Raw genomic sequence first — 134,781 nt, forward strand, 5'->3', positions numbered from 1 at the left:
CCCTTCCCTTCCCTTCCCTTCCCTTCCCTTCCCTTCCCTTCCCCCACCCCTTCCCTTTTTTTCCTTCTTCTAGCACTTTCTCTAGCATTTGATGCCATGACCCTCAGCTCCACATTCACTGTCTTAAACTTTCCAGTTTGTGTTTGAATTTGAGATAGGAGAGGGAAAGGAGCAGAGAATCAATACACCCATTTTCACGTATTCATTGAAGAGGAGTTCCTGGAAGGCTAATAAATTCAACTTCCATCCCCTGAGCCACGGATAGCTGGAATTTGGGAGTTTGCATATCAAGAAGTGCCTGTAGACTTTTCCCCTGCATGTTGCACTAGGAGAAAAGAGGTGCTGAGATTATAGAGTGCTTTGCTCATATGGGTGCTCTTATGGGCTGTATGCCTTACAAATACTCAGTGATATACTGAACAAAACTAGTATAGAACCTTTCTGCTGTTGGTTAAATTGATTTAGTGAATTTCTCACTATCACCCCCTAATTAAGGTTACTTAATAGCTGGGTTTCAATAACAGAGGTTCTTGCCTATTTTTGCTCTTTCTGTGGCACGCATTTTGGGAGAGAGTTGGTGAAATAAAAAGGCAGCAAATGGTATTGATATTAATATCCAAAGGCAGAAGACTCCCAGCCCACGTCCATTACATCCCTGTCAGTCCTGAGCTGCCTTAATGGTCATTCAGTTGTGCTGCAGCCAGGACAGCATTCTTACACATGCTCATTACATTGGTATTTTACATAGCTGAAATAAAATATTTACACTCTTAAGGCTTTTTGAGGAGGTAATATTCGGTCTCCTCTCTGGTCAGAATGAATCTTTAATAAATCATGTCAGGCAGTGGCTTGTAAAATTATGGCTTCATATCCTATTTCCTTGAAATTCAAGTAGTGGATTTAACCTTTTTAGCTCTTTGTTTTGTGGTATCATTATGATGGAGTGACAGGGTAACACTCTGCACTCTGATGTAAAAGAAAAAAAACAGACATACTTGGATAATAAAACTGATTATCAGAGTTTTTGCAGATCTCATGAAAGCTTTCAAACTATTTTTCTAAAACACACACACAAAAAAACCCAGTTTCATGGTATTTTAAAAGCACATATTGAAAGCATCAGCCATGACACGTAGCTAACGCAATACTGCTTTCCTGCTGCATAGCTCACAGGGTTAGCCTCAGCCTTGCTCTTTGTATCGTGCTATCCTTCTAACGTAATATCTGATCCTGTGTGGTCCTGAACTCTGTTAACACCAGAGATGCAGGCCCAGAAAGATTGGAGTGATAAGACACAGCTGAGCTGACATGCCTTCAGAGAGCAAGGCAGAAAGAAATGCAAGCTCCCTTCCAAGCAAGCTTGTCCTCCTGTGCTGAGGGCGAAAGGCAAGAGTCAGGATTCGATCACTCGCTTGGACAGAGTTCAAGTATTTCTTCTGGGAAGTCAACCCACAGCATTTCTGTAAGGTGCAAAACTGCCCTGTTACCTTCAGAGCCGGACCATGCCAGTTAAACTGGAAATCTTGCAGTGCGGTGTAGGTAATAATCTGTCAAGCTAAATGAAATTTCACTGGTGATCTTCTTGACCTCAAATGCATTACCTTTCTTAACTCCAGTTTAAAACACATCTTGCTACCCAGACTTGGCAGTGTGTTGAGCAACTACAGGCCAGTTTGTGGACTGTTCATCTACAAAAGAGCCAAGACACATGGGATTCTCCCTCAGCTGTGGCTGCTAATGCACACGACAAATTAAGTTTACTTCTTGCAGGAAAACTGCTGGTACAGTTTAGGAGAAAGTCCTTCTTTCCAAACCCTTGAGATACACCTCTGTTGCCATCATGTTGCCTTTGGATGCTGGAGCTAGGAAAGGACCTAAGATGTGTATCACAGAATCACAGAACTGTAGGGATTGGAAGGGAAGAGATCATGGAGTCCAACTCCCCTGCTAAAGCAGGCTCCCTAAAATAGGTTGCACAGGTAAGCATCCAGATGGGTCTTGAGTATTACTGAGTGCCAGTGCTCCGTCACTTTGACGGTAAAGAAGATGGCCCTTCCTTCTTTCTGGATATGAGGCAGTAGGGTCTCCAAGCATCTGAGCCTTTGCTACTGAAGCCCTCAAGCTTGTTTTAGCCTCTTGCACTGACTTTTGTGGCTCCTGCTGCAAGGCAGGAGCAGATGTTCTGGTACTTGCTTCAGGCCCAATGGCTTACCACAGCAGCTGGCAGTTGTAGCAACTGGCTGCAGCTCCCTCCCAGCCCTCTGCTTTTTAATGAGGTTTCAAAGTGGAAAGAGTGAATGGTGAAGTCATTTTTAGAAAACAGACGTTTGCAAAAAGCCAGCCACTTGTTGGGCAAGGGCTGTGGGGAGCAGAGGTCTCTGGGGCCTGGTTTTCAGTGCCTCCCTGGTCTGGTGCAGCAGTTCTTGAGGGCTGAACCCCACTGCAGAAGCTGAAGGATTTAGGGGGAAAGAGATGCAAAGCGAGGGTCCATTGAAGCTCAGATCCATGTGGCTTCATGGAAGCAGATGAAGATAACTTGCCTTCAGCTTGCTGCCATCCTGCCAGAACTCGTAATCACCCTGCATCACACCTTCTGGCTACTTGTGTGGTGCAAAGCCTGATTATGCAGCTCTGGTGGATGTGAGGATGTGGATGTGATAAATCCACTCCACACAGCCATCACTAGACTCAGGTGGGAAGATCTGGCTTGTCACAGGAAGCTGCCATTTTGCTTCTTTATCTGCTTGTTCTCTTCAAAGAACTACACTCATAAAAGTGATTTTCTTCCATATCTGATGCAATACATTTTCCTTTATCTCTTCTATTTGCAAGGGTTCATATATAAGGAAAAAAACAAACAAACAAAAAAAAAAAAAACAAGAGAGGATACACAAGCAAAATAAGAACTAGTTGTAAGTCTGACATAGACAGAACCAGAGGAGACAGATCCAAAAGATGGAGACAGGTGGATTTCCCAATCACAGAATACAAAAGAGTAAGTTTATCACGTCAGAACACACAATGTTTTCAATAGAAGATTATACCAACTCTTCCTATACCTACACTGTTACTAACTCAGTAGAAATCCAAGTATCTGATAAGAACATCCCCACACACATGGATCATCATGGAATTATTTTGAAGATATCCATCCTTACATTTCACAGAATCACAGAATCACCCGGGTTGGAAGGGACCTCAAGGATCATGTAGTTCCAACCCCCCTGCCTAGCAGGGCCACCAAACACACACATTCAGATCAGGTTGCCCAGGACCCCGTTCAACCTGGCCTTGAACACGTCCAAGGACGGGGCATCCACAACCTCCCTGGGCAGCCCGTTCCAGGGCCTAACCACTCTCCTTGTAAAGAACTTCCCCCTAACATCCAACCTAAATCTTCCCTCCCTCAACTTCGATCCATTTCCCCTAGTCCTGCTGTTGTCAGCCCTTTTGAAGAGTTTACTCCCCTCGTGGGTGTAGGTTCCCTTCAGGTATTGATAGGCTGCAATGAGGTCACCCCGCAGCCTTCTCTTCTCCAGGCTGAACAAGCCCAACTCCCTCAGCCTGTCCTCATAGGGGAGGTGCTCCAGCCCTCTGATCATCTTAGTCGTCCTCCTCTGGACCCTTTCCAAAATCTCTATGTCTTTATTTGCTCATAGCTCATGCTATGTCACATTTGCTTAAAAAAAAAGAAAAATAAATAAAAGGGAACAGAAATAGTTATGCGTGCTGTAACAAACATATATGATTGGATGGATCAGCTGGAATGTTAGGTTTCCCCAGGACTGATCTCTTCAGGTTCTATGCACAGCATCACTCAATACCTCCCTCTGGTCTTCTCCCTTCCTCTAGGACAATTTCTATAGAACATGTTCATCTTGGGATTTCTTGGGCAATTAATGGAAAATGAAGGTAATGTGGCCACTGAAGCTCATGCTCTGAGACCCCTGTGACTGCTGAACTGGGCTCCATGGAGCAGAGCCAGCCTGTTCTGGCTGGAATCCCATCAGAAATAGTGCAAAGGCAGGCAGTTTCTCAGTGCTAGTCACTGAGAAAGTGGGGAAGGAAATGAAGATGTAGCAAGGACATGAAAAAGCAACAAATAAGTAATTAAGATCTTAAACAAACAAATGAAAACCTGTTCTATTTAATGTAAATTTAAGTTTGTCATGTTCTCAAAAAGGTTCTGTTGAACAATTCAGGGAAATCCAGATTTCCCCGTCTGCTACTGATTACTGAGTGCATTCATTTTGGACATTTCTGGAACACAAGCCTGCCTGCTGCTATGAGCTGAGCATGTTACAGATGCTGTAGGAGCTACTGCTGCTGTTGGGTCACAGGTAACACTCACTTCCATAGGCACAGAGGCATGCTTTGATCCCGTGAACCTCTGCAGGTCCTCCTTTCTGTCACCTCACTGTGTTGTGGGGGACCCGGGAGTAGGATGAGTACATAGGTCTGCCTAGAACGAGAAGAATTCCCGTCACACTGTTAGGGTAAGACCTATCATTGATGGCATCTCTACCATGGGGAGGAGTGGTTTACAAAGCTGTGGGGCAGGGTTCCAAGGCACCCACTTTTTGGAAACTGAGCTGCAACCCAAGTCAGCATTTCAGAGCACTAGGCAGGATTTCCAGACCAGGATCTGCTGTGCAGGTTCACATGAGGCCAGAGAGGTCTGTATTAAAAAAAAAAAAAACAAATTGTCTGATAGCAATTTGAGTCTAAATAGAGCTGGTAGGTGCATTGCTTGAGCTGGCATACACACTCTCACTGATGTGTATTGCAGCAATGAGTATTAGTCCACAGAGAGCAATTTCAGTGAGGTTTGGTATGACAACATAAGAGGTTTTAGTGGGATAATACAAGTTTAGTGGTGAATCAGGGCATCTGAACTTCAAGAGTGAAGATGCTGTTGCCATGCAGTCACGAAGTGGAGGCAGGAAGGCAGAGTCTAACCTCAGAACACACTCTCTCCTCATCATCACTCACATGTTGGGTGTGTGGGTGTCCTCACCATCAGCTCCGCCATCCTCAAGCACACTGAGCCATGTTCACAAACAGGCTCAGATGGAGGAGCAAGGAGGAGAGAAGGGAGCCAGCCCAGGCTGTATCACTGGCACCATGACATGGCCCAAGTCATCCCCTCAAGGCCACGGCTGTTGGACTGCCTGCAGTGTGCACTGGAATGCAATCATTGCTGCTTGTTTTCTGTAAAATGCACTTCACTCTCTTCTAGTAATGTATTCACTGCTGGCACACTTGCGTTTGAACCAGAACCACGCCACAAGCAGATCACATAACACTTTTTTCCAGTCCAGAAGCTGATTCCCCTGTATTACATGAACTGCTGTAACCTCAGTGTTACCCTGGAGAGAATTCCTCTGCAGTTTGCCCTGCAAATAATTCACATGGGCTGACACAAAGTTCTAGTTTGTGAGTACAGTGCGTAGCATTTGGTAAAGTATGTGTACAGTATGTAGCTCTCTGCAAAGCACTACTGCATATACATGCCTGGAATCAATTACATTCATTGAAACGAGAGAAGACACATGATGAGTAAACCATTAGCTATGACATTTTATTCCCACAGTTGGTGAATATATGCAACAAAATATACTGCAAAAGATCTCTTTAAAAACATACTTTAATGCCAAGCATATTGAAGTCATATTTCATCTCAGGAAAAGGAACTGGAACAGATATTAATGCCTTTTCCTTTGCTCATAAACTGTAAAGGCGAAAGAAGAGGTCTCTCAGAACAAACCCTATTCCCAGTGAATCATTTTGAGGGCACCAGTCCCAAGCATCACCAAAAGTCTCAGCCACTCCTCACTCCTCTTTTTCAGACTGAGTTGTCTGGAGTGTTTTTGAAGTGTTAAAATTGTAAGAGGCTTAGAGTGATAAAGTATTTGGATGGAGTTTAAGTACATCTAAGCTGCTGAATAGGATCAAGCTGTGTGCAAAGTACCAGCAGCAATTGCCAGGCTCATGATCTTATCTCTGCTGCAGTCATTATTATAACCTTCTTCATGCTGATCGTGTAATAGTAAGTGTAATATGAATAAACAGAAAGAAACATCACTGCACCAGGGAAGAAATCTTGTGCCTTATTGTATACGTGGCATCTATTAACACCTGTGTCATAGACACACATTGGAATACATGCATGTACACTAATGCACATACTCCTGACTGATGGAAATGTAGACCTCGCAGATGGAAATGTCAATTTTTTTTCAAATAATCTCCAAAGCTGATAACTGTCCTATTTTGACAGCTGGGAAGCAGAGTAATAATTATGGGCCATCACTTAAAAAGGAAACGACCAGCCAGTCCACTCCCATGAACAAAGAGGCCAAACCCAACTCAGCAGCCCGCTCTCTGCAAGATATATCTGCAAGGTATATCTCCAGCTGCAGTCCTCACACTGCCATAATCACCTTCACATAAAGAAGGTTGGTGTTGGACTCTCCTTGATTTAAATTATCGAATTTCCCAGATGCTTAGGGGATTGGAGGACTGGTGAAAGTGGCTCCAAACATGTGTCTAAGGCACATCTCAAGGAAAGGTCACACCTAGATTTCAGTCCTCACATTGTTGAGTGTTGAAGTACCATACAAAATGTCTCTAGGTGGGTCAACTATAAAGTACTGCTCACTTACAATATATCCTTTTCGCTGTTGAAAAGGGTCCTTGTTCTACACGCCAGTCCTTACAAGCTCAGCTCTCCCTTTGGATCACAGAGATCCTCTGAGCACCAAACAGCAGCCAGGACAAGTCCTTTGGTGGGCATGGTGGACATCTCACATAGAAAAGTTTTTGATAGAAGAGAGACTAGGGACTAAGTGACTATATAAAGGAGGTGGATGAGCAACATCTACATGAATGCACCTCCACCTATCTTGCAGCAGTGAGTGATCCTGACAGAGCTTTCCCAAAATGGCTCAAATATGGCAAAGATGACAGCAGTATCCACAACATTCCTGCAAAAATAAGATCAAGGATGACTCGATTGGCCCCTGTGTCCACATAGATGCTGCAATAAGGATTGCATGGGAGTTTGTAGGCACAGGTTATAGCACTGTCCTGTTGCATCACTGCTCCACAGCGTCCCTGAGCATTTTGCAATCCCAGTAAAGCAAAAGTGCTGCTGTGTAAATGTACGTAATTGACAAACGTGACAGGTATATTTCAGAGGGACACTGTACTGATGTGGGCAGCCCCGTGGCAACAATGACATGGCGACACTGAATTTTCCATTTCAAAAAACAGATTTATTAATTTTAAGGAAAGAAGCTTTTCTAAGAAAAAGTATTACTTTTTTTTTTTTTTTAATGGCTGACCAAAGCAAAATGGTTTCAGTTCCACATACTTGCAAATCTGCCTTTTGTATGTGGGGTTTCATAATTGAGTGCAGATTTCTTTTGCCCAAGGTGGCTGCTGACCACCCCACAGCTGCCATACACCCTCACATCACTGTGGAGGTTGTCTGATGACCACAGCCACAATAAAGCAAATAAAGCAATAATGCCACAATAAAGCAGCAGCAAAAGCAGCAAAACAATTTGTTTGGATTTGACTAAGAGATTTGGTTTTGACCAAGAGTAGTCCTGACACTGCCGTTGGAGTGTCCCAGACATGCAGCCTAACAGATGAAAAAACGAATATCCGCTGCCCACAGAAATGTGCAACAATGTTGTTCTTTAGTTCTGAAACCCTGCAGTTGTGAACAGTGATTCAGGGGAGGAGAGATGCAGGTCAGATCCTCAGTGTGATTTATATTTGGATTTAAATAAGACTATCCCCCTCTTTTAAATGCCCCCAACCATCAACCATCCGTCTTGCAAGTGATTTCAGAAACACACCTCTCCCACTTACATACTTCTCAAGAAATAGTAACTATTCAGTGCTTAAATATTAACTGAGACAGAAATGCTGTAGGAATGGTAAGCTGGCAGCTGGGGACCAGGCACTGCTCCAGCGATTACTGAAATACTACACACAGTATAGCATTACTGCACTATTCCTATACACACATAATTACTCCAGGAAGAGGCTCTGGGATCAGCCATGGGATCAGCTATGGGATCAGCTATGGGATCAGCTATGGGAAGGCCTTGGCCAGTGGCAGGCACATTCCTCAATGAAGCAGCTAATGCGGGTCCCAGTTCTTCCATGCAGACACAGACAGTTCACCTAGACAACCCCCATGATGTCCTGGACTACGAGCAGAGAAGGAAATGCCAGGTTGTTATAATCACCAGCAAGGTGCTAATTGCTCTGTTTTGCCAGCTCCTGCTGCAGCTGTGTCAAACACAGTGTTTCTGAAAGAGCTGTTGCCTTGGTTTGATTTATGGGGTCAGATCTCAGTGGGCCCACATTTGCAAAAAGCATCAGTACTTTCAGAGAGTTGATCCACAAAAATCCACGTTCTTGCTCTAATTCCATCGCATTCATGCTCACAAGGAGCCAAGATGCCTTTCTGGCCCTTGGTGTGCGGGCTGCTGTGTGCTGAGCTCTGTGAATGAAGGCTTCAGCAGGGCCCACAGGCAGCTGGACCACACCGCGGCTGCAGTTCCCCTGTGCACTGGGCTTTGCTCTCATAATTAATGGAAAAGATTGCGCCCTTATTTACTTGGCTCAGAAAGGAAGTTTGAGGCAGAGCAGTGAAATGACTGTATACCAAGGTGAGCTGGGGTGAAGATTGCAGGAAAATAGCCAATTACTTGCTATCCTGTCAATACAAGGGATGATTATACACTACATCTAGTTCACTAGCTGTGCTGAGGCATTCAAGGTAATTAGCTTCTTACTACAAAGTAGGATTTGGGTATTATAGATAAAATCCTCCTCATCAAGTCTGCAGCAAGGGAATGAATCCCTATACCTGTTACCATGCCTCATCTCTGGCCTCAGTCAATGGGTTCATCATGGCTTCTCCTTCATGAAGGAGAACTGCATCCACCAGCAGTGCTCCTCACATTTGAGCAGCCACACACGAGCAGACAACCCTACACCCCAGCCTGCAGCCAGCATGGAGGGAAAGGAGCCTGGATGAGAGGAGCAGGAGTAGGTTGTTCCTTCTTTCATTCACAGATGCTCTTACACTGTCTGGCTAGATGGGAGCTCACATGGCTGAACCAAGGGAATACAGAGATGTTCCGGCTTTGGTTTCAAACATATGCAGGTCTGTTCCTCCATTAAATGAGCAGGCAAATCCTTTGACTTTTGTATGGGTGAAAACAGATACCAGGGATTCCTCCTAGCTTACAGCACACAAAGTTCTACAATTTTCAGTACCACTGCTGATTGATGCATTGGGAGAGCTAGGAATCTCCCTACTCGAGCAGATAAATTAGTCTTGTTTCCTAATATTTGTATATCGTGTTAGGAAGTTTGCTGGTATGCATGTGTTTGTCCTATCTGTATGATGTGTGAATCCAGAGGCTTAATTCTTCAATTCTGACATGTATAAGATTACTGGAGTATCCTGGAGTCAGACCTTCCCCATGCACCAGGTCAGGCACTGGCTGATAAGTTTATAGTTGTCCCAGATGTCAGAGAATTCACACAGGAAAGCAGTGCTCAAGAAAATGTTTCACACACCTTTGCTTTATGGGGTCAGAACTCAGTGTACCCACATCTGTGAAAAGCTTCAGCATTTTTCAGAGAGTGGCAGTTCACAAAAATCCATGCTTCTGCTCTGGTTCTATCCAGCTCAGGAAGCTCCACTGATGATCCTGATAGTGCCTCAGACGCATGAGATGATCCAGGCTGCTTCTTCCCTCTCTCTTATAGATGAGAATACAATTTAGGAGTGATCATAAGCTCTAGCTGGCTTTTTGTTCCTGTTTTGTTTTGTTTATTTTGTATATGTGTGTTTCTCCACTTTGTATATGTGTGTCTGTTTCTCCATATAAGAGGTTTCTTTGTAACCTTGTATTAATGGTGGAAATAGCTTCCTGAAGAATTAGCAATTTAAACATCCCATTCAGTGATAGCTGTGTGTGTCGCAGATGGGATCAGATCTCAGGCAGCTTAGTTTTCTCCCTTCAGTTGTGAAACTGGAGCCTTGGTCTCTCCCACAGGTTGGCAAACAGCCTCTGTCCAAAGAGCACAGCATCACACAGTTACCTACGTCACATTTACCTACGTGCAGGGGCCCAACAGTCAGCATCCTGTGGGACCCACAGAGAAGCCAGGGCTGGGATGCTTGCTTGACTCTGTTATAAAAGGAAAAGCTCCCACTGAGCCGTGGCTTTGGGGGTTACCAATTTGTGAGAAGTCAGTTTGGCATCTTCTGAGCCTCCTTCATTGGATTTGTGGCTGGGAATTGCCGGAAGAGGCCTCTTCCAGAAACTCCATAGGACAAGTCATGTGCTTTAAGCCTTGGTACTGGCTTGGAAATAAAATGCAAGGTGGAGTTTTGAGCCAGGCTCATCAGTGGTGTAAGAGCTACTTCATAATAGCTCTCACACCAGTAGTAGTAATAACTGCTGCTTTGCTGCAAAGTGCCTTTCAAATAACAACTCCAAAAGACAAAGGAGGGCATGCTGTGGTCTGTCAACTGGTTAGGATTTGTCAGCTGGTTAGGATCCAGTGGCTGCAGAGCATTGTCTGCTTACATCAGCTGAGGCAGGACAGGCCATGAAACAAACCCAGAAAATGAAAACTATCCATCTTCTGCAGTAAGCAGACCATGAAGGAGTGTGGTTGTTTGTTTGCTTTCTTTGCTCTCTGAATCATTGCATTTGTTCTGTTTTACTTTTCTGGTCCCTTAAATGACCAGAATAGGCATTCTTCATGCCATAAAAAGCAAGAACGCGTTTTGCTGTGCTGTTCTCTAACATTTGTTGCTATCAATTTATTAAGGTACATTCTCTTAATGAAAACATCCAAGAAATCAGCCTTTGTTTGCTGATTATACAGTCAGGTATTCCAGATTTATAGCGTTCATTTAGCGTAATTGAAGCTTACAATGAGTACAAATTTTCTGCTAAAAGAAAAAGAGAAAATAGCAAAATGGTACGGGGCAACATTCACATAGAGCTAAAGCAATGATTGTGTCATTTGTTTTGGAGGGTAGATTTGCTATTAAGCTGAAATCTAAAGTATGGTACATTGATTTACAGGAAATTGCTCACTTACACATATGTTAGACTTTCACAAACCTTACTTTAGAAGCCCCTGAATACTGATAAGCCTCTGTGATTTCAGCCAAGTATGTCATCAGTAACATCAGTGCCTGTATATAAACATTATTTTTACTGATTCAGGTAGTCAAAGTTCAGGAAAATATTTGTCTTAGGTCTCTGCAAATGAATGACTTGGAATTCAGTGACATTGTCCTCTTCAAAAGGAGCTGAAGGAACCCCATTCTATTTCCTAGAAAAACCTCTGAGAATCAAGCAAGCTGATGTGGCTTTCCTGAGAAGGGGCACCCTTCTTTATGTTTTCACAGTATTTCATTATTTTTAATGGAAAAAAAAAAAAAAAAAAGTTTCCTCTCATTGTTCCCTTGCATCTTGGGAGCTTTGAAAGCTGTTTCTTGGCCTCCTGGATTACTTGTGGAAGAGTTACCTACATGACTTGAATGAATACATTAATAAATACAATACCTTCCTATAGTGAAGATGGAAGATTTAGGCTTGGCCAGCCCCCGTCTGGTATCTGGCTCTGGGACCTTTTTTTTGAAGGACTTTGGCTGCATCTGAAGGGCCTCATTTAGCACATCACTTGAAAGTGCTGCTGCTTAGTGGATGTGCTCAAGATTTGCTGAAGTGTAACCCTGGACATCTCACATCCTCATGTGTATAAAACACAGAAAACAACCTCTTTCATCTTGTCTGTCTTGTGAGCCGGGAAAAAAGCTCTGTTGAGTGGGTTTTGTCCCTAGATGAATTTCAATATAGAGAAAACACAATTATAGAATTTGGCACCAAGGGACAACGCAAATAAATGGCATGTAGTACAGCTAACTCTCTGGTACACTGAAGCAAGCTTTAGGAAGTGAATGATGTAAATAATTTCATATGAGAGGGCAGAAGACAGGTCACCACATTGCAGGCTTCCTTTGCTCAGCTTTCCCTCTGAAGCCAGCCTCCCTCCTCCCCTTGGCTGTAAATTCAGAGCAGGAGCACTCTTCACAGGGGGAACAAAGCATTAATATATTTGATCTCTTGAGTTTTTGTATTTCTTTTCATACTTCATCCCTGTAGTGCACTCCCCTTCTAGTCTTCTGTGGGACACAACTGCTTTCTGCACACCTCTCGTGCTGTCAACAACAAATTCATCTGATTTCAGCACAAAACCCAGAAGAGTTGGTAGCAACCAGCAGTACACCTTCTGTTTTGCCTGGGGACAGATGTTAGACCAGCTCATGCTCCAGAGACGTAGCTGCTCCTCAGCATATCATTTATGCTGGAGCATCCTGTAGCTTTGTGAGCTCATCCTTCTGAGGATAACAAGTCTTATGGGGAGTGACTGAGGGAGCTGGGATTTTTCAGTCTGGAGAAGAGGAGGCTCAGGGGTGACCTTATAGCTCTCTACAGTCACCTGAAGGGAAATTATGGTGAACTGGGGTTTGGCCTCTTATCCCATGCAACTATCAATAGATCTAGAGGAATTGGCCACAACTTGCACCAGTGGAGATTCAGGTTGGACATCAGGAAATACTTCTCTGAGAGAGTGGTCAGGCACTGGAACTGACCCAGGGCGGTGGTGGGGTTGCTGTCCCTGCAGATGTTCAAGAAGCATTTAGATGCTGTACTGAGGGACATGGCTTAGTGGGAAAAGTTGCTGATGGGTGAATGGTTGGACTGGATGATCTTGGAGGTCTTTTTCCAACCATGGTGATTCTATGATTCTATGACTCTGTGATTGTATTTGTTTTCCCGCCGAAGACCCTTAGGTGGATGCAAATGTAGAGCAGAAGAGCTTGTACCAAATCAAAACAAGGCAAAACAATTTCTCAGGTTATGCCCTCCAGGACAAGAGGGAAGCAGGGAGGTCCCTGGGCTCTGTCAGCAGTGTGCAGGCATGGCTCTTGGTGGGTCACGTCCCTGCAGTGTGGGGACAGTTTCCCAGCCCACAAAGGGTGGCTCTTCTTAACTCCAGTTAGTTATGTTCCTCCTGAAGCCTGAGCTCTGATATCCCTAAGCTTCTTATCTTATCTCATATAATTATGCATATTCTCATTACTTGCACTAGTGCCTTATCCTCCTTTTTCCTGCACCTGAGAGCTGTTAAAAGGAATAGAATGTAGGGGAGGATTTGCTGGTTTGTAGTTTACCCTCCTGTCAGTCAGCAGCAATCCCTTTAAGGTAATGCAGAAAAAAAAGTATCTGTGCAGATCAGCAGCTATTCATCAGCCCCTGTGAGAACCTGCTGGCACTGAGCTTGAAATCAGTGCACTGAAATACAGTGTGCTGGCCAAGCTAATGAGCTGTGTGAGCAATGGGAAGGAGAACGGGAGAAAGAAGGGGAGAGAGAGGGAGAGGTAAAGAGAAGTTTGAGGATTCAGATCCTGCTCAAGCAGCTCTGAGAGGCAGGTGCTTGCCAAAGCTGTACCTACAGCCTCACAGCTCCAAAGCCATAAAGAGAAGGAAACAATAGCAGCAACAGAAGAAAGCAGCTTTTCAGGACTGAGCAGTGCTTAGAAAGGAGGGGAAGCATTGCTTATCCGCAGGAGCCAATGAATGTCTTGTAAAGGAGCCCTGCTTTCTCCACAGCCTTTCCAGACCTCTGCTCGCCACCATTTTGATTCTCAGCATCTCACCAAAGCTCCATGCCTGAAGCAGATGTGAATATATATATATATATATATACAAGTACCTGTAAATGTATGTACCCTGGGGATGTATTTGAACGGACACAGGCACAGTGCAGTTTTTGATGTGAAATTTTGTGCTGTTTCACACTTCAGCCATCAGCAGATAATTTGGGGGCTGTTAGATGCTCCCAAAACATGTATGTGGGTGCCAGCTTCAACTGCCCCTTTTGATGCAACTGCACTCTGCAGGAGGCACAGAGACATCACTGGGAATGCACCCAGCTATTTGCATTCCCTTATCCTGCATCTCCCTATCTCAATAAGGGAGCAATTTGGAGGTCTTCTCCACCATTTTGCAGGGAGCACAGGAAGAATACTGAGTTTGTTTCTTCCTCAGCTTCACAACAAAGCTACCCAGTTCCAAAATTATCGAAGTGAAATGGAGGCTTATGAAACATGTGTGGGTGTTAATGGAGAGAGAACCATTCTTATAACTGCCTTAAAAGCTATTTCATAAAATAGTTTCATTGTCAGAGATTTAAAACATACATGATTAATATCTTAACTGACTGTGCCTCATTTTGCATTATCTCAGAGGACAGATTTATGAGATGATACACACTATTTAGTATTTATAATGCTTGCATCTGTAGCTGGCATGCTTTGGGAGAGCTTTACTATCATTGCTAGTTACAGGAACATATCAACTTGCCATAAATGTAAATTAATCAGATTCACAAAAGTGTTAAGCAGCTGACTACTGTACATAAACCACCAAAGCAACCTGAAGTCTGTATGAAGTGAATATTTCTTAGAGATATTAAACAACACCTAAAAACCATCTCAGATTAAGGCATCCTTGAAACCACCAATACTGTTTTGACTTATAAGGTTGCAAATTTTATCAAAATAGTTTATTGAAAATGTTTAGGTTTTAAAACTGTGTTACAGATACTTTACAGATTTCCCATTTATTGAAATTTCTTGGAGAACAGTATTATTAGAGCATCTCTCCACTTTATGATATCACCTCAGTATATTAAGAAGGAAGAATATAAAACACTGATTACAGAATGCCTCAAAGCACACTACTTTTTCAGAAACATTTGGTGCCTGGTTGTAGTCTGTGCAGATCAGTGTACTCATAGCAATCCTTCCACTTCTCCACATGTAAGGGGAATGAAGATCCCTTCTGTGAGTGGACACTGAAAGTTGTTGTCTTCCCTGGTCTTGAAAATCAGAGATACGTTTGGTACCTGTGAATATAAAAGGGTAAAACACCAAACATGTCTTTCATCTACTTGGAAATGTTGGCATGGAAATAAATGTAAACATGTTAATAGGACAGGAATTTTATCCTGGGTCTATGAAGCCCAGAGATCTGGCTTCTGGTACTTAATGACAGTTACAAAAACTGTTCCTTTGGAGGTATCCCCACAACCCCCACATGTTAAAGGAATCAAGAATGATATTACAAAGATCTGTGATCTCCCCATTTTCTCTGAAAGAAGAGGTAAGCCATCATTGTCTACAATTGGCAGCACAAGACACATCTCTCACTGATCTGGCAGCAGATCTGCAGGGCCTTGAGGGGACAAGCAGTCTTTGGTCTGGTCTGGAATTGCTGGGGTGTCATAGAGAAAAGGCATTGAGATTCCTGACGTCAAGAGAACAGGAAAGGAAGATGTGCTTCACAGCGGGACTGATACACACCTCATGCTTTCATTAGCTAGATATACTCAACACCGTGAATAATGTCTAGGTGCACCATATTACTCTTTGAAGGCTCAGCTCATCCTGGTCCGTAACACTGGCTTTGGACAGACTCCAGCCCATTAAAGCAAGGAAACAACTTTTATACTATTACAGTGTGTATGCTGGGCACCTAAAATAAGCTTCCTGCCTAGCACAGGGGCAAGCAAACTCATCCAGCTCCTCTCTTTCCACTGTATGTTCCTGGTGCACTTCACTGAGCTTATTTTCAATATCCTGTAAACCCAGGTACCAAGTACATATGTAGCAATAGTTGTAGAAAGAACCTTTTTCTCTTATGCTATGGGTACATGAATGAAAAGAAACAAGCCTGTTCTGACAGGTGGTGTTCCTGTCAACAGTGTCCTCTACAAGACATTTGAATATATGTAAAATCTTAGAAAGAATGCTAGAGAGAAGATCTACTAGAAAACATGGCATCAACAGAAGGCATGCTTATGGTATACACACACCAAACCCATTCTCACTCCTCAGTATCCTTTCTTGCCCTGATTTATTTCTCTGTGAAGCCACATCTGTCCATCACTGCTGCCTTCTGCCTTCTTCCAGAACAGCCTCCAAAACAATTTGTCCTACTTAAATTTAGTCACTGAAGAAGGCAGCTAAATCACAAGTGTAGGTGTGCAAGGCAATTAAAGAGAGACATCCTTCCTGAAGCTGATTGGGGTGAGTTTGGTAGTTTCTTTTTTGTTTTACTTGACTGTAAGATATATCTTAGGGCAATTACACCCATAATTTAGATGCTGCTTCTAAGTGTAGCTCAGATGACTCATGCAGTGTAAGAGAAAAGGTGTTAGCAGCTGTCAATTAACTGTCATCGTGGTGACGAAATCTTTTTTAGATGGATGGGGGATTTACATCCCAGGCTGCTCTGCAGCTCTGCTTGCTGAGGGCTCCCATAAAGCTCCTATTGCCACACTTTTTCCTCCCCTCTCTTCTCTTCTGAAGAGATTTGGTCTCACTGAGCACTTTGCTTTGCCTGTGAGGTCTTTTCCAGACCCTCCTCTCGCCCTGTGAATGAATGCCATTCCATTGGCTAGAATGGTTTCCAAGTGCGAAAATGTCACAGTGAAGGTGTCTCAGGTCTGAGATATTTTCCTTATTCATACCTTGACAGTTTATTGCAACAGAGTTCTTTGCAAAGTAGCTTTTAGGTGAGGTATACCAATCCTTCATGCCCACAGCTCTCAGCCATTTGAAGAAAGTGACAAACTTAAGTACAGAAAGTGTAATTTGAGAATAGCTGGAGCATATCCTACTAGAAGTTCTCATCATCTCTTTGAGTCATACAAGAAGAGCAGAAAAGGATAGGGAAATTGTCCACCTTTATGAAGCTATGCCTTCTAAACTCCCCGAGGAGGTTGTGGATGCCCATCCCTGGAGGCATCCAAGACCAGGCTGGATGTGGCTCTGGGCAGCCTGGTCTGGTGGTTGGTAACTCTGCACATAGCAGGAGGGTTGAAACTAGAAGATCACTGTGGTCCTTTTCAACCCAGGCCAGTCTGTGGTTCTACGATTCCGTGATCTTCAGATTTTCTACCTCTCATCTTAGAGACAGCAGTGGCATTGCCTAAACTCTGCCTTGAACTCACAGGCTCTCCTTTCCTCTACAGATTGCTCTATTCTTCAACTCTCTGTGTCAGGGCAAGTCTGCTCGCACACACCGCCTCAGCAATGCCTAGCTGTTAGCCAAGACCAAAGCAAGAGACTTAAACAGTAAGCAAGCAGCTGGATATTTGAGGTTAGACACTGATAGCAGCAATAGCTTCTTTGTTCTAAAAATATCTTGTGACACTACATTAAGTGCCTAAGGAGCCTGTGTGAGAGATATTTTCACAGGAAAACAATGTCTATGACTTTCAAGGCAATCGTATTTGTTATTTTGCAAAAACCTTCATCTGAAGAACCTCTCTATCTTCTGCTGCCTCCTGTTCACAACCCCCACCATATTTTTGTTCTTTCCATAGTCTCATGTTTGTCTTCCTTTGCAAAAATAAAAGTCAGATGGGAAACTGTCCTTTCTGGGCATTCCCACAGCACATATTTGCATATTTGAGCAGTATCTGAATAGCACAGCATTCTTCAGATAACCTGAGATCACAGTGGCTATGCAGGTAGCAATCACAGCACAACTGAAGTGACTATGCCAGGCAATGATCAACAGCCCAGAAACAAAATACAGTGGCTGGAAGCATAAAGGTTAGCTGGCACCAACAAATACATGCAGTCATGTCTCCTATGAACTGCAGGTTAAAGGGCGATGACATCCCAGGGTGCTGATTTCATTGTCTGTTGTCTAATCACAGCTAATTTCAGGTTATATTTTACAATTCTATGTGGACCAGCAGCAGAGAATGACATTGGTTTCCAAGGAAGCCTTTAATCTGAAGGTACTTCAAAAGTTTCAGAAAACCTTGATCTAATCTGACAAATTGTGGCACCTCCAGAGGATTCATTCACCTTGAAGCATTTCTTTTCCCTTTCCTTTGCTTTTTATCCTCCGTCATAATGTGAGTAGGTGATAAAAGTGGCCCCCCACTGCTGATGTGAAAGGTATCCAGTTTCTCCAGAGCGGATGTTCTGACAGCTCAAATAGTAAGCAACAAGGATTTGAGTTGTTTTTCTGTTTGTTGCCTTCTTTTCTACCCCTCTTCCTGCATTTAAAAAGGACAGCACCTGCTTTAAGCCATAGAGGAGCAACAGAGGAGGTCAGTGGTGAAGGGACAGCTGCTAGGACCACACTGGTTACATAACCATATGATCACAGAATCGTTTGAGTTGGAACAAGCCCCTAAACACCATCTGTTCAAACTGCCCTGCAATGAACAGGGACTCCTACAGCTCCATCAGGTGCTCAGAGTCCCATCCACCCTGACCTTGGGTGTCTGGAGGGACAGGGCATCCACCACCTCTCTAGGGAACTCTGTGCTCACCCTTACTATAAGGAACCTGATGGCTCTTAAGTAACACAGATGGGTGGAAGGTTTCTGTAGGAGAAGATGCTTGCATAAGCTTCTGCATTAAGAAGGAGCCAAGTGTGTTTTCACAATCTCTGGCTTAAATCCAGAGATGTTGCCTCTTTCTGGGCCTTGTCTGCCTTTTGGGACAATTTCATTCAGCACTGCCAATGCCAGCAAAGGTCTCTGCTTCAAAGTTTCCTACTGGAATCATGCTTTCCTAGTGTATCTTTCTTGATAAATTAGAGCTAAGCAAACAGCCACCAAAACAGGTTGAAAGAAGCACCGATATAAACAGGAACATTTTGCTGCTCTTTTCACTTGGCAGTTAAGCAGCAGCTGCCTGCTGAACTGGGTAAATTGGGAATAGGGCAGTATTGCACTGTCCTTTATCAGGGTTCAAGGCAAAATTTTTGTTCCTTTTTTTTTTTTTTTTTTTCCCCCATTCTGTGCATATTATGGATTTGTTTTTAGAAGTTAATTTATTTTTAAATTTCAGTCTGGGTTTCTGGAAAACGAACAGGTTGAAAATGATTGTGAAATCATTCCCTGGCAGAAAGTAGCCAGGAATCATGCAGAACTGCTGACAATAGAAAGAGGTTTCCACAGAAATGCTTTTGTTTTTCAAAAAGGCTTTTTTTGCCTACTAATTTTGTGTTTGTATGTTTTACCTTCTTTATATATCAAAATATCAAGGAAGCAAAGAAATTGCAAATCTACCTTCCTGGGCCAGACCGAAAGCTGAGCTGATTCCCTCTTGTAGTGGTCTGGGAGATGGAGTGAGCAGAAGGTCAGAAGTTCTCCATGGGAGCCATGAGGAGACCACTTTCACTGAAGATCCCACGGGATGAAGATCATCTAAACTTGAAGGGTAATAGGTCTTGAACGATGCTTCTTCACAACAACAGGATCTGCCATATTCTTCTCAGCCTACTCCTCTCCTAGTTGAAGCAATCGAGTCTTTTCAGCCTCTTCATTAACTTCCTCTGGTCCCATCATTTAATTGACATTCTTTACAGCATTTTTAATTCCACTATAACCTCCAGGCGCAGAGACCAGATTTACGCACCATACCCAAGACCCATGGATGCACAAAAGATTCATAGCATGGCTGTTTCCATCCAGAATGATGGGTAGTGTGTATTGCAAGCAAGCCCACACACAAAATGGAAGATGCAACCAGTTAAGAGCAGTTCTGCCCAGAGAAGCTGTGGATGCCCCATCTCTGGAGGCATTCAAGGCCAGGCTGGGTAGGGCCTTGGACAGCCTGAGTGAATAAATCATGGGTAGTTCCTCTGGATAAGGAGCCAGGAGATAGAAGCCAGCAGAAAGGGCATGAGCAGCTGCTGGGTGCAGAAAGAGAAGAAAGAGAGGGAAAATGATTCAAAACCTTCCCTCCTAGGATTTTCATCTGTCAAAAATAAGCAACAGTTGAAGTTAAGCAAAAAGAATATCTCCAAGTACAACAAAAGCAACTTTAGTATTCAGAGAGTAAAGAACCCATAGAAAAAAAGTAACATTCTGAACCTAGATTTTTGCAGTCAAAAGAAGCTGGTTGAAAGTACTAACAACAAACAGCGGAGCTACTTAAATTCAGATTACCACAGGCTAAAATCCCAGTGCAAATGTGTGAGATTTTATGAAAGCAATTTAATTAGTCACAAGTGACTACGCATGAGGATTAGCATCAGGCAGTACGGGAGAAGGTTAAAAGATCCTATCTCCAGTTTGTGACACAAGACAGGGCTCCAGGAAGAGCGAAAACGCAATGAGCCTTTACAAGGGAAGTGGGATTTACATGGGAAACTGCTGCAGAGACAAAAGAAGGGAGCTTAAATTGCAAGAAAAATCATGCCAGTTAATTCTGATACAGAGAAGATAAAGCCACAAAAGGGGAAAGAGTGTCTTAACATAGAACAAATCTTCACTTTTAAGATAAAAGATCGAATGGATTTATGAGAACCACAAAGTGGAGGGTAAATACCTGTGCCAAGTGCCCCACTGGTTCTCCCATTAGCAGTCTGGCAGTGGTGTAGCAAAGTAGACCTGCAGAACATGGTGATGGAGAAAGTGAGCCCTTCTCTGGTGTAGGAGAAAAAAAATGTTTATATATGAGACATTACTCTAAATGAAAGCTTTCATCTGGCTGGGTGGAACATGAAGAAATTTCCCCTCTCATTGAACGTAACAGCCAAAAATGAGGAGGCCTTTCAACTGCAGTTGCCTCAAGTGGATGTTCAGGTGGGATCAAAGCTGTGTCCCTGCGGGTGTTGTTACCACGGGAGTTGTGGTTCACAGAGGGCTCATGTTCAGGTTTTAGTCCTGGGCTGCCTTCTGTGTAATTTGGTGCTAAGCTTTTTTTTTTCTGGTGTTAAAAACTGATGTGGAACTTGAGCACATAGGTATCCTTACTGCCTTCCTACCTCCTTTAGTTAGCTCTTGCTAACTGGCATTTCAGAGGAGGACAATGATCTGGCACCCAAGACACTAGTGGAGAAGCAGAATAAGAACAGATAAGCAGATCTGATCTTGTGCTGCCAGCAGATGCTACAGAATGCAGCAGCAGGGCCTAGCACAGCCTCCTTGCTGTCCTGTAGGCTGCAGCCAGATAAGGGTGCAAATGGAGCAGAAAGATTCAGATTAGACCAACAGCATCAGGTAATAAAATATCTGCTTATTCAGGGCTGCGGTTTGGATGGCAAGGCAAAGCCAAGGGGCCCTTTCCTTGCACCCGCCTGGGTTCAGCCCCCTCCAGCCCGCAGATGGCTATTCTTGGCTCTGGTCGAGCTGCTCATGACACTCAGCGTTGAAGCACAGAGATTAAAAGGAATGTAACCCAGATTTCCTGCTGCGCAGTTTGGGGCTTTAACCACAACATTTTCCTGCAGAACTCTTCTTTGCTTGTCCTTCCGCTCCACACCTTCAGCAAGCAATGCCTGCTCCCAGCATGGTGTTCAGTCCTCTGTTATCTCCCTTCCTCTTCTCACGTAGCTCTACATGTTCTTCCTTACCAGGTGTCTCCAGAGGCCCTCCGGAGCCAGCACACCTCCTGTGCAGGAGCAACACAGACCCCAGATGTCTGTGGGGTGCATTCTGTGGCCCATTACACCACAGCAGGGCACAGCACCAATGTGAGCTTCACTGTTCGGAGGTTTGTGAGAAGGTTGTAGAATCACAGAAGCATTAAGTTTGGAAAAGACCACTAAGATCATCCAGTCCAATCACCAGCACATCCCCACCATGTCCGCTAACCATGTCCCTCAGTGCCACATCCATACAGTCCTTGAACACCTCCAAGGACAGTGACTCCACCACCTCCCTGGGCAGCCTATGCCAGTGCCAAACCACTCTTTCAGAGAACAATTTTTTCCTAATATCCAACTTCCAAGGTGAGTGTAACTCTAGCATTTCTTTCCTGTGTTCAAGGATGACAATGCTTTTTGCTCTGTGCCCATCCTGCTCGTCCCCACATCCCCACTGCCTGGGCTGCAACCGCTTCGTTATCTACCCCGCACAGCCCTTCCTCTGCCTTCTCACTCTGCCATCGAGGTCTAGAGCAGCTTCCTGTTGTATTTTCTCTGCTGCTTGTATCTTAACTCCTGCCTCAAGTAATCTCTGCCTCTGGTGAGTGTTTTCTGTACTGCATCTTTCTGCAGACCATATATCTTGCTCTGCTTCCTCCAGTCCTACTGAATCTCTTCCCCACCAGCTTGTGATTTCAGGGTTTCCTGTTTTCAGGAGTCAGGACCCCCACGCAGCATAATATATAAACTGCCAAAGCTATTTGCTCCCAGCAATTTAATGAAAGCATTTCAGCTAACTCCTGCTCCCTTGCACTTGCAGCACATTTTGCATGGGCTGGTTCCCTGCTCCAGCAGAGCCACATGGTTGGTGCCCCAAAACTTCTAATTGTTGCAGTTAATGCTTTTCACAAAGAGTTGGTTTCAAGCATCCCTTTTAGAAGGAGTAATATTAAATAGCTGTATGCATATCGGGGAGTTTGAAAGAAGTCTCAGATGTTTTATGTATTATTTCTTGAAATTCAAAAGAATAAGCTTCACAGGAAAATATGCATCTACATTCATAGCATTCTATGCATTTCCATAGGCTTTAGGAGACTCAGCTGACAATGATACGGATCAATAAGAAATCTGTTTTGGAAAGTAGGTACGTAGAAGAAGACCACCACTGGGCAATTCCGTGTTATTTAACACCAGGTAATTCCAGAGTGCAAATTAACACACTTTATCATGAAATCCACCTCTTTTTCCTTTCAGGAGGAGATACAACAACTAGATTAGCTTTAACTGGGGTTAATGAGAGGCTCTCTGAAAGTGTCAATATCAGCAGATAAACATGCTTAAATTTTGCTCATATTTTTAAGCACTTAGATGCAGCAAGACTCAATTTCTACTGGTTTGTTAGAAATTAGTCTCTCAATGACATTTTCTGTGGAGGGAGCTGGGCTGGGAACTTTCTTCTAAGAACATCAGGACTCCAGAAAATGCATCCAGGGTACTTGGGAAGCTAAAAACATTTTATTTCTAATCTTAGGACATGAAAAACACATTTCTGCACCCAAAAAATCAGGAAAATCAAACTCAGAAATGCTGATGCACTCTCATTTCCTAGCAACCTGGTGAGAAAATGTTCAGGAGATTCAGGAGATGGAGAAGTGATACCCATTAAATCTATCTCAAGCAATGCTTACCCAGGACCATGGGGTTTGTTCATTGGTATCAAGGTTTTTTGGATAGAGGTGAAGGTGATAACTAAAGGTTCTCAGCATTGCTTTTTGCTGTAGTACCGCACGGCTGAGACACAATGCTTGGGTTGTACGGCATCCCGAGGAAGACAGGGACACAACAGATCTTGGAGAGGTCACAGCATTCACTGTGTGCCCAGGAAAATGTAGGCAGGAGCGTGTGTACATAGCTGGCTGGAGAAGTGCCTAATGAATTATTTTATTTCTGTTGTGACTGTGGTATTTTGGGCTAATGTAGGCCATGCTGAGATCTCCACTTACTTAAAGCTGCGTCAACCAAATCAAAACTCAATTGCAGGTGATTCCGTGCAGACCTCAAGCTCACTTGCTTTGCCTCTGTCTGAGTATACGTTTTCCCTACTAAAGGAGTAGAAAGCAGGACCTGGGGTTAGAGCTCCGTCTCTCTGAAACTGAGAAATAGGCACTTTTAATCAAAGTTCTTCTCTTTTGAAGTTGCTTTCTTGATCTGAGCCCCAGTCTTGTGCTGCTGATACCTCTGTGAGCTGAGCCTCAACCAGGAGCTGCCTTTGGCTCTCAGGCACCTATTGCACTGAAAGTGGAAAAATCACAAAACAGTACGTGTGTGAAGTCACCAGTACAAATTAATTACATCTTCCAAGTTGCTAGGTCTTAATAGGCTGAAGAGCTTCGCAGAGTTGATGCCAGCATCAGATCATGTAGCAGAAGTGAATGCAGTAACTGCAAGGAAGAGCTGGAAAAAGCAGAGCTGCTCCCTGCAGAGCAGCCCTGTGGTGTTCTTTATCCCCTGTTCAACTGATGAATCTGCCAGGTTGGTGAAGTTTTGGTTTTCAGCTTTTTCCCTTGTGATCGCCTTAGCTGTTTTGCCTCCTAAAGTTAGCCTGAGTAAATATTTGACTTTTTCTCCTAAGCCCCCGCATACCGTTGTGTAACCTAATAAACCCTTTTATTTCATTAGCACCGGTTTACCCAATGTTCCAAACTAATTGAAAATGAATTTCCGAGAAGAAAAAGGAAGAACATGTTCACAACCACAGCCACCTCTTCACCTGTTTACAAAAGACAACTCAGGTTCTGCAGCACAGGGAAAACATTGGCACAAAAATACCTCATCTCACCTTCCTGCAACGTTGTCAGTCCCTGTCAGTTGCCTGAGCTAAAAGCCGCATCATTCAGCGCTTAGATAAAAATGGAAGGTAAAAATGCAGGTCACTGCTTTCCTCAGTGCAGTGGGGATTATTGGAGCAAATCCTGCCTGTCAGTTGGTGGAGGAAAGCACCTGCTTCATGCAACCTCTGCTTCATGCTCTGCTCTGTGAATGGAGGAGGCTTGCGCACATATGCATGATGGCAAGGAAGGGCTGTCTGGTTTTCTGCCACTTGTTTCAGCAGTCTGGGATCTTTGTAAGGAAATGGGAAGTCAGAGAAAACACAAAATGTCGTGTCAAGAACAAGCCTGTGAAGCCTGTGTTGTGAGCCAATATCCTGAATGTAAGGAAGAAATTTTCTACAATAAGGGTGGTGAGGCACTGGCACAGGTTGCCCAGACTTGTGGTGGAGACACTCAAGATCAGGCTGGACTGGGTTCTGAGGGACCTGTTCTAGCTGTAGGTTTCCTGTTCACTGCAGGGGAGTTGGAACTGATGATCTTTATGGGCTCCTTCCAACTCTAGCAGTTCTATGATTCTATGATCCTGCTTAAGTCTCCTACAGCTTCAGTTGGCCATGGCTAAATAACCCCTCAAAAACTCTCTCATTTCTCTTGAACAAAATTTGAGGGCAGCATGTATTTGTACCTTGCACAGTGCTTCCCATCACTGAATTGTAGAATAGTTAAGCTTGGAAAAGGTGACTCATCTAATCCAAACATAAGCCCATCACCACCATGCCCACTAACCCATGTTCCTTAGTGCCACATCTCCACATTTCTTGAACACTTCTGGAGACGGAGACTCCACCACATCCCTGGGCAGCCCATTCCTGTGCTAAACCACTCTTTCTGCTAAGAAATCTTTCCCAATATCCCTAATATCCAACTTGAACCTCCCCTCATGCAACTTAAGGCTATTCTCCCTCCTATCAGTGTTACCTGAGAGAAGAGGCTGACTCCCACCTCACTATAATCTCCTTTCAGATCATTGTAGAGATCAATAATGTCACCCCTGAGCCTTTTCTTCTCCAGACTGAACGATCCCATTTCCCTCACTCCCCATATAACTTGTGCTTCAGATCCCTCACAACTTCGTTGCCCTTCTCTGGACACACTCCAGAGCCTCAATATCTTTCTTGTAGTGAGGGGCCCAAAACCGAACACCTTACTCGAGGTCCAGCCTCACCAGGGCTGAGTACAGGGAAATAATCCCTTCCCAGCTTCTACTGACCACACAATCTCTAATACAAGTCAGGATGCCATTGGTCGTCTTGGCTACCTGTGCACACTGCTGGCTCATGTTCAGCCAGCTGTCAACCCCAGATCCTTTTTCCCCATGCAGCTTTTCAGTCACTGCCACAGACCTGTAGCGAAGTCTTGGGTTGTTGTGACCAATGAGCAGGACCTGACACTTGGTCTTGTTAAGGATCATACAATTGTCCCCAGCCCATCTTGAAACCACGGAAGCTCTGACATGAGACTGGCACAAAAAAGCAGATTTGCTGTCTGGTGGACCCAGAGCATTACCCTTAAGAGGACTCCAGGGGCCAACTTGGCTCCTTTTGGCATGGCCTGACTTGATGCATGGTGAGCTGAGAAACCCCTTTGAGCAGCCATCCAGATAGTGCAGCCTTGGAGACATCCTGTCCTCAAACAAGGCACAGCATCTCGTAGTGAGATAGGGAAGGGCCGGAAAGCATGACACTTCCAGTGGGGATGTGGTTGTGAGAAGTTAGGGCTTCTTACCTTTGTGTCCAGAAGATTTAAGGACCTGAAAACTTTCGGATAGAAAACACATCTGAGGGAACTGGGATTGTTTAGTCTGGAGAATAGGAGGCTCAGGCTTATTACCCCCTTACAACTAACTGAAAGGAGGTTATGGTGAAGTGAGAGTCGGCCTCTTGTTCGGGCTAACTAGGATGGGGGGTAATGGTCTCAAGTTGTGCCAGAGGAGGTTCAAGAAAATCTCTTACTCCAAAAGAGTGGTCAGGTGCTGGAATGTGCTGGCCAGGGATGTGGTGGAGTGACCATCTATGCAGGGGGGCGAGAAACACGTAGATGTGGCACTGAGGGACATGGTTAGTGGGCAGTATTGGTGGTAAGTGGACAATTGGACTAGATGACCTTAGAGGTCTTCTCCAACCGTAATGGTTCTATGATTCTAATATTTCAGGATCAGAAATGTTGTGTTTGTACAGTTTCTACAATGGAACTGGATGACCACACAGAACAGATACATGCTGTGCGGACAAGAGATGGTCTTAGGGGTTTCCTCATAACCTGAATCCTCTGAGGGCCTTTATGAGCCACTTCTAAGGGAAAAAGGCCATCTTTAAAGAGTGGCAAGTCATCTCTTGAAAACCGTTCATTAATTCCTATTTAAAGTTCATGAGGCTGCTAGGCTACAAATAAGGAGACCAAAAATATTCGGAAGAAAAAAAAGAGGTAATAAAATGTATCCTCTTCTGACTTTCCCCCACTTCTGACTCTGTTCAAGGTCAACTGCCAATCCAAGGAATGAGTTTGTGTTCTGCCTCCCATGCCTGGCATGGCAGAGCCAAGCCTGGGCACAGTGTCAGCAGGCGAGCCTCACTTTCTACCTTGCAAACAGCCATGGGTTGATGCAGGGAGCACTGATGTGCACTGTTTTCTTCCCTTTTTGCCTTCTCCACAACTTCTGGAATGTGTTTGCATATGGTGGAAAAAATGCAAGGAGTAGCAAGATGCAGCCAGGGACAGTGCCCTGCCTGTCAGCGCTAGGCTTGGACTGGGACCATCATCACCGTGGAGGTCGGGCAGCCCTGGCAGCTTGTAGCAGTTGTCCAGCTCAGAGATAAGCTGAATTCTGGGGGAAATCCATTGTGAAATTAAAATAGAGGAAAATCTACCTTCTGCACAATCTCAGTGAACACAGGATTGCAGCAAAGCCTGTTTTGATCAGAAAACTGGCTAGCAAGTATGAAATATTTTACAAACTTTCAAACTCATCTTCTCCTCCTCATTTCATTAATGGGTATCTTTTATCCTGTCCTAAGCAACAGCAAGAAGACTAATTAGTTTAACAAGTACAACAAATGGTTTTATTGGCAAAAAGGAACCCTTTGAAATATACATTACATTCACAAAGGATTAAATTACAGCCTATTATCCATTTTCCATAAAATAAAGATTACTTTGATAAATCACGACTAATGTTATCTTTGGCTGATAAGAACTCTGTGCTTATTTGTGTGGCTTCTATAAATAGTGTGTTCTGAATTTATTTATCCCTAAATATAGTCGATGATACAGTCTGCCAGGCATTTTCCTGCAATTTGACAATACCACATCTGTGAACAGAGGCAGCAAATGAAAGCTTCACTGTCTGAATATGAAATATGCAGCTGGAATATTTTTTTTTGTCACTCACCCTACAGTAATCCATCAAACATATTTCAGCCATATCTTGCTTGAACAAGATTTCCTTACTACTAAAGCAAAGTAGGTTCATTTTTAAAGAGAAGAGTCTCATATGTTTTATCTCCCCATTGTATGTAGAGTCAACTGTAAGGGATTGTACCCTGATTCAGGCTATAATGTAGGGACAAATGGACATTTCCAACTATCCTTTCATAGAGTCATCGAATGATTTGGTTGGAAGGGAGTTGATCAAGCTCCAACCTCCCTGCCACATCTAATATTAGACCAGGGTGCCCAGAGCCCCATTCAACCTGGCCTTGAACACATTCACGGATGAGGCATCCACAACCTCTCTGGACAGCGTGTTCCAGCACCTCACCACTCTCTCTGTAGAAAACTTCCCCGACATCCAACCTAAATCATCCCCCCCTTCCAACTTTAAACCATTTCTCCTTGTCTTGCTATTATCTACCCCTGTTTGTAGGCTTCCTTTAGGTACTGGGAGGCTACAGTGAGGTCACCCCGCAGCCTTTTCTTCTCCAGACTGAACAAGCCCAGCTCCCTCAGCCTGTCTTTGTAGGGAAGGTGCTCCAACCCTCACTTTGCACTTCGTCTTTCCATAGCATTGTGTTAAAGGATTCTGGAAGTTAGTGAAGATCTGAGGGATTGATCAAGGACCGAGGCAGAAGCAACGTCTTGGGTTTCAGTCCATTTCTCCCCCCACCACCTCTACATCAGTGTCCCTTTACTCAAGACCATGAATATCTGGGATATCAGAAGACTTCTGTGCTGTGAGAGGTACAGCTACTTCTTGAACATTTGGTAATCACACACCCCCAGGCAAGCGTGAACATCTCTACCGAAGCACTGAATGGTTGAAGTTAAACTTATTGAAGAATTAGTTTCGTTCTGATGAGCCAAGCTGAGCTCCTACCCTGCAGCGGGTCGGTGGAGACCTGTGGTTTTGTTGCCCCCAGGGTCCCAGCTTGCCACCAGCAGACAGAATGCAGGGTGCCCCAGGAATCCTGGCCACCCAGCTGCAGCCATTCAGCAGCCAAATCTCTGGGGGATTTCAGAGTCCACTGGCACAAAGCACGAGGACACGTCCTTCGAAAATATTGGCTTTCATTTGGAATCTGAACAAGGATCAGTGCCTTAAGATTTCTTTCCTCTACGAAGGATGCCCTATGAAGGGCCTTCAGGAAAACATCCAAGTTTAAAAAAATGATAAATGACTGTAACTTAAATATATTCATGAAGCAAATTGGCTCCAAGCTCATCTATACTTTGCATAGCACTGGATGCCTCGGAGGACCTCGTGTTACTCCAAATTACCAAGGGTTGGAAATGGTACAGCAGTTGTAGGATTGTCCTACAGTTTAGCCTCTGAAGTGCTTCAATGAAACGGGGTAAAGTAGACAGAGAGAGGTTCTGAAAGCCTCTAGCAAGTATATCCAGCATGTGAAGGAGTTAAGTTACATAGCACACCGTCCACTCCTACTGCCAGTTCCTTTCTCCCAGCTATTCAAACATGACATCAATCTTGCATTGATTTAGGGCAGCCAGCCCTACCCTGGTGCTTTGAATGTGTGCCCTCATCACAAGCAAATGGCTCTTTTCTGCATTTTCCCTTAGAAGCAGGTGGCAGCAGATTTCAAACAAACCCACACCCATGTCTGTGCTGCTTCTCAAGGGTGCATTATGCTCATGGAAATATGCCTAACCCCTCCATTCCATTTTCAACATTTTCTAAGCTCCCCACCCCCTGGGTTGATGGCAAAGTGACTCAGCAGGGCAAGCAAAGGGATTAAAGAGCAGCCAGAATTTTTTTAAATGAATGGAAAACTTTAGTGGCTCTGAAAGTATTTTCCTCCAAGACATATTTCAAAAACTTTAATAAAAATAATTACAGCTGAGTCTATTAACAGACAAAATTCAGGGCTAGAGTTGTAAAACTCAGAGTAGGGAGAAGCATGCAGATATTACAAAATAAATGTATTATCACCTTTCCAAACTCCCTTAAATGTCTCTTTTTCCTGTATTAGAAAAAATTACTCTGGCTGGGCTGCTGCATGCATTCTATAATTAAAACAATGTATTTTATTTTCAGTGTGATGTGCGTATTTATAGAGAGACAGTGAAAAAAAACTTTGCAAAGATTGAACACAGAGGCACTGCCCTAAGTGCTGGTGAACAACCTTGGGTTCAACTCAGCTCTGTGGCTTGCTGGTTGCTTGCTAATTCTGTGGATGGTGAAGTCCTGGGGTATCGATTCTGCTTCTGGGGCTCATCTAATTGGAGGCCAAAGATAAGGTCCCTAAGTAACTACTGTCAGAAAATTTAGACCTCAGGCTCCTCAGTATACTCACATACGTATCACAAACTACTTGCTCTTAGCTTGTTCTGTCCTACATCTTCCATATCTTGCATCGATTTCTGCTGCTACGTTCAAGGGAGAAGAATCAGAGCAGCTCCATTTTGAGCTACACAAGTGAAGGGTTTGGGTGCTCTCCAGGAACGAGGGAGATGCAGATTCCAAACTCCTTTGGCCCAGAACTCAGCTCACTTGCTTTCCACAAAAGTGCTCTTTGCATCAGTGCATAAAGAAGCCCTTTACTCACCTACTCTCAGAATTGGGTTGTCTGAACATCGAATGCAGAGAGCACTGCCTGCTGGAGCCAGTTTCAAACGTGTTTTTGCACCAGTTTCCCAAGCATACTGCTAATGGACTCACCCTTTGAAAATACATCCCTTTGTATAAAGAGCTTAAGGACCAAGAGTAGATGTGCTGTGGATACTCCAGGCAGATCTCCAATAAATTGGTCGATATATGGCCCCCGTGCTGCCACCCACCCATTCAATGCAATGCTTATGGGCCAATCCATCAACCTGAGCAATTAGAGGACTGAAGCACCACAGCTGCTGGTGAGGAAGTCCCGGGAATCTGTAAAACGAAAGGATGAGAACTGCCAGGGAATGGCAGGTCCAAACAGAACAATCTTTTCCTTTCCTGCTTTAGGAATGCAAGTAGAGGAAATAACAACACGGAAGCCTAAAGTCAGTAAATGAAATGCCTTTTATTGATTTATTTACTCATTTTTGACCTTCTGATATTTACTTTAATTGCACAGACCAAAAGTAGTGACTGACCTTAATTTTTAATGAGTTACAACTTTTATAGCTATTGCATTAGTATTAAGAGAAGATAAAATCAGAGATAAGTCTCTACATGAACTCCAAGATGGGAAGGAACTTCTTGCTACTCCTCATGCAAACTACCAACTCATTACTGGAGACTGAGGTCAAGTTTAATTTGAGGAAAAAGTTCATTCTTATGAGTATGTTAATCTATTAATAAGCTAATTTATAACCTTTTGACAACTGATGTAATTTTCACATATTAGATAATAATTACAGGCATACTGAGCAATATTAATATTATTAAACAATGAACAGCCTCCTGAATATGTACTATAGTAATGCAAAACCTGAACCATTTAAATGCCTCGCCTAGTAGAAGAGCATAATTTTCCATTAAGGTTTTCCTAAGCTTCTAGACATTTTTTTCTTAAAGATCTGGAGTTCTAAAACAGATTAAATCCAACATTCACATTTACAAAAGAATTTACACCTCATCCAAGAACTCCAGGGGCGCACACTTTCCAATCTTTTTATATTATACCAACAAATTATGCCCATTAAGAAAAGGAGATGTTACCTCAGTGTGCTGTTAGCACTGAAGCTGATTTCTGAGCACACTGATCTATGCCATGAGTTTTCCAAGGGACTAAAATGTATTGCTGCTGCTCTCCTCTGCTTCCTGCTCTGTTGCAAGCATACACTAAATTCGGCTGCCACTAAGTATGTGTTCTGTATGGGGAATATTATTACTGTTAAAAGCATCCATCTTAAATATACAACTGATTCAATATGAATGAGTGCTTATCTCCCCCTTGATGCCTATCTATAGGTAACGGCCGTACCGCTGTGCAAATTATCTTCCTAACCTACAGTTATTGGTCCCAACCTTAAGTTTCAACTGATATAAGGACTCCCACACAACAATTTCACTAAAACAAAATCCTTCTAGTAAAATAAAATTAGAAAAATAATTTAAAGCATGAAGTTTCGGGTTATGTACACACAAGCAATTCAAATATTCTTTTCTTCCTACCAAAAATACCTGAATAGCAACACAAGTCAATGGATGCCAAAAAAACACAGGAATTTTGCCTCAAAGATTTAATCAACAGATTTTGAAAAAACACATCAAATATGGCAAAATGATTTATGAGCTATAAAAGACTTGAGACATTGAAACTATAGCAGCTGCATTAAAATTAAAGAGGCTCCGTGTATATTAATGATAGGCTGAGAAAAGGAGTGAGAAAATAGAGAAAAGAGCAAATAAAAATATAGGTGAGGTCATAAGTGACACTGATTCAACATCTAGTTGAAAGGATTACGTATAGGCAAGGAAAAACCTTTCTCCTTTACTCTTTTTGAAGAGATTGCATATTGTCAAGGTCCATTTCCATTACAGGAATGCATTAAAATAATTTTTAATCTATATTCTATTTTCTGGCCTACAGAAGGTTTTCAAAGACACAGGAAAGACTTCACTTCTGCCAAGCAGATTAAAGAAAACCGCATTCCTACGTATTTTAATATATAGTTACACATCAAAATTCAAGACAGAAAAATAATTCAATGCAAATAACAGACAGTATTATGGATTCTGATAAATCTGGGTGAAGCACGACTATGAGAGAAGTGCCTGAACTTGGTGAGGAGATCTGTGTAGTATCGTTTCTGGATCCTTATATTTATTTGAAGGATCCATCACAGCTGCATATAACTCACTGTAAGCTCTGCAGACCAGTTCTGTCGACTGTTTTATTATCTGCTCCCTAAAAAATAAAAATAAATTCAAATAATTTGCAAATTGTAGGGATTTAACAACATTCACTGAAAATATACATTAGAATTCAGCGTCAGTTACATTAAAAAGGCCTTTTACTTCAAATATGAAAAACAACTGAAAAGCTTTACAACCAAAGAAGGCTTTCCCATCTGCACTGCACATACATGAACTCACGTATATGATTTTGATAAACAAGGAATTTGCATTTTTTATTTCTGCAGTCATGAAAAGAAACTGTAGAAGAAAAAAAAAATATAGAATCATAGAATGGTTTGGGTAGGAAGTGACCTTTAAGATCGTGTAGTTCCAACACCCTGCCACAGGCAGGGACACCTCCCTCCAGACCAGGTTGCTCACAGCCCCATCCAGCCTGGCCTTTCTTGATGACATTTGTAAACAGACACACTGTTTTTATCTATAAGCACAATATATTCTGTTTGCCTTATCTTGGCAGCACCTACTTCATAATTTGTCAGAGGAAGAGCTGAAAGTGATAGTGGTTAGAGAACTAGCATTACCACAGCCTTTTTCCCAACAATACCATAAAGCCTACATCCTGTTATTTTTTCAGATCTGAATGAGTAACAATGCATGAAGATTCCATGCTAAAATTAACAGGAAAGTTCGATGGTTTTTGAAGACAAATATTTTTATTTTACACTGCCCACTGAATGCTTGCTTTGATCACCATGGTAATGCGTTTATGGTTACATGTGCATGTGTATCCAACAAAAACATAATTACAACTATTTCACAGTCAAATTCATACAAACGGGACACCGAGAGATGGGGAGGAAATGGACCCTGAACTCAGGCCCAGCCCTGTTGTAACTGATAGGCAGCAAAGGAATATGATGGCACTCACTAAAATCAGGGCTGACTTTACCACTTCTGACCACAGTGAGTGTGGACTGACAAACTGGAAGGAGCGTGTAGAACTTTGTATTTTCAGGAAAAAATAAGAAATGGAAACTATGAGATAATAGGCGAGACGTACACTGCATTTTATACTGATGTGCAGCATTCTGTTTTTCAACAACCACTGCCCACTGTCTAATTATTAGATTATTAGAATACCTGAAAAACAGACTGTTGTTATAAAAGCAGATCTAAAAACGCTCTTTTAGCGTATTCAGAGTTTCCTGGTAAACAACTGTCTCAGAACACAGCCCAGGATCACTCAGCTACGGTAACGTGACCACCTTTTCGGAAAGAACTGCACAAAGGATTTGTTAGGACTCACTGCATCGCACCAAATGCTATTACATTAAAAGAAAAAGTTTATTAAAATATTCCAAAGGGCTGAACAGCACGAAATGAGTCTCTCCATCAAATAATGTCAATGTCATTAATCAGTAACATTAGGATTTCAGTTGCCATAACAACAAGATCCATTTTATCGCCAACACAAATGGCAGCACTTTCTAAAAATAATAATTCCAGCATTCAGTTCCTGTGATCCAACACAAATGGAAAGAGCTTCACAAGACCAATAGCCACAGCAATAAATACCTTAAAACTTTTCCTAAATGAGCAAAGGAATTTGAAAGACAAGATTATGCGCCGGCAAATGTTGGAGGGAATGCTCTTCATGGTCATAAAGCTTAAATTATATTGCCAGTGAGTATATAATGCACTAGTCCCTTATCAAAAGCACGTGGTCTGCTTTTGAGAATCAAATAATCTGAGTTTTTTGCAGCTCAACAACTGGAACAGAGAATCACAATGATGTGATTTCAAGGAAGAAGCCTTCAGTACTGACACCAAATGCCTGTAAAACTAACTTGAAAATGATAACACTAAAACGATAGCAACAGTCAAATGTTTTACTTGAATTTTGAGAAACTTTAGGATTTTTCTGCTTTATTTACTACAGAAAAAAAAGCTTGAATAGTAAACAAGATCCTGCAAGTAACCATCTATGTAAATATGTACTTTCGAATGCTTTTATTTTCAATTCTGTGCAGAAGCCAAACTGCAATTTTGAGCTACAGCTGGTTAATAAACCCCCTTTCTGTCAGCTGAGCTGTGGCAGCTATAACAGTCATCCTCACATAGGCTCCCCACTCACCTCTGTGCTGCCCACTGTCACAAGGTAACACAAATTTCACTTAAATTGTGTTGAGAGAGGTTTAAAAAGTTCGTAAATGGAGCAAAGCTAAGAGTGCATACATGACCAGTTTATCTTGATTCATCTGACAGAAAGAAGTGATTAAGTCAAGGCAATTTCAGTGCATGCCTACACCTTTATGGCAGCATAAAGTCTACCTCGAAAAAATCGCTTTTGTGTTAGTAGCGAAAAATTGAAGCTTTCAAAATTCATTTACTGTTATTATGATTTTAAAATAGACCTACATTAGAAAAATATATACTGGGAGCTAAAATATTGGCTTAATAGCTTGACATCTAGAAGCCAAAGTTTCAGTGCTTCTGTTACACTGCTGCTCAAGATGCCTCACTTGATCTGTATTGCACAGAGACAGAGACATTGCTCCTAAGACAGAGCCAGCTCTGCTGGTTGAACTGCAGGAACACTGGCCCTAGCAGGAAGACCCAACAAACTGCTGAGAGGAACCAACATCCCCCAAGCCAAGCTAGGCAGCAGGTGTAAAGCGTGAAACTGGAAGTCTCAGTGAGAAGAACTTGAGCAATAAACTCCCAGCACTGTTTTTCCCTTGCTATATCCTGATCACAGAATCATAGAATGGCCTGGGTTGAAAGGGACCTCAAGGATCATCAAGCACAACTGCCCTGCTGCATGCAGGGCCACCAACCTCCACATTTAATACCAGATCAGGCTGCCCAGGGCCCCATCCAACCTGGCCTCAAACACCTCCAGGGACGGGGCATCCACAACCTCTCTGGGCAGCCTGTTCCAGCACCTCACCACTCTCTCTGTAAAGAACTTCCCCCTGACATCCAACCTAAATCTTCCCTCCTTCAACTTAAAACCATTTCCCCTTGTCCTGCTATTTTCTGCTCTTGTAAAGAGTTGACTCCCCTTCCTTTAGGTACTGCAAGGCTGCAATGAGGTCACCCTGCAGCCTTCTTTTCTCCTGGCTGAACAAGCCCAGCTCCCTCAGCCTGTCTTTGTGAGATGTTGTAATACAGTCCCATTTGGAGGACAGGCAGCTGTAATGAGAATCCAAATGTTAGAGTATTAACTCAAAACGTGATGTGCCAGTCACAATTTCTCATATCTTCTTGTAACATGCATTCTTGACAAAAATATGAAAAATAATGTCAAGAAAACTTTTTGATCAGTGCAGCATATAATTCTCTGAATTAAAGTACTACAAAATGTCTTCATCTTTGAATTTAATTGGAAAGAAATTCGTGGCATTTTCCCTAGCCTTAGGGTTCAGTTGGCCCTTATTTGTCATATTATATAATATATTCATGAAACAAGAGAAGAGATAAATTACGAACTCCTCACTTCTACACTTCAAAGGAAAAAAAAAAATCAGTAACAAAAAAAAGCTATGTAAAAGTCATCTCAGAGCAATATCCAATAGCACGAAATGTCAATACTCCATAGTAAAAGACAACATTTGATAATTTTAGACTTCATGGAGCAATGGGGGTAAAAGAAATCTTGAGCAGAGAATTAAATATTTCATTTGCCTTCAGAATGCTTACAAAATAGTTCTGAAACAATTTACAACTAAAATGACAAAAAAAAAAAAAGCCAACATAGCATAACATGTTTAAAACAGATGAGTGTAATTCATTTTGATGGCATCTGTTAAATGAAGAGCGAGTACTTCAGAAATTTACAAAATTACTTATTCCTGTTTTTCAAAAAGTGGTGAGTCAAAGCAAAATTGACCTGAAGTACAATGCAAATGTGATTGCAGCTGATAACCTGGATTCACATCGTGATCCACAAAACCCTAATCAAATTCATCTTTCTGATTACTACACAGGCAAAACACAAATTCAAAGTTAAGATACTTACTTCACAGTGGCACTCAGAAGGAAATTCAGCTGGGACATCAACAGACTATCTGGAGCAGATAGATAGCGATCAAACTGAGCCTAGGGGTGGGAAAAAGAACATGAGATCAACACAGAAGTAACTCGTTATGTGAAGACATAAAAACACAGATCTCTGAAAAGTGACTGCAATAAAGAGGCATCTTCTTACTTGATATGGTTTTCTTTTTTTTTTTTTTAATATACATTTAAGATAGAAGCTAACATAATATACAGATAATTAAGGCAGAGCTTAATAGACTACAACAGCATCAAATCTCAGCACCTCTGTTGCCAAAATTTCAAGTTTCTGACTCTTGAGTTGTATGGGTGGAAGGGTGAAAAATGAGAATGTGGTTTCCATATCTATTCAAGTTTTCTGTGCAGACAGTGCATGTATGTATGCACCACCGAAGATTAAAGCCTACCCTATTCAGGGCAGAGGAAGCACTGTAAACTCCAGAAAGAAATCTAGTCTGTCCAAGTTACAGCATGTTACTTTTTTTTTTTTATTATTTTTTTTTTTACTTTTTCCAAGAAGCTGCTGCTTAATAACCTAATTAGCAGTTAAGCTGGGAGAAACAAGACAAAGAGACCTATTTGAGGTTCCATCAACTCCTTCTAGGTTTACTTCTCCCCTGTGTAATACAGTGAAAAATAACGCAGTGCTTTGATTTTATTTGTTTGGAGAAGAAAGCACTAAGAATGTTACTGCTGCCTTCAAATATTTACTGTGTAAATATTGTAGGGAAGATGGTGCTAAGTCTCAGAGGTGAACCCATGAGAGATTACGGACATATTCTTCTGTTCTTCCAAGCAGTAAGGAAAACTGATTAGCTGATTACATACTAGTTGGAAGATTCCCACCAGCAGCGTTTATTATCACTGAAAAAGTTACCAAGAAATAACCTGGGGAAGCTGCAGTGCCTCCACCCTTGGAGCTAGTAACTCAGGTAAGGCCCTAAGCAACTTTATCTAGTAACAGCAGTCTTTTGAAACATGTGAGTAATCTTCTCAAGCTCCCAAATCCTAAAACCCATGCCCACCATCATTTAAATACACAGAAGATGGACATAAACAACTAATGAAGTAGGTCAGTTCTCACGGGGTTATTTGCCAAGGCTGGGAATTTAGGGGAGATATACTTGATAGAGGCATGGACTTCATTAGAACAGCATTAGTAAGCACATATGAACAGCTTGAAAGTCTGTGACCTGGAAAGATTTCAAGTTGAGAGGCAGTGAATCTACCTGCATGCACTCTCTCTCCCTTATGGTTTAAGTTCTACAAAGCAGACAGACTACAGCGACTGATGAGATTTATATGGGCTTCATTTCAGCACACTGGGTTCAAGAGTGTTCGACCAAACATACATTAAAAAAAAAGGTACGGAGAAAAAAAGACTTGGATTACTTTCTAGCTTATCAAGTAAAATTATTATTTACAACCATTAATCATTAATACAGATTCAGTTTAAAAACCATGGTCCCCAAGTCACAGTCTTTAAATTTCTTGCAGGTCTACAAGGCTACGATAAGGAAAAGATATTTTAAATGCAAAATGTATAATTAATATACAATAATGCATGATAAGAATGCATGCTGGTCTGAATAAACCACAGAATCACAGAATAGCCTGGGTTGGAAAGGACCTCAAGGATCATGGATCTCCAACCTCCCTGCTGCATGCACGGCCATCAGGCTCCCAATTTAATAATGGACCAGGCTGCTCAGAGCCCCATCCAACATGGCCTTGAACACCTCAGGGATGGGGCATCCATAACCTCTCTGGGCAGCCTGTTCCAGCACCTCACCACTCTCTCTGTAAAGAACTTCCCCCTGACATCTAAACTGAATCTTCCCTCCTTCAACTTAAAACCATTTCCCCTTAAACCACCGAGTGCTCTGTGCCAGAGCTCTGCTCTTCCAAGCAGCTTGGGATTCACTGGTTTAGAACTGGAATGATGGAAAATAGGCTACACTGACACCAATAGGAGGGATTCAACATTCTTAAAATGACCCATTTCCTGAATCAGAAATGATAGAGCCTTCCCCTTCCAACAAATTCAAGCCCATGTGATCTCAAGATTTATATGAGGATGTTTTCCGTGGGGTGTGCGTGCACTGCTGGATGAGTAAGCCTTATTTACAGTTAAACTTCCAGAATAAAGCTAAACTTGGCTAAGCAAGAAGAGTGACACATCATATGTTATTGCCCACTGAACTGTGATATTGCAATCTCTATGCAAAATAGCCTTCACATACACAATGAAAAAGAATCAGCTGATAATCTGTTTTAAAATATAATGCAGCTTCCAGCTTAAAAATATACATGTAACTATATATAACAAATACAAAGAGAGAAATAACTGTGGCATACACCCAGCATTTAACTTCTGAGTTTTGCTGAACTATTTGCATAAAATCAAAGCCCTAGGACTAAAATTATAAATGATAGCAGAACCCATATTTCAAAGCGTTCTAGCAAAAAATAAATTCTGGTGATTAAAACTAATTAGAGCTAAGTATTTGCTTTTAGCAATTTAAGATGACTCATGGGATAACATTATTATAAGTAAAATTCTGCTTCTCAAGACTTAGAAACTAATATTCTATTACTACCAGTTCATAAATAATTTATGAATTTATTACTTCAAGTGGTCAAATTACTACAAATGAAGAAAATATTCCCAGACATGTAAGTCAGCTATTCTTAAAGAGCGTGGTGAGATGAATATCTACTACATCTCACACATTAACAGAATTCTTTCCCAGGTCACAGCAATAGTACCTCAAAATGAAATTGGAAAATGCTTACCATTGCTACCTTCAGGGACATGGAATCCAGACTTGGCAAATTTGAAAGAGGACCCTAAGGGGAAAAAAAAGAAGTCACACTAGCATTTGGAAAAAGACAAGAAATAATAAACTCTACAATCTGATCGTACTAAATTGTTACTTGGTCCTGCTACAGGATATTACATGTTTGGGAACTGAATCACCACACCAGTGCTGGAAAGGCAGTAACAGTTCATTCATATTCCACCACTCCCTTGGATTAAAAATTTGGAATACCGTCTTTTTCATATGTCCTCCAGTTCTTTTCTCCTCTTTTCACCATTAGAAGACAAAACCCGAAAAAAGTCTTCCACAAAGTCTGGGATAAAAACTCAGCTGGCGGCCATCCAAACGGCCTTAGTGTCCCAGGATTACAGAGGACAATCTCTGCCTCCTCATCTGTTCCTGGACCACGCTGAATTCAGCTCTGTTCCCCAGTAACCCTGATGTTTACATGGCATTACAACGCATACGTGCTGTCTCACACCTCTAATGAATCCTGTAACAATCTCACCCCTGCAGCCAGGCAGTGGATAGATATGAAATAAAATTATTACTGGAAATTCCATCCAATTTCCATTAAACAACCCGCTGTGGTCTATTTCAAATTGGTTTTAGAAAAGGAGATAAGCTTATGAATAGGAAATCAAACTGAGTTACTAAGTTTGGGCACTTTACATAAAAATACTGCCTAGACAAAGAACAGGAAACTCTCCAATGCAGTACCACTTTCTCCTGTAATCACTGCTCTTCACCTTTATGAAAGATCACAAGTACAGATAAAGGGAAGAGGGGATGTAATAACAGCAACCAGATAAGAATGATGCCTCAAAAGAAACAAAGAACACGAGCCCCAAGTGTCAGTTTTCAACTTTTTCTAAGAAATCTGATGTTTTCACTTTTAGAATTGGATCGTCTTGGTTCTAGAACAGGTAAAGCAATGAATGAAGCCAAAAAGTTACTATTAAGCTCATCTAAAATTACTATTATACTCATCTAATATTTTTTCACGGAACCAAAGAAAGCAGTAATTGTCTAATGCATGCAAGGTATCTACTCTGGAAATGAATATCACAGTGGAAAAAAAAGTGAATGTTACACGCACAGCAGGTCCAATATGTCCTACATACTGTGGAAGGGGCATACAAACTCACTACTTGTGTTTTAGAGCCAGCTGCACTCTAACGACTTCAGAGGGGTATTATACTACCTATGCAGTTATTCTGAGAACATATCTGCACAATTAAGCCAGAAGGAATGATGCATCCCAAACCTGCTAGGCTTGCTTAACACAGAGCATGAGGAAAATGTGTACTTGCAAGGTACCTTAGTCTAATAGCCCTGGCACTGTATGAAAAACCAAAAGAACTTTTGCTTTCACACAATACTTCATTTACAAAACTAACAATGCCGAAGTTCTTCTGGTTGGCAGGTACACACTACCTTCTCAATAAAACCAGTACATTACCTTACCTGTTCTGGTTTGTGTTGCTGCACAGAGTTATATATGTAACTTAGACCAGCTCTAGTTAGGACATAGGAAGCTTGTTCATTTATGAGTGTATCTAAATGAGCTTCAATCTGAAATTTTAAGCATAAGATAGTTAGAAAATACGCATGAGAATATAAAATAAAACGAACTCTGAGTTGTCTAGAAACACAAATAAAAAAAAGGAATATGATTAATAAACAAGGGAAAAACACAAACATATAGCATAATTAGTGTATCCATTTACATCTCCTATATTATGAGGAACCAGTAAAAAATTTATTGATGACTCTTTACAGAAGAGCCAAAATTTTTTTGTATTAGTAAATTCAACAGCACTAAAAATAAAAGAATGAAAGCTCTTACAGTTCTTTAAAAATATATGATAAAAATCATTCAGCTTATTGAAAATATCAAAACTTATCAAAAATATTGACAACAGTGTGGCAGCTTTGTAACAAATAACACTCAAAAAAATGACAGTCTCTCAAAGGAAAAATCAAATTGAAACTAAAATATAGAATAGGATCATAGAACCCTTGGAGTTGGAAGGGATCTTTAAAGGCCAACCAGTACAATTCCCCTGCAATGAACAGGGACACCACAGCTACTTCAGGGTGCTCAAGGCCTGATCCAGTCTCGCCTTGAAAGTCTTCAAGGGCAGGGCATCAACTACAATTCTGGGCAACCTGTCCCACTGCCTCATCAATGTAAAAGGCTTTTCCTTATATCTAACCAAAAACTACTCTACTTTGAGCTCGAAAGCATTTCCCCCATTATCAGTAAGGCTTTCAAATTCAGTACTGATAGCCATGTGTTTAAAAAAAGAGTTGACTGAAAGAACAATAGCCAATTAATTACAGAAGCTCAACCAACGAAGAAAAATCTAAAATTCATAATATATCAAACTCTGGTAAAACATAATGATATTTAAAAGCATTTTGCTTTCTAGAATTGTTTAGAAAAATGCACTTTCTACAAATCAGGGGGGAAATCTCAATATTTCAATTTGGAGATTTAACTGTCTTCAGGAGTTCTTTTTTCTTTCCCCATGAAAAATGTTTCTTACTTAATATGCCATTCTACCTTCACTTTGATAATCTACTTATGTATAATCATAAAGGTTTTTTCCAATCTATTTCTGTATTCGTAGAACACTTGAAGAAAGCAATTGGTATTAAATGCATAACCTTCAGTTCTGCTGCTTATTTTAAGAATAAATCAATTGCAACATTTACTGTGAACAAGAAGCTCTGATAATGGAAGTTCAAAGTGCCCCAAACAGTTTGGTGAGGTTTTCTGTTTGTTTCCCAGCTAAAAGGTGCTAGAAATTGAAATTAGGAGTAGAAAGGGAGAAATGGCTCACAGCCAAACTTTACTGATGCTTCCAAATAAGAAGTTGAGACTTTTTTCCCCCCAGTCTTCAAGCTCCAAAAACTCTCCTGAGAGGTACTGCAGAGATTATTGTGTAGCACAACTGTAAATGGGCAACGCCTATGTTTTCTTCCAAGTGAATGCTTTATAAACTACATTTCCATTTTGAAATGGTACCAAATATGAACTACTAACCAGCCACGTTAGGTGAAATCTAACAAATGAGAACGGAAAGGTAAAAAGAAGCACTGAAGTAATGACCTCAGGTACAGCATACTAACACCACATAGGATAGAACACAGCCAGCTGTTTCACTCAGCCTTCAAATTCTATTTGCTTCAATTCATACAGTTTGCAAGTGAACTAGAATAATGAGAATGACTCAAGGAAATGAAAGTTTTCATTGATATGGGCTTATTCACCACTAAAACAAAACTTCCCTATTTTTTTTTGCATGTTTGAAATAAAGGATGCTGTGTACCATCATCAGTTCTGATACTTGTTATTGGCTTATAAAAAGAGCTCCACTTATCCCATTTCCTTGGTTTAGAATTGATCCAAAATAAACATTATCAAAGACAAATACGTTCACATCACATCTTACAGTCTGCAAAACAAAAGAAAAACAGTAATAAGTTTATTTTCAGCTGGGCTAGTAAGGCTCACCTGAAACTGTAACATTTCCAGACGTTTGTCAGTGAACTCAAAGAGAGCCAAGGTAGTCTTCATCATATAAAGTGAATTTACCATGAAGGTTGCCATGTCAGCTGTGCCCAAATTACTAGCAGACATGGTACACATCTGTAACAATGGATCTAGCACACAAGACAGAACCTAAAATAGAAAACACAAAGAAAAGAGGGAGGAGAGGAAGGAAATCATGTCACATGAGGCTTCTAAGCACTTTCTGTCTCTATTGTGTATTTATTCTCCAAAGCAGAACAAAGAAAAATGAGAGTTTCCAACTGTGAAAGCAGTTTTCTACTGGATTTGTCAGCAGGTGATCAGCTACCATAGTGATGGCAAAAGTGTAAAAACCTGAGAACAGATTCTAATCTAGTAGGAGGAGTAACCCAGAATAGATAATTGGCAATTGTGCAATCTTGATGGAGTATTTACTTAATGGAGTAGTAATTGGATAACAGAATGTAGACACTGTGCTAAGAGTAGCACTCCATACTGTACTGTAATTATCCACTTAGTCACCCTTGTATTCACATTGAAAACTTGAGTTTGGAAGAAGGCTCCAAAATGGGACCAGAAGATTAATGGACCAAGACAAACCTAAATTTACTTTCTTTCCCTCCCTTCTCTCAAAGCTCCCTTGTACCTGCACGAAGTCAGCCTGACGGGCATCCAGTGGAACAACAGATGAGTCGTGAGATGCCAGAACCTCTCGTAGCAAATTAAGTGTCTGATTTAGTGCAGCGCTTGGGCCAAGATCAGGAGGTGGGAGTTCAACCTAAAGAACAAGATAATCTGTTTTTTTTTTGGTAATGAACAAGCAAAACCAAATTTCTCCCCTCATTCAAAGTATGCCTATTTTACAACCTAGCAATCTAGAGAAACTCAAATGCTACAGTTTCTGGTGGTAAAATATGTATCACATATATATTTGCTAGACTAGGTAGAAGAGAACAGTCACGCGGCTGAATCACTGAGTTTACTCTGAGCAAGGCTTCTTGTAAAGGCTTCAAAATCTAGCACTAGCAGAGCTCTGGGGCCATAACACAACAGCTGAATGTTGTCATCTCCTTGATAAGGCTGCCTATCCCTGCCATACCAAAGGGCTGGTATGAGAGCTGCAATAGGCAGCAGTAGACATAGATGCAACAGTCTTAATACCTACCAAGTTTGTACTTAAATTATCAGTATACAAATGATCTGCACATAAGCTCTAGTACACCTATATAAATTGCAAAGATAGTGTGAGCATTGGACTGCAGTCCTATCTCAAAGATAAGAGAGATATGAGAATCACAGATATTTAATAACCATAAAGAACACACTTTCTGAGGAAGATTATGAAGAGCTGGGGAACATGAAAGAGATTAAAATTCTACAACATTCTTAACACAAGCTCAGATACTTTAACAGGTAAATACCAATTGTATCATTCATAAAATTTACATTACCTAAAACTCACACCTCTTTTTCCCAGTCACAACCCTCAAACTCCACTAGGGACGTTACTGGACCTTTCTGTCTTCAATGATGGCTCAAATTAGGTTCTTGCTGCCTCCAGGCCCCTACTCACTACAACCCAGGCTGCTGTCCTCATTTCCTTCTGACAAAACCTCTTCTCCCTCTTTCCTGTCTGCTGCCTATTCAAAGGGAAGCATAAGTCTGTCTAGATTACACAGTAGTAAGAACACCCCAAGAATGCTGAGCAAGTGAACATCTGACAATATAATCACTTTCCAGAAAGACAAAGGGAAAATTAAGTTTGGCTTCATCTGGGACTAGTTTCTGTGTCTCACTCAAGGTGTGTAGGTGCAGCAGAAACAGGCACTGTCTTCAAATCTCTTAAGACTTCTGCCCGGTAAGAACAGAAGGTACCTCTGAATTGTCCCCCTAGGCACAGCCAACATGCTCCATATCTGTTGCTAAAGCAGATCAAACAAGAACTCTTTTGGATCCTTCTGCACTCATTTTTCCAAGAGATGATATAGTCAATTCAAGGAACAGCTGTTGTTCAGCATAAACAGTTGAAAATTTTAAACAGGTATTCCAGCAATGAAGTAACAGCAATTCAGGAAGAAGCACTTACTACTCGGTGCTGACTAGTAGCAAAGTCTACTGAAATTTACAGCAGTGAGTGACTTTCTTCTTGTTTATCCTTGTTATATTAGGGGTATTGATCGTGCCCTGAACACACTGTTCTCAGACCTGAAATGGACCGTGTTCAGGGATATTTTGTCATTAATTTGAGACTAGAGTCTGATAGGGCTTTCACTTCCAATACAGATACAGATCATGGCAATGATAATTTCAGGCTTCTTTACACAATTACAGAATTTTTGTCCCTTCAAGTAGATGATGGCCAGAAGCCTCTAAATTAGCTTCAACTTTCATTTAACCTGTTCTTTTGAAGTTCCTTGTTCCCATCTAGAAGACAGTGGACAACATTACTCGGGAAGAAAACATTATAGGAAAAGAGGTTAAGATCTTTAAATTCTATTTGAGCTAGCTTAAATTCCTGACTACTTCAGAGGTAGAATTACTAATAAGTTCAGGGAAAACTAATGCACTGCTATATTCATCCTAAATTTTTGCATGAATGTAAGTTGGGTTTGTTGGTTTTTTTTTCAGAATTAAAAAAGAAAATTTTAACACAGTCACGGATGTTAGTTTGCAAAGCTAAACTGCTATTCTAATTTAAATTAAAAAAGTCATGTCCTAAATGTTTTATAAAAATTGTAACAAATAATGTAACATAAATATTACAAAACACACAAGCCAGGCAGGAGCTACCTAAAGAATTCTCAAAGAATTCAGTAGTAGCCAGTTCAACAGTATTAAAATGTATTCTAACAATACCAAGAATCTCATCAGTTCTACCTTTGCAGTTCAGTCACACCTAAACTAGCCCAGTCAGCTGTTCTTCCAGACAAAGAAAATAATTCTCATTTTTTAAACTCTAACACATAAAACAGAAACCTATTCTCCTAAAATAGGTTTAGCCTAAAAAGTTGTGTCTTCATTTAAGCTTTTTAGCTCTCAAATGCACATTTTGAAGGGTCACTCAGTGGGGGATGATTACTAAGTAAATAAGTTTGAATGATTTTTGTTTATATTAAATACAGCTAATTCTATTAAGTACTGATACACATCAAGGAGAGCAGCGCTGTCGGTAGCCCATACGTGCACCTGCAAATACTGAAAATACGATATGGGTAACACAATCAGAACAACTTATGTACTATACTACCTGAACATTAGAAAGTTAACAGCACAGAAGGACATGGACTTAACGGAGCAAACCCAGTGAAGGCCTACAAAGACCATGCAGGCTCTGGAATATCTCATACAAGGAGAGGCTGAGAGAGCTGGGTCTGTACAAGTCCTGAGAAGAGGTGGCTCAGGGGAATATTATCAATGTGTATGAATACTTCATGAGAGGAATACAGGAGCTAAGGCTCTTTTCAGCGGTGTCAACACACACAGACTGAAAGACACGAAGTTACAATAGATTTCAGTGTGAAGTCAGTTAAATGATGGAGGTAGCCGCACCAGGAGGTTCTGCAACCTGGCCTCCAACCCTGGAGGCACTCAAAACTCCACAGGCCACAGCTCTCAGCAACCTGCCCTAGATGACACTTTGAACAGGATGGTTGGACTAGATGATCCCCAGAAGTTCCTGCTGACCTCATCCATTCTGCCATTCTGTGACAGTAGCGTTAAAAAAACAAGGCAGTAATTTTAAACACACAGCTCCATAGGAAGCACTGCTCAGACAGACAAACAAACAAAATGTTGGTGGCCTTCTGAAGGGCCTACTGGCTTTTAAGTTTGACTTTAAAAAACCTCACTGGAAAGAAGGCAGACATAGCACTGAAGACACATGCTTCATTCTAGAAAATTAAATAATCTTCACCAGACTTAAACAACAGCATCTTGTATCAACTGTCCCACAGCTGATTTCCCAGAAATCTAAGTAGTTTCATTCTGATGGGAACCAAATTATGAAGGAGAAGTTCACAGTTATTCCCGTGCAGTGCTTTAATACCTCTTCCACTGACAAACGTAACAGACTATGGAAACAGAACATTTAATTTGCATACATCTAGTATAAAAAGAAGAGCATTAAGTAAGACAAATTCCTTTGGCTACTTTACTAATCATCTCCTTGCTCACCAACAGGTTAGCTCACTTTAGTATCCTTGTGATACCTTTCATTCTCTTCACTTCCATGTTTTAAATTACTCCTTCATTTAATAATTGTTCTGGAGTATTATCAAAATGAGACAGTAAGGACAGATGTGCTTGAAGATTCCCTTGCAATTAGCTGCTCTAATAAAATATACTGGTGCAATGGGCTGATTAAAATGCCTCACCAGTAGACTCATGATTCTAAATACCAATTCTCCCAACATGAGATCCATCTATGCCATGAGCTCCATCCACGGCAGTGCAGTAGGTGCTTTGTGCTTTGTTTCCAGTTTCTCTGGAATAGTTTCTGTTTTCTGACAGTTCTGATTTAGTATTTTCTCCTGGATTTATCATCATGTGTAAAAAGGTAATCTGTACCAGGTTGTTTTTAATTAGATCCAGACAATGAGTAACAGAAAAAGAACCCTAAATTACTAAGCATTTGGTTTATCAGTGTTTATCAGCTGAAGGAGCAAATACCAACAAGATTTTCAAATCAGGGACACTAATGCAGGCCAAACCCCATTCTGCTTGAAGGAAGAAGGTGTACTAAGCCAGGAACTTTGTTACAAGAGCTAGAAAGCACATGAAAGGCTGCCCAACACTGCTTCTGAAAGATAAAAGCCCATAAAACAATGCAAGGGAGATGCAGTGTTTGTAATAAAAGCTGGTGCACTGAACTTTCAATGTGACAGAGCTGGTGATGCACAGCCTCTGTATGACACCAACATTGAGCTCTATGACAACCTGAGAATCTCAAAGCTGCGAGTGGTAATTTAAACCTCAAAAATTAAGTACCTTTGGAAGGACTGTCACCAAGCTTCAGAGCAGCTTTCAAGAAATATAGAAGCCAAAGAGACTTCCTCATGCTCTGCCTTTCTTTTGATAAAAATGAACTTACATTCAGGCAGTATGATGAATGTATCTATCGTACAAACTTCAGATCCCAAGGAGCCACCTGAGAAGTGTGAATGAAAACATGATAAAAAGGTATTCTCAGAACGAAGCATATAAAGTCCTGAGAACTGCTGACTACTACTATTTTCAGATTATAACCAGAATGCTTGAGGTTTTCTGATGTAATTAAAAAAAAAATGTTCATAGGAAAATGCTTCTGAGGAAGTCAGTAGGCACTCTGAAGTAACTAGGGATTTCCTTGTATCATCTGCAATGATGATTTGACAACCAAAGAGGAAGAACCCTGATCTAAGACTGCCTTTAAGATTCCATATAGCTTTGTGCCTGTGGAACTACTTATGCAATATGGGATTCTTTCTTAAAAATAGACGTGTACTGGAAGCTGCTTTATTCTCCTATGAAGAACAACCTGAAATCTCAGTTTCCCACCATGCTTCAAAAACAAAATGCCAGGCAGTTTGAAGGTAGTTTCATTCCCAGCATAATCAATAACCCAGGGAATTAGTTTTTCTGCGGTAATGAGGAGAGAAACACATCTCTGTCCTGTCCTTCAAAGGAAAGGGTTTTGAGGAGTTAGCATGCTTTGTGAAATCTGCTTTGTCTACGAAGTAAAACCTGCTTTGTCTTAGAAGTCTGCAAGTATTTCTATTTAAAAACAAGTTTTGCTTAAATACTACCCTTGTCTATCAACTATAAAACCGTAGATTCTAGAAAAACATACCACAGCAAGACACAATAACACATCAGGTTAATCCAGACAGTTGTCCCCACGCTACAGCACAATACAATTTGCACAGGGCTGAAGAAACACATCAAGCTACAAATTCACCAGTAATGATGACTAAATCTTGTGGAATTCAGTAGCTATGAAGAGTAAACACAAAAACACTTATATTCTCTCTAAATGAAATACATATTGCAGAACTGATCTCTATTCAAAACTTTTGCTCATTATTTCTAAGTTATTGGTAACAACTCTCATCAAAATGGTGATTTAATCAAAATAATGGACAGCTGATATTTTTGAATCAGACTTGTGAAAAAAATATGCATTTTCCATACTGTGTAAGTGAAAAATGATTTACTAATTTTCAAGTGAGCATTCTTTTTGTGTATAACACACCAGCAGCCTTTGTAAGCCTTTGTAATCATATACGTAAACACAAAGGTCTGTTTTCCAGTACTTTAATCTTAAACTAAAAAAATAAAAGTTCTGGAAACAGCTGTACTGGATACATAGCAAAAATCTGCTAAAAATGTTGGACTCTGAAGGGACTTTTACTTACGCACTATTGTGGCCTAAATACACATTAATAAAAAAAAGACCTGGATGACAAAAAGCAGCTCAAAGTTTCCTCAACATGTAAAAACACTGGAGACATATGAAAAGGCATGAAAGCTGGCTGTGTATTTACAGAGTAAATGAAGTAACAGGAGAATTAAATTTATGCCAAAGTAAGGTCTTTATCTCATGAAAACAAAAGTTTCTCTGGATGTAATTCAGCCTACTTTTGTTTTTGGGGAAGGAAAACTATTTTTAGACACAAAGAGATAGGACATTATCCTATCAATTCAGTAGTTCACTCACAAAGGAAAATAACATCAGGTGATTCACAGGACTGCCCCAAACTCTCAGTTACAAGTAAGAATTGTTCTCGTGTGTACAATTATCTAGTTTTTAACTCCTGAAGCATAGATTCGTAAATAACTGCAGATGCTTTTGTTACTTATACATTGAATCAACTTCTGAGTCTCTAAGTCTTTGGCCTCCATCATAACCTGAGGACAGAGTTTTTGAGTGTATATATGCTATGTAAAATTGTCATTTTGTAAATGAAATCTGAAATTGTGTTTATGAGAATAACCAGTACTTCTTACATCACATGGTAGGCTGGTATGCCTGTTCATTATTCTGAATGACTTGCACTGAGGTGCCATTGAAGGAAGCAGTACAACCACCATCACTTAAAATCATGAAACCCAAATTTGACTCCTTTTATAAAATAACAGCAGTGTCCACAGCCAGTCACATCCAGACTGGATACTGAGGGAAGGGGAACTAAATCCCTGCCAACACAACAAATGGATTGACTTGGTGGGTCAACAGTTGGACATGGTTGATGATTGGGCTGTATGATCATAGTGGTCCCCTCTAACCCTACTGATTCTATGAAGTTAAAGAGGATTACAATACCATCCCATAGTGATTACACATGCAGCCCAACAGTTTGCTTTTACTTTGCTCAGGCCTCAGAAAGCTGAACTTAAATTGCAATTGGCTATGAATACAGCAAGGAGAGCTTAACAAGAACTGTTTCAGGTACTGAACAACGAGAAGTTCATGGAAATGAAGTTCAAAGCAAACAGCAGGAGAAGAAAAGATACCAGGGAAGCACCGCTGGCTTTGGTACAGTTGTCTAGTTAACAAAAGTATATTCTGCTTCTAACAGCAACAATGCTTGTGGGTTTTATAGAAGGCAGAAAAAGTCAAGTTTTCCTTTTACTCAGCTTGCCATTTCGGGATTTACTGCATAACTTCAAAAAAGGCATTATTCACACGAGTAATTAATTACTGATCTGATGATGCTTCAATACAAATTATCTAGCTCAATTAGCTGACCCCGCTTTACTGCACTAAGGGAAATTTCACAATTAATTTTTCTGTTTGTCATAGATTTTACAACTGTGTAAACTGCCCTGCTGCTCTGTAAACAAATGTGGGTAATAATGCTATTTCTAGCCATATTTACTAACAGTAATAAAAGAATTAAAACACAGATGTGCAGGCTTTTTTATGGAATTCTATAGCCAGCACATAGAAACAAAAACAAAAAAAAAATTAAATTTAGGAAAAATTGAAAAAAAAAAAAAACAACCAGCCATTCATCTAATAACCTTGCCAGATAAAAGGAAAATGAAAGCATGAGATTGGAAGCATGAAAGCTGCATCATTTTGAAACAAACCTTGTCCATTAGTTTGCTCGCATGAAGACTCAGGCTGTTAAAGAATATCTTCTTGCTCAACAAATGCATTTCTTCTATCGTAGTCAGTAGTGTGGCTGCACTGTTTCCTACAATAGCACTGAAAACAAAATAGAGATTAACTACATGACAAGGTCAGATACTTTAGAAGCATTTCATACGCAATTTTTTCAAAGTTGAAAATGTAGGAATTATAAGAACAGCCATACTGGCCCTCAGGATATGCGTATTAAGATGACTGTGAGAACAAGCACAATTAACCACACCATCAAGCGGATACAACTTTTAAGTATAAAGTTTAGCACTTTTGTCTAAAGCAAAAATACTTCTAAGCTACAAAAACGTCAGATAAAAATGTCATTGCATCATAACAGGGCTAATTCCTGTTGCCCGATCTTCAGAATCCTTCAGATATTTTCAGAATCTTGTTGCATTTAATGGGTTATATGTCAAACTGGATTTTCTTTTCATCAATTGGACACACTTCCTGTATACAGAGGAAATTATTCAGCTAACAGGCGGTACTTCAACGAACTTTAAACAATACATCGCTTACAGGAAAAAAAGTAACAGGTAAGACTGCCTCAGACCTTTCATTTTAACACTGCATTTTCAGTTGCTTTATAACTACTGGGAAACAGGCTTTGGGGACAGAAAAATGACGGCAAAAAATCTTACAGCTGTTTTGACAATAAGAATAGGAATAAAATATGTTTCGCTCAATATTATGAAAGAAAAAAAAGTCCCCTATCTGTTCTAGCAGAGCTGCAGTTCCATCACACTGGCAGAATTTAAATGCAGCAGCAGATGCCCAAGAACCATTTATCTCATTCCATCCAATACCTGAATACTGAACATAAGCTAAAATCATAGCACTAGTGACCCAAATTCTCAGCATTTTTGTACATGGTTATGGAGGAACATTTTCCTGCTATTGCCCTTTCTAACCAATATCAGCTACTGCAAACGCCACTATCTATAAACAGCAGTGATTCTGATTCTTCTCCTGCTTCACTGTTCTTAGGGACACTTAAAAGGTTGGAAGATGACTGGTAAACCTTGAACAGCAAGATACAGAATAAAGCAAGCATCTTTTCAACAGGAAAATGCAAGTGCACAATCAGAAGAAGTGGTATCCAAACACAGGTATCTAGGGAAGAAAAAAAACTGAACTTCTAGAGAGAATTTAATTCTAGCATCTTTTCAAAGAGATAGCTGACCTGACCTTAGATGCTCACTGGAGTTTTTTAACATATTATTGGCATCCAGATAGAGAAGTAATAAAAGATTCCTTTTGTATTTTTCAAATCATTGCTATATTCCAAAGCAGGCTCTGTAGGAATTGAGGAGTGACAACAGACAAATGACATTTGCTTGGAGTCATGCACATTTCTCTCAGACTGTGTAGTACACAACAAAGTCTAAGGCCAAGAAAAACCTTTCTACTATTCTAACCATTATATTTACAATAAAAAGAAAGACATCCTTAACATATTTTGTAGCTTTGCATACCTGATTGTATGGTGGTAGAACTTGAGAAGATTAGAAATCTTGTACAGTAAAACTGCTCCTGGCTCAGCTACAATCACCTGCTCAATCCTAACCTGCAGAATAAGCAAACATTCTTCAAGTCATACATTCTCAAAGACAATCTCTATCATTTTACGTATAATACGACGTTGACTTTTGAGAAACAAATTAAATGGAAAAAAAAAAAAAAACCCAGCAAGAGAGGATGCCCACTTAACTGTAACTTTATGCTTGAACCGAAGTATTTCTGGGGTTGCTAAGTCTCTGGGTAGAAAACAAGCAGCTGTTTCTTAAAAAATTCTTAAAAAATAAAATGAAATAATCCCCTTGCCCCCAAATATTCCCCTATAGGCTTTTGTTGCACCTTGTTATTGAAAATTTCAAAATACTGAGATCATTTTATGGATTAACACCAGTACGTACTGGAATTCTTCTCAGCACTGAACAGAGAAAGAACAGCAGAATCCCTAAACTATAACCACTGATCTTTAACTTCATGCAGCAATTTGGAATATTCAAAGCATTAGGCATTTTACTCAAAAGACAATATTTCGTCTGAATTAATCTCTCCTTTACTTAAAGGAGATATCACATATCTGCCACCAGTATGTAACAGGATATTTTCATAACTAACAAGCAGCTATGTTGACTGTTTATCTCAACCAGGAGATATTGGTTACACAGACCAAAACAGTGCTGAATTTCTTCACACTTGGACAGTTGATGTCTTGTCTCCATGGTACACAGTCTCAATTCACTCATAAAAAGCTGTCCCAAGGCCAAGCTCTGGCGCTTATGAAGCAGTGAAAGTCAGTGACTTATCACTGCACTATTCTCCCACATGCCTATGTGTGAAAGGGCTACATACAGATCACCATCCAATCTCCAAGTCATTTGTCTGCTGTTCAGTGGAGCACAGTGTGCAGCGGTGCCTTCTTGGCAGAGCCAGTTGCAGAGAGAATCAACTAAAATTCCTTTTGCATCCAAGTTTGAGACCAAAAATGAAGAATAATTTTGGACTGATTTGCAAAGCTCAGTGCACAAAGTTAATTTTAACATTCAGTCGTACTTTATTCTCCAATTCATATGTATGTACAGAAGAATATGAAATTTTATACATATATACACACACACACACACTTTCAGTGTTGCATAGAAGGATATTTGGACAGGGGTATATTACTGAGTACAGTCCCTTGGAGAGAGTAGAGCCTGAAGAAATCTTAAAGAATGCTGTAGAACTAAAAATGGTCCAGAGAAAAGTAAAAAGATGTTCACTAAAAAACAATTTTTCACGGTTTCTTTCAACACAAGAATTGGAGTTACTAAACAAAACAAAATGAACAGGAACTGATTTTTCAAAAAGTTAAGCTGTGCACTTCCCTCTTGCTAGGTATGTCATGAACACCAGCATTTTATACCAACTTGACACATTCATGAAAGAAAAATCTACTGAGGTCTATTAAATACAAAGACTGTAGCTACGGTTCAGTAAATCCTTATTAAGTCCATGAACAGTTGAGGAAGCTATTCTGCAGAACAATCTTGACACAGATCTTCAACATCCTTTAAGAAAATAACACGGCTATGACTAAAAACAGGGTAGTGTTTTTAAAATGATTTTCCATCTCGCCAACTACATCTGTTCCCATATTCTTATCCCAAAGGCACATTTTTGCAGGTAAGTACCACTGAACTTGAGGAAAAGCAAAACAGATCAAGATACAGATTTAGTATCCTAGCACCTCTCACTGTATGACTACTTCCAATCAGACCACTAACTACACTCCCATGAACTACAGAACCCTTAATTTTGAAGGGCATTATAATTTTCTAAGTTGAGAATCCAGTCTTAACCAAGGAAAATGACAACACACTGTAGAAATGTTCTGAGAAAGAATAAATTTTGTTTTAATATATTTAGAGTACTAAGAAAAGCAAGATCCCATACCTTTAGAGGCCTGCAAACACCTTCAGTGATGTGCCCAACTACTTCTTGAATATTTTCTTCCACACCTACAGTGAATGCAAGCACATACTAAGATTATGCAAATTTAATTCTCTTTTCTTCAAGACTATAAAACAAATAAACAAATGTAAGAGCTACTCCTCCATAAAAAATATTATGAACAGCATGTTCTTTTCTTCACAAGACTATTTTATACTTCCACTGAACTTCAAATCTAACCATTAAGAAATAGTTGCATGACAAAACAGTCCTGAAGACTCATTACCTTCTGCTATGCAATTGCTTCCCAGCACAACACAGTGCCTGGGGATTCGAGAGAGAAGGAACAATTGGAAGAAAAATGTTTTACCCAGAAACAGTCACAGTGATGCTCAGCATCAGCACTTATTGCAGCTAAAGGAAAAATAAAGGAAGGGGGGGAGTGAGATGCTTAGAAGCAACAGTACCTCCCATAATGAAAGGCCTGAACTGCAAATATATGTCTGACAGTGACATGCTCATGGCATTGTTACAACTTACATCACATATGTACCTTCACACTGTAGTGTACCACAGCATTAGCAAGTGCTTCCTCCCTAGCAGCAGTTGAAACTAATCTATCAGAGAACAAACTATATATGAAAGAGAATATTGCCCTGTCTTATCATGAAACACAAAATTAATTGTTGCATGGCAACCAGCACTGTCATAAATCAATCAAACTGAAAGCAACAGATCTTCAAGCTCTCACTTCAGTAACGACTCGGAATAGATTTATGGAGACAGCAATAGTTTAATTCTAATTTAAAACTTGTCAACAGGAGTTCATCTTCAGATGGGACCCATGCAATGAACAGTAAACAAACTGACTGTGATAAAAATCAGGCAACCTGAAGCTGTATTTTACAGATCTTGTTTCACACTAAAAGAGATTACTGCTCAAAGAAAAAAACTGTCGATTAGAGACGCGTGACTGCCTCTTTACATCAAGACAGGTGAAAAACCACATAAACAACTAAATTCAGTGGTCATAGCTAAGAACTTCAACATTCTAAATCGGTACAGTCATAAAAATATGTTTATATATTTATGTATTGATACTTATGGCAAGATTACAAACCACGAGGTTCATGGCCTATTACATCACGGCTAACTCCCAAACACATCCTAATAATTTACATATTTCTTTGGTAGGAACAGCCACCTTTTTCTGGTTCATCAATATAACAAGCACATCTCTGCAATCATGTTTCTCAACCAGACTGACTCATTAACAAGTTCTTGGGCATGAAATTTTAGCTGCAAAAATAAACAAGTTCAAATAGCAAGGAACATGGAATTACAATTTTGGTATATCGTATGCTTGTGCCATCACATACACTTTCAGATCTAATTAGAGTATTTTAGCCTTAGCAAAAAGAAATCTTCCAACACAATTGATTATATAAGCATTGCAATTATTAGCAAATCACAGTGACACGGACGAATTAAGATTAAACAACTCTTAAGAGATGCAAAATCACTTTCGGGTCCAGAACAACGTAAAATTATTGACCTATTCTGAATTTCGCAGTGCTTAACATTTTAATGGTTTTTTTGGCCAAATAAATTTTCAGGGGCTCATGTTTGCAAGCTTATGATTTTAAAGCTTTTCAAGTTACTCAGGAGTACTTCATTACGGGCTATAGATTCTGTTATTTCTCAAGTCAAAATAGCGAACAGCTCTCTCTCTCTCTCTCCCTCTCTGGTCTTCTTCCACTGGGACCAATCTACACCTGTCTCCATCCACAGACAGACATGTCGCTTTTGTTTTGTTTCGTTTTGTTTTAATAAAGAGAGGGGGAAGATATTTTGCCAATGCAATTCAACACTTTCTCCATAGTTCTGAAATTATATAAGGCTTATAAGAAGGACTTAACAGCGATCTGAACTCAGAGATTCCTGACTTTAAATAATAAAAACAGTTCCACCTTCAAAAAACTATTCAAAGTGAAACTAGAGATAAAAAACATTTGACTGACCTAGTATAGGCGAGATAATGTTTCCCTACATTTCACCTTCAAAATTGCTAATCTACTCTATGCTAGCTGCTTGGTCTCCCTCTACAGGGAACAGGGAAAAAGAAAATAAAACAGTTTTGGTGAAGAGTCTCCAGAAACGCCTATATCAGAGCTATCTTTTGTTAGGAAGATTAGCCCTCTGGAAAGCAAATCACTCTCATTATCTATAATCACAAATCAACAAGATATCCACTTTTAAATAGACATGTTAAACTAACTTAACTTGTGCTGCAGCCTGTGCAACCTGAAGACTGTATTGTATTGTACAACAATACAGATAATTCACCTCAAATCTCTCAGCACAGCACACGCTGCATGCACTCATCAGTACCAGACTAGGATCAGTTTTCACACGAAGCATATAATCTCAATCTATTTAATCTGAACCATAAAGCTATACTTACTTCCCACTTAAGGGTTCTTGCTATACACAGTGGTATCCTGTTAAGTACTGTTACATCTTACAGATCTTATCCTACAACCGTGCTCATCATCACAATTTTTTCCAAAGATGCAGAGGGATAGTTAACAGATGCATCCTCCAGGCTTCGTTGGCCCCAGTGTGAAGAGAAGAATCCCCCTTTACCTTTTCTGAAAAGTAGGGCGACAGTGATGGCAAAGCACAAAAACATATGTTTGCTTATAATGTTTTTGCTTCCAATACTGAATATTTTGTTTATATTGGTCTCTTGGAAAGAAGTTTTAATCTGGTGATTTTTTTGGGTTTTTTTTTTTTTGTTCCTGTAAATGTTTCTATTCTCTGTATTCTCAAGTAGCTTATTCCAATTTATGGCCAAAATTCTCTAAATGTATCTGCTTAGAAGGTCACAGCATCTCAGTCTGACTTCCCAACAGAAGACTGTAGTTAAATAAGCACTGCACAAGGAGGTGGGATAACTTCAGAACAGAATGGAAGACTGGGCAATAGCACAGCCAACTGCAGTACCATCTCCTATGTGGCCAACTTTTCCTGAAAGACTCCCCAGTTACAGCAGATGCATTAGATCAGAATTATCATGTTTTTTTTTCTCTACCATATAACCATCATGAGGCCTACTTTATTGTCTCTCTGAGATCCCACCAGTAAATTAAATTAACTCCTCTAGTAATTGTGGTTAAAAACCAACATTTCTTTCCGGTTTGATTTACAGTTCTTACCTCCTCCAAACAGCCTCCATGGTCATATACCTTTAATTACAAAAACTATTCTGTATTTCTAGCAATAAGGAAAATGAGAATGAATATTAACTTCAAATCCCAAATCAGGGCTCAATTAAAACTCATGATCTGAAAAACTCACCAAAAATACAGATCAAATGTAAGCTCTTGTTTGTTTGTTACAACTGAGCAAACATTTTATTTGTTTAGTAAGTCTGGCTGAAGCTGTAGAGGCCAATCACATTACATCTTCTACTGAAAAAAAGTTCTCGAATCATGGTCCAACATACTTAAAAAGAGAGAAAAACTGCTGAGAAATCTACATGAGAATCTATAGTTTCATTAATAAATGAAATATTTGTTATCGGCTGTGCCTACAGTGGCCTGCTTTGACCTTCAGAAACCTATTACTTGACACATGAAAATTCCCTTATTTGTAGCATAGAAGGAACAGAGAAAGGAATAACAATTCTCAAAAAACAACCTTATGATATTGTGTTCAGAGAGATATACTTACAGCTTATGGACAATTCTGAACTCTCAGCTACAGTCCAAAATGTCTCTTTGTAAATTTAGTGTAAACCTATTATAAGTATAGTAAAATGAAAAGAATGCAATTTGAAATATTCTTCTTTGGTAAGGAATTCTGACAAAATGCAACCATATGATATTCTGAAGTTAATCCTGGGAAAACGAAAACTTAACTCTCAAATCTTAAGCCCATTCATGCTTCTTAATTTACTTCCTTATCACTTCTCAATATACGTTTTGAAATCAAGTACTACCTTGAATAGTTACAAGCTTTAATATAGCTTCTAGATGTTCTTTTTCAGAAGCTGTAGCTTGATGCAGCCAGGCCAGCATGTCTCCTACATACCTAAATAAAGACAGACATTTGTGCATGAATCAGGTGTTTACAGTGTGAGGGATTCAAAGTGTGAACAGGCAAAAGAAGGATTATTCCCAATACATTCTCAGTACAGTACCTCAGAGGATCATGGGAGTGCATTTCAATCGGGCGGGGAGTACCTCCCAGACCTCCTCTGGTGAGAGCATCTATAAAGCCACGGACGACAGCGCTCCTTCGAGCTGTTCCAAACTCATCTAGGGTGTACCTGTTAGCAAAACATGAAAATGGGTAAAAATAATTCACATTATCACATTTAATCTCTTCAGTTTTACAGTTATTACAAGTCTGGAGAAGAGGATGCTCAAGGAGACCTCATTGCTCTCTATAACTGACTGAAGGGAGATTGTAGTGAGCTGGGAGTCAACCTCTTCTGTCATGTAACTGATGACAGAACTAGAGGGAATGGCTTCAAGCTGTGCCAGGGGAGATTTAGGCTGGATGTTAGGAAATACTACTTCTCTGAAAGAGTGGTCAGGCACCGGAATGGGCTGCCCAGGGAGGGGATGGAGTCACCAACCCTGGAGGTGTTCAAGGAACGTTTGGATGTTGTGTTGAGGGACATGGTTAATGAGAACTATTGGTGATGGGTGGATGGTTGGACTAGATGATTGTGTAGGTCCTTTCCAATCTTGGTGATTCTGTGAAGTCACTATTTCTATAGTTCTAAAAAACTTGCATCAGTGCTTCTACTATACAGCATTCAAAAATTCCTGACATCACTGACTCTACATAACAAAAATTATAGGTGGTTTTTCCTTGACCCTTCCACCCGCAAATAAATAAATGAAAAATCATTTCCATTTTTGCACAATACATGTTTACGTATTGACAGGTCTGGGATTCCTGTTCACATGTGGTCCACAACTGAATGACAGAAGAAGCAAATCAGTGCCACAACACAAGGCTTCCTCCTTGCTCTAGATCACCAGAGGATTAGCAGTGACAAAGTTATCTGCACATGGGTGTTTGATGTCAATCAAATGAATCTCAGTTACATATTTAAAGCATGGATAATTGGAACTCAGACCACATAATCTCAAATGGCATTCTGGTAATAGAGAAGGTATCTAGAAAGTACACATAGCTCATTTTTGGAAAAGGCTACTTCCCTATTGGGGCTAAAGCACAATAACAGCTGATGGATTCTAAACACTGCTAACATCCTCGATTTATCTGGTTAGAAACAGGAATTTAGAAAGCAATAGAACAATTACTTTTTTGAAGAACAGAATTTAAGTATTTTGAACACGATCCACAAACTACAATGAGGAAAAAGAAAAAAAACAACAGCATATTTTCCCAACATAACAGAAGAAATGCCAAAGAGTAGGCTTGGTGTCACTTCTATGCGACACTCAGCAGCTGAACAGAGACAAAAATAAAATAATAATAATAATAGAAAGTATGTTACTCACTGACTGAAGTTAAATAAGTAGCATGCTCACAATTAAACAGACATGAAGGACAGAATACAGAGGGAAATAATACACTGTGTCATACACGTTTCAAGTTAAATTCAATTAGATTTTTCTTATACTATAAATAGTTTAATGAATCATTCATTTTTGTTCTTTTTTTTTAATCTAAGTTACTATTAAAGCGGGGAGCAGAGTGAAGAACCTTTAAATTTCTTCTTCAGTATTCTTCATATACTGTACTTTCTTACTCAGACAGTAAACATATGTTCTGTGTTTGTTTGTTTGTTTTTTAATAAAAGATTGATAAAAACAAGCTTTTAATCAATCGTTACTTATAAAATTTATGCAGTTAAATACGAGAGAAATCTAGAATCCATTGACCACCCATAGTCCAGGAATACCAGCACTGCAGCTCTGATGTTAGGAGAAAGCAGTCAAGCTTCCCACGAAACCTACACCCCAATAATCAGCTACGCCATTACAAATACAGCAGGATAACGTAAGAGTGAGATCGTAAAACCCCTTTGATTTGAATTCAACAGTTATTAATGGTAATTTTGGTTTAAAAAAAGAAAAATACAACTCATTTTCAATTTGGTCTCAGTAGAATAGGGGATGACAATGCTGAAATCCTACATGCATAAAAATTAATTAGTAACAATTATTTGTTACAAACACACTATTTAGTATTATTTCAGGGGAAGAAAACAACATTTAGACTCTTTTCACTCCGGTTCCAATTAAAAAAAAAAAAACAAAACAGTAAAGTAATAATAACCATTTGTGAGGGGAGGGAGAAGGCAGTGGAAAAGCTGTGGAAATCAGGGTGGAGGATGGAAGAGGAATGCTGCTTTGAGCTATAACTCCATTTATTATCTATTAAACAGTTTTCCATGTTTCTGTTAGAAGTACGAAGTAAAAAACAAAGTGAAATATGTTTTTCCAGATCTGTACTTAGTTTTCAAAAGGCCACCCAGGGTACAAGCTTTCTGTCACCTTAAAATTGACATCACAAATTCTTGTTTACTTATTTATGCTGTCTTATTTCTAAACTGTTCTCTCTTTTATCCAATCAAATCACAACCTTTATCAGATGCTGGGACAGTAACTTGGAAGGGAAGCTAGGTTTAGCTTATACTTATATGAATAACAGCAATCAAAAGTTATTTTCTTCTATGACCTAGTTTTTATATTTCAAGCTCAGGAGTTAGAATGTACAGAAGTATTGAAGTTATCTTTAGATTTAAAATACAAAGCACTGCACTTTTGACAGTGGTTATTCTATGGTAAGAGAGATGTTGTTCCACCTTTTACTTTTGCCATTTTGGGAGGAAATAAATTGTCCCATCATTTATTTCTTTTTAAACTTTGGTAACATTATTATTGCTTATAAGAAGTTAGGGAAAAAAAGTCTCTACTGCAGATTCATTTTAAACTAGACAGCTGTGGGTTTAAACAGAATATACTTCAGTTTTAGTTTTTGCTGTTTTCAGTCACTTTAAAAGAGCGAAACTATAGTTTCACAAAGTTGAAAGTAGCACCATGTAACAAAATATTTACTGCAGAAAATACAAAACATATTTATAAAGAACCCTATGAAATGTGAATGATCCTATGCAGCTGTAAGAAAGGACTTGGAGGACAGACTGCAAAAAAACAAACAAAAAAAAAAGGGCTCTGTAACCCCTCACTTCAGCCTAATGCAGCAGCAGTAGTAGTAGTAGCAGTGCATGTAAGGAAGCAAATAAATCTCAAAATCAAAGAGGCTAAATGTACCAGAACTAACGGTAAAATACCTCCTCAGGTATGCGGTCACTCCAATATAAACAGTTCTTAGAGTGCCACCTCGTGGTTGTCTACAAACTATCATTTAATTTACTTCAAATTCTGAACAAGAACTGAGGACCTACTATGGACCTAAGCAATTCTATGCTTGTCTTCCATTCTCCTAAGAGGGGATCTGATTAATGTTTCTAGTGTGGAAAACAAAGAGACATGGCCAACCTCTTTTTAGTGGTCTGTGGGGACAGGACAAGGGGAAACAGCCATAAACTGGAGCAGGAAGTTCTGCACCAGTGTGCTTCCAATACTTCTTCACAGTGAGGGTGATGGAGCACAGGAACAGGCTGCCCAAGGAGGTTGTGAAGTCTCCTTCTCTGGAGATATTCAAGACCCATCTGGCTGCCTACCTGTGCAGCCTGCTGTAGGGGGGCTGTTTTGTAGGGGGGCTGGACTCCATGACCTCTAGAGGTCCCTTCCAGCCCCTAGAATTCTGTTATTCTGCAATTATGATTTGTACAATCATTATTTAAAAATGTTCTCACTATCAGAAGTGCTTCAGCAAAAGCTAATTAGTGTTTTATCAATTTTTTCACTTTGGGAATTTAAATGATACAATCATGTGATTTGTATGGCTTTTTTTTCTCTACAGAAAAACCCTGCAAGGAGAGCAGCAAAAATTCAGATATAAACAAGAAGTCTGTCATTTTATTTATAAAGCAAACAGTTTGAAGAAGTCCAACCTTCACTATATCACAACTATGTCAAATAAACTTCTGAATTTTAGATAATTTGAATATGTTTTTATTATTTCTTTTCAAATCTGATGGAAGACTGAATTGTCACTGTCTTTTGTATTGCAAATCATTGCAGTCTTCAAGCTTCATTGGCTGAAAATACTAATTTCTGTTAGAGATGGTAATTAACACTGACTTACTTGTAGAGAACAGGTCTGTCTTGTAAGGCTTCCATAGCTTGAGCGAGAACTGGAGAAATGTCACATGATTCTTGTGTCAAAGTCCTGCACTCATCTATAAAATATCAACAGAACATAAAAGTACCTTCTTTACGATGCAATACCTTTCGTACAAGGCTGACAAACAAGAAAAAGGGCTACAAAGATTTCTGATTTTGAATTGAAGCCTCCAGAATGTGCTACCTGGCCTTGTTTGTATTCATGTAATTAAGTTCCCCCCAGTACGTTGCTGTAAACTGGATGTCCATCACAAATCTCAACAAAAGTAAAAATTAAAGAAAGCTTATTATCTGCTTGCACCCACATACAAACGTTAAATCATTCAACCATGAAAATTCTGTCAGGCTTCTTTGTAAGAGATTGACACATCCCAGATAAATCACTGAGAAAAAAATGGAGCAAGCATTTAACCAAGCTGTGAGGGTTTTTTGTTTCTCTGTTTTTGCTTTCACTTTAATGACATAACTAGATAATCTTGCAAAGCCCATGCAGGAATGTCGAAATCACATAAACTAAAACACATAACAGCATAATAATACTGAATCTTTGTTAGGATGAAACTGCAACCACTATCTCAGACTTCAGTACCAACTGAAGAACAGCTAACAAATTTCATCTCCCTTTGCACTAGCTTTTCGCACACCTTTTGCTGACAGTGTCTTGACCAAAGTAATTTAAAAGCATCTACATTTTACACTATTTAGGTGTGACATCTAACACCGATGCTTGGATCCAGATCACGTGAAAAAAAAAATAAATCACCTATAGTGATTCAGAAGAGCATCCTAATAAAATAGGTTGGTTTTGTTTGTTTTTAAGTAATAAGCCACTTCTCAAAAAACAGAACTTTCTTGTGATCTGTGAGAAACTAAAATGCAATACACTTAATTTCCTTTGACTATCTGACTGTAATTTGTTATCTGACCGTAATTAGTTCATAAAAGCTAGCTTTTAGACAAATCTTTCAGTAAGAATGAAACTCAAAGCATGGAAAAGGTTTTTGCTGAGTTCAATCCACATCAAAGAATTAAAAGAATCATCATCATCATCTTCAAACACATAAAAGAATGGCAGTCCTACTTTGAGTCCATCTGTAAAGCCGCTCATAAGATGTCTCTTGCAGTAAAGCCATCTGTTCCATAATTTCCAAGCTACAAGATAAAAAATTTTTATTTGCAAACACTATTCTAGGCAGTGCTACCAGAAACATATAAAAAGTACCAATATTCAAAGTATGAACATGTAAAGGTATTACTGTTCTTCACTTTGATGTGAAATAATCCATAAGGTCACGAGAAGTAAAGAACGAGACCCTGCTGTAGCTTTTGTTTGTAATTAGCAAAGGTTATCTTGCATTTCAGTAACACTCACCCAGCCCTTTGCTGATTTGTCCGGAGGAGAATCTTGACATCATCATGAATTTGTTTTACTCTTCCCAAAGCCTTGAAAAAGTCCTAAACCAATAAATTCAATAAACACAAGGTTTTTTTTTTTTTAAAAAAAAAGCAAGTTCTCATTCACACCTCTTGCAATTTATACTCTCGCTTTTAATTTCATTTTCATGTTCCTTGCAGGTCTGTGTTCCAAGTGCTGCTTGTAAATCTAAGCTTCCCTGCTGCTTCTCATCCTTCATTCCATCTTAATAGCCTCGTGACATTTTTCTCTCCCATTGCATCACTCCTTTTTGCAAGAATTTTTTTTTTTTTTTTTTCTTAAATAGCCACCAAGATGCGTTTTCAACCTGTCTCATAGGTACTAAGCATACATTCTACATTTAGTACCAATTTTGGGAGATTTTTAGGGTATTACTACAGGTTGCACTATCATCCCCTTATTAACACTAGCAACTAAGGAGTAAAGTGAAACACCATAAAGCACAATGATTACATTATGTTTATGTTTTGTTTTCATATAATAAGGTAACAACTCCTAAGAAAAATTACGCCTTTACAACATACTAAAGCCAGGATTTCCAGTGTAACCTTTCCATCTCAAATAAAATATCAACAGTAGTGAAGAAAAAAAAACTTCTAGAAGACATTGAGGTTGGAGCAAGAAGGTTATTTTGTTAGTATTTTAAAGCATTAATGGAAATCTACTATCATTATTCAACAGGTCTCATTACAAAGTCCTTTCCAACATTATAAAGGAGACCAGAGATTGAGATGTAACTGATTCTTTTGCGACTTGAATACACTTTGCCTCAGAAGAGTTCCATTCTCTTTCAAGTCATATAAAATTACGTATTTTAAGAAAAACAGTCAATTGACTTAACACACTGTCTTGCAACAACTGTGTTGAAGATCATGTATTTACAAAAACCCAGAAACATACATATAAAATCTCCCCAAAACCAAAGTCTGACTTCAAAGTCTGTGCTTTTTACTTAAGCTACAATCAACCAGTAAGCTTGAAACTTTATTACTGAAGTTTGCAACTTCAGTAGCACTGAGATGATTCTGTTACTTCTGCACATTTTTTAGGTCAAAGTATCAAAAGGATTAATCCTTGCTCCGCTGCAAACCAATCACTCAGTAAATAGCACAGCGTTGCTATCATTCTTCCTTGCAATGTGCTTTTTAGAAACCCGAAGGTTATTTCATTATAATAGTTGGTACAAAAGCATACAGCAATTACTGAAGTGCACAACCATTTAACAGATTCCATTTATGCTTTCATTAGCATTGTTTATGGTTATCTGTTTTCACGTCTTCAATAATACTTGAACTGGGAACAGGATGCCTGGGGGAATGAGATACTATGTCTCAGCAGGTAGTCTGCATTTAAGTGAAGGTTTCTATGCAACTACAATAAAAAAATCTATTAAGTATACTCAGTTCTCTCATTATTCAGTTTGCTGGTACTGCAGAACAATAAGCTGCCTTACCAAAAAAATGAACTTTTTCAAAAACTTGCTCTGAATGGTGGCTGAAAGCGAATCAGCACCTAATAGCTTCATCAACAAAATAATAAAGAGAAAGCTCCACATTATATTGATCCAAGTTACTGAATAATAAATATATATATACATATGAATACACATACATATATTCAGTATATATATATATACTGATACATACATACCTACACGCACACCCACACACAGAATCACAGAATGGCCTGGGGTTGAAAAGGACCACACTGATCATCCAGTTTCAACCCCCTGCTGTGTGCAGGGTCACCAACCACCAGACCAGGCTGCCCAGAGCCACATCCAGCCTGGCCTTGAATGCCTCCAGGGATGGGGCATCCACAGCCTCCTTGGGCAACCTGTTCCAGTGCATCACCACCCTCTGCGTGAAGAACTTCCTCCTAATGTCTAACCTAAACCTCCCCTGTTTCAGTTTAAAACCACTCCCCCTTGTCCTATCACACACACACAAGAGCAGTGCTACTTAGTATTGAAGGACATTAATTTCTCATTTGCTTTATTTGAGCATGTAGTAGTTTTAAAACATCTTTGCTGAAAACTGAGGCTCCATGAAGGTTTTTTTGAAGTGCAGGAATACACAACGGCTCTCATTGCTTCTGAAACTCAATATGCAAACTAGACTTCAATGCTGGTTTTCTTTCTTGCAATCAGAATCTTTCATCACACATTTCAAACTCATCAGAAATTCAGTACTGCGTTAAAAGGTACATTCCTCCATAAAAAAATGAAACTACTAATAAGATCTCATGTACAATTCAGTTAGGATGTTTTTACATTTTAGTTCGGGGCAAAGCTTTTAATGTTCAGTGAGTTACCTCAGTAATTGGCTCATCTTTCGTGCCTCGAAGGAGGTTCATTTCATCTGGTGTCAGTTGGAATTTTGCTATGAACGCATCTGCAACTTGCGCTTTCATTTCTAGTCTCTGACTGCAATAAAACACAGTGAAAAGGACATTAGCCGTTAATGCTCATCTCCGATTCATTTTGCATATTCATACTCCTGCAAATATAATAAGCACTAGAAACCAATGCTATTAAATTCTAATAGTACATTTTTGCCATCAAACACTCGAGTCGCATCTTTATGTACAATTTTCCATTACCTTGCATACATTAGTGAACAAAAACAATGTAAAGTTAACATATCTGAGAACTAATACATTCTTTCAGAAATATCCCTTCCACGTTTGTATCAGAAATGATCTAATCCAGATACTTTGTACTTGAACAATTTAATGACTGCAATCATCTCCTTTCCAATTCATCCTGGAAAGAATGAGTTTTAAGCTCCTGTTCTCAGAAAGACATAAAAAGCTGTAGAATCCAAAACAAGAAAACCATCATTCCATTCATCCAGTTTTCTACAGAAGGGTGCATTTCTGTTTAACAATATACAGATGGGATACAATGTTACTAATCTCACAAGCAATCAAGACTAATGGCTAATTGTCTTGTTGATTACCCTTCCTGAAATAAACACAGCAGGGATGTAATATGCAAATGCCATCTCTCATGGGCAGCATTTTTATTTATTTATTTGTGTATTTATTACAGGTGTCTTCCATCACACACCTTACAACCACACAAGGACTCAAATCTAGCTTTATTCCACAGGAAGAGTTTGGAATTCCAATACCAACAGAAAAACTGCTTAAACTGTGGTTTGAGCACACACAGCATTCCATGAAATAGGCATATTTTTTTTCTAGACATCAAGACACTGATTTAGTTATCTGTAGAGGAACAGGACTCAGTTATTACTTTAAGACCATTTCAGCTTCCAGTGTAATTACTACAAGATAAATACACTGCTATTATACAGTGGTAAGGCAGACAAATACACTTCTAAAACTGACTGCTGTAATTAAGTTTCCTTGCAAGATTAAAGCTTGAAAATTAAGTTTTTACTTATTTGCTACTTCTATGTTACCCAGCTCTGGTGTCTGGGCTGCACTAAGCTGAAGAAGCACAGAAAACAGGCATCCCTGCTGCAGACTTAAATAACCTTCCTACCCTGCAGCTCCACAAACCCTTTTAGAGGTCAGATAAAACATTCTGCAGTTGTCAATACTCCAGCATACTCAACAACGAGGACAGGAATATGAAATCCCAAACAGTTTGTTTGTTTATTAAATTTGAGGTGAATAATTAAAAAAAAAAAAAAAAAAAAAAAAAAAAAGCCCTGTATTTCTGAAGTCACACAGAAAAAATGTAAACAAAATAGAAAATCAAAACCTCGCATGCTTTAATTCCACACCTTTAAATGACATGTTAGGTTTTACATGGGTCCTACAGCAATATCACTGTTAACACTTTACACTGGCAGCTCCACAATGTTTAAAAGTCCTACATGCTTATGACTTAGCTACCAAAATTGAAAATCAGGCATGGATGCTTCAAGTTCCATCAAATGATGGTGCTCTTAGCAGCACATTCCTCTTCCACACTATTGTGATGAGGAATTCTAATCCATCAATGTCACCAGCAATGGATTTGATTGAAATAATCACCAGTGTAATTCAGTGAATTATCTTTATTCAATTGCTCTCCTCTCTCATGACAGAAACCTCTATTTTATATTTAACTACAAAGCTAAGTAGACTTACATTAGATACTCTCTCCTGTAGGGAAGACAAAGAAGGTAGGAAGGAAGTTGGAGAAAACAAACGCAAGACCTTTGCTTTTATTTACAGAAATATTATCTCCCATTAGCACAGGAACAAGTGGGATGTAAAGACTTAGAACCTGTGTACCCTCTGAGCATAAGGAAATTTTAATTGCCCTTACAAAAGATTTCCATTTACTATTCTTGCTCATCTTCAGATTTTTTTAATGCTATTTTCATAGGATCTTTCAGCAGTAGCCTGCATACCTTCACCGAACTGAGGAAGGGTAAAGTCTATTTCAAGAAATGCATTAGAGCAGACAGACCAGGGTTTTGTTTCTTTTTCACTTTACTTTGAAGATTTGTTGGAATTAAGGTTGTAGAATTCCAAAGAATAACGCACAGAGAAATATAATTATTTATAATATATAATAATAATTATTATTATTTATACAAAAAACATATCTATTAATCAGCTCTGGGATTCTGTGCCCCATTTACTTATATGGTTATGAAAATAAACAATTAGCAATTGCAGAAGACTTCACAACTAACTCACCAACCTTCTGTAAGTCCTCACTCTACATAGCCCTTCCACTTTTTTTTTTTTTTTCCTGTAACAAAAAGCAATTTTCCATCAAAAATCATGCTTTTAAGCTGTTTTCATCTATAGCTGTGTCTCTGGACAACAACTATAATTGCTCACTGGCCCACTCTGTACCCTTGAAATAATTTGCTCACATAAAAGAGTCACAGAATAGAATCATAGAATGGTTTGGGTTAGAAGGCACCTTTAAGACCATCTAGTTCCAACCCCCTGCTATAGGCAGGGACACCTCCCTCTAGACCAGGTTGCTCAAAGCCCCATCCAGCCCGGCCTTGAATGCTTCTGGGGAAGGGGCATCCACAGCCCCTCTGGGCAATCTGTTCCAGTGTCTCACCACCCTCACAGTAAAAAAGTTCTTCGTAATATCTACTCTAAACCCACCCTCTTCCAGTTTAAAGACATTTCCCCTTGTCCGGTCACTGCATGTCCTTATAGAAAATCCCTCTCCAGCTTTCTTGTAGGTCCCCTTCAGAGTCAGTGTATTAAATTCCAACACAACGTAACATAAAACAACTCCCTCAAGGTGGCAGCAGTGTTCAATCTATTCGTCTCAAGATAGCCAGAGTGGCAAAAGCTTCTATCCTAAATCTAAAAGCACATCTTCCACTTTTAATAAAGCTATTTCATTTGGGCTCTGTAGAAAGGATATGAAATTTAAACAAGCTAATCAAGTTCAGTTTCAAAAAACAGGTTACCAGGTTAATAAACTTTGATTATCCATCTGTGTGAGGAAGGGATCCTATTTTCTAGAAGATGACTGATCAAAATGAAGCAAGAAAAGCTGGAGTAAGGCTGTTTTGCACACAGCTCACAGCAGTCAGCACCTGCATAGAATCAGACATCTCAAGACCCACGGCCCTTCATGCCAACCTCATCATTTCTGAACTGTGTTCTCAGGAAGCGCAGTATAGCGGATGAGAAGGCAAAACTGTGCTGGTATCTCAGAATAGGTTATTTTCCTTTTTCCCCTTTATCAACATTATCCTTGAAAATAACAAAACTAACAGATCATGGAAACACAGAACTGATGCAAAGCAGGAAAGCACCAAGCACTGGTAAACATTTTGAGCTTGGATAGGGGACAGGACTCCAACAAAGAGCAATTTCCCCAGTTTTAATCGTTACCACGGAGACAGAATTCTTTTGCAAGAGAACTCAAAAGGGCTGGGAAAACCATGCACTTCACGCACTTTTCACTTGAACTAAATACAAACGCACACTGTTTGCTAGGATTATCACCTAGACAGCTGAAAAGGAGGTGAAGGAGAAACAGACTTCTCCAAAATTTAACTCTATTTCACCACCATGTATACCATAAAAATCTGCTAGTGCCCTTTAGTTAGGAAGAGTGAAAGCACAACTTTCTGAAAGCACTTTTAGTTCACATTACTGAGGATTCAATATTCTCATTTTTAAAGCCTCAAAGAGAAACATTTATAGTCATTTTAACTCAAAAAACAACCAGCTTCAATGAATATCTATAAATGACCCTCACCAGGAACTGGAGAAGTTATTTTTCTGTTATGGTTTTTGCAGAAGGTACATTTAAAAGATAACAAAACATTTCTATACAAGAAACTGTTTTTAAAAACAAGTACCAGCTGCAAAAATAAAAATAAACATTTGTAGAAGAAATTTTTATATTATATTTTGGCTGTCATAGAATGGCCTGGATTGAAAAGGACCACAATGCTCATCCAGTTTCAACCCCCCTGCTATGTGCAGGGTCACCAACCAGCAGACCAGGCTGCCCAGAGCCACATCCAGCCTGGCCTTGAATGCCTCCAGGGATGGGGCATCCACAACCTCCTTGGGCAACCTGTTCCAGTGCATCACCACACTCTGTGTGAAAAACTTCCTCCTCATATCTACCCTAAACCTCCCCTGTCTCAGTTTAAAACCATTCCCCCTTGTTCTATGTCTCTACTCCCATAAACAGCCATTCCCCCTCCTGTTCATATGCTCCCTTCAAGTACTGGAAGGCCACAATGAGGTCCCTCTGGAACATTCTCTTTTCCAAGCAAAAAACCATGTCAAACACACATGTTTTAAAAAAAAAAGAGAACGCAAACATTATGAGAAGGTATTTGGTGACCAATTCCACCACAGAATTCAATTATTTCATTTTCTGCTACAGTTTTAAAAAAAAAAAAATATATAGTAAAAAAAAAAACAGTGAATTGCCTAATGTATTCCCAGGATAAAGGAAAATAACATCATGATTACAGAAAGCTTTTGTAAGACCTCATCTGGAAAACATCATTATCCTGACCACCTGTGTTCAAGAACAATGGACTCCCATCAGACCTGAGGCAGTGGGATGACCATGGGAATGATGAACCTTTTCTTATGAGAGGAGGCTTAACGGTGCTCCACCTAAGAATTAGGTTGATATTAAGAAAAGGCTTTTAATAGGAAAGAACAAGCTTTTGAGGTAAGCAGCAAGTACAAAACACAAAGTAATTAAGTACTTCTATGCTGAACGACTGACAAGTTTATGAAAGTCATTATGTAAATGAGATATGACAGCAGAAAAGTGGACTTGAACTTTGGTTTCTCTCATTTGAAGTCCCTATAAGTGAAGAGAGCAATCCTGCAATGCAACAGCTACGCTACGTGATACACTCCACTCTAAAAACAAACAGATAAAAAAAACAAAACAAAAGCAGGCTAATTCAGAAGTTCAGCAACAGAAGGTACTAATTGCACTGAAACAATTCAAACCTTGTCAAAAAGACAGATTATTAAACACTAGAATGAAAAATTTAACATGCTGTAAATGCATTCACAGTAGAATCACAGAATGGTTTGGTTTGGAAGAGACCTCATCTAATTCCAACCCCCTGCTATAGGCAGGGACACCTCCCTCTAGACCAGGTTGCTCACAGCCCCATCCAGCCTGGCCTTGAATGCTTCCAGGAATGGGGCATCCACAGCCTCTCTGGGCAACCTGTTCCAGTGTCTCACCACCCTCATAGTAAAGAATTTCTTCCTAATATCTACTCAGTATGTATCTACTGAGTAATACCATAAGGTTTCTGTGTACATCACCTTTATTTACAGAATAGTCTGGATAAGATTTTTACACACAGGACTTCCAAGCAGTCACTTAATCTATATGCTTGCTAGGGAAATCAGTGCTTAGCAATGGTTAAGATGTCCCTGTAGACAGAGATTAGGTTAAAAAATGGCATGCTTTCAGTAGATGGATCATTTTGCATTTTGTAGGGGTTAAGAGAGCTGATACTGTTGCATTAAACAAACTGACATCTCAGTATATCTTTTACACATTCTGACACAAAGACATTCAAAATTGGCCTTCTGAGTCTGGTTTTCAAATCTGTCATCAAATTCTAAAATGTTGCTAAAGACATTAAAAAAATATACTGCTCCCTGTATTGACTTGGAATAAGATCAGAGCTTACTAAGGAGTGCTAAATTAGATATTAGAAAAATAACAAAGAACCAAAATCAATTTCCAGAGAAGACCGTGAGCTCTCTGTTCTTCGATGTGCTGATCAGACAAGCACCAGACAGAAATGCTATCACAAAATAATGCACTTACAAGGAATATGTCTCAATCTGCGAGTCCGTGCCCCACTCCACACTGATCAAGAGAAATTCATGCTTCATGACAATACAGGGTTGCCAGGTAGAAGAGCAGGTAGGAAATAAAGCTTTTTTTTCCCCCTTTGTTCTTCAAGGCTACAATGTGACAAATTAGGGCTTTTTTTTTTTTTTTTTTTTTTTTTTTTTCAGATCCATTACTGCTGCTTTGATGCCTGTGTTATGGCCTATTACCTATGCTTTACTATGGCACAAATCAGGAACGAAAAATCAGCCTCACGATTTCAAAAATGCTCACTCTCAACCCCCTGAATTGTAATTCAGTTCAGGCAATCATTGCTTTTTTCTCATGAAGTATTTTCACGGGAATAAACATAATTACAAGTTCCCAAAGGTCAGGACATGAAATACATCTCATTAACACGAGCCACCAGATCACCAGTTTTCTCAGCAGATGCTGATGCAAGCATACCTCTCTAACCTGCTACAAATACTGCTGAGCTTCCTGAATCATTTCCAAACTGACTGATGAAAGTTGTTTCTGAAAACAGAAAAGAGAAGAAAATGGAAAAGCACCACCAAGAGACGAGCATGAAAGATCTGTGCTATAGCAGATGTTCCCTGAGAAACATCTTTCCTAAGACTTTTGACCTCGTATTGAGCACTGCGCTGACACTCAAATCACTCACCCAACTCCAAGAGCTGCGGTTGTTGAATTTAAATGAAGAGCATGTCTCAGTGTCATTCAATTAAAACAGATTGAAGCAAAAAGAATTAAACTCAGTTACAGCAAGAGAACTGATGAGTCATGGAATGCTTTTACCAAAAAAATCACACGCCAAGGAGCAACATCCTTTTTCTGTTGCCTGTTAGAGAAGGGAATATGAAATCCCACACATCTTAAGCAGCAGCATACATTAGGCACAGAAAGCCTAATGCAACCCTAAAGCAATATTAGAGTGCTCAAGTAAATGTACAGAAATCTACTGAAGATACTGAAATGGATCTTTAGCAATTCACAGAAACTGTCTAAATTAACTACCTCAGTTCTTCTTTATTATCAAAGTTTGTTATGGAATACAACGGAGCAAACATTCTGTTTAACACTCTACATTACAAACCATCTATAAATCAATCTTATGTTACAGATGGATGGGTTAAATTGTTTGTACCGCATTATTTAACACGAGGTCCTAACAAGTTACTTTAAGTCTCAATTTTTAAGTACAGCAGAAAAAAAACCACCAGTTTCTACACTAACCAAATTACATCACTTCAATAATAACATCAAAGCCAACTGCTCTGCTTTTAACATACAATACAGCTATTATTAACTTGTCTTCACAGGGAAGAGAAATTCAGAACAAGCAACATAAATGACCAAAAAAAGTCTCAACAACACTGGCATATTACCAAATATAAAAATGCAATGTGATTAACAAGAGATATTTCCTTCCCATAATTTAAGTGATATCATCTAGTGAGCATTTATGCCAAGTCAAGACTAAAGCTCACAGACTAAATTATGAGAAAAGCAATGCTGAAAAGCAACAATTTGAGAAGGCAAAAGTTTTAGCTAAAATCTGAGACAAGCATCTTACTTTCTTCCTCAATCATATGACCTAGGGTCTTAACCATATGCTTTGTCAACATAGGAAGGGCCCTAATAGCTCACTACCTATAGAGCAGTATACCTGCAGTATCCTATCTTCAAACCACAGATCCAAGAGACTAGAAGAAACACTGATGAGCTCAGGTAAGAAGCTTAGAAACATGAAAATTATCCTGGAGTACATCTAGTAATAGCAGTAAAACAGTACAAACAATAAAAAGTGAGCATAATAAATCAACCCCTGCACAGAACCACTGACACAGACACAGCCACCTCTCTGCAAATACTGCAGGAGAGAAAAAACACCTGGCAAGAATGGAAGCACAACAAGTAATCTGATTTACAATACTCATCCTCATACTCAAGCTTCTGTGGCCACTTTGCACTTTAGAAAATATTATTCTTTATGCTAATCTTGGGGAAAATAAATCAAACCAAACCAACAACACCAAAACGCATTATGCAGGCTCATGGGGAGCATGCCACATGGGGAAAAAAAAAACCAACACACCTTTGCAGCTTAAGAAAACAGTTAACTTACTATTTCAATGCTTACTTTTGATATTTGGTTTGTATACCTAGAAGAATGAATGTCCTCAGTTAAAAAGACTTAACCCTCCCTGATTTGTAGTGCCAATTCGGTTCCCTAATTACAGTTTGATGTAAGCAAATGCCTTTGAACTACATTTATGTCTCACAAGGCATGAAGAAGATTTACAGAAGGCAGAGGTTCCACCTGTCATTCACTGAAAACTATTAAAACTACAGAAAGATGAGATCTTTGATCAAGGCCAGAGCTAACAGTCACTGCACACACAACTTTGTTCTTAGAAAGCAAAGGGAAGTGATTAAAAAGTGGACTTCTAACTCAATACTTGCCTAACATAACTAACTTGCTGATTTCATCAGATTATGAGAGTAAAGGTATCAGCCCATTTTCAGTCAGAGACCAAAATTAGATGGTTTTTAAAAGGTAAATCCCCAGCAACCTTAAATGCATGAAATATATCTGGAAGTTTACTGTCTCCCTTCAGTTTAAGAACACTGAAAGAAATCAAAAAAGAAACACTTCCAACCTAGGCTGCTGAAATAAATCAGATGAAAGCCAGCCATCATGGAAGATATTATTTTTTCCATCAATAGCAAATCTTGTATAGGATAATTTTTGAAGTTATTAAATCTAAAATGGCTAAAAAGATAAAAAAAACATCAGGGCTTAACATAGAACTCAGTGAAAAGGGCTGGGTCAAAATAATTTTCCTTAAGGATACTGTAAAGAACTGGTTCAGCAAAATGACAGAAAGTCTTACCTCTGCTGTTACGAAACGTTCATTAACTACCAGTGGGAAAAAGAAGAACATAACTTATGTGAAAAAATAACATAATTATTTCTACATAATTAATTTTATTTTTCAGGGCAATGTTTCAAAACATTTCATTCTCAACCGCTCATTTTAAGAGCTTAGAAAAAGTAAATCACAAATATGGTGGCCATAAAATTCAATTTGGTTCTGAAAAAAAAACCTTAATGTTAAAATTAAAAACTGCAGAGAAAAATCTACTATACTAGATCTATTTTAATACAAATTCTCATTATCCTAAACGTTCAAGGAATTTCCAAGTAACTGATGTTTTCCTGTGAAAAGCTTATTACAAAACAGTTGGCAGGACCACAGAGTAGAAACAGAAATTTGGGCCTGATGAAATCTGCAGATGCATTCTGTAACTTTCACAGCAAAGTAAGAGATCTCTTCATTACTACAGGAATCTCTCTAAAAAAAAAAGTTATCTTCAGCAATTTCTGCTGCCTTCTGAACTGACCATTCCTTCTCCAGACTCTTGCTTCAGCTGTCCTGGTTTTGAATGGGCCCAGCTTTCATCTTCTCTGCATTTCAATCAGCATTTTAGGACAAACCCAGAAGCAGCAGTGTCCTACCTGTACTCCTTTGTTGACTGAGTAATGTCATTATTAATCCAAAGGAATGTGTATTTGGCTGCCTGTAAGCAAGATTTCAGCTTTTCAAGAAAACCCCTAGCATTTGACAGCAGAGACCTCTTCCTTTGCCTGATTCAAACCAAAGCAGTGCATAAAAGTAAACAATCACTGAATGTGTCAAAAGAAAAGATTACTCAAATGAACCACATAGAACAAAACAACCTTCTCAAAAGGTTGTTGACAAAACAAATAAATAAAATTATTTTGTCTAAATTTTAGCCAGGAAAAACAGCTAACCTTGTTAATAGATGGCACTATGAGTCTTCCATAGCCATAACTGTGAAAGATGAGAAATACTGTTTGGATTGCAATGGTGAGTACTTCATAGTGTACTTATAAAATACCCTTTTAAAAGGTATTTCGCCTATGTGTGCACTCTTAAGTCACAGAATGAAAGACAGGCTGCTTCCAAACGTTTTTCTTCTCCTTATGCTTGAAGAATGTTCTGTGTTCTTGAGGTAAATTTGCAGAAAGTCTTTTAAGTTAACTACTGTTTAAGGAATATACTGTAGAACTACTGATGTATGCTCTGCGTAATCTCCTTTAATGACTTTAAGACCAATCAGACATACTGCATTTGGAATTGGTCTTGGTATCCCTCCACTCTGCTTCAGTACAGGGAATCAAAACAGCTTTCCTGTTCTTGAGACTAGACAAAAATAGATGACCTTACTGCTTCAGATGCTCAACCTCAAAGTAACACATTTTCTAAGCACTGACTTCTGCTCATTTACTTAAACTTTGACTTTGCTAAATCCTTCATTTTATATCAACCAGTACTGAATTTCAAGAAGTCATTGTAATTCAACATGAAAGTATGGATAGGTTACACTCCAATCTCACATTCAATCAGACTCCACTTCCTACTGAAGTCCACAATACGAACCCTCTAATTTTGAAAGTGCACCCAGAGCTACCTGATGTCATAATTTCTACTAGGAATGTATCACTGGGAATAACTGTTTCTAATCTCCAGTGAGCTATATATAATCTTTAGAAGAAAGTTCATAAAGCAAAGAGATTCATTCTTCTAAACTGACAAAGGCTGAAGCTGTAAAACCAGATGCCTTAATCACAGAAACATTAAAAATTACACCAATCTGTCACAGGCTATTATTATCCTCTTCCTATTAATAAAAATACTGAAAAGAGCAAAATACAAATCTTCTCTTTCACAAAGAGGCTGCAGAACTAAGGGAAAAATGGTCTACGTTAGGCTCATTAAACAGTACTTATATATTTCACAGTTAACTTCAAAGATGGCAAAGCAGGTTATAACTCAACTTTTCTTCTCACAGTCAGTCCCTGAACAGCAGAGTGATCTCCAATGGATATGGAGCATTAACACCATCACAGAATCTGTGGAACTAATGCAAGGCTTAGTGCTGAAATACTTCAGTAAGGTTTCATCACTACAGGAATCAGTCCAAGGTCACAAATCCCACTCCCCTGCACCCTTACTCCCTTTCCTTTTAATGTCTAAACCTAGACTGTCCTTCCTTTAAAGATGAATATCATGCCACAATAATAAACTGAAATAATGACCAACAACTTCCCTATACTAATGTATTTGTAGGGTGAAGGAATTCACTTAAAATATAGAAATAGGCACTGTTCGCTTGTCTTTTGCGTAAAAAAAACAAGAAAACATTTCACTGCAACATGAGAAAGCCCTTATTTCAAAGCAAATAAAAAGAAAAGATACTTCAGTCCATTTGCATCAAATTTCTGTATGTCTCTGAATTACACAAAAAATACCAGTCATTGGCATTACACTACTGGAACACTAAACAAGAAAAAAAAACAACTTCAAACAATTGAAAAACAAGCTTTCATCCATTAACTAACATCAAATAGTATATTCCAAATGCCCAAAATGCAAAATAAACACTGAAGTTGAATGAATTTTGATCTCATGCAGGTCCATTATCTGTTATAAAATTATTTAACTTACGTTAGCAATTGACAGTAGGCAAAGCAAAGCCATACTGAGCACACAGTACAACTCTTTTCTCTACAAAGCCCATCTTTATGACAACAAGTATTAACGCCTTCTCACCTTTGTATCCTGCTTTAATAATTGAGTTCTATATTTTTATTCAAATTGAACTACGAACACAGTGTCAAAAAAGAGAAGTACAGACACAAAAAAAGCAAAGTCACTAAACAAAAATAGAAGAGGCAGAACCAGATCTAAAATAAAATTACATCAGTACTGTCAAGCCTTCAAGAAATAAGTAAGATGGCATACGTACTTTTCTGCTTGGAGCTTTGTGGTTTTTACTATCAAGTCCTGGGTTTGTTCTTTTGCTGCCTAGAGTTAGAATCAAGTATATGAGGAATACAAACATTAAAAATGTACCACACAACTTCTAAAACAAATAATATTTCCAAACCTTTCTAATTAAGTATTTTAAAGAGCATATACTCTTCAACACAAAAAGCTAGTAACGTTTATTAACTCTCCAAAATTTCAGCTATGAAAAAAAACAACTTCATCTGTATATATTTTTATTATTATATAAATACATAATTGCACACTTTGGTTTGGATGAAGAGGCTTCCTGAGAGACAATGTTATGAAACAAAACCAGTGGAATCAAGATGACTTGATTTTTCTCACTCTTTGGTTAGATGATAATTTCTAACAAGTATGTTTTAGTTATATACATGGACATGCTATTCATGCTTTACTCAGTGTGCAAGGCTGAATAAATTTAAATTTTATGCAATAATACACAAAATAGTTAATGCTTTAATCTTTCACACATCCACTCCAACAAACTATTTTCTCTCCTCTCAAACACAAATGAAAATTGATATTCTCAGAAGTATATTGCTACATTCCAAATAAGTTAAGTTCTAAGAAAGTAAAATAATTTCCTCAATGCATTTTCTAAAGAAAAAAAGAAATATCTGAATACTGCATAATACAAAACAGTCATATATCAGTGTCACTGTTAATCTTCTAAAATAACTATTTATACTTCAAAAGAAAACAGTTACAACCTAAAAGAACAAAGTGCATTTCTTCATACATTACCTTCAAACGACTGGACATATCTTCACAGCAGCTGCTCATCGCTTGAACATCTTCATTTATACTCTCAAGCTCCTAAATAAGTTCAAATAACAGAAACAAAGCAGGAATGTCATGCCCAGGACCACTTTCACCCCACCAAAATGACATTCCTCTGTTACTAGGAACATGCAGATCACACATCGAGTACTATGTCTAGTTCAGGTCAACACAACTCAGAACTGATGTGAGAGCTGCAAATTTGATCAAAGGGCAGGAGAACCTGTCCTCTGAAGAATAACTGAAGGTGTTTGGTCTTTTCATTCTGGAGAAAAGGCTCAGGGGGACCTCATCATAGTATTCTTGCATGTAGAGGGCAGTTACAGAGAGGATAGATGCACTCCTTTCACAAGCAGGCACATGAAAATGAGGGGCAACAGGCACAAGATATACTGGGAGGAATCTCCCCTTGATAAAAGAAAGAATTTATTTTCTTTTTTTACAGTGAGAATAATCCATCACTGGAACAACCTCCCCAGGGTTATGGCAGAATTCCCATTACTGGAAGTTTTCAAAACGATTGGACAGGGCTTTTTAAAATTACACGTCTCTATTTGAGCAAAATAACTACCAAACTGTAAATCTGCTACCTCTTTAACTTGCTTGAATATGTGGACAAATTCTTCATTGATGGCCAAGCTCCGACGCTCAATGTCTCCACGCAAGTTCCTTCGGGTGCGCAGACTGTTTTCAACAAAAAACGTCGAGAGAGCCTTGAGTGCTTCCAGCATCTCCTAAAAAGGGAAAAGCAAAACAAAAACAACAACCCACAACCTTTAACTTGAGAGAAAGTTACAAAGAAGCACATCACATGGGCTGCAACCAACTCAAGTTTGGGGTTTTGGAGCAAATGTCAGTGTTATGCTGGATAGTGTACAGGTTGGATATTAGGACAAAATCATTCTCTGAAAGAGCAGCGAGGCAGCAGCACAGGCTGCACACGGAGGTGGTGGAGACACCGTGCGAGGTGTAGAGGTGGCACTGAGGGACGTGGTCAGTGGGCACTGGGATGGGTTGGTGGTCGGACTGGATGAGCTTCGTGGTCTTTCCCAACATGAATGACTCTGTGATTCTATCATTCTTTATGGTTTTAGAGAAAAACAAGCAAACAAAGACAGCACCCTTTAGATCAGTCAGTAGATAACAAAAAAAATTACGAGTATTTCTTTTAACGTAATACGTGACTCTGTTTACTTTCATTATAGCTTTAATCACAAAAATCGGTCAAAGCACGTCTCATTCACAGCTACGAAGCAGCTACATCAGGTAAAGCTGTGGAAGCGCCCTAACAGCGGAGCTTTGAGCCTCCGCAGGGCTGCATCGGAACGAGCTGCTTCCAAGCCTCTCTCAGCGCACGGCGCTGCGCAGCGACGCGGGGAGCGGCACCTCGGCCGGCTCTGCCCGCAGGCCCCGGCCCCGCCGCCCGCCCCACCTTGTCGTTGTCCAGACGCGTTTCCAGGATCTTGTTGAGCTTGCGGGACAGCGGGTTGATGCCCGGGCCCGTAGGGGCAACCGCCGAAGGCAGCGGAGCGGTGTCGGCCATGGCTGCCCGGCCGCCTGCGTGCTGCTCAATGGCTCCCGCGGAAACACGCTCCCCGGGCTTTGGTTCCGTGTGTGTTTGTGCCGACGCAGAGCCCTACTTTAGCTGCGAGGAAAGCATCTGCAACTAATTCCACACCGAAGCTGAGGGCTGTGGAGCGAATGCTCTGAAAGGCTGCCGAGGAGCTTCAGAATTTTAACCTTTAAAAAGCAGTCCAGGTGATGAGTGGTGCCCACAGGGGTCTGACTTGGGTCTGGTACATCGATATGACACTGAGTGCTTCACGTCAGGAATTTGCTTAAAACTTAAAATCAAGATGTAAAACAGCCCGCAATGACAGCTGCAGATGTGAGCCGTGATATTTAAGCACGTACAGAAAAATCTGTTATTGGAAGGATCCCATCCCAACTGTAAATCGGATACTGCCACCAGATTGAACAAAGATTCGAACAGTATTAATCTGTGTTATGTACTGACACAGTGAAGACACATGTTGAATTCAAAAGGACTTGAACTTCTTGAATAGGATGGTGAGATGCTGGCACAGCTGCCCAGAGAAGCTGTGGATGCCCCAACCCTGGAGGCACTCAAGGCCAGGTTGGATGGGGCCCTGGGCAGCCTGAGCTGCTGGGTGGCACTGCTCATGGCAGGGAATGGGCTTTGATGTTCCTTCTAACCCAATCCATTCTGTGATTCTATGACACTATGTGAACCACAAGTTTCAGATTAGTCAAAGTCATTGTCAACTTTCATCCAACAAGTTATTATACCACAAACATATAAGGAGCCACACAGGTTTTTCTCTGGCATTTGGTGCATGTGTTATCTTTTGAAGCATCCAGTCTTTGCTTTCCAGTTCTCCATTATTGGAAGCATATTTTTCCAAGAATTCCTTTCATGAGCTGCAATGCTTCTAGCTAATGCAATAACCCATAGGATTTTGAAAAAGCATGTGTTTATGGGTGCTTGTGTTCCCTAGAGAAGATGAGAATTATTATTATTGCTATTATTATTTTACTCTTTTAGGAATATTAAATGCAACCACCATAAAGAAAAAATGAAAAATAAAAACCTTACTTTTTCTAAAATGGATATTATTTGCAGGCTGGCATTTTCTTTGTAAAAAATATTTTAAAACAAAAAACATGAGGTCACCGTCTAAAACTCAGCTGCTGTGACATGGTTTCTAAGAGTCACAAATTTTTCACGTGGCATTCTTACTAACTTCCCTGTCCATCAGCAAACATTTTCCTGTTAAGTCAACTGGATGAACACTTTGGGACAAAAAGACTGGGAGTTTGTGGTCCGTAACTGCCAGAAAGTGCTTTTATTTCATCTATCAGTCCCTGTGTACCAACAGAAGACAGTTTGTAAAGTGTGTGTAAGTTACTCAAGCATAAGTTATCTTACCAAAGACTTTACACAGCAGCCAAACTACAGGTGGCAGCAAAGAAATGGATGGTACCCAGTGTTTTCTGTTGATTTGCTTATTTCAGTTCTTTATTATGGTAACACTGTTCACAGAACGCCCATCTGGTGCACTACAGATAGGAGCACAGTTTATTCTGTGGAACAACTGTGGAATGCTACCTGGTATTTAAGTAACCCAAGCTAATACGTACCTTCAAACACACTGAGTTATATGGTTTTTTGAAGGGAAAGACAAAAAAGTTTTCTGTAGTAAGGAAAAACAAACCAACAAACAATCAAACAAACAAACAAAAAAGCAATGGATACATAGCTTGGCTGACAACAAAATAAGGATGTGACTGGAGCTAGTGCCCTGTGGCAAAAGATATGTGATGGAGCATGGCATATAGAGAATGTTTCCTTAAAGAGGTGTCCTGATAAGCAAATGAGTGTGAGAAAGGAAGATATTTTTTGTGATGAAGGAAGAAGAAAACATGAAAATCACTGAGAACATAAAAAAAACACTGAAAGAAGAGTAATAGAAGAGACTGAGGGATCTGTGAAGGCAGGAGAAAAGGAGGAAGAAAGTGGAAAAAGGAAGGAAGGAAAAGAGGAAGGAGGAGAAGGAAAGGAGGGAGGAAGGGAAGAAGGAAAATAGGGAGGAAGAAGGGATGAAAAGATTATTGGCAATGCTACTGTTATATGCAGTTTGTAGGCTCCGATGCTTTCAGGTGCGTCATGGAAGAGCATTTGCAGGAAGTTGGCCTTAGTAACTTGCCTCTCAGCTACTCCATCCCTGGTGAAGTGAGAGCATCCCTCTGTGTCACAGTCACCAAATAAGATTCATGTAATTGTAGAATGGTTTGGTTTGGAAGAGACTTCAAAGATCACCGAGATCCAACCCCCTGTCATGGACAGGAACACCTTCCACTAGTTTGCTTGCAAGAAGATTGGTTAAGTGGAACTTGATTTCAACATGCTCTCCACAGCACACAACACACCTCAAAAGATATCCATCACCGCCTTATGTTCTTCACTAACATCAAATTATTCTTTGGCTTTCTCCAGCATTTTAAAGTCTGAGATTTGACTTTAAAAAATGCATCTGATAAGCAGGGGAAAAGGAAAATACTACTGTTTCTTTAAGTCAGTTAAGGACGAATTTTTGTTGGCTTGTTTTCCAAGAGAGAGGTTAACACTGTAAATACTTTTCACCAGACCAAATCAGCCTACTCCTTGAGCTAGCTATTTTTCAAAAGCTCAGACAGTGTTGACCCCACTCTACAAGTTAAGGTATGTCTCCATGAGTAGTTTGATCAGAGGTAATTCTGACAGCAACCTGTAGTCATGTAGCAAAACATGCCTTTGTCCCTTCAAAATCCAGAAGAACATACAGTTCTAAAGTTTTCTGCTAGCTCATGCTATCCCTCTTGAGGATTTGTTGTCATGCCTCACTGTCAGCAGTACTGGCTATAATATATGTGATGCTGAATCAGCCACCTGGTTTAGGAGCTGTAAAACTCCTGTTTGTTATAACTCACTGAAAAGATAACTCTAGCAGTACAGTGTGCACATTAAAGCATGCCAAACTTGTGAAATCTTTTTGTTCATCTCCTGCTGAAAAAAACAACCACTGATAGTAGGGGAAGTAATGTGTCACTGAAATCAGTAGGATATGGTCTAAATATATTTTGCTCTATACCTCTACCTAGCTTTCTTAGACTTCTCTAAGAGAGCTTAGACAAATCTATATGGTCAGATCCCCAGAAAGGTCAATAACATTGGTCACGGTGCTGTCCTGAACTTCAGAGAGGAGCAAAATTGCATCTAGCAGAAAAGCTTTTTGAATAAACAAATGGCTTAGATGGTGGAGTCAAGAACAAGTAGTATCTTCCTGTGCTAATGAGCTGCATTAGTGAAGTTGTGTCTGTGTGACTCGGGTATAAAGCTTATCACCCTTTGTGTATGCCTTTTAGTATGTTGATAAGAACTGCAATATGGAAGATTACTATTATCCTGATAATAACAATATAGCAATGAAGGGAAACATTTTTTTACCAAAAGAGAGAAAGAAAAAGAAAAAAGTAGAAACAGGCTATGAAGAACATATGATATAAAGTCCATGTTTTACGCCTAACCTGCTATCCTTTCTCTTCAGGAAATGGCTGCCTATGTCCTGCTAGTAAAGAGTCTCTGGAACGCTTTTTATTGTACAGATGAAATAAAGATAATCCAAACTGAACAACAACAGAATACAACTATTCACCATCAGGCAAAGCAACAGCACTCTTCACAATGGTTCTGATTTCAGCCTAAGTCACTCTCTAGCTAAGAAAACCTGGAGAATGGTACCTGAATTGGTACCATTCTCAATTGGTAGCTGGGCACTGCCTTCATGTCAACCCATCGATATATGAGATCATGACATGGATCATAAGAAGCTTAGATTTAATAAATCACAGGAATGGGACTAACCAACAGTATGGGTTTCTAATATGAGCAGAAAAATGCCTTTTCAGTAAGTACATCAGCACAAGTTTTAACACAGACCACAACTGCCGCAAACTAGGCAGAGTTCCCTTTTTCAGACTGCTCCTCAAGCAGCTATATTTAAATCCAAACTTGTGGGTCAAATGTCCTTGTCTTAAGGATGTCTGTAGAATCTGTTGTTTTTTCCTTCCCTTGACTTTTCTGGCATGTTTCCTATGAACAGACTGTTCATTATGCTCTCCTCCTGCAAATGGAACTCCTAGACCACTACGTTAAGCCCCTACAGATAATGACAAGGCATGACTGTTATCACTGCAATGTCTGCATAACTTATGCATTTTTGCTTTCCTCAGAACCTAGCCATTAAGGCTGCTTTGTGTTTACAGTTCAGTTTGCTTGAGACATACACTAAATATAATATATGTTGTGTCATTCAGAATTCATGCAAGCTTGCAAAATACTATTACTCTAATTGGCAGGACAAGAGATGCACAAATATATACACACAGATAAAATGCACGATGAAGTAAATTTTGCAGACTTCCTCCATTTCATTTTCTCTGTTGTATTTACAGACTTGTCTCTAGTTTGAAGCCTATCTGTCTTTTCAGAAGTTTCCTTTTAAACTCCTGTAGTATAACTTCTGCCGTCATGCCTTTTTGCATCTCCCTTCTGCACAGTTCTGCAATGCAGACACGATATAATGACTGGATTTGGACAGCTCTATTCAATTTCTTTGCCATAAAAATAACTCATCTTTTGCATTAATGGCTGCTGTACTATCTGGTGGCTGTTCTTTGGGATGTAGTTGCATAAAATGATAGATTTCTCACCTTGGTAACTTCACAAATTCTGCACAAATGTTAGTATTGGCCCAGAGGGATCAGAGAGTATGGCTAGGGACAGCTAGGGTACAGGTTCTCCCTTTTAAATGGCAGGTGGCAATTTTCTCAGGCAAAAGTGACTTGGAACCATGAGGAAACAAGGAACTCTTGAGTGGACAAGCAATGGTGGACAAAAGTGGGGTAGCTTCACCAGAAAGGTCATCGTCTTGTGACACTTCTTAGAAATGTTATTACTGTGAGTCACATAGAAGTATTCATAACCATGGCCATTTTTATTGTAACATTACAACCAAAACCAAACTGTGCGCATACAACTGTTAAATCCATGCTTCCCTAGTACTCATCACAAACCTGTTTGGAACTTTTTTTGCTATAGGAGGAAAAGTAAAAATTTCCAAAATGCCAGAAGTCACTCTCTGCCATCTGTCAGAAGGGAAGCAAAAACAACTTTTCAGCAACTCCACTGTGGAGCTACCTGTTATGTTTGAATTTAATTCCCTTTGTAGTGTTGATTTAGAAGTGTCCTCCAGGCTTGCCTCAACCATTCATCTTTGTGTGTCAGCTCAAACAGACTTTCCAAAGCCTTGGTGAGGTGCCATCACCCTCAGAGATGCTGGTGATTTTCAGTGGATAAAAATAACTTATTACTTAACAGCTGACAATGGTCTCAGTTGCCACAGATGAGCTGTGAACAATTTCTCTGCAAAGATCTGCTAAACTCCAATAAATGTGTTTAAGGCTGCAGTTTCTTTCTAAAATTATCTGCCATCCCTTTCTGATGGTCACTTCTGCCTTCGTGGCGTTATTGCAGATCTGTGTTGCTATCAGCAACACACTGGAAGCCAGTAATTATGTCCCTGAAGGATGGCAAAGGCTGTAGGAAGCACCTTTGTTTCTGAGATTTGGTTTCTCCAGTGCACATTTGTACATTTGTGATCTGAAACAGTTAGGCTGGAATCAGCCTAGCAAGTTCTGCTAAGAGAAGGCAGGGTAATCACATCCTAGCCTGGCCCTGGCCTCACCATGGGACAGCAGTGAGAGCCTGGTGACAGTGACAGAGGCTGCTTGCTTTTAAAAAGAGGGAGGATGGCTCGCCCTTGCAACTCTGGATGCTGTCAGATGTCTGGATATTACTGATGGCACTCTGTGATCACATTTTGAAGGAGTAAGCATCGCATATTTTGCTGTTCAGATGAGTGATTTGCAAAAGTAAGAGTTCTGTGTAAGCATCTACAGCAGCAGGCACATTGGTTTGGCTAGTGTACAGTACAGTGTCTACAGCCTTGTGAGACTATTCCCTGGCATGAATTCAGCAAGCTCTTCCAGCACCTCCAACTACAGTATTAACTGCAAGAGATTATCAGGTTCCCCAGGACAGACATCAAGCTTCCTTTTGCATGCAAAGTAGCAAGGACTATCCTGTCCATGCAGGCAGATCTGTCTTCAGAATATCATTATGTCTGTACGTCACGCATCGATCAATTTCACTTCAACACTGACACCTTAAAACATTGTGTATGCAGAGCATGTGCCTTTCAAGGAGCAAAGGTGATGTTGAGTAAACTGCTAACCTGAAGGTTTGGAAATAATATTTTATTGTTTATGCCAATGGTCATCATCTTCTTTCTACTTCTGTCTCATACATGACTCTTCGTGTGATAAAGTCCAGAGCCCTAATAATATTGGCAGAGTAACACCTCAAAGAAAAGCATCAAGTGCTTTAAGCAGCAGCAGATTGCAGCACTAAGAGGCAGAAATTAGCAGACTGTCTTCAAGTAATATTTGTGCTTCACTACAGAAAGCTTATGGCAGGAAATGCCGATGCTGGCATGAAGTTAGGCTTTCCTTTCACTGGTTAAAAAAGCAAACTGCTTGGGGACTTCATCAGCGATGTGACTGCTGATCCACTGCTGTACTGAATAGCTGAATTTGTTCTCACTGTCTTGGACACCGATGCCTGAAGAAAATATTAAATACCTATGCTGGGCGACATCTCACTAATTTTCTACTGCTACAGGGCCCCCAGTAAAACTCTGAATTCCCCATCCCTGGAGGCATTTAAGGTCAGGTTGGATGGGATCCTGGGCAGCCTGAGCTGGTAGGTGGGACCCCGTAGTGAGAGGAATGGAGTCTGATGATCTTTGCGGCCACCTCCAAACCAAGCCATTCTATAATGCCATGATTCTATTATTCTGCCATCAGGAGCTGAAGGAACAAAGTCCACAGCTGATTGTCCTTTTTCTCAGAGGAATAAAATAAACAGATATTCAGCGGGCATTTCATCCTAAGATCCTTTCCTAGCAAACTTTCATTGACTGGATATATCATTTTTCTCACTCTTATAGATCTGACTCATGCTTTAGACTTCTCTGCAAATAATACTAACAGTATTCCCCAGCTTGTGTGTAGGAAATTACCTACTGTATTTGAATGCCAGCATAGACCCAGACTCTCCCTATACTCATGGAGAAGGAGGTGAAAAAAAGCAGGATGTTTTATTTTGCAATAAATAAAATAAATGAAAAGTCCTATTTTCACAGTAGAATGATCTACTTGGTGCCTGTAGGCATGTGACATATACTACAGATGCATATCATTTTGGGTGAAATATTACGGATTTTCCAGTTGCAAAGGTGGAAGTGCCCAAGGGCTAGTTTAATTTTTGCACCTGAATTAGAAAAACTTCTCGATTTTCATTCATAAATCAATGGTACAGTCTAGTTCATACCTGCTTCTTCTATTTCTTCTATAAATTCTTTTTTTATTCATTTTGTCACAACCTCTCCATCTTCCCATCCAAATCCATCTCTCAGAGGTATGTGTTTCACCCACCTCTCAAGACTGTTCAGGTCCCTCCGGATGGCATCCTTTCCGTCTAGTGTGCCCACTGCACCAATCAGCTTGGTGTTGTCTGCAAACCTGCTGATGATGCACTCCATCCCACTGTCCATATCAGCTACAAAGATATGAAATAACACTGGTCCCAACACCGATCCCTGAGGAATGCCACTCATCCTGGATTCCACTTGGACACTGAGCCATTGACTGCAACTCTCTGAGTGTGACCATCCAGCAATTCCTTATCCAGCGAGTGGTCCATCCATCAAATCCATTTTTCTCCAATTCAGTGACCAGTGTCACTGATGTCAAGTGGGACAGAGCCAAACACCTTGCACAAGTCCGGGTAGATGACATAAGTTTCTCTTCCTTTATCTACTGATGCTGTAACTCCATCATAAAAAGACAGCAAGTTTGTCAGGCATGACTTGCCCTTGGTGAAGATATGTTAGTTATCGTCAGTCACCTCATCCTTATTTTCCATGTGCCTTAGTAGAGCCACCAGGAAGATCTGCTCTTGATTTTGCCAGGCATAAAGGTGAGACTGACTGGCTTGTAGTTCCCTGGATTCTCTTTTTTTCCCTTCTTGAAAAGGTGGTTTATGTTTCCCCTTTTCCAGTTAGTGAGAACTTCACCATGCTGCCATGACCTCTCAAATATGATGGATACTGACTTGGCAACCTATCATCTGCCAGTTCCCTCAGAAACTGTGGAAGGATTTTGTCAGATCCCATGCACTTGTTCACCTTCAGGTTCTTTAGATGGTCTCAAACCTGATCTTCACTTATAGCAGGCAGATCTTCCTTCTCCCAGTTCTTACCTTTGCTTTCTGCAGCTTGGACAGTGCAGCCCTTGTTGGTAAAGACTGAGGCAAAGAAGTAAATGAGTATCTCAGCTTTCTCCATATCCCTCATGACCAGGCCTCCAGTTTCCTTCTGGAGAGGTCCCACATCTTTCCTGACCTTCTTTTTATCACTGATGTACCCGTAGAATTTCTTCTTGTTCCCCTTTAAACCCCTGGCAAGATTTAATTCTGTCTGAGTTCTAGCATTTCTAGCCTGACCCCTGGCTGTTCGGAAAACTTCTTTGTAGTCCTCCCAGGTAACCTGTTCCTGTTTCCACTCCCTTTCCTTTAGCACAGTGAGGTTTGGACACAATTTTTATTACCCATAACAGAGATAACATGCCAGCGCAATTCCACAGGGATATTTGCTTGCATCTGATTCACTGAAAAGAATAGCTCTTTTACTAGAAGATTGAGAAAGAGGGCAGAAATATGTGTGTTGAGCTTCATTCTCCATAATGTCAGGCACTGGCCTAAAGATGTGTTCAAGTTCTTGATGACCTACAGCCAGAGTTTCTGTTTTGCAATGTTGAGCCAAAGTTCCTTTATAAGTTCAGTCTCTGAAGTTAATAGAAGCACTCATGGGTGTAAACTGACTTCTGCTGAAGAAACAAGATGGTTCTGAACAGGGAAGACAACTGTTACTGCTTCAGTCAAAGAGAAAGGCTGCATTGCCTTCCTGGATGTGGAGGGAGAGAGTAAGGATTAATTCCCTTCACATCACTGTCTCAGCCCCATTCTACCTCATTTTTCATCCAACTGTTAAATGTCCATGTGATGGGCAGCTCTTTAATATGCAGTGCTGCCGCAGTCCTCTCTTCTCACACAACATGTGAAAGTGGCTTAGCAAACATCCAGCTTTTCTAAGGACAGCCTGTAGTGCATAGTTAAGATTTTTTTTAAAAGACTTCTCAGTTTAATGGGTAATTTCCCTGGAAAATGGTAAACTGCAAATTAAATGAAAAAAAAGCAATTAATTATTGAAATGATAATATCCTTGTAAAGGTTAAGAGGTAATATAAATGAAGTTCCTGTGAGCACATTAATGGAATTACTATCTTCCTCTTTACAAGTGGCAACTGTAACGACCTTGCTAATTAGTTTTTTCATCGCGAAAATGAATATTGAAATATGTAGTTATATTGCAGAAGCATAGTCTATGACTAGATTATTTTGCAACAACAAAATGTAGAGAGAACTCTTTTGCAAGCAGTTAAGAGCTCTTTCCAGAGCAGGCAGCTTCGAATGGAAGAAGAAAAAGATGTACTTTAATGACAAAGGAAGAACAACTTGTAACATGGAAGGAAAACACTTTGTAAAGGCAAATATTAGCACGTACAGTCCAACATACATTCCTCACTCCCTGTGACAAAGGAAGGACAAAGAAAGTGGCTGAACAGGTGTCTGTGCCTCCCCGTCCACAGTGCAGGTCAGGTAGCCTGTGGTCTATGCTTGTGCAGAGTGAATCTGAGTCTGCTGTACACCAGGTGCAGTATTTGCAATGTAGGTATGTGTAGCTAGAGCTATAGCTAGAGCTATAGCTTTTATCACATCTACACAAATGCATAGGGCATGTGGATGCTATAAGACTTCTGACTCCTCTTTGCAAAAGCCTTTAAGGTAACCTCCTTAAAACAAACAGATAAACAAACAAAAAGAATTTGGCTTTCCCCTGCGTGATGACATCCCCTGTGTTTTGGAAAGGAGTGCACCATGAAGTGGGCACTGCCTCGGTTTCAAGTCACAGTGCTGCTATTACATTTTTTTTTTTGCCATGTATAAAGCTGTGAGAGATTTCAGAGGTCACAGCTTCACAGAGGGCTTGAGAGCCACATGAACCTCCGGGTATGATCTGGAGGAAATGAGCTTCCACTTGTAAAATGAATTGGCTTTTGTCCCCAACATGAGGATTTTCAGCTTTGCTTTCAAACCCCCCAGAAATCATTACCTTCTTCCTTGGGAATGCGATCTAATAGGATGACCTAGATGCAAACGATTGCTGCAGCTTGGAGGAGAAGCAGCTCAGTGCAGTTTTGCAGCAAAAGGCCTGGGGGAAGGACCAGGGAGATGCCTCGCATCCCTTTCACGCAGGTACACACTTTACACAAAATCCAGCAGTGAGGTCAGCGCGGCACGTTCTGCACCTGCAGCTTGTCAGCATTAAGACAACAGAACGGTGCGGTTGTGAAGCAGGTGAGAGATTTGGACAGAACGCAGACAGGCTGAGATCTCTGTGCCGGCAGAGCTGCCTGCGCCCGCGGCCGGCGGTGCCCAGCAAGCGGCACTGCGGAGCAGCGCTGGGAGCTCCGGCACCGCTCCCTGCTTCGGGGACGGGGCGAAAGCTGCCTTCTGAGGCTTTACGCTCCCGTGTGTAGGACCCGTGCTTTCTTTAGCGCTGTTTTTCTGCCTGGGGAGGATGAGAAGATGTTCTGCTGGTAAATAAGTTGGCCCGATTATGTTGTGTTGGTCTCTATGCACAGAAAACAGACTGCCAATAAATGAGTATTTCTTACTGAGAAATCACTCGTTCACAATCCAGACTTTCCTTATTTTTCCAAGCCCACTTGGGAAGAATGGAAATTTAGGATTAAAATCACCCCTTTGTTTTTCCTCTGTGCAGAACTAAGCCAGTTCCTTGTCAAATGAGCACTTGCCTGGGACCAGTTGTCCCATAGCATCTTTGTGGCATTGGTGAGGGCATAGCAAGCATTCATAGAATCATAGAATTGCTAAGGTTGGAAAGACCACTAAGTTGAACCACCAACACATCCCCACTGTGCCCACTCACCACATCCCTCAGTGCCACATCTACACGGCTCTTGAACACCTCCAGGAACAGTGACTCCACCACCTCCCTGTTCTCACCGTGCCACTGTCCTCACTGCTCATTCTCAGAAATTTTCCCTAACACCCATCCTGAATTCCCTGATCTTCCTCCCTCAGCTGCAGAGTTGGTGCCCAATGAGCCTCCTGAGCCTCTCCCACTACCATGGGCCTTGTTGGCAACGGGACATGAAAGGGATAATCAGGAGCTTGTTTTGCTACAACTGCTATTTGGCAAAAGTGCAGAGCACCTGGTGGCTTTTATGTTATATTACTTACATAATAAGTAACAATGCTTTAAAAACGAAGCAGCTTAAGGAGGGTTTATTGCATATAATAAAGGATGTTTCTTTTTTTCTCTTACTGATTGATGCTTTACATATAGGTGTGTTCAGAGATGAAGAGTGAGGTTAGCAGCAAGAGCAGTATTTTCACTGAGACATCTAAGCTTCACAAGCATGTTCTGTTCATGAATTTTCAGCAATGTGATTTGTAAAATTTGCCACCTTTAGAACAATCATAAAGATAAATCCTAATTGTAACATAGCATTGGAAAGGAACAGAAGAGAGAATGTTTTGCCCAGAGCTGAGTTGTTAGGCCAGGATTCAGGTTCAGATGTGACAGCCTCGCATCTCTGGAGTCCTCTTCCACCCACAGTAGAAAAGGTACAATGTGTTTTACTTGGAAGAGGCACCACATTGGGTGTATTAAGATGTAGCAATTTGAATTTGTTTTCTTACCTTCCTCTGGATGAGAAATTCGCAGGTGTTAGACTTGAGGTGCTACTTTTTTGCATGATTAGTTGTTGTTTTCTTCCTGCTGCTGTGACAGAATTTAAAGTAAGTGTATTAATTATCAGATGGCTCCCCATAATATTTGTCTGCTTGGTTTTTAGTGACTGCATTTGAATAATTGAGTTGACTTTCTGCTGCTCCCAGTACATCGCCTCAAGTCTATTGTTGTGCCTACATCTTACATCTTTCTTTTTCATTTAAAATCGAGTGCAGACATGACCTGAAGATCCAGTTTTGTAAGATGCTCGGAACCATGAAGGCACTATCGCTCTCCTACAGACCACACAAGAGAAAACCAGATGGTGGCCTGTGAAAGAAAAGCTGCTTTTTTTTTTTTTTTTTTTTTTTTTTTTTTTATTCTTAAAGATGGAAAAATGAGATGGAGTTTTCCTATCTGTTTCATTTTCCTTGGAGTTCAGGAACACTCCTACTCCCCTGTGGCATTTTATATGACAGTGGGTTGTCTTACAGGATATGCTGTAATGAAAGATTCTGTGGCTGGGGCTGTGATGTGTATATTAACTGGGTTGATTTAGGTGCAGTGACAGGATTTTCTCCATTCTGCTGCACTGATCCAGTCTGTAGGGCCCCAGATGTAACAGCAGCTTAGTCAATGGATCGGGGAGAAGAGAGATGGTAAAATCTATACGCATATTTTCCCATCTCCCTGCTATGGCAGTTTTCTGACAGTGTGTTGGTAGGCATTTGATTTGGTCTGACTTCAGGTGGTGCCAGTAGTGGGAATTCCACATCTCATATTCCTGCCACCAACTCAGAGGCTCTCTCAAAAGAGGATTCTGTTAAGTCTCCAAGTACCAGAGCCACTTTTAAAACCAGCTGCTATTTCAGAATAGACAAGGCCCTGCGGATCAGGACTCCTGCTATTGCTCTGCTCAGAGGAAGCTCAGCTTTTGTGGTTATAGGAAAGATCATGGGTCCAGAAGCACTGTGCAGTAACTCCCTTTTTATTATTTTATCTACAGGTTAGATACGAGTTGAAATATTTTGGCTTTCGCAGTAAAAATGCACCTAAGCACAATGTTCCCTGAAAAGACAGCAACTGTTGATATAGTTGAAGCATGCTGAATTGCAAACATTAGGGAAAAAAAGGAATAAGAGTTACATAAACATGCAATGTGTTTGATTTGTTTCTGATCAAGACAAAACTACTTGTCTCTCTGACAGCAAACGGATGGGGAAAGAGATCTTATTCAAGTGGATAAGCTATGTGGCCAGCTTGCGGGGGCATTCGGAGACAGCTGGCAAGATAAGATGCTTCAGGAGGGATGCAGAACTCTGTGTGCAGTCTCTATGAGGGAATGCAGAATGGCAGCAGCTCAGGGAGTGAATATAAAGGCCATATAAGGGAAGTAAATGGACTGCTGTAGAGATGCCATTAGCAAAGCAAACACTGACTTGGGGACCTTGGCATATACCATGGAAGAGATAAATTGCATGAATAAATGCATTCTTGTTTCCTTCTCCCTAGATTTACAAACTCAGATGTAACCTAGAAACTGTTTACATGTGTGAAACAGAAGTTTTCCTGTAGTCATTTTAACACCAAGCAATTTCTACCCCTGCCTAATCCCAATGCGCTTCATTTAGACACATCTATCGTTGTTTCATTGTAACCAAGGCCTTGGGCTAACGAAAGAACACCAAACTGGTTCTTTAAGCAATTCCAAATTTGTAACAATACTTTCTCCTTCTCTCTCTTCATGCCAAGAGCATAGTTCCCATAGTGGTGTCCTTTTTTTTTTCCCAAAAAGGGAAGCAGGAGGAGAAACACCCGAGCCAGGCTCTGACTGGAGGCACAACAGTGGTCAGCATGCAGATGCTCGCAGAAGTGGAACTGAGCACTGGGGCATTTTGTGGTGGAGGCCTGGAAACGTGCAGAGCTGGTGTGAGAAGAGGGTGCTAGGAAGGCATGCTGCAGAGCAGGCTCTGCTTCTCACCACTGGGACAGTCACCCACCCTTTGGGCACAGCAGTGTTCATGTTCTGGTGTGGCTCACTTTCAGGATGAGTCTCCAGATCATCCTTTGCTCAGCCACGTTTTATTTTACCCAGCAGGGATGAGTGCACAGGGTGGATGCTATTGAAGACAAGGCTTTAGAAGGGCATCTAATTGGTCTTGAGTGCTAGAGACTTAGACTATAGCAAATCAAAAGAAAACCATGTGGAAACACAGGAATACCCATCAGGTCTTCAGCACCCACAGATTTGCTGAACAGATTAAGCAGGAGAGTAGAATAAGATGATCTTCAAGGTCCGTTCCAGCCCAAAGCATACTGTGGTTCTGTGACTGGGACAGGCTGATCAACTCTTTCAAAGGGTTGGTAACAGCAGAACAAGGGGAAATGGTTTTAAGTTGAGGGAGGGAAGATTTAGGTTGGATGACAGGGGGAAGTTCTTCACAGAGAGAGTGGTGAGGTGCTGGCACAGGCTGCCCAGAGAGGTTGTGGATGCCCCATCCCTGGAGGTGTTCAAGGTCAGGTTGGATGGACCCTGGGCAGCCTGGTCTGGTATAAAATGGGAAGGTTGGTGGCCCTGCATGTGGTGGGGGGTTGGAGCTTCGTGATCCTTGAGCTCCCTTCCAACCTGGGCCATTCTGTGATTCTGTAATCTCTGATACTTGCCAACACAGACACAGCCTTTGTGTGTGCAGCTGAGGGGCTGTGGTTGTTTTGGGATTATGCCTTTATTGCCTTCCTTGCAAAGCTCATCACTGCACACATCTTCTAGCACCAAAGCTGTATTTCTGTGATTTCACAGAATCACAGAACTGTACGGGTTGGAAGGGACCTCTGGAGATCATGGAGTCCAATCCTCTGCTAAAGCAGGCTCCCTAGAGCATGCTGCATCCAATACAGAAACACAGAATATTTCACCTTCTTTAATTTGAAGCGCTTTCATTTAACCTTCTTTTATTTGAATCACTTTTCCTTGGGGAATATGCTTAAAATGATAGGATGGAAAACTAGATTTTGCTAGATAACTCTCAATCCATTTTTTTTTTTTTTTTTTTGTCTTTAGAGAAAATACGCATTTCCGCTAATGTTCTGATTTTAAGACTTCACGTTACAGGGCAAAAAAAGAGTCTTCTTTTTAAAAACAAAACAAAGCAAAACAAAAAAACCACCCATCCAATCAAGTGGCTTTGTAATTTAATTTCGAACATGACTGTTGTTACTAGTAAATGGTGTAAACACAGACTGAGTGCAATAAACCTCGCTTCCATTTAGCATTAATAATATTAATGATCAGTACTTAAATCACACGCGATGTTCTTGGACTGTAAAAGAAACATCACCAAAGAGATTTTCCCTGTCTGGTGCCGACATAATTTAAACTCGGCATAAAATTGTCTTCTGTTGGAGGGAATCTTTCGGCGCTGCAGGGCGGGGAGGAAGAAGCAGAAAGAGGAAATCTCTCTCTCAGCAGAGACCATCCCTCCTCGCAACCCCTCCCCAAAACTTTCTCACTCCAGACCCCGGCCAAGGCCTGGAGGCTCCCACCCCTCCGCCCGACCTCCCCCAGCCGCAAGAGCTGCTCGGTACTCCGCTCGCATTGCCCCTCGCTGTAGCACAAACTGTCGGAAGCAAATCGCTGGCTCAGCAGCTCGCATGCACACACACAGTCACACGCACCGCTCACACGCACACCACCCGCTTAGCCCGTGTTTTCCCATGTAAAGGCTGCAGCCTCCCCCCCCCCCCCCCCCCCCCCGTTAGCCCTCCCTCCCCGCCGGCTTTTTCCCCCTCCCCTGCCCTTTCCCCCACTCTCTCCTTGCTGCCCCCGGCCTCGGGACGCCAGGACTCCCCCCGGGACCCCCAGCCCTGCCCCGGGACGCCTCGGGGAGGCTCCTCCCGGCCCCTCGCCCCCGGCCCCGGCCGCGGCGAGTCCCGCCCGGGGAGGCGGCGGCGGGGGAAGGGGGAGGAGAGGCGGCGGAGCGCGGTGCCTCCCGAGGAATCAGACGTGCGGAGAAGGGAGGGAAGGACGGGCCGGGGTGGTGTGGGGAGGGTCCCGGTGCCGGTCCCGCCCGCGTCGCCTCCGCTCCGGGACCGCGGCGAGAGTCGCTTGGGGCGGCCGCCACCCGCCGGCTCCGCAGCCGGGCCCCGCGCCCATGTGCTGCCGGCACCCGCGGCGGCAGCCCCAGCTCCCGGCGTGAGAGTAAGTAACCCGGCTCCCTGTGGCTTACCCCGGCCTCCCGCGCCCCTCGAGCCCGGCTTTCCCCGGCTGCATCCCCGCCCCGCTCGCTCCCCGCACCGCCGGCCAGGAGCCGCATCCCTTTCCCGTTCCACCGAACTCTGCGGACCCCTTTCTGCTCCCGGCTCCCCGCTCTCCCCTTCCTGTCCTGCATCCCCTTCCCCTCCGAGGCCCCCATCCTTCTCGGATCTCCCCACTACTCCGCACTCTTTCTGCCCCTTTCTCCCGTCCTCTTGCTCCCCTGCTCTCCCCTGTACCCTTTCCCTCCCCTCGCACTCCGCAGCCTTCCCCTCGCATCACCCCGGCGAGTTTCACTTCCCGGCCCCCGCTCTCCCTCGGGGAGCCCCGGAGCTCTCGGCCGCCCCCTCCTACCCCGGAGCGGAGGAGCGGGGTTTTGGGGCCGGAGGGGCGATCCCACGCCCCAGAGAGAGTGCCGGGCGTGGGCTGGCAGCGCCCGGGGTGCGGAGCGGAGCTGCTGCCCCGCGGGTTGGAAGGGTGCTGCCCCTGTATCCATCCCGATCTCACCCGCTAGTTGAGGGAACCATTTCCCCCGAGTGCCGTGACCCACTTTGCTGGAGACGTTGGTGGAACGCCAAGACGCGGGCGGGTCCTTCCCCGGGAGATGCCTGCGGAGGGATGGAGGCGGCCCGTGCCCTGCTCCAAGTTTCTGTCCCCGAGGTTAGGGCTCTGGCAGGTTGGAAGGCGTTCCTGCAGATGGGCTGTGTCTGCTAAGAGCTGAGCGTGTGGCTTCTCTGCATCTCGGGCCTTTCTGAGCTTTATGGAAGAGACTTTTTTTTTTTTTTTTTTTTTTTTTTCTTCTTCTTCTCAGTGTTTTAAAAGTAAACAAAAGTTTTGTGTGGTGCACACGCTTAATTTCACTTACAGGCACTGTCTCTGCGTTCCTTCCTGGTGCAAAGGGAGCTTTAATTTTATTGCCTGCACATTAATTGAGTGCACTGATTGCTGTCTAATCACGCTTAGAAAAAAAAAAAGCCCTTGTAAATGGCCATCGGAATTCATTTATAGGAACTGTGAGAGGTGATCATAAATCTACAGACACAGTTGGAGCAGCAATCCAGGATGGATTTAACAAGAAATATACCCCAACCTTTGGGAAGCAGCTTTCCTGAAACAGGCAAACGCACCACAGAGCTGGGAGGCTGTGAGTTGTCCGGGAGGAGCAGGAGCTAAAGGTGCTGCGTTTGGGCTGGGAAGAGGCAAAGAGGTTTTGTGTTAATGAGGTTTACTGCTGCCACGGGGGTCTGGGATTGAAAAGCTGTAGGCAGTGTGAGCGGTTTGCACGGAAACTGTGAGGCCATGCCTAAAGCATGTTGCAGGAGGAGGGATGAATGAGACCTCGCCTTTTTCTCTATCAGCAGAGGGAAGGTGAAGACGTGCAGGGGTGAGAGGTGAGCAGAGAAGCCCTGGCAGGGCAGCACAGCCTGCGTGCCCACCCTGCCCCCCCATAGTGATGCTAGTGGCTGCAGGAATGGGACAGAGATGTATGATGTCTTCGTGAGAAGTGCTGGAGGAAGAGAAGATGCTCTGGCAGATAAACTCTTCTAATGTCAGTGTTACTGAATTTGGCTTTTTCTCCTTTCTGTTATTTAATCAGGGACTTTTGTCTTCATGATGGGAGGAAACATCCCCCTGGCTTTTAGGATCCGAGCTTCTCTCGTTGTGAGGATTTGCCAAGGCTGAGAGACTCTGGATTATCCCTAACGTTCTAAAATACAGAGGGGCTTTCTGTCTCTCCATTGCGAGGGGCTTGGTGCAGACGTGAAGATGGCCTCCAGCCTCACCTGCGCCGGTGTGGTCTGGGCTTTCCTCTCCTTCCTCTGCGCAGCGGCATCCTGTGTGGGCTTCTTCATGCCCTACTGGCTCTTGGGGTCTCAGCTGGAGAAGTCGGTTTCCTTTGGCACTTTCCGGAGGTGCTCCTATCCGGTGCGGGATGAGAGCCGCCAAACGACCATCATGGTGGAGCAGTGCGGCCGCTACGCCTCCTTCCAGGCCATCCCCAGCACCGAGTGGCGGATCTGCACGGTGGTGACGGGCCTGGGCTGCGGGCTGCTCCTCCTGGTGGCCCTGACTGCCCTCATGGGCTGCTGCGTGTCCGAGCTCATCTCCAGGACCGTGGGCAGGGTGGCAGGAGGCATCCAGTTCCTGGGAGGTGAGTGCTGTCTGCTTGTGCTGCGGTGTGGATCTTCACACTTAATTTGTATGGGTGTGGAGGCTTTGGGAAGAGGAAGGTATGAGGCAGACCACTTGGCTTGGCCACTTGACCACTGAGTGGCTGTCTGAGTGTTTGAATGTGGCTTGCTCACCTACGGTCGCTCTTGCACTGAGCCCCATGCCTGGTTGTTGGACGACCTTTGAGAACTACCTGAGAGGTTCAGCTCACATTTGAGCTAAAGACAGGGAGGGAATGTTTAACCCTGGTAGAGGAGGCATGAGGAGGAGCCCTGCCAGGCTGCTGGCTCCATTCTGCCCGGTGGGGTTAGAGGAGGCTGCGGTCTAGACACTGCGTAGGAGAATCACCTCCCATTCTTTTTTTAGCCTGTGAATTGTATGGCTTTAGCCGTGGAGTGTTTGAAGGGTATGAGACAATAAGCAGGATACTCTGGCGTGTTTTTTATAGGGCTGTTTTCCCAGTAAATCATCACTCTCCCCTGTCATCAGCAACACAAGGCTCGGTGGCACTCACTGTCACCTCATGCCACTTGGTGTACGCTTGCCTCCATTAGGGGATGAGTTTATGTGCCCAGGTGCATTTGGGCAGTCCTTCTGGGCCCATTTCCTGCCCTTCTCCCCCCAGATTGAGGTGCACCCAGATAGGACAGTGGGCTCCCATCCCACATGCAAGATGCAAACACAGCTGGGGTGCAGCTTAGGGGACACAGCCACGGCCCTGTAAGGAACCTGTGCCAGGCCTTCAGCTGGGCGGTGTTAGTGTGGCTCTCCACCGGCTGCCAGAAGCCCTGGCTCTGACTTTTGGAGCATTTTCTGCACTTTAGAGCAAACTGACCCTGTCAATTCGCCCTTCCCTCAGTATTGCATTCCTGTGTTTAATCTGGCTGACAATTTGAAAACGCAGCAGCTGCTTGAGAGTTAACTCTGCTGGAAGCTGCTGCTTCGGGAAGGCTGCTTCATTATAGAGCTCCGGTCAGGCAACCAGGGCGTGGAGAGGGTTTTCAATTCAGCAAAGCTCTGTGAGCCCACGTGGCCTGGCTAGTTTCACTGAGAGCCATCACAGGCTCTGCTTGGGCTTTAACCACCCCCTCTTTCCAATTACTGCTCTGCTCATCTGGTTTTAATTTGTGTTTGGTGGTGCTGCATGCCTGGGTCTGGTTACAGCCACCATAGTGAAACATGGTGGGGTGGATGGACAGACGGACAAGGGGACATGGGAGGTGTTGGAGACCCTGCACCGGGATGTCAGCGTGGGCCATAGATGTGGGCTCTTCTCCCAGGCGTTCTCCCACTTAAGGAGAACCCTTCAGACCTGCCACGACCACTCCTGTAACCACGCTGCATCTCCTCCCTCTAGAAGGGAGTGAGCATCTCAGGAGATGACAATTCAAAGATACGTGAACCTGTGATAGGAAATGAAAATTGCCAGCAACTTTACTCACAGTTCAGAAATTATTTACACAGCACGTCCAATTTTCCCCTCTACTGGGTTTTATGGTTGTTTCTCATTTCACTCAGCGCTGCTGGAAATGTGTAAGAAATGAACAAAGTGAGAACCCATCATTTCTTAACCTGCTTGAAAACTGTCTGTGGGGACATCAGAGAGGGGCCAGGTGGCTGAAGCCAGTGTTTTGGCTGGTCTGAAGGCACGTATGGGGGTAAAGATCAGATCCTTACATCCTTCACCAGATCTTCATCTGCTATCGATCAGTACAGCTCCATTGTTTAAATGACATAGCTGCATTTACACAGATGTTGACGTTAGGCATTATAATCATTAGGTTGTTTTAAGTCAAGCCATGAGTTGTTGGGGTTATTTGCTATACAGGAATGTGGGTCTTTGTTCCCCATACAATGGTTATAGGTTGAGGTATATACCATGAGGTGTGCTTTGACTATTGTGATTGCCACTTTAATTGGCCTCCAGCTGGAGATCTAGCCAAATATAACCCTCACAAATATTTTTATTGGGGTTAAAAGAACCTTCTACCATTATTATTATGAAGGAAAAGCCCAGGGAAAAATAAACAGTGCACTGAGTGGTGCCTGTAACTCATGTTCTGTTCTGTTTCTTTCCCTGTGTTTGGGCAAGGAGATGGGTAATGGTTTCACTTTCTGTTTCTTCTCATCCTGGTCACCTGCACCAACATAGGTGCTGCAGACAGTGGTAGAGGATGAGTGTTTGAATAAACTGAGTTTTTCTTGAAGTTAGAAACCTGCGTAGGCATATTCAGCATAGCTGGTTTAAAGTTATAATGGTGTTCTGTTAGTCTAGGATCTAAGTAGGTTTCCCAGTAGGGTTTAAAATCATGGATTGATGAGTAGCTAAGCCAACTGAGAGCAGGGAGGCCTGTGGGTGGGTGAGACATAGGCTGCCCTATGAGTTGCTAAAACTCCTTCATCCAATACTGGAAGCATTTTTACTGCCATGAAAGGTGGCAGAGAGGCATATTTACCAGAGGTGCTGAGCAAACAGCCTGATCCTCTTCTTCCAGCAGTAACAAAGAGAGGGAACTCCAAGTAGGTCAGTGGAATAGCACCTGTGCAGAAGTAGTGCAGCTTGCACTAGCTGAACTGTGCCAAGGTTTTACAGCTGGGATTTCCCCAGTTGTATGTGGCAACTCACGCGATGGAATTATTCATGAATGCTTATGGCACAAATCTGCTCTTATCATAAAAATTGAATGGCAGAGCCTGCAAGAAACTGCAGGTCCGTGCGGACCTGGAATGGCTCTTCAGATATTGGTTGTTTTTGTGTACTTTGTATGTGATATTTCAGACAATTCTGCCTAAGCAGCATACATAGATTTTATGTTGACTCTGGGATAAGCTGAGTTTATGTTCCTAACAAAAAGGTTGCACCACAGTCTTTTCCATTTGCAATTTTAGGAACCACTTCCTTTCCCATGTATAATCACGTGGCAAGGCTGTAGCTGTTGCAGCAATTGCTTACATGAGAAACAGTGCTATCATTAGCTTCCTCTAAGCTTCTACTAAGGCAGTTTGGGCAACAAGAAGTACCCGAAGTCCAGCCACTTCTTCAGTGGTCAAACTGCTGCTGCAGTATCTCAGCAAGATGCTTCAGGAGCATTTCTGTTGGAGTGCTTTGACATACTGACAACCCAGGTGAAAGTTATGCTGTCTGTAACCTCTTGAGGGCACAGTTACGTAGATAGATACAGTCTTTGCTGGTAGCAGTAAGTGCAGCGTTTCCAGCTGGTTTACTTTGGATGTTTGGAAGATAAAGAGATATGTAATGTAGCTAGAACAGATTGCAAGGATGCATCTTTGACCATAACTATTGAGGACACAACAGCAGGAAGCAAAGTTTAAGAAATCTATGGCAAATTAGAGTCTATAATTATTGATCTTCTTTTCATTGTATCTTGGCAAGTCAATTCTACTTAAGTGAGGAGATAGAAATTTGCAGCTCAGATATGACATACTAATTTGGTGAATAGTTTCACTCTGCAAATGCAGAACAATGATTTTAAGAGCATAGCAATAATCTGAAGAACATAATGAACTGAAAGGTTAGCCAGTTTTATGAGAGACAGCGGATTAAAAGATGCAAGTATTGCAAGGATGGTCAATTTAAAGAGTGTTATGCTGGCAAGGTGAAGCTTTTCATTAAAATGGTCAGTGCACAGGAATTATAGATGAAATTTCCACTTGCTCAGAACTCCCCTTGGCTCTGCAGGAGGGCTAAGACAAGCTCAGAGAGGTATGAATCCAGGGGAGCAGAGCATGCAGTGACCTGCTGACTTAGAGGCCCCTCTGAATCTGACTCTTTGGCCTTGATTTTGAGTGGCATATGAAAAATGAGCTCTTGCCATCATTGTGAGTAGCTGTGTGGCTTACACTGTCATCTTCAGTACTCATCACTTGCTGTGCGAGCAGTGCACACGTTTTGCCAATCCTTTCAGTAAAGAAAGAAGCAGTACTTCCTTTTCCAATCCTCATTTCTCTATTCTGTTTCTCTTGTGTCTCATGGGAGCTCTTAAAATTCCTGAAACTAAGGTCCTTTAATTGCTGGTTAGAAAACATGGAGAGCTCTTGGAGTGGGCAGTGGTAAAAGGAGCATTTAGTTAGAGAAGAAGGGGATGAAGATTCTGGCAGCTTCTGATTTCACCTCAGGAAAAAGATGGGGCCTTCTGGAAGAAGTATCCTACAAACTGCCCCAGGATTCTTATCCAAGTGTCCTGTGCCAGTAGTGACCGTAACAGTTTCCGTCACCTATCACCTGCTCAGGACTGCTGTGTATGAAGAAGGGCTGATTAATGTAGCGTTTTCCATCAAGATGAACACTGAAGGTGGGGCAATGTGTTGTCTTGTGAAGAACTCTCAGAAAAACTCTCGAGATTTTAAAGAGAAAAAGCCAAAGGAGGTGTGCAAGTTAGCATATTAATGGCTGGATGTGACTTTGCAAGTGAGATAGTCAAGGTCTAAGATGTAGAGGGTAGAAAAGGGAAGAGAACTAAACCCATAGCACTGTGAGACCGTGTAGAGAAGCTGTGCCTCAAAGGAAGTGCTTGAGGAAACAGCTGAAGAAATAGGAGGGCCTCTTGGAAAAGATGGAGTCTGTGAGCCTAAAGGACAAGAAATGTGGCTTGCAGCCCAAGGCAAGGAGAATGAAGGCAGCCTTGGGTCTGAGATTAGCTCAGGAAAAGTCATTAGGGGCTTTGGTGAAGGTAACTGCAGATGACTACCAAGGCTAGAAACCATCAAGGGAAGGAAATGAACTGCGGGCAGTGACCAGTAACCATTATTTTGTCTGACAGCTGCAATGAGACTTTCTGCTTTCTGCATGGAAGGCTAAGGTCAGGATCATTTTCTGCCTATGGGGAGAGAACGTAACTGGGAAAAAACAACAGGGAGAAAATGAGCCTTGGTGGGAGCAGGAAAGATGGCCAAGAGACTTCCAAGAAGGAAATGATTGCCCCAAACCCATTTGGGGTGAGTCCAGGGAGGGGTGTCTGTTTCTATCCAAAACCAAGCACTATTCTTCCCCTCCAAGTTTGCTTCTCAGGGCTGTCTTACACGTCTTTCCCTCTCTTTCATCTTGTCAAATGCAAAGCTTCAGTGACTTTGCTGTGCTGTAGATGTGTGACAGGGCGATCCTCACCCAGGACAAAAATGAACTGCATGCTAGGTATTAATCCAGTGCATACATGTGCATGTAAAGGCATTGTAAGAGGGGCTTGTGAGAGGAACGGATGCCTCACCAGGAGGTAACAGAAGAGCAAAAAAAAAGAACGTGGCACTGTTAAATGTTACTTGTGAGTGATTACATGTCATGTTGTAGCCTGATAGACTCAGCAGTAATAAGGTCAGCAGAGAGCACTGTGACTATTTAGACTGAGGTCTGCCTTAGCATAGGTTGCAGGACAACCTTCGTGTAACTCCTATTTGAACAAGAGTGTATCTCTGAGGAAAAAAAATAACAAACAACAAAAAACAACAAACAGCCTTTCAAGTCTGAATTTAATTCCAGGAAAACAGGATCTTCATAAGTCGTTCCAGTGGTGAATTATACTGACTGCTTTTCCTCCAGATCATTAATGCAAATATTAAAAAAGTGTAGCACTAAAAATAGATTACTGCAAAATCACATTTGCTTAAGGATCACTGTAATTATTCTTTTAAGATATTCTTTTAAGATCCACCAGTTTACTTGTTTTTAATCCATTTAAGCTGTGCTATATTGTGCCTTCTTTACCAAAACCTGTCTGGAAGCAGCTTCATGGCATCAGTGTTTCACACTATCACTCCAAATTTCTACAGGTATCCACCAAGAGATTAAGTGTAGTGTTTTGCAGCATCATCCTTTTTTAGTTTGACTGTGCTTCCCTTGACTTGCTGAAATGCATCCTGTGGCAGCTAATGCTGATGTTCAGTGCCCGCTTCCCAGCACTGAAAGTTGCCTTCATCTGCTGTGATAGTGCACAGGTCAAATTCCTGGATTTGGGTCTGGAGTCCAGCTGAGAAAGGCTGGGAAGCATTATGTTTGGGAAGATGCTAAGAACGAGGGAATTTAGAAGGTGATGTTATCTTTAACAGATTTTGTAGCATATGTTCCATTGAAGATTAGCCAGCTCTCTCTCTGCTGTATTCAGACAGAGAGGAATTAAAATATAAAGCAAATTCAAAACAAAAGATGAACTGATGCAATATATGTTCTTTGTCGCTGTTGGTTTTTAAATGACATAAATTAGATTCCTATTCTCTTAGTCAGATGTAGCCTGTATTGCTTAAATCTTTTATAAGTGCATTGCCACCAAATCTGACTGGAAGGGAATCGAGGTTAGCAGGTGCTTGTATGTGAAAAAATGTGAAAAAAAAGCAGGCACTTAGATTCCAGACAATCCCCTTTCCTGTGACTGCTTTCCCTTTGGTTGCACATGTCCTTCCTGAAGCCCCAAAGGCTGCTGACCCAGCAGATCTACCAGCACTGCTCTTTGCACAGTCTTTCCCTAAGGAATCCAACCGAAGGAGACCCAAGTGAACAAATGTTTGCTGCTCAAGCTAACACCAGCCATTGCAATGGAGCAGGTTAGCAAGCAAGATTAAATAATAAACATTACTGGTCATAAAGTGCAGAATGATTAGCTCTGAGGAGGCCATTCCTGTCATAAGGGGCATGAGGAGCATTGAGCAAGCAAGGAGTTGTAGTACTCTTGGAACACTGGAGATGCAACCTGAAGAAGACAAATGGTGCTGGGAGTAGCCTTCATATTTCTCTGCTTCTGTTCTTTTCATTCTGTCATCAGCCAGTTGAGATGTCTTAATTCTTCAGGTGCACCAGAATCATACTGGAGAAGCAGCAGGGCCTTTATCAGCTACAGAATTTCATGTGTTCTTTGAAATGAAGGACACTCAGTGCAAATTATGTCAATATTTCTGTCCTAAAGGTAAGAATATTTGATTGTGACATTAATCTAAAATGGGTGTGGATCCAAGGTTGTCTCTTCTTGAAGTGTTACCCAAGTGAATTAACTTGTCTATAGTTAATTGGGCTCTGAAACAAGCATTCTGTTTTTTTTCCTCACCAGTTATATTCACTCCTAATATTCAGCTAAATATTCAGCTAAATAGGGGAAAAAAAAAACATGCTAAGTTTCAGCCTGGAGAAAGATTTTGGTGCTTTGGAAGCACAATTAAAATGGAAATGCTGATGTATTAAAAAAAAATAAAAGATGCTGCTAAAATATTGGAAAGAGTTTCTTTTCTTCCATTTCCTATTGATGTTAAAAAAAAAAAAAAATGATGTTTTGAATGTTGTTGCAGCTGCGTTGGATTTCAGCAGATTTTTGCATTAAAAACAACTTTTTTGATCTATAGAAATCCTGGAGTGCTGTTTTATTTATCTGCAGAATCAAGTTTAGGCTTCTTGCTTTTTATTTTTTGCCCTTTTTTATTAGGAGGGAACAATGATACTCAGCACTTCTGTGATGCTTTTCATTTCAAAGGGCTTTGCTTGCATAACCTAATGAAACTTCAGGAAATGTAAGACATGGGAACAAATAATCTATTTTGCGGGTGCAAAGTCAGAGTAAACTCCAAGTTACTTCCCTTCTGATCTTCTACGTTTGTATTGTTTAGAGCAGAATCTGGGAGTTAGCAATTTTATTTTTGCTTTGAAAGTTGTGGCTTCTTTTGGTTCCTGAGCTCCGTGAGATGTTTGAATATTGCTGGGAGCTTCACTTTGGCATCAAAGTGTTGCAACGTTTTCCAGTGCAGATGAAGTCATATTCCCCACAGAGAGGACAGAATAGTTCCCAAAGGCACATTTTGCAGGATTTTGTCTGGTCTAGTGTTAAATGCTTTTATTTTCTTCTCTCAGGAAACACAGCTTAGTAGGCATTCCGCTTGGAACTTTTCCGTGATACTCAGCCTGCATTTTTCCTTTCCTTGCTCACATCCCTTTATTTCTCCAATGCATATTTTTACCTTCTGATCTCTTTAACTTTTGCTTTACAAAGTAGAATAAGACAGCTTTCAGTTTCCTTCATCACCTGGATAAAGACAAGCACGTGAGAGCAACCAAAGCATTCAGAGGCGTTGGAAGGAGCATGGCTTAGTGAAGAAACATGGAATATATACATACCACCTAAACATCACCTACAGCCACATGCCTTGTGGTGTCCATCGTGTTGGCTGTTTCTTTGCTCAAGGATTTCTTTTGGCTCATTGTAATATCTTTGTTGATTTTAGAGATATTAAGCTTTCTCTGTTGCTGAAGTCCAAGGACCTAAATAGCATTCAGACCATAGAGAGATAGCGTTAAGTCGCAGAGGACCAAGAAGGGCACTCTCTCCTCAGTCTTGGGATGACCCTGGCACCACAAGATATCACAGGTCAGAGAGATAATATTGCATTTGACAGATCCCTTCTAACAGCTGTCCTGTATCTTCTCAGGCATGAAAAATTGAGCATGGTCATTGCACCCTGACAATGCTAGCGGTACAGCTGATTCACTAGGCTCGATTAGATCTCATTTACATTGTTTGTTCCACTGTCAGTCCCCTGATGTCACAGGTACCTCTGAGAACAGATGCAGATTTGTCTCCCCGCTTTTCCTTAGAGCCTTGACTGCTGAAATCAACAGCAATATTCCTCCATGGGAATTAGGGCAGGGCAGAACGGCTCAGCACTGTTGCTACCTATTGAGCTCATGAGATTTGGAGGAGGCTGGTGTTGCATAGCAGTGCAGAGAGCTTCTTTGCGTGCCACATCCTACCTAATTCTCTGGATACTATGTACTAACTGCATTAGTACTTACACATTAAAATAACAGTCATTTTAGAGGGTTACTGCACCAAGAGCTGAGTTCACCTTTTTCTGCAGAAACCTGGTAAACCCCAGTCTTTCATAAAGACTGACTATTTTGAATCGATTTGTAGACTTTTAAGTGAGGTTGGCAATAGTTTGTAGGACTCGTGGTTTGTAAAGAAAATGCTAGGGAAAGAAAAGTTGAACAATTATCTGCTATAAATTGTTGTTATTTTTATCTTGTAACATGACCTGATAGGGTCCACAGAGAATGAAGCAGAAAATGCAGTGTTTTGATAAAAACATATCATTTCTGCAGTGATGTAAAGATTTGAACCTTTCCTTTGCAGTCTGACAGTTCACTTGTCTTGTATTGTCTCCCAATAATGATGACTTTGCCACATAAAGTGGTATTGTTGATTTGAGAAGAATGGCTTTCTAATAAATGCAAAGAGATACGGAGTTTGTCCCTTGAATTGAGGAGAAAGGATTTGAGATAAAGCCATGGATGATCAATCTGGAATTACAAAAGCTGCTACTGAAATACAGCACTCTATGAAGAGATATGAAACCCATTGGCATAGTGGAGTGTAAGAAATAGCCTGAAGGCTTCTGAAGAGTGTGCTTCACCACTTCTTAACGAGTTGTTTTTTTGTGGTTTTTATTTTTATTTTTTGGTGAATCTGCAGCTGAAAGCCCACTTATGAATACATTTTCCTAAAAAAAAAATCAGAATAAAAAAAAAAATCAGAATAATCTCGATATTCTGAGCTTAATAAGCAATTCAGGTCAGGCACAATACAGCGCAATGCCAATTGTTGGTATGGATTCCCAGGACACGTTAGAAAGTGCTTAGTTTCAAGGAGTGGTAGAAACTGGGGTTAGGGGACTCTGTGAGTGCATGCATGAGAGGAAATCTCTTTGGACTTAGTTTCCAGCTTTGCTCAGATTTGGCCCAGATGCTGCTGTATGTCTGCGAGCTTCGACTTTTCCTTTGGAGCTCTGCATGTCTGCCTGATGCCAATTGTACAAGCGCTTTCAGTCACACAGAGTTACTGCTGTCGCTATGGTTGCTGCTATTATAATGTAGCAAGTTCTAGAAACCCATCATGCAGATCACTGGGGGAAAAGACAGCTGCTAATCCAAAGAAATCCGAAACAAAGTCAGACTGGGAAAAAGAGCGTTCTTTGAATTCGTGACATTTTTAAATGCCTTCAGACATGCATAGCATGTGCTGAGTCACTGAGGGCGTTAGGGTGTTTTGGGTGCTGTGTGGGTTTCACACATGAAAATACAGAATATCAGTCCTGGTCTGTGCCTCCAGCTTGTTGGGTCTGCTTCCATCTCCCCTGGCATTGTAGTTTGCATGGAATTCCATTTGTTTACAAGTACTTTTTCTGCCACAGCATTAAAAATATGGTGAATGGCACTAAACACTGGGATAAAGATCTTTACAGCCAAGACAGATTCCCAGACCATTATGGGCACATTCTACAAAATTAAGAGATTGTTATAAAAGTCAGCATTTTTACAAGAATTTCTTTTTATAGGAGTCCCAATGGATGGCTTAGGAGAGCTTTGTTCAGTCTCCACATCTCCTCTCTAACCAGAGACTTTCTCTGCACCAGGCAGACTAGCAGGAGCAGGACTTGGCCTCGGCCTCTCAGACCAGGTTGTGGTGATAGAACCCATCAACAAGGCAAAGCTACAGACCCAAGACTCACTGCGTGGCCAAGGTCTAAGGCAGACACTGATGTGCGCTGTCCATCTGTCAAACTACTCAACTCTGCAAAGCACTGAAATAATGAATTAAGGACAAACTACTTCTAACAAGTAAGGTGGGCTGCACAGCTTTATGGCTCCTTCTGCTACAGTAGTCTCGGAGGATACCCCTATAAATGAATGCAAGCACAGTTCTGTTTGCTAGATTAGGTTTCTTCTTAACAGTGTTTCAAACTAATGCTGTGCAATATTTAAGGAGTAAAGTGATTTCTTAGTATCCCACAGTGGAGGGATGCTTTGGAAGCCATTCTCCTTGTGAGCTCTGAGCCATCTGTTGAACACTGTCCATTGCTTCCTTCTTGTCTCATGTGAGCGTTTGATTTTATTCTTTCCTCTCCTCCATTGGCTTCAATTCTCTCCACAGACTGTGGGAAGCGACACGATGGCTGAAGTTAGTTTGTACTGAGCCATTAATAACTCTGTTTAGCTTGTTCCTCTTTTCCATAACAATTTGCAATAAAAACTGTGTCAGGAAAGAGCTCAGTGACCTGCAAGGGCTGGGACAAGCCTTGCGCTGGAGATGGCAAATTTGCTTTGAAGCCTCTAATCTGGAGATCCGGTGCTAAGAACACAGGAAGCAGGAAGGATAAATACTGTAACTTTTCATCTCATGCATAAGAATTGCCATCTGTTTTGATCTTGTGATAGAGAAAAGTCATTCTGCTTATCTCACCTAAAATAGTGGCTAGTCCGATTACAGGCTTTCCTGCCTAGCACCTTTTTAAATTCAATTTGGCTGCCTGTGCCCTTGGCACTCAGTGGGTTTCATTAAATTTCACAGCAGTTAGTTTTCATTCCCTCTGTGACACCTTTTTATCAACATTTGACTCCAGTGTAATTTCAAGCAATTGTGCTTTTTTTTTTTTTTGCAAAGCGCTTGTACCATAACAATTTGGCAGAGCAGGTGGGGGAAAACGATTCAGATACCATTGCAAATCCACCTAGAAAACTGATGGAAATCCAGGTCCGCTCAACACTGGTTTTTTGCATGCAATGATAAGAAAAGGGAGCTGCTTCCCTTCCTTCTCACTTGGTATCAGCCATGACTGTCAAAAGTGCAGTTAAAGAGCTTGCTGTAAGAGGCAAATTCCTCTTCCTTCAGGCTAATCGCAGCTTTATTTTAAAAGCAGAGCTAGTGGACTGCAGCTCAACTGACAGCCTGAGGTTCTGAGACGAGCCTTCTGGAACCCAGGATGCATGACGACAGGGGTTTTCTTTTCAAAACCAGATGAGAAGGCTGGTTTGCTAGGAAAGTGTGTGTGCATGCATGTGTGCAGGAATGCAGAGAGCAAACGTAGCTGTTTTCCATTTAGTACACGATGCTTAGTCCCTGTTGGTGTGGTGAGGGGAGGTGGACACCCCAACACGACCCTCGCATTGGTTGGTCACACCATTGCTACCTCCTCCCTGGCACATAACAGTGCTTTCTCAGGGCTGTGTTTGAGACAGATGCTGGGTGTTAGTGAAGGTGCTTTTGAGATGTGCTCCAAAAGGCCATCGTTTGAATTGCATCAGTCTGTCCAAAAGGTCTTTCTCAGTCTGCTGGGGCAATTAGAACATGCAAAAATAATGTGTCACGGCTTCTCAGTCAAATTTTAAACTGCTAATTAAAAATGAGGCTTAAAAAGGCCTAAAAGTGAGCTCTGCAGACAGGGGTAACTCAGAGACTGACAGAGCTGTCTCACTGCACGCCAAGGGTAGCTGCGTGGGGGAGACCATAAATCATTTTCAGAATAAGACTTCTGATTGATGAAACTTTTCCTCTGCCTTCTTGAAGGAACTAGACTGAGTCCTTCCAGTTTAAACTAATAGAGCACCTGATTTTCCTACACTTTGAGGTCTCCATAATTACCCTCGCTGATAAAGTATTCCCAAATGCACATGGACTTGGGCAGGCTGTTGAATGCCTCAGGAAAGCTGGAGGTTACGGACATTCCCCTGCCTCCTTCTTAAGAAGAGGTTTCCCATGGACTTCCTTCTCAGCCCTTTGCATACGTGTATGTGACAGCTATCTGATGGGTTGGCTGACTGTAGTTTACATGTCAGGCAGTTGCTTGAGCTGGTTGGGAAGGAGTTCCAAAAAAAGACATGGTGCCTCACTTGCACTGCCTCCAAATGTCATAGAATCGTAGAATCCTTAGAGTTGTAAGGGGCCATTAATCCATCTAATCCAGCTCCCCTGCAGTGAACAGGGGCACCACTGCTAGATCACTGCTAGGTTGCCCAGCGCCTGATCCAGCCTGGCCTTGAAAGTCTCCAGGGGCAGGGCATCACCGCCCTTGCTGTAAAATACCTTTTCCATATATCTAACCTAAATCTTCTCTCTTTGAGCTGGAAGCCATTTCCCCTTGTTCTATCACTGCAGACTGTGCAAAAGAGTCTATTCCCTTCTTTCCTGTAGCTCCCCTTTAGATACTGAAAGGCCACTCTTAGGTCACCTCTAAGCCTTCTCTTCTCCATGCTGAACAGCCCCAGCTCTCAGCCTGTCCTCACAGGAGAGGTGTTCCATCGCTGGGATCATTTTTGTGGCCCTCCTCTGGACACACTCCTGCAGGTCCATGCCTCTCCTGTACTGAGGCCTCCACACCTGGATGCAGTACTCCAGTGCAGAGCAGAGGTGCAGGATGACCTTCCTCACCCTGCTGGCCACACTTCTTTCAATGCAGCCCAGGATACGGTTGGCTTTCTGGGCAGGGGCACACTGCTGGCTCATGTTCAGCTTCCAGTACCTTCAGGTCTTTTTTGGCAGGGCTGCACTCAATTCTTTTGCACCTCAGCTTGTACTGGAAGTGAGGGTTGCGTCAACCCAGATGCAAGATCTTGCACTTGGATTTGTTGAACCCCATAAAGTTCACCTGGGCCCTCTGCTAAACCCTGTCTAGGTCCCTCTGGATGGCATCCTGTCCCTCTGGTGTGGATACAAAGTTACTTAGTGTCTCCAGAGACTCAGGCTACCAGATGGCCTTGAGAACCATGTGCTCCAGATGCCAGTTCCAAGCAGTGAGCCATGAGATGCAGCATCTATCAGTATAGCTGAAGTCAGCCCTGGCTCACATCAGACTGGAAGAGGTGGCCTCACCACTTCTGGGGGAAGAAAATATCTTTTTAGAGCACAGTGTGAGTGTGTTGACCTCTGGCTCATGACTGAAGTCTTGCTTGTTTTTTCCAGGTTTGCTGAGAACTTTGTTTTATGGATGAAGGTGTAAGTGTTAGTTTGTGTGAACAGAGTTTTCCTTGGTCTAAGTATGATGGCACAAAGTTAAGGATGTTTACTGTGGTGTTTCCAGCAAGAAGTTCTCCAATGTAATTAGCAGATGTACTATGGAATTATGCAGGCATTTGATAACAGGATTATTCTAAACATCTGTAGTTCTAAAAAGGTTTTACTAATCTGAGCAGTTGCAGCTCTGAAAAGCTTATTTGGGAGTGCAGATAGGTATAAACCTAGAAGAGTTTTATCTTTGTGTTTTATCTTATTAAGACTTAATGCAAGACTTTGTCCTATTTTTTCAAAATGACATGTTCCAGTATCAGTGCTGATGAACACATGACTTGGTGGCCTTTCAGGAAGAGAGATGCAAGACTGCCAATGATATACTGTTTCTGACAGGTTCCTCTGAGTATTTATGGGCCTTGATATGTATGCAATCTATGGTTATTTCAAAACTGATTAACATTTCTGAACCTAAGTTAAAGTTTGTACTTGACATTTCAATAGAGTCGAGGCAAAATTAATCAGAGCTCAAAAGATATGCAGTCTTCCTGACATGCTGGTGACGGGGAGAATATAAACCTCTGAGAACAGCTTGCTGAAAGTCAGAATGTAGCCTGGGTTTTGGAGGGCGTTCAGAAGAAATGGCTTATTGCTACGGACAGGCTCTGAGGGGGTGTGCAGTGGTGGAGTCGTGTTTACTGACTGTGGCACTAGCTTCAATGAGTCAGAACTCTGCTGAGTTACTTGTCCCGTAATAAGTCACTTGGAAATCTTCTTATTTGTGGAACATTAGCATATTAAATATGCAAACTAATCTCTTGAAAGAGGTCTGATAAGCAGCGTTTTTAAATGTACTCTGTCAAGACATTTTTCAGTCAATGAAGCTCAGCAAACAAATTCTTTCATTTCAGGGGCCTCATGAGAATAGTAAAAAATTATACTTAGTTGTGATTTTAAACAGCACGCCTGTCTGTCTGTAGTAAAAATAAGAAAACAGAACAAATTGTCATGGAGGCTGTTCTTTTTTGTTGTCTGTTTTTAAAGTAGGTCAGTGATAGCCTTTGTGCGTTCAAAAGATGGTTAACTCAGCCTCAGTGAAAGCTATTATGTTTGAAAAGGATCTGACCAAATACTATGCCTCGTAAGAAATCGTGCTTTTATTTTCTCTGTAAAATAAAACTCTAAATCACAGAATCATAGAACAAAGAAACCTTAAAGATTTCAACCTGTCACAGGCAGGGACAGCTCCCATTAGACCAGGTTGCTTAAAGTTCCATCCAACCTGCCCTTGAATACCTCCAGGGAGAGACATCCACAACCTCTCCGGGCAGCTGAGCCACTGCCTCACCACTCTCATAAATGAGGGATAAGCAGTAGCTGTGTTTTAATTACACCTGGTATCTGTACAAAGATGAGATGTACTGCGTTTCTGTAGATGTGTCTTTGTGTTTTCCAACATAGGTTCAGTTTATTCCTACTGAGTATAGTGGAGCTGGATGGCATTTTTAAAAGGAAAGAGAGTGTAAGCTGTTTTTTAAATTAGTTTTGAAGCTGCAAATCTGTTGCTATATTTTCAGTCTGGAATAGATCACCCAGTGAGCAGCTGAAAGTAAATAAAGAAGATCTGCAGGGAAGCAGCAGCTCCTCCAAATGCTAATATCTAGAAGGGGCAAGAAGCTTGGGTGGAGGAGTGGTTAGACTGTATTAATTCCTTTTATCTTTCTGACTTGATGTTTATAATTTCTCTGTACTTGTTGCAAAAATTGTCTTGATTTTTACATTGATAAAACGACCTCCACAACTTCCATTTACCTCCGGATCTGGTATGTAATGAGTTACATACTGATCCATTGACACAGGGACCTGGATTTGATCTTACATCTGGAAATCATTAATGTTTCTCTCATAAAATCTCTTTGATTCCATTGCACATTTTCTTCCTTTCCTCTCAGCACTGTTTTAGGAGTACTTTATTCCTCATGCAACAAGCATGCCTTAGTCATCATGCTGGAGATTGTTCCCATTTAAATACAAACCGTTCAGACTCTCTTTAAGGTATCAGAAGTTTTTCTTATTCTCTAAAGATGCAGGGACAATGGTGAATCCTCTGTCTCGCAAACAGACGATGAGAGGTATTGCTTCCAGATCATGAATGAAAGTTCACTTTGAAAATAGACTTGGGCTGCTGCAAACCCAAGAGAGAGACATCATGGTTCTCAGTGAGATTAAACAGCACATAAGACAGAAAGCACTTGTTGACCGAAGCTTACAGTCTCAGTAGGTTTAAATTCAAACTCAAAAATTACAATCAGATTCTTCACTGGGGCCTCCCTCCAAAAGTAGAGCTGAGAATGCAGGTGTATCTTTAACAGTCTTTGGGATGGATAATGGCTACATTATCCCATTATCCCAATAGTACAGCAGAAAATATAACTTCTGAGGGAACTTAAAACTATGTATAGATGGTGTTACTTTTTTTTTCCTTACTATTCAGGCTCACAATTTGATGTCATCTCTGGCAAAGCTGAATAACAGAATTCAATATTCAAAGCCATAAAAGTACCTTTGCATAAAATCCTTATCTTCACGGCATTTCTTAGCACTGTTGCAAGGAGTATTTCCATTTTGCAGATAGGAAGCTAGAAACTATCCGAAGGTGGCTTATAAAACTTTCAGATAGGTAAGTATTGATTAGAGGCCTTGCAGACCTTAGGCTCATGTGCAGCCACTGAAGCAGCTGCCATATGGAAACACTTCTCAGATACAGAGTTGTAACAGTATGCCTCTTACATTAAATTATGACTACAGGACTATCTGCTTAGCATTTCTGTGGCAAACAGAAGCTTACACTGTATGCAGCCTGAACTGATGGGCAACTGCGAGAACACTGTCAGTCACAAGCTAACACACACTATTTCTTAGGGCAATTTACCCTGTAGAGCTTCCTGTTGCCCTAATTAAAAGGCTTTTTTACTCTGGTTATGCAGAAGACATGCCCTAACTGAAAGAGACAGCAAACTTTCTTTCCTTAAGAAATCTCTTCTTGTAATAATAAATGACATCCCATGATTCAAAGGAGATCATAACTTCTTTTAAGTAGAAAGATTATATATGCTTGTTTAGAATCATAGAATCATAGAATCACAACGTTGAAAAGGACCAACCAGATCTAGTCCAGTCATCTAGTCCAGCCATCCTCCCATTACCACTGCTACCACAAGCACTAAACCGTATCTTGCAGCTCCTCATCCAGACACCTCTTGAACACTGCCAGGGACGGCAACTCCACCACCCCTCTGGGCAGCAATTCCAATTTAGATGACTGATTTTCAACCTTTTTTTGACTGACTCATTGGCTGCTGTAAGGCATGGCTAAGCCTGCTGGGCATATGTACCTTTTGTGGATCCTTTATGAAGGCCTGTGACACCTCCTGTGGTCTTGCATCACAGGCCAAGACCTACTGAAAGACCAACTTTGTTACTTTTGGTAAGTTTTGTTAAGGACATCATTGCCATATGCAAAGAACAGTAATCCCATATGCTTCTGTCTAAGAAAGGAAAAAAAAAAGAAAAAAAAAAAAAAAAAAAGCAAGGACTACTTCTGCCATACAGATCAGAAAGAGGATTTTAGATCAAAGATTTAATGGAGTCATTATGTGCTCATCCTTTGCATACGGAAGATCCACAATTACTATGCTTCTAATTTATTGTGCAAATATGTATTTAGAAGTTTAATGAAATGTGGCTTGTATATTCTTTTGAAAGAGTTGTTAAAGTAGCTTGTATATTCTTTTGAAAGAGTTGTTAGAGTATTGGACCATAATTTCAAATGGGATCTTTTACAGGAGCAATTCATAGCTCTGCAGATTACATGTCACTGAATGAACAATACTTTTCAGCAAGCAACAGAACACCATAATCATGAGAAAGGAAGAATTTGAAAGCAGTAGAGAAGTAGGCATGGCTTTTAGGTTGGTGCTTCAAAGTCTTCAGGTTTGAACTACTCTTGACATAACCCCAAGTTCAGGTAACACAGATACAAAACATTGCATAAATGTTCCTTCTCTCCACTCTCTTTCTGCATTTTAGCCTTAGTTGCAGTAATCTGCAACTTTTATATCTTTTATATCTTTTGTATCTCCTGATACAGGGAATCCTGTATAGTTCAGCTCAGGCAAATGACCCTCTGGCACACCCCTGTGATGGGATCCTATAAAGGTGGGCTGTGGAGAACTGGGGCAACTCTTGTTGTGCTGCCATGCAAAATAAAGTGCTCAACAAAACAGTTTTTTGATGATGCAATCTCAAGACTAATTTGTACTAACAGCAGAGGACACATAGAAATGAATAATTTGCATTTGCATATGGAAAGAGTGAGTCAGAATGACTTTGCACCTGTTGGCTATTATGCATGTCATATATATTTGATATTTTATTTTAATACTTCATGTTTCTATCTTAGTGATTATTTTCATGTTTTGAACTAGTGTGAAAACCTATCATAAAAAATGCTGATACTTTTTATTTATGTAAGATGCTTAAATTATACTTCTGAAGCTTTCCCCAGCATTTTATTTATCTTGCAGTCATAATTATTCGGTGCCTCCTCCATCTTCTTTGATTTAATTATGGTTTTGTAGACAACAGTCACAGAGATGAGTCTCTTCAGGTCGATCAGTTGCACAGAATGCCTTCCATGCTCTGTAAAGAGTTTGCTTGACACCTGGCAATTAAATGAAATAGACTTTTTGTCTCGTCTATTCCTGAGGGCTGGGGGAATATCAGGCATCCAATGATGCAGCTTGCTTATCAGATGTGTGGCAGATTCTCCCTGGCAGTATGAAAAGGACAGGTGAAATAAATTATCGAGTTGCCAGCTGCTTTAAACATTCCTGTTCCGCTTTGTAACCCAATCTTGTCAAGTTTCTGGGATTTGATGCATTTTGTGTGTGCATCTTCTTCAGTCTTTTCAACTGCTGACAGAGAGAACCTCCTACTTGTTATTAGTGCCTAAAGCTCAGTTATTAGTGCCTAAAACTCAGAAGTGCTTTCAACTTCCTCTCTAAGGCAGGATTTTCTACAGAATAAAGGCATCTCTTCTCACGCGCCTGTATTTAATATGTCCTTTTTGATGCCATAAGCTGTGGTGGAGTGACTGGAATCTGTACTTCTGTCAGCTTATCTTATACTCTCTTATTCATCTGTTTACTGCTGGGACAGTGCTACTGGCTCCTCTGGGTTTTCCTCAGCTTCACTCCCACTATACTTGAAATCTAGATATGCACTCACCTGCTTTTTGCAGCACACAGGCACAACCCCAACTCACTTTACAGGGAAATGACTCGGGCCTACTGAGCTTTTAAGCTCAATGGAACTGAAGTATTTATTGGCAGCTTTATCCCTGAAAATATACGTGTCCACAAAAGCAACCTTGCCTTTCTGTTTCTTTTTATTATACCTGTCTTTGTGAACAGTGTATTTGAAATCAGTGCTATGTCTTGGAGCTACTAACAATTTCCATAAGTGTACTTAGTTTGTGATTCGGAAGCAAAGATTTTCATTAATTTAACAGTAGACTAGAATCTTTTCATTTGGATAAAAGCATTGGAAAAACTCCTTGAACTTACCTTAAAATAGTGATGAACCAGCCATATTTCTCAGTGGTTTCTAACGTGACTTGCATCTGCTCTGTCTTATTGTGTATCACACCACTGTGTTACCCACTGGGAGATAAAAAGCACTATCATTAAAAGACAACTCCCAGAGAGAAAGACAGCAAAACTTGTTTAATGAAGGCAAATATGGAACAACGAAAGAAATTCTAAATTATTTTTTTGAGCATTAATACTCCTTTCTTCTTGGCCACATTCATTTGGCAGTTTTATTAGCAACTTTCTAAGAATTAAGCTATCAGCAGGCAAGATGGAGGAAAACCTGGGAACCCTGATTTCTGCTGGCCATGTTGGCCAGCCTGTCCTTGGTTCTGCAGGGCAGACTGCTGGGTGCCCCATGCTGATCCCTTCAGAGTTTTGAGACAGGAGGACAGAACCAGATTTTGCAATTGGTGGTTTCATATTCCAGGCTTGGTCAGAGGCTTCATTACTCATCTCCACGGGTTAAAAGCTTAATTTTGATCAGCAGAAGTAATAATTCCAGGAGAAGTAGTCCAAACAATTTGATGAAAACAAGGAAGCTTACAAGCAGTTAAAGGGTTCCCTGAATGATATTTTGATAATCTTTTCTCTGTGAGGCAAAGCACTGTTCTGTGAATGATCCCTATCTTGTTGCAGCACCAATGGACATCCACACTGGCATTTTTTTCTTGCTGCTTTGGTTTGGAGTACTTCTGCATTCAGTTTTTCTTCAAGTTGCTGCACTGCAGACAAATGTTTCACTCAGATGCCCACCTTTCCTGTTCTTATGCCAATGGATCACCTCACAGCACTGTAATAGTCTCCTGCTGAAGACAAAAAATTCGGAACATGTTGATAGATTCTTGGCTATCTTAGAACATTACTTAGCAACTGGTGGTAAGGATGAGCCCCAGGGCTGATGACGATGGAGAGTAGATGCTCTGTTCCCAAACTGCCTGCAGTTTGGCTGGCATGCCACACGCCTGGTGTTATCCAAGTTGCTCAGCTCTTTCTCTTTCTTTAGAAGCCAAGGATGATTCTGAAGTCCTTCCATAAGTACTCACCAGTCTACTGTTTTCCGTTTCTGTGCTGTTTGCTTGTGAGATGATAGGAAGAGGTGAAATAGCATGTGGGAGTTAAGCTCAGTCCCAGCAACCTTGTGGGAGACATTTAGTCTTGAAATGACACTACATCTGCTCACCAAACCACCACCTCCCACCACTGTTGGAACACTTTGCAGTATCTACATTGGTGCCTCACTAGTTTTGCCTTCTTCCCTTTCTCTCTTTCATCCACTGGCTGCTCTGCTTCTGCTGTTTCTCCTGTCTTCCCCGAAAAGTTTAAGGGCAGCTTCTCCTTAATATCATTTATATCCCCATCCTCACATTGATCAGCAGTGTCATTTCATTTGTGTTTTTTTTTTTTAATTAAAGCACGCGTTTCCTTATTTTCTGTCCTGCTCTCCCAGCCCCACCTCCTGATTCTGCAGCACCAGCTTTCCACCAGCCCACCACAAATGAACTGCTCTGCCTGAAAATTGACTTGGAAAAAAAAAAAGTTATTTTTAGCTGGATCGATTCCTCTATCTGATTCCCTGTGTGGCTGCACAAATGTTTACGCTGGCACAAGTGAGAGGATGCTGTGGGAATGGGAAGGAGTAGTCGGAAGGGGGAAACCAGGAACTGCAGGCATCACTTACAGCATCAAGGGCTGTCCCTGCCACTGAAATCTATGGGAACATCTGTAGAGCCTTAGAGGTATTAATATTTGTATCCAATGGCGAGTGTAAGTGCACATGACGATGAATGTTTTAAGTGAACTTTTTCTTGTAAGTGAGGCAGCCAGAATGGTTTGAGAAGCAGTGGCTGGAGTTAAGAGCAAGAAGTTTTATCAGAGCTTTGCTGATCCTATGAGGGCTTTTTTTTCAGTGAACACAGCAAAAGCAGCATGTTCTCTCCCATAGCTGGATTTTTCAGAGTGCACACTACAAGAAGTGTATGGGATAAAGAAGGTTGAGTCCCTAACTGTTCAGAAAAGAAGTACCTTCTAATATAATATATTTTCACAATGGCAGCCTCCAGGTTCCCTACCTTTTAGCATCAATGACCAAATCCTTAGCCACAGCACAAGGCTGCAGAACACTGTCTTTATTCAGGGGATAATGCAGAGATTTCAGTAATCCCCTAGGAAAAAAAAAGAAAAAAAAAAAAGAAGGCAGAAAGAAACCTCCCACTGATGAGCTTTCCAAAGCTGGATTTTATGCACTGTATTTTTAATGAACACAGTGTAGCAATTGCATTGTTTCTTCCTGGGATGGTGTTAAGCCTGTACTCAGGACTGCTTGTCAGTGGTATTCCTGTAACCAACATTTCAACAGTACTTTTCTAGAGGGAAGAAAATAGATTTGAAATTCAAAGTCCTGGGTATTTCTAATACAGTTTTTCAGGTTTAATTTTGCATGTAATCATGATACCGGCTGGCTTTCTCCTCAAGACCTAATGTCGTAATACATCATAGCACTTTTATCTGGGAGCTGATTGTTACTTAATGTCTGCAACCAGGTTGGGGAGATTTGAGGCTTTTTCTCTGCAAAGTGTACACTCGTAAAGAAGGTGTTTTTTAGAGCCCTGTCAGCTGAAGTGTTTTTGCTATTATGCTTGGGTGCTTTATGGTGCTGTAAGTATCTTCCTTACATGGCATGCCAAGCTGATCCATCACCTCGTTTTAGTTGCTTCACTACTTAATCTGCCTTGCATTCAAGCAGCATTTTAAGTCATGGTCCTTTAAATGAAACTTTCTTCTACTTCTGGCTGTAAAACTGGTAGAGAACAAGTTTGCTGAGGGTTATGTTGTTCCAGATTTTTTATTTACAAAGGGAGAACTGAAGATGTGTCTCTGTTCCCAGGACCCTTGATCCATTTGGAAGCTTTCTGTTTCCAAATAATTGAGCAGAAGCTGTCAGATGCTCCAGAATTCCAACCAAGCTGCAAAGAACTGCATTTCTATCCCAGACTGAGCTGAATAAACCCAGTGTTTATTGCTGAGCACCACCGATTTGGATCAGTGCTCTTCCAATGTCTGCGAATGTCAGAGCCCCTTCCAGAGACCCAGTGGATTTCAAATCTCAAAGTGCATTGAGGTTTAATTGACTTATACATCTCTCCCTCCAGCCTGCTGTGCGTTTGCTTGCTTCGGGTCCGTTCTGATGTCTGACAGTGGCAGCACAGTATGTAATTATAAGATGAACATAAATATGAAAACCACAATACCAAAATTATAGCTGGAGTTCATTATGCTCTATTTTAGCCTTCTCATCCCGTCTCTAATTTGCAGTGGGCTGCTGAAGTTAGCTTCTACCGCATGGCTGCCCATTGTGCAGCTGGTGCCCATGATCACTTGCTTTTTCTATGAAACCAGTGAGGCATGAGGGAAACTCATGATCTCAGTGGTGAAATAACAATGCAGAGCTGGATCCTTACATGCAGGGAAGCTGAGGCTGAAACTTGGCAACTGAACAAAAAGAGACCAATTTTAAACCACGCAAACCATGCTAAATTGTCCTAACACTTTGGATTAAGTGTGGAGTTGTTTTTGACACGTGCACGGTATCTTGCATTGGAGTGGATCATTTCTTGGTTCAGAATAGTTATCTGATATTTTCATATCTTGTACTTCAACCAGGGTTACACAAGCAGTTTTAAATGCTTCATGATAATGCCTTTGAGCATGTTGTAAACACAGCAGAATAGCTTCTCCACAAGTCATGACTTTCCAGAAATAAAAGCTCTCACTACTCTGGAAGGCTGTTCCAGGCCCTCATACTTTGATGGTCAGAAGTATTCTTCTCATCTCCGGGCATATCAATGTGCTGTTTACAAGTTCTTCTTTGCTCTGGGACGGTGCGGACACTTAGCTAAAATAGCACTGATGTATTTATGTAGACAGCAATCATATCTCAACTCAGACTTTAATTCCATTGTTGTTTTTTTTTTTAAATATTGAGTTGCTTTGCCTTCCCTTGTAAATCAGAATTTGCAGTCATCTGCTTCACCCTGTTAGTCCTTGTCGCAAGCATGCACGCAATTTGTTACCTCTGGTTTTTCTTTTGGCAGCTCTCCATTCTTCAGGTGCATGTTTTCAGCGGGATCTCATGGTTCTTTGTCTTCAGTGAAGGTAGATCAGCACCTCCAGGAGCCTGGTCCCACCTGGATTAAGTCTCGCTTATATTAACAGAATGTTTTTTGTGCTGGAGGTGCCTTTGCTTGGGATAGGGAGTCGGGATGGTTAGCTCATAAAAGACGTTTATATAAAGTGGTTAAATTTTGGTGAGATGAATCTTGCCCCCTCAGAACAACTGTGTATGTTAGCAGTCAGTTTCTTGTAAGAATGAAGATGATCTATGAGTGCAGCAAATGATGCCCGTGCTATATATTGATGTGGTTCTCCTCCAAGCTGGCTTTGTAGGGCATGAAAACATCTCACAATCTTCTTTAGAATCTGTTCAATGACACCATGACATAATCCTTTATCATCTGTTATGCTCTGCTGCACTGAGTACCTCCCATAGGACAGCTTTGTAAGGAAGTGCTTGCTGCCATCCATGTGGAAGGCCTGTTTCCCTGATTGATTATCTGGCTGCATTTCATACTTCAGATTGGAGAAGTCTGCCTGGTGAATGCTAACACTGGCTCTACTTACTCAGCATCACCCACATAACCAATTCTTGTCCATTGCCTTCAGGATCTGCACCAGGTGATCCCATGCTGGTGGTGCCATTTAAATGACAGGGCACTCTGTACATTTGCTTATGTGGATAATGGCAGCATCCATTGTGCATTCATTAAGCTTAGCAATCAAATGTGAAAATTAACTGCACAGCAGACCACTCAGAAAGCCATGCAGCATGGAAATGCCTGTTCTGTATTAAGTAGATGTTTTCAGGACCACTCCACAGTGATAAAATTGTCCCATGAATAAAAAGATGTGCTTGAAAACAAGGCTGAAGTGTGACGCCTTGCCAATGTAGTTTATTAATGCCTTGAACAACTATAGTTGGGTTTCAATTATTTATGGTAATATCATCTAGCTTGCCAGTAAACATACTGTAATAGGTTTTCTAAAAGTAATGAAGTCCTGGAAATATGAGATCTTGCTGCTAACATAAATTAAAGTTCAGCTGAAAAGAGGAATGAGTCCCCATGAGGGTAAAAAGGATTGGAGAGTTCTTTAAATATGTGTGGATTAGCAGTGAGAATTAATGAGCAGTTATTATTTATAGAAACAACATCTGATCAGTCTTTCCTCGTAATTTATCATTCCTCAAACCTGGATTTATTTTGCTTTTCCTCAGCTAGAGGCTCTAAACTAAGTAGTATTTTTCCTATGTAACCAAAATTCATCAGTATTTTAAACGGGATCTCCTTTTTGTGCTAGAATGATTATTCTTGATTTATGTTCTCTCTATTTTGCATACAGTAGGCTGAGTTCCTAGTTAAAATTCCTGTAGCTCCATTTGCATCAGAGGCTTGTACCTGTTCAAAGACAGAAGAAGGGAGGTGTAGTGTTGCCTGAGACCACAGTTCAGCCCAGATATTTCTCTTATGATCCTTACCAAATCCCACAGAGTGGTATCTACCCACCTGCAGGCAAAATACCTGCCATAATTCCTTCTTCATGGGCTCTCTCTGCAGTTTAAGGAGAGAGCAGAGGGTTAATGATTTCACTCCAAAACAGTTGTACCAGAGGGTGGATGTTTGATCATTTGTGTTCCTGTTGCATTGTGTTCCCACATGAGCTTCAGAACTTGCCTGGAAGCCACCCTTGGTGACTCAGCAGAGTGATTCCCTACTGTAATTTACTTCTTAAGCCTTCTAGACAATTTTACATGCATTATTTGTGTAAGTCAATGATATTCATGCTACCTCTACCACAGCTGCAATTGCATCTTACCTACATGTTGAAAGGAATAAGTGGCAGTGAGTTTGCACCCGGAAGAAGTGGAAGGTGGTACAGCATGACATGGTGTTTCATATAGGGTGTGTCTGTCTGAAGTGCCAGTGCTATCCCAGAACCTCTGTGCTAGCATTAGGATACGCTGCTTGAAGGTCCCTCTTTTGAAACTGATATGTAAGCCCTAGCCTCTGTGATTATTTCAGGTCTGGGATCACATTACCTAAACACTCCTGTTGAATGATCTGAATCACTGTAAACTGATTTATTCCAGTCTCTTTTGAACTTGTCTGCTTTCCTTCTGGTGGCTTCTTTGTGCCTTCTTCCCTGCGCTGCATCTCTTCTCTTTCTGCCCACTCCCTGTTCTCCTGGTGCCCTTGCAGGTTACTGGTCCTTAAATGAAAACATCCCTGATATCTATGTGTTCTTTGCTGGTTTGTTCCAAGTCCCTCTTTGGCTCTCCTTTTTATTTCCTCTTTAGTCTTCAGCATATTTTCTTGCTGTCTCCTCAAAATGATATTTAGTAGTTTCCTTGATGGCTTCATTCTTTATATGTATGCCATATTACTATAACCCTAACTCAGATGTGTAGGTATCTTTTCCTATTATTTCCATTATTATGTCTGCCACATTCATTATCGACTGGCAGCCACAGGCTTTACATATTAAATATTTTCCCCTTGAGTACCCTCTATTTCTCCTCTCTCAAGTTTATTTTCCTCTCAGAGTGTGGGGACAAATCATATGCGTAACTACCATTAATGGTAATGGGAACTGTGTGTGTAAATCTCCCTTGCATCCAAAGGAGAATGGGCCTCCTTGTTTCTTGTCACATAATATGTCATCCCAGAGGTCTTTCTCAGTGCTTCTCCTTAAAGGTTTCCCCTGCCTCATCCTCTGGCACAGAATACACGACGTGCAGGAAAAACGGAGCACAAGTAACAGTGCATTAGGCAGATATCAAAATCCATATTGAAAAATGGATAAGCAACAGTAGGGAGGTGTAGAAAACACCAGTCACTAAGGAGGATGAATGCTAGATATGCCATGAATAATTAGATGAAACACAAATAAAAGTGACATGACTTGTTTCTCCATTTACTTTGCAAATAGTCTCTTCCGTACCAGAGGGGAAACACCACGTTCAGTGGCGTTCGTCATGATCCACACTGATGAAAGTGAAGAAAAATTGGCTTTGTTTTGAGAGATGATGTTGAGGGAGTCATTGGAGAATAATGAAGCTATTGGGCAGATTGTTTAAAGTCTCCTGTTACAGCCTCATGTATGTCAGGGCAGAACTCACATCTCCCCAGTGTGATAAATTAGTATTTATCCTGGAGCAGACATATATATTATAGTATCAATATGTCTTACAAGTGAGATGGGAGACTAAACCACAACAGATTGGGAAATGCCAGGGAATTAAGCCATTTGGCATGGGAAAGGAGGCTGTATTGTGAAGCATAACAGGGTTTAATATAAGCAATAGCAATGCCACGTGATGAGTTCAGTAGGGTGCTTTAGCATATTGCACAAAGCTACTTAACTGAAACAAAAAACTGGCCCACATTAATGAATATTTTGAAGGGGTTTTGTATGTGTTTTTCTTTAGAGGTCACAAATAGACCACATAGTGAATATTGCTTTTTGCTCACAATGGGAGGCTCTGAGCTGTGAACAGAAGTCCCATTGGTTTCAGTAGAACGGGATCCATTCATGAGGGCTGGCTTTTCATGCTGGCACCATTCTTGTTATTCTTTATTAATTTGTATAGCATCCAAACAGGCAATTTGCAGACAGACGCAGTAAGGTTCTTGCCCTGAGGAGCATACGAGTATAATTAACCCACAGAAGTGATTTTAATAGGACATTTCAAGCACTTAAATTAAGTATGTGCTGTTTCTAGAATCAGATCTGGAGGAAGGCAGGGGTCACACCAGCAAAACTGAGACACGTTCCACACAGATGCCATGCTCCTTCCTTCTGACAGCATCTCATGTGCTCTATGATCTGCTGGCCCTTAACATTTGAGTTTTGATATCTAGGAAAAAAAAAAATCCCAAAGCTGTGCAGCTGCAGGCGTGCACTCAAAAGTGCCCCACTAGAAAATGCACAGGAGTTACAAACTCGTGATGGAGCTGCTCCTTCCTGGTGCTTGCCCAGACTGAGATGCAGCTGTCCTGTAGGTCATGTCCTCACAGTTGGTCTTCAACCTCAGCAAAAGATAGGAGAAAAACACCTCATGCCACAGCTAGAATTAGAACACCACGATTTCATAGGTATTTTGAAAGTTATCTAATAAGACATGCAGTCAACTATTATTGCTATGTATGAGTTATTTTTGATAATGCCACAGTTTCCATTTTTATTTATTCAGACTAAATTCAGTCCTTGTAATAAGCAACAGCAATTCCACAGCAAACCTGAGAATCAAATGTAAAGAATGAGGCTCTGAAATTACACATCTGATCTCATTTGGCAATGGGGAATGGATACTGGTGTATAAGAGGAGTGTATGACTCTACTTTTGGACTTATTTTTGGCTTTGATGTCATTCTCTTGGTGTCATGCAGTTATACGTCCATGTAAGATTGAGACTTGAGACTAGAAAGCACGTTTTACAAGACAGGAGTTGTTCACAGCTGGTGCATCATTTGTATTTTATTTGAATGAAGCAGTTCTGAACACAGTTAGAGAAATGAAGACTTTGCTGAACCTGAAGCTTGTTTAACTGACTTTTTTCTTGAGTCTGTAAATTCTTCTAATTGAAAAAGTAACACTACAATCTGCATTAAAATTACAAGTAGTAATCATATTAATGATATCCAGATTTGATGTAGCATTTGTATTTCTTATTAGCGATAGTTTCCAGCTATGATGATAATGTGTGAAATAATTTCCATGGGCTCATGTTCTTGCTATGAAAATATGAGTTCAACCCATAGTTTTCAGTGAACACTTCATTATGAAAAAATGGTCACTTGGGAAGCAATTACTAATAATTACAGAATCCTTCATCACTGCTTTTGATCTTTCACATGCACGGATCTAAACCCCTAATATTCATGTTGCTGACAGTACAGCACAGTTCAACAATAGCTTTGATGCCAGTAAGAACAAAAGGGCTTTTAAAAAATATTCGATTCAGCAATTACTGTCACAGCCCTACTCCTTGAATGCAACTGTGTGTGTTCTTTGCAGTTAATGAATTCATAGCACCTTTTGAAATTCACAGTACTTTTCCCAGCCCTTAGAGTTTTTAGATGTGAATTGTATCAATACTGATATCCATAATCTCTAGATGCTTGCTCTGTGAATGTGAGTTGCTCTCTGTGCAATGTGTACAATTGCTTTTGAACCACAGATGAGATAATAGTTGGGCCATCTCATGCCTTAGGCAAGGGACATCTGCTAGGCATGTATTTTGCTCCACCAATAGGTCTTCAATCTTTCACATCCTATTGAAATTAATTTTTTCCTGGGGCTCCAGATAATTTGTCTTGCCTAATGAAAGTACAGTCATTTCACAAATGATAGACAGAAGGATTCCAGAAACTTGTATTATAGAAAATACAGGTTTTGGGGTTTGTTTTTGCTTTTTTATATATATATATGAAAAACTGATTTGTTCTATGAACATAGTTAGAAAATATAGCATGAAAGAAATAGATTGTTATGCAAAGGCAAAGGTATTTAGAATAGGTCTGTAATGTGAAATACAGAAGCCGTATCTACATAACTCATGCCACACATACAAATCTTGTAAGGCAAAATATAATAATCACTGTTCACTCAGCTGTAATCTATAACCCATCATTGTTGTCCTAATTAGACTTTGCAGTCTTTGGGACAAGGGGCCATCCAGCTCTTCAGTATCTCAGCAGCTTCTGAAGGAATGGTCTCAAGTTGCTCCAAAGGAGTTTAACATTAAGTATTAGGAAGATTTTCTTCTCACAAAGAATGGTAAGGCATTGGAACAGGCTGCCCAGGGTGGTGGTGGAATCACTGTCCCTGGAGGTGTTCAAGGAAAAGGTAGATGTAGTACTTAGGGGCATTGTTTAGAGGGCAGTGTTGGTGGTAGGTGGATGGTTGGACTAGATGATCTCAGAGGTCTTTTCCAACATTAAAGATTCTATGGTTCTATGATTCTGGAGCCCTCTCAGAGTGCTGCCAAGTGCCCAGTTGCTGAAAAGCCTTCAGCTTCATGATGGAAAAGAGCCTAACTGGGTCACACTAATGGGATACAGCCTTTGCCTCCTCCACCATGAGCAGGAGATGCACAGTGCTCTATCCTGAAACCAGGGTCCACCAAAAGCTGGGTTGTGTCTGCTGTGCATGACACCTAGAAGAGCCTTAGAGATGGAGCTGGGTTCAATCATGTCTCCCTTACAGCAGCCTGATGTTGAGACCTCCTTCCTCTTTATGTACCTTTCTGGCAGATGCTGGGGTAAAATAATCGACTGCCTTGCTGTGGATCAAAGAGTAGGAGAGGAACTGGCTGCTGGACTAGGACTCTTCATCTTGGAGAAATACAAAATCCTGAATAGTGCAAAGCATTCCCTGTCTCATCTCAAGCAAGGATCAATATCCATCAGACTGAGTTATTTGGGAGCCAGGTTCTGAAGAAAACAATTCTCTGTGTAAAAGTCAATGGACCCACAGGACACCCTACTGAACAATGTTACAAATGCCAAAATTCAAGGAAAAACTGAGAAAGTGCTTGGAAGAGTGATTTACAAAGAATTACTAACCAGGCAAAGCACATCAGGCTTAGAAAATCCTCTCATCTGAAAATAGTCAGAGGTTGAGATAGTCTACAGGGGAAATAACTGAAAATACCTGCCCATTTCTTATTTTTCACTGGGGATATTCTTATGGCCACTGCTGAAGGCAGGATCTGGGCTAGATGGATCCTTCGTGTGACCCAGGATGGCCACTCACACGTTCTGATGTGCGCCCAACACTGTGGTGGGAGGCAGTCATAGTTGTCACAGCAGTCACTAACTTTCCTGAGAAGATGTGTTCCTTTGATACGACTGGAAACCAGCTGAAGTGGTGTGTGTCTGAGGTCTGCATGTATATACTCTGAGATCAGTCTGGCTTGGCTGTCTTTTCTTATCCTTTTAAACCCTTGAAGTCATTTATTTCCAGAGGATTTTGCACGCTTGCTGTTGCAAGCTGGAAGCTTGCCACTGTTGTTCTGCACCCATATTTCTGGGGATTTGCTGAATGTTATGATTGAGTCAGTTGCACCTTACATATACTTCCAATTTTAAAAAAACCTCCCAGCAGAAGGTTCAATCAGCAACAACATAAAAAAATAGCTCTCCTTCCTCTCTGCCTGGAGTCTTGTTCCACAATCCCAATATGCTCCTGGAGCATGAAGTGGCTGTGCAGTTTCAATGACCTGTCTTATCTCTTTCTGTCAACTTAAGCAAGAAAGAAACTCCTTAATAACTCATGTCATTACAAGTTACATTGAGATAGGAGTTTGAAACCTGATGGATTTCGGAGTTCTACCTAAGATTTACTTCCCTCAAAGAAAAAATTTATGTCTGGAATCCCTCTGCTCTCCTGCCTTATGTTTTGTAATTTCCATTCCTTGATGACTTTGCTGTGGACTTATGGGCTTCCTTGTACACTGATCACAGGTTTTCATTCTCAAATGAATCAGTGTTATATCACATAGTGTTTCAGATGCTGGGCTAAACACTGCTTTTCTTTGGAAATGACATCAAGAAGATCTGGGTATTCAAATCTTGCTCTAGCTTCCCTAGCTACATTGGTTGGTTGTGACAAAAAAGAAAGTTTATTCCTGCAAACATCATCTTTCTGATATCCTTTGGTGGTCTCTAGGATAACACAACAGTTTAGAGAAATAGTGCAACGGGAAGGCTATCAATGTCTTATTAAAAACCCCCCAGAAATTATTTCTATTCCTGTTTTTCATGAACATCTATTGCCCTGTTCAACCCAGATACACTAATATGTAATATCCGACTGCTTTCATTGTGCTCATCACCACACTGAGTGCCTGCAGGAATTATGCTTCTTCTTTTTTTTTTTTTTTTTTTTTTTTTTTTCCCACAAACTCAGCAAAGAGTAGATTAATGGCACTTTCTGTTCCTCCTACTTTTCCTCCTACTCATTCATTTGCTTCGGGCAGCAATAAACTCAGCAATTATAGCAGCAGCAGCAGCCACTGCCAGTTTCCAAACAACACATTTGGCCAAGAAGAAAGGCTTCTTCAAACCTGTACTGCACTGCCCACAGTCAGAACAAAGTCTGCACCTCCTGACAGCAAGAAAGTCAAATACACTCAAACAGAGGTTTGCAAACACTCTCCCCTTCCTCCCTTGCCAAAGGTAAACACTGAACTGGTTTGCAAACCTGGCTGAGGACAAGGAACTACCCTGGTTTCATGCATTTAAAGCAAGGGCTTTCCTTTTACTTGCTCAGGACAACAGCTCCAAGTGATTGGAGCTCCAAAACATTCAATTTGGAAGAAGTAGTTCTGGGAAAATTTGCCAAGGATGCAGTGGCATAAGATGACTTGGAAAGACCTTTACCTGTCATTACTGGTGGTCCTCAGTTTACATTGCGTTGGTGGGTGGGCATTCCATCTCCAACTTTGGTCTTTATATCACCAATCTTGTTAATGTTCTTTTAGGTACAACGTGTTGAACACAGCAAGAAATGACACTAATGTACTAATGTACTAAGTCAGAGCCCTCTTATCAGCCTGAGTAAATTAAGGTTTTCATTAGATTATCTTTTATTACAGCTTACGTAGTCTTTAATTATCACACTTCTCAGATGGATCAATGTCAGAAAAGCAAATTGGTTTCTTCAACAAATATAGGCAACAATGACCATGGAACCAAGTTTCCTGGTTCTGAGCATTAGCAGCAAGAAGATCTGCAGTGGCCAGCAGTCCTCACTTCTTTTGTCAGTTTAGGAACTGCTAAGATCTCTAAAGCTGTATCCTGACCTCTCTTGACTTCAGAGGCAGCTTTCACATGCATTTAAGAACAGAGCATACTCCATCTTTCATTGAATCTCCTTCCTTGTCAACCTACAGGCAGTCTTGAATTTAAATTGAAATTGCAAAGCCAGAGAGATGTCTTTAATGAACATTTCTTCTTGCTTTCACCTCCCTTAATCGGAGCCAAACCCAGTAAATATCACCCATACCGAAGCTGACATGTTTTTGCCTCATGAGTGGTAGTTTATGGGTCACTTTGCTTAGTTGGTGGCTTCTGCTGGTGAGAATTTGAGTTTCTAGACTAGCAGGATTGTTCATTTACTTTTTTTTTTTTCTTTTTTTCTTTTTTTCTTTTTTTTTTCCCTGAAGAAGAACCAGTTTGGGGAATCCCTGTTTATACTCATTAACAAACGTTGCCCTGTGGACTGCAGTTCCTTTGTGTCTGCAAACATGCCTCAGGACAGATGAGAGGTGTGCCTTCTGCAGCTGAAAATAATTAAATGAAATAGTATTGCCAATTGAGAAAGCCAGTTGGGCCTTTGAACTTTAGAATAAGCACTGCCAGAAATAAAATAACGTGTCAGGATGTTGTAAGAATTAAGCGTATTATTGAGTCTAGTGGGAAGAAAGCCAGCGTCTTAAATGGAGGGCACAGGAGTCTCGTGTTGATTGCAAATGACACTACAGTGCAAATTACGGCCTGTGTTTCAGGCTCTGCTGCTCGCCTCTCTCCACTCTAGGGATATATCTGCGTGCTCATTTCTTCAAGAGGAAGCAGTTCTCCCATAGATTCACAGAGACACAAGCAGCCAGGCCAACCCCCAGACTCTTGAATAGCTGAGATCTCCCACTGAGCAACAGGAATAGAGAAAATCCTAAAGAATCTAGCATGTGATGAATGTAAGGCATGATTGCCCCGTATAGGCGGGGGAGACGGAAAGCAGGATGATAATCAGAGAAGGAGTATGTTTGTGTTTTTATTTTCTCTCTTAACACTCCACTCCTTCTGCCTCTGAGAAGACCGTGGAGGTGGTGCTGCGTCTGCTCCTCTCCCTGTATAGACAGAATGAAGGATTTGTTATTTTAAGAGCATGGGCAAATTTCATCCACTGTCTAACTCCGCATTATACATGGTGGGGATCAGCTATCACTCTCTGTGTTTATACCAGGCTGTGAACTGCAGCATTAGCTGATGTATGCTCCTTGGCTGATGTTCCGAGAGTACATGAAGAACAAAATCGGATATAAATCCCATTTTCTTCATAAATAAATATACAAAATACTGTAACTCTTCCGTAGGAAAATCATTCTCATTTCACTCATGTGTGACAGAAGGTCTATTAAACATCTACCATACTTAAACCTTTAAAAAGGAGTGTAGTATGATCCCTGTGGACAATTATATTACACTTTAAACAAATGAATTACCAGCAAAATAGGAAAAAGAATATACCTGAGGCCAAAAGTCTCCGTAACCCCTTGGAGAAACAAGAAGACTGATCCTTCCTGTCTCCTTGGGCTCTCTGCAGCTGCCCATTCTGCACTGCAGTGCTCATTATAAGCAGATGAGTGGCTCTCCATTTTGCTTTGAAACCTCCAGCAACCATTTTGCTGCAATACCAAGTTGTTTTATATTTTCTAAATCTTTCCTCACAGAGACGAAAACAATACCGTGATAAAGAAAAAGAGCAATTTTCATGACTCTTCTTGGAGGGGGAGAGCAAGTATTTACAGCCCATTTGCCCCATGAGCTCAATCTCTATGGGAATTAAGGGGTTGGTGGTTGTCTAGTCTGCTGTGATTTGCCCAAGGCCATACAGCAGAGACAGAAGCAGGAGCTGAGGTCAGGAATTCATGGCTCTCCAGGCAGATCCCGTTCCATTCTGACTTTGAAAATTTAGAATTTCAAATCCCTCTTCTCATATGCATTATTTAAAAAAGAAACACCTTTTCTTAAATATTCAAGCAGCTAGGCCTTGCATATCTTTTCTCTGTTCTACTGGCTCTGGGAGTCTCATTCAAGCTAAGCCTATTTAAGTTTCCTATAACGATGCATATTGTAAAAGTTTATTACAATAGAATTTAATGGCTAGGAAGAAAGAGTCTGCAGGCTGAAGCATTATATCAAAGGTAACCTTTTAATAGAAAATTTTGCAGACATGGTAAATTTAATTCAACTTAACTATTTTACTCTTCACTGTGTCTTTCTCATATCTCTATGAGGTGGGGAGAAAACAGACCTGATTTACACCCTCTCTTGCATAATTATTTATACTTCTACAAAGTAGATATTAAGTGCTTCCAAATCCCGGTGGCAGCATTTTCCATGCCATTGGAAGAGGAACAGAGAAGTGCTCAAGGAATCAAGAAGCAGAGGAATGGGGCTGTGGCCCAGCTTCATCCCTCCCAGCTTTGTGCAACAATGAAACCCAAGTTTTGCACGTGGTTGCCATAGGTGCCTTCTGTGATCAGTGATGAGAAATAGAGCACCTGCAATGGGAAATTCTGGCCTAAAATGTTCCAAATTGATTTCTGCAGGGTACTCCGCCTGTCTCCAACCTAAAAATCTCAATTCAGTTGCCTTAGCACAGATGTTTAACATTGTTATATATATTATAATATAATATTTTATAATATATTATAATAATATTATAATATTATTATATATACCCAAAGGAATCCTAACTGGCCTCCAGCTGCCACACCAGAGTTGCATGGGCTTCCCATAGATCTTATGCTATATGTGCCAGGCCTATACAGAGATATTAGGTACCCTCAAGAAACTCAGATGGCACCAGATGCTTATGTTTAAGCAACTTACTCAAGCTATAATTAATTAACCAGCCTCCTAAATTCTAGGTGGATAAACTGGGAGGAGGGAGATCTGAAGTTTGTTGTAGGCAGTGTGAAAACAGCCTTGCACAGAGGAAGAGCAACTGCTTTCCATTACCGTATGTTAACTCCTTTAGCTAATAATAGCACTTAGGGAATCTCTTGGGTGTTCTCACTGAATTAAATGTGACCTCAGAGAGGGGCAAGAACACAGCTGAATTGAGACCTACTGTGGATTCCCTTCCCTTCCCTTCCCTTCCCTTCCCTTCCCTTCTTTTCCTGT

At 41.0% G+C, this 134,781-nt stretch overlaps 2 protein-coding genes across 2 annotated transcripts in view; one reads left to right on the forward strand and one right to left on the reverse strand.

The window, feature by feature from the left end:
* Positions 1–30,854: 30,854 nt before the first annotated feature.
* COG6 (component of oligomeric golgi complex 6) lies at positions 30,855–80,903 on the reverse strand. The gene is made up of 19 exons (XM_042838965.1): positions 80,777–80,903; positions 79,935–80,078; positions 79,309–79,380; positions 78,521–78,579; positions 66,694–66,805; positions 64,318–64,400; positions 64,027–64,097; positions 62,908–63,001; positions 58,850–58,978; positions 58,649–58,740; positions 54,649–54,713; positions 52,680–52,771; positions 51,150–51,267; positions 43,726–43,857; positions 43,062–43,229; positions 41,006–41,113; positions 39,513–39,566; positions 36,679–36,758; positions 30,855–32,706 (listed from the first exon to the last, which is right to left on the reverse strand). The coding sequence occupies exons 1-19, from the start codon at positions 80,885–80,887 to the stop codon at positions 32,559–32,561; spliced, it is 1,932 nt and encodes a 643-aa protein (XP_042694899.1). The 5' UTR covers positions 80,888–80,903; the 3' UTR covers positions 30,855–32,558.
* Positions 80,904–97,042: 16,139 nt separating this feature from the next.
* The window catches only part of LHFPL6 (LHFPL tetraspan subfamily member 6), a 134,120-nt gene continuing 96,381 nt past the window's right edge, over positions 97,043–134,781 (forward strand). Inside the window, exons 1-2 of the mRNA XM_042838905.1 lie at positions 97,043–97,104; positions 98,756–99,310. Of these exons, the coding sequence (XP_042694839.1) occupies positions 98,926–99,310 (385 nt within the window). The 5' untranslated portion in view covers positions 97,043–97,104; positions 98,756–98,925. The remainder of the gene's footprint in view (positions 97,105–98,755; positions 99,311–134,781) is intronic.

This window comes from Centrocercus urophasianus, unplaced genomic scaffold (genome assembly GCF_019232065.1).
Source record: "Centrocercus urophasianus isolate 14NV4802_14NV808 unplaced genomic scaffold, USGS_Curo_1.0 seq_9, whole genome shotgun sequence".
Classification (NCBI taxonomy): Eukaryota; Metazoa; Chordata; class Aves; order Galliformes; family Phasianidae; genus Centrocercus; species Centrocercus urophasianus.

Bases quoted from the DNA above. Each gene is read 5' to 3' on its own strand.
- COG6 (XM_042838965.1), bottom strand. From the start codon at position 80,887: ATGGCCGACACCGCTCCGCTGCCTTCGGCGGTTGCCCCTACGGGCCCG. The intron at 63,002-64,026 runs GTAGGACTGCCA...GATATTTTATAG, and splicing joins GCTTTACAGATGGACTCAAA to ATGAGTGCAGGACTTTGACA. The intron at 52,772-54,648 runs GTATGGGATCTT...CTTATTCTGCAG, and splicing joins GTGTTTGCAGGCCTCTAAAG to GTTAGGATTGAGCAGGTGAT.